The sequence below is a fragment of the Paramisgurnus dabryanus genome, chromosome 13 (genome assembly GCF_030506205.2).
Source record: "Paramisgurnus dabryanus chromosome 13, PD_genome_1.1, whole genome shotgun sequence".
Taxonomy (NCBI): domain Eukaryota; kingdom Metazoa; phylum Chordata; class Actinopteri; order Cypriniformes; family Cobitidae; genus Paramisgurnus; species Paramisgurnus dabryanus.
Window position 1 is genome coordinate 13623783 of NC_133349.1, and position 144179 is coordinate 13767961.

Sequence of the window (144179 nt, forward strand, 5' to 3'; positions counted from 1 at the left end):
TTGGATGACATGGTGGTGAGTAAATTATCTGTATTTTTTTTTTTTTTAGAAAATTGACTAATCCTTTAAGGGAACTCTTTAAAACAAGGCACCAAATTATCTGCCTGACCCCAAATAAACTTCTCAAAGCCTTTCAGTAATTACATTTGTAAAACTTCAAAACAGCAATAGCATTTCTGTAGTGGCTGGTTGAGATCTTTATAGTAGACCTTTTCCATGACCCTCATTTTCTCACTGTCACTTGTTTGTTATGTCCTGTCCCGGAGTTGAACCTTGTTGGGACAAACCAAGTCATATCATCCTGCGATCTAGAGGAGTAGAAAGACGAATATTCTCACATAAGGTCAAGTGCATATCACCACTACTTTAAAAACTATTCTACTGTGTGACCTTTTGTTCTGCTTGTGGCTTCCACCTCTTCTTTAGAAACCTCAAACAGTTTGGGAGCAATATATCAATTAAAAAGCTCCTCTTGTCCTTTCGGAGGGGGCAGGGGTGCGGGTCCAAATATTTACATTAGAGCATATCAGCTTCACGGCTGTGTGGCGGAGCGGAGAGAAGGGCAATTTGGTGCAGCAGAGAGGCCATTAACAGAGTTAAATGTCTAGAAAGAATCTGGACCAGACAGCTTTCTACACATGACCACTAGACCGCAACCACAGAGCTGGATAAATACCTTTGCTGTGCAGTAAATACAGTCACGGACAAAGACTTCCGATCAGGTTGCAAATTAGTTTGTTGATGAGGAAACCCCTTTTTTTCTGAGGATTTATAGGACATGAAGGAGGCGTGTGTGGGGGGTGGTGGAATGTTTTGTATACCTGTGGGGACTTCAACCCAAATACACACCAACTCATGGGGACTTGTGTCACCGTGGGGATGTAAATGGGGTCCTCACAGGTAAGCAATCTTAAAACATTGTAGAGAATGCACAGAAATCTTAAAATGCTGAAAGATTTCTGTGAGGTTTACAGTAGATTTAAAGGGTTGGGTTTGGGATGGGAGATACAATATACAGTTTGTACAGGAAAAAAATAACATTATGGAAACCATTATGGAAGTCCCCGTGTGGAAACATGTGTTAACCTAACAAAATATTGGCAACAAATGTGTACCTATAATAATGTAGTAAATAAAGTTTTATTAATTGTTAAAAATGCAGAAAGTTTCTGTCAGGTTAGGGTTAAACAATAGAAGTCTATAAAGTCTACAATATGTAAAGCCCTTACTTAGATAAATAAACGTGAGCGTGCGTGTGTGTGTGTAGTTTGGGCAGTACATGCAGTTTAAATGTGTAATAAATGTTTTTATATATAAATAAATAAATAAAGACTGCACTTGGGGTTTTTCTGTTTTAAATATTTGGTAAAATCTCAAAGACATGTTCTACAAAAAATAAGGACTGCATTGGTGTGCTCTGTACCATGCACAGCACTGTTATATACATTCATAAGCCTTTCTAGCTGACAAACCTCAATTTTCGTCCACATTGTAGTTGTGCTGTTGTGTTTGTCAGATCATTTGAGGCAAAAATATAAAAAAATTAAATAACATAAAAACTTTTTATTTAGGATTTATGTTAGAAACACACTTAAAACGGTTGTGTTCAAATAGCACATCAAACTAGCCCTGGAGAACCCAACAACCCTTGTCTTAGCATCAGTTAACATTGGCCAAATATGACCCATGTGTTCTCCAGGGCTTGACACATCTCTGTGTTGTTATTGGAACAACACATGTTGTGTTGTTTTAAAACATCTTGTGTTGTCCCTTTTATTTATTTGTACATAAAATCAACTCAAAATGACATATGTGTTAAATAGCATAGCACAAAACAATGTGTTAAAAATGAACACATCCTTTTTTAGAGTGTAGAATCTAAAATATTATCACTAATACATTTATGAATATGATGTAATAAAAGTTAGAAACCTTTCTTAATTTAATTTGCACAATGCAAGTCAGAAAATCAAACATGTTTCAGTTATCAAACAACAACACAACACACACAACAGTTATTGATCTGTTTGTTTACTGCAGGGCAATGCTGTTAGATGGCAAACATTGGGTTCATTGTTGATAAAATGACCCCAACTTGGTGTAACAAAAAATTACCACCAATGGGAAAGCTTGTAACTCATTGTATCACGCATTGATACTAAGGTCTGCTTTAGTCAATATTGAAATGACTGGCATTTGTAGTAAATAGAAATATATTTGTTGATATAGATCATCAGCAGTTTTCCTTATTTGAGATCAAACTCATATGTGAAGAAATGCTGCTGCCTCTGCGGTTGAATTCTTATGAATATTTTTTATATGTTCTTTAATACACTCTAAAAATGCTGACTTATTTTCAACTCAGCTTTGGGCCAAAAAGGGATGAACCCAACCTGTTGGGTTGTAATTTAACATGTGTGGGTTATTTCAACCCCAAATCCTGGGTTATTTTTAACCCATTGTTGGGTCAAATATAAATATTTTGCGGGTTAAATTAAGCCAACTGTTGCGTTTGTCCTCTTTTTTACCCAGTGGGTGGAAAATAAGTTATAACCCAGCATTTTTAGAGTGTATGTACAAGAACATTATTTCTTTTAAATTAGTGAAACAACAGTTACACTTTTGAGAAGCCTCATGAGGCGAAGTCTTTTTCCATAATAATCCTTCTCTGTTCACCATGAAGTGCTCTTTCTCTTCAGGACTTCTCTGTTTGTTGGCCTCCTCTTTGTATTTCTGGCTGCATTGGATGTTGTTAGCACTGCTACTGTATGTTGGCATTAGTTTGTTCTTTATTTGTAGCATTCTTTACCCAGCTTGTGAAAACTGCACGCAGGGCCAGAACTTTGGCCTGGAGTGACTCTTAGAAAAGTTAGTCCACAGTGGATGCTCCGCATTAGAGAGATTAATGTTTATTTCTCTCTCCTCCTTGTGACAACTGCACTCTTGGGAGATTATTAATGCATGTGCGTTTCCCCTCCAGGTTGGTTCTCTGGTCTGTGAGGTGTAAACGCAAGCGTATGTGGAGTATAAAATATGATTTTACTATCCTCATTAAATAAGTTGTGACCTGGGCAGGCTGATCTTGATGCATGAATAACAAAACCACAATGATATAGAAGTAGTTCATAAAGGAATTGAATAGAAATCCACGCTATATAAATCATTATAAAATTATTTTATTATAAATCTTAATTATTATATTTAACTTTTTATTTATATTTAAAATGCATTATTTAAAAAGTTTTATATGTGCCCATTTTGCTTGATTAAAAAAAATAAAATAAAAAAATATATATATAACATCCTCCTGAATTGCAGGACTGAATAAAAAATCCAGTCAAATCAACTCAAAAAGCCTATTATCTTGATGAGACACAGGTTGTAATGCTGGTTAAAGTTGGTTCAATTGCACACGGTGGCTCTTACTTCAAGAAGCACACTTGAGAAAGACATAATTGAATTTCCTATTATTGTAAAAAATATTCTTGTATGAAGTCATAGAGCAGCAGAGTATATTCATTTTTATTCTGCATGATTTGGTAACTTGAGGTCAAGACGTATATTTGCGTGGCCTTGAGCTATTGTACTTAGTCTGCAAGAAAGCATAAAGTGTATGAATGATTTTTCTTTTTGTTAATGCGCATGGGATACATGTGCTTTGGGTTGTCCAGATACACACGCTAATCTTTCTTCAGGTAACACAAGAACAATGCCTTTTTAAATACCCCTGGAAAGGCGAATTTATGTGGGACTATTATTAGTGCATTTGGTGCCAGAACAAATATGCTGTTTCAAAGACGTATACAAACAATATGTTGGGAGCCGTTTCAGTTAAATATAAGGAAATAAAAATTGTATTCAGAGCTGACATTGGCTGTCATGCAGCTGAATGCAAAGCATTGCAGACAATGCAGAGCATGAGACAAAGAAATTCAGACGTATTGAACTGTAACTTAATTCATTCATATCATTTTAATGTGTTTTAATTTGTTTTTATCAAAGCTGTATTCAAAGAAAGACAGATGTACAAGATGTAGTGTGCATATATAAGTGTCTGTAGGTTTGGCCTTAACCGTGATAATGTTGAGAGATACACCGAATGAAATTTACCTTGTTCAGATTGTTTTAAAGATACTTTTCCACAATTATTATATGTAGTGTATTGGAATGCTTATTATGAAGCAGTTCAGACTGTTTTAAAGATACTTTCCCACCCTTATTATATGCAGCGAGTGTTTTGAAATGCTTACAAGAGTTTTTTTTATCCGTCTGCACAAATGAATTACTCAGAGCCTGGACTTGGTAACCGTGATGCACACGATGTAAGAACTAGAAAGAACAAGCTACATTGCCTGCACCCTGTCTCCATAGATCCTGTCACTGTCAATAGATCCAATGCTCTTCGCCCTGAGAAACGGCCCAGCCATGCGGGCAAGAGTGTGCACAAATCCGCCCACCAAACCGCAGGCTTTTCTTTTGGATCCATCGCATCGCCCCGCCTTCTCACCTTAGGCCATGAATCCAGGCTGTGCATGACAGTTTTCAACATTCCCTGCCAAAAACGTTTCCTGAATGCATTGTGATCTTTGACGCTATCAGCTTTCTGACCTCTAAATTCTGCGTCTGGCACTTTTTTTTATTCCAGCCCGTCAACAGTTTTTTACCGTCTTGGAAGACGCTGAACTTTTGAGGTTTGTTTGTGTATCTGCATGTGTCTATTTGATTTTACTCTGTGAACATGTTTGCACTAAAGAAGAAAAAACTGAAGAACCGGGTCCTGTCATTCCTCCGTAGCTTAATCAGGAGCTACATAGGAAAGAGGAACACAGCAGCACGGACCTCCTGATCATTCTAATGAGGACCCCTGGCGATGCAGTCAGCGAAGTATAATTGACTTGTTCGTCTCTTATTTTCATAATAGACACTCCCTGACCCAGAGCACATTTATTTTGCTATAAGAGATGTCAGAAAGCATTGGAAGTTTCCTCCGCATGGCCATTAAATCGGAAGGCATGCCACCCTGTCTCCGGCCAGCCTTCCCCCGTCATTGGCTGCCCGGCTCATTATGCAGATGTAAAATGTAAATAAATGATTTCCAAGTCTCAATACCTCCCATGCTCATGCACACCCTCGGTTACCCTCCACCCTACGGGAAGGGTCCTGCATGCGTTCCAGCTCAAGACTGGAAAGCCAAACAATGACTAGTCTGCTGTGGTGAAAAAAAAATTATATATTAATAATTAAATCGTAGCAATGCCCTATGACGTGAAAGCCTGGTGAAGCGTGTGGATGCCGTTGCTGTTACAGCAAGGCCTGCCGTCTACCTTTCAGGACCAATTGAAATCAAATTACATTAGCCGTATGTTTTTGTGGAGGTAAGGGTTGGACGGTGAGGGTAAGTCCTGGATCTCTGTCCCTGCGAGCAGATATGAAACAGAACAGCTGTGGATATCAATGCCCCTGCACAATTCACCGCTCACCTCGTCTGCTGCGATTTTAGGAGCTGTCGCATTCATTGCTATGGAGGCCAGTAATAAGATGCATCCTCATACATCGGATATTGAGAACATTGAATAAGATCATTATGGCTTGGATAAACCTACTACTGGCACATTTTAAAATATCTCCAAGTAATTTACTGCTTTGCAAGTAGTCTACATCATCCACTGTCTCACGGCACACACAGTGTCCCAGATAATATTTCCCTTTAATGGGCTTATGCATCGTGTGTGAGAAACAGCCTTTTCCATGCTTTTCCTCCACTCTGGATCTTTTAATGAGATGATTGTGTCCTCCATGTGCCTTTTATTGAACTTTTATTTTGTGGTCAGCCTTCTTTTGCTCATGGCACGATGACTGAGCTGCAGGGATGTCATTAAAGTAATTACTACAAGCTCTAGTAGTTGCAGGCAAATAATATGGTGGGGGAGAGTAGTTTTTATTCAACAGAAAAAAAAACATTAAAAAAGAGTGTCTTTTCACCAAACGTTCGCACTGTCACGACTGTTAGAGAAGCCAGAACTTATTACATTACCTGGACAGTTTTTGTGTCTGCACTGTCAGAAAAAAATTGTCAAAATATGTAACCTATCTGTCACTGGGGTGGTACACTTTTTAAAGGGGACATTTCACTGGACTTTAAGATGTAAAATAAATCTTTGGTGTCCCCAAACGTTGTATGTGAAGTTCTAGCTCAAAATACCATATAGATAATTTATTATAGCATAAAAATTCCACTTTGTTGGTGTAAGCAAATGAGTTGATCTCTGCACTAAATGGCAGTGCTGTGGTTGGAGAGTGCAGGTTAAAGGAAAACACCACCATTTTTCAATATTTTACTATGTTTTTACCTCAACTTATATGAATAAATCTTTTTTTCAATGGATGCACTTTTAATCTTTGCAAAGCACCTTGTGAATGTGTTAGCATTTAGCCTAGCCCCATTCATTCCTATGGTTCCAAACAGGGATGAATTTAGAAGCCACCAAACACTTTCATGTTTTCCCTATTTAAAGATTGTTACATGAGTAGTTACACGAGTAAGTATGATGGCACAAAATAAAACTTTTGTTTGGAGCCATAGGAATGAATGGGGCTAGGCTACATGCTAACGCATTCATGAAGTGCTGTACAAAGATTAAAAGTGCACACATTGAAAAAACATAGGTATGTATTAATTAATCTAAGTTGAGGTAGGAACATAGTAAAATATTGATAAAAGGTGGTGTTTTCCTTTAAGGGGGGGGGGCAGTATTATCCCCTTCTGCCATCACAAGGGGAGCAAAATTTCAATTACCTATTTTTTCACATGCTTGCAGAGAATGGTTTACCAAAACTAAGTTACCGGTTTGTTCTTTTTCACATTTTGTAGGTTAATAGAAGCACTGACCCAATAATAGCACTTAAACATGGGAAAAGTCCGATTTTAATGTTTCCTTTAAAGTACAGCTTTACAACTAAAGAGTTCATATTAGTACCTCAGAGGTACATATTAGTTCCAAAGAGAGCTTATGATACCTAAATAATAAATACAGTATTATTATCTCAAAGTATCTCAAAATGTATATCGAAACCTAAAGGCACATATTAGGACCGTTTTACAGGATACTGCCCTAGTAAGCAGGTGGGGTACAACAGTATGTCCAGGGGTCGTCTACCTAAATTGAATAATTCTGTCATGATTTTTTCAGTCTTAATGTGCATTTACACCAGCCGCAGTAGAGGCGGCAAAAACGTGTTGTTCGCGCGTAGTTGGACGCTTGAACATTTGAGTTCACTCGCTTTATTCTCGCGTGAAATTCTTCTATTCATTCGAGAAATTCGCGTGGAAATTCACATCATGGGAGGGGCTTCTGCCACTCCGCTCGCTTCCTGTAATAACGTCACTACTACAGCAAGGTCCTGATTGGTTAACGTGGTGCGGAAATCCGCAGAAGTTCAGATTTTTTTCAATTCGCGTTGCAATTCGCGCTGCAGGATGCCTAATCGCACCTTTGCATTGACTTTACATAAATCATCTGCATTTGCCGCCTGTACCGCGGCTGGTGTAAACGCAGACTTTATCCAACTCGAACTGAAATTTTGAATAATGTTGATGCTGCTCTCATGCAGTGAAATAAATTGAGACTAGAGCTGTAACATTCTTTTTACTTTGGCTTTTTGTCTTCCATGGAGGACAGAAATCAATGTGGTTTTGTAACAGCATAGGGATAAGAAAAATTACTGAATTTTTTTGTTACTGTCCCTTTAAGAAAATGTTGAAAATAGACAAAGAGGATGTGCGGTTGGTGCGTTTGTCATAGTCAGCTAAATAAACTATCATCTTCCTAAATTTCATTAGCTGGTATGTCTACATTACCATTCCTCTTTCGATCAGGCCACATGATGATAAACATCCTGTTTTGCTGGTTTATGGCTAAGTGGAGGATCAGTTCACAGATAAGAGTGACCTACACTTTGACACAAGTTATCGATATACCCATTCATAATAATAGCTTATAGCTATTTAAAGATTTGTAGTTATTCCTATTTGTATAAAGAGAGTGAAAAGTCTTTGTTTTGTGTATGCATGTGTTTGTAGGAAAAATAGTCTGAAAGAATGTGTATGAGAGAGAGAGAAGCTATGAACAATATGAATGCACAGAGATTCTTTTCTTAATTCTCTTTTCTCAAGGTTTTGGCCTTGATATAGACTAGCAGTACAGGTCACTCCCTGCCTTGTTTCACCAGCACATTTCGGTGGCTCATTTATAATGTCCTTGAAACTGCGTAATATTCGGATAAGAGTTGGTAATTGTAACTGGAAATTTTAAAGCAGTCTGCTATTATGAATTAAGAATGCTTCTCTCATTTTAACCACATTTCCATGTGACAATTTGTCCTCGGGAAATATTTTACTTTTCAGCATGCTTAAAATTCGTAAAAGTATGAATTCAGGAACACGCACGCTTTGTTTTAATAAAAAAATGTAAGTAATTGTTTCCTCTTGTATTTCTATTAGTTAGGGGATTTTGTGTTACACTTGTCGTTGTGTTATAAATGTTTATATTATTATTTTCATGTCACTTACCATTGTGGTGTTTAGTGTTTGTGTGAATATGCACCAACCATCTCTACATGTATTGACAATAATCTATGAAAAGATCACTTAAGATAAACTATGACACACCACGTGTTATGGTGGTAAGCTGTATATTATTAAGTACAAAGCAGATTTATAACAGACAAATATATCAGGTAATTAAATTCACAGTTAAGAATTGTGGAGTGACCAAAAAATACAGTTAATAATTGTAAAGTGAAAAACTTTGCTGTAATGAAAAAGAAAAAGCAACCATATATTTTTTTTTACAGTTTTTACCAGCAATTGTTTACATTATTACTGTCAAAAATACTGCTTTTTAAAGTCAGTTTTTGGTGATTTACTGTTTTCTACATAATTTTGTTCTACTTAATGTAAAGAACATTCTGTGAAAATATAACCTTCATACCTTTAATATTTACCAAGGCCATGTCAAAAATTATAATTAAAGTGAAATCAATAATTGAAATTTGAAGTTAATGAAACTAAAATGCTACTGATCTCAAATTGAGGCTAGCCTGGATTTCACAGTCACATAATCCAAAAGGCAATTCAAATTAATTTAACAGTGAAATTTGAAATGTGACAGATTATTTTCCATAGATTATTTCTTTACAGATCATCTATACAAGTTATACGAGTCCGTCAATATATTGGTATACTGTACACAGTAACTTACTGAGGATAACATTAACAACAAATGTACTGTGTACTGAAAAGTTTCTGGTTGGTTCATAGACTTTAAATGCATTTATTCGAGAACATGAGGGTGAAGGAGGATGTGAGGGAAGACAGGAAGCCTTTTATTTACTTAAAAAAAATTATTCAATAAAAAAAATTAATTATTACATTTGCATATCTAATTTGCTAGTAGAACTACTGAGTGTATTTTCTGGTAACTTCATAAATGTAGTGTCTAAACTGGCTGGTCAATAGAAAAGTAAATTTTACACCCTGCCCACATACAAGTAGATGTATAACCAAGACTCAATTATTGAGAAAACAGACAAATGTATGAGAACCTTTGAAAGGGCTACACATGAAAGTGGGGAGGTGTCATTCTCAACGGTGTGAATCCCATTGCATGCTCGCAAGGGGCCCGATGCACAAAGGAGACGGTGGCTGACAAAGGCAGCTCCTTGCTATGTAAGGCTTACCAAAACCATCCAGCTAATAGGATAGTCATTCACATGCTGAGAATAAGAGGGATTTCTCTTCCCTGGCCAGGTTAAAACATAGGCTTCAGGCTCCTCTCATGCTCTAACAATCATTGTCTACTTGCAGGGGATTATAGAGGCCTGCCCACCTTTTATTAATGGGTGTGGTTCAGCTATAATAATCCCTAATTTTCCTCTTGTTCCATCGGTTTGTCCTCGCTCCTAATTTGTCATCTCTCTTGGCTGTGCTAACGCACTCTAAATGGGTGTCGCTAACATGTGCTGTCAATCATTGGTCCTTGAGGGTGAAGCGGTTTGAGTTGTTGAGGGCACTCAGTGGTTCACTTTTGTTCAGGCCTGCCAGTCAGTGCTCAGATCCAACTGCAGGTGGATGGTGAGACACAGCTCTGGGAAGCTAGCAGACGGCACGTGTTTATCATGCAGATTTTAACAGGTTGGTTTAGATGAGGTTTAAGGACTAGACCTCAGAGTGAATGGGTCCTTTTCTTTTTGACACTAGTGTGAGCACACCCAAGGTTGTGTTGAATGGTAATTGTTTTTTGTAATTTTCTGTGTTTGTGTGTGGAGGGGGGTTCCTCTGCTATTAACAACTCTCCAAAGTCTCCATCAATGCTGATGCTTTTCCAAAAATGTACAGAATTCGCTGCTTCGTCTGCTTTTGGTACGATACTGTAGCATGCCTGTGGACACTGCATATTAGCGAGTGTAATGCATTTAGATGAACAATGATGCAGAAATATATATAAATAAATAAAAAACTGCTGTGTTGCCTACGGTGTACAGGCTATGTCGTAGGTCCTATGCAAAAGTATAAATCGCACTTTAGCAACCACTCTTAGCAACGTAAACATGTGAAGCATTCTGTTGTTCTTGTTCGGTCAGGAACTATTTTTTCCAGCAGAATGAATACTTAATAGTAATTTAACAGATTTATTAAAGCAATAAGGTACTTGAAGCTAGTGCTGTATTCGGGAATAAGTCACGTCTGAATGGCTTTGTTAGCCACAGTGCAAAGAGGTTTATTCCATGATGTACACCCTCTCGTACCGTATTACTCACTTGTCTCCTATTATATTTTATCTTACCGCAATACACGGGTACGTTTCTAATAATGATCATTAAACTGTCTGGACAGATTTTGTGAAAAATTTCTCCAACATATCCTTCAACCCATACGATTGCTTTGGTCGTTTGTCCATTTCACCAAATACAACCAATAGATGCCTTTACTAAATTAGCGCCTCTACCGGCAACAGGTGAAACTTTATATATTAGGGTATAAAATGATATTTTGGGGTATAATTTTCTATAATGACATGTACAGGGATAACATTTTCAATTTAAACAGCCAGGATTGTATTTTATTACACATTACACTATTCAGGCATTTAGGGCGAATAACGTACCCATATATTTATTATATGATATAAACACAGCACACAAAACAGTAACAACTTTTTAAAAATGTACTTAAAATATTCCAAGTGTACCGAGGTCAACCGATCGATTTATTTGAAGAAAAGATTCAGAAGTGATGACAATCCACTGTAAATATATCAGATCCGGACGTACACTGATTCATAAACTGCCGCAATGCTACGTCATTTATGATTGTAAAAAAAGGCATTGGCTCTCGTGTGTCTCTTGACCGACTGCATCACGTCAGTTAAGAATGTGAAGCGCTATTGGCTCTTGTGACCGACTACGTCAAGCTGGTTTATGTTTGAATGAGATTTAATTGTGCGTTCTTCATATAAAGTATTTGTATGGCTTCAGTTCGCAAGGTTTGCAACGCGAATGGTTTGTAATACTTTTATACTGTTTTATGCAATAAATACCTGACTGTACTTTTACTTGCGTGTTGTATTTTATATGGTTGAGAAGTGATGCTCCAAAATATCTTTAAAACCATAAATGTTTATGAAACCGTTTCTACATTTACAAATTCATAAAATGAAATGTGTCTAATCTGAAAAACTTAAAACATAACAACAGGTTGTATTTTTAAAGCTGCTGCTAGAGGACACAATGCCTTAATACGTTAATACGATGTAATAATGTGCTGGCACAAATGACTTACTGTATGAGGTTGCTATTTTTTGGAGTACAGTCTCAAAATTTCTGTTGTTTCACGCAAATTATACGCAAATATAAGTATGTAAGGTAACCTGCAGTTTTGTGTTTCAAACCAAGATGGCAATAGAGAGGCAAAAGATGCGGATTGCAGCAGAAAATGTTTTTAAAATTGTTGTGAAACTGAAGTAGTTTTCCCCGTAGTGACGTATCCCAGTAAAATAAAGTGCTTCTGAAATGAAAAATGTAGGACTGGACTTGAAATCGTCCATCGAGAACTGATTAGATCGTTTGAAGTTGGGTCATGTTGCTATTTGCTAATCGCTGCATGCTAATCTTTTTTCCAGACCCCGCCCACCTGCCATACCATATGACAGGAAATAAAGAGAGGTCGTTTCAAGGAGAGGATGAGATTTACGTTTTTGATTAAAGATTATGAGGGCACATCATTTTTTTTTAAGTAATGAAACTCACAGACAAGTCATTAAGTAAAAAAAATACACAATTTACCAAAACAAATGGCCGCTTTCATTTCAATTTCATTGCGTTTTAAAAAAAATTGAAACGAAAGCAACAACTTGAGAACATTTAGGTGGTTCTCTCTGTGTTAAGAAGTTTATTAAATTAACTAAATATTTTTTCTATTTTTTTATGTCAACAAGTTTGTGTGAAGATGTGTATAAATTAAAATCTATGTGATAAAGTGAAACATACATCTGTGAAATATTGTATAGCTACAGTATATTGTGAAACAGGTGCAGCATTTTGCCGTTGGCTCTGATCTGCCTCCAGGAAGATGTCATGCCACTCAGCATATTCAATTAACACACATACATAATCTACAGATGTCTTTTTTATACCTCTTTTATAGGTTTCCTTCATCTCATTGCAGATTTTTTTTCTCTTTAAAAGCATGATTACGTACATAGTCATGCACATGGTTAATTTAACACAAGGCCACGATTTTGGTTCCTCCAGGTCTTTCAGAAAGATGTCTATGTGGAAGGTCACCAGTTTGATTCAAGAAAAGGGGGAAAATACATTGCCTTTTTACAAATTGGCCTGTTTCAACTATTGGGCTCGGCATTTTAGAAACTTCATGCCCTGTATTCACTTTAGATTCAGTAATATAAGACTTTCAATTCGTTGTAGGCACCACATTAACTCTTATCAATCTATTCATAAGACCAGTCTAAGCATGTGGTCTCACATGTGGCCCTGATTCCTCAGAGGTTTCCCAGAGTGAGCACAGGTCATATAAATTCGGCTTATTTTTCTAGCATTAACGTTTGAAATGTCTTCAAAAAGGCCGAGCGATAAAGAGATAAAGACGTGAATTGGAAGGATAAGCTGAAAGGGTCTGTATGGTGGTACCCCGAGCTGAAAATACATTTATCTCCTAATAATCTTGTTTGCATACCTCATGCAATCAAATTCACCATGCGTTTTCACCAGCTTTATCTTCTTTACAATTATTCACCAACAGCAATTACACCGATGGCCGTCTGTTGAATAGATCCATCTGCGGGGTTCTGAACCTGAGCCGCGGTGTGTAGACTTTCTCATGGTGTGTATTGGTTAGCGTGGAGCTCATGTGAGACATGATCACCTTGTGTTTATATGGAGATGTAGGCCTGCACAATAGAGCCTTTTCTGGTGGAGTGTGCGGGCCTGTGTGTGAACACGATTGAGCGCTTGGTGTGTGAAATTCTCTTTGGTTCGGTCGCTTGCGCCGGCGTGTGTGCCGATGAGAGCGGGCGCGTGTGGAACATGTGGTGGTGTTCTCATCCGAACAGCGGGGCTTTAATGAGGACTAGCCCTGGATGGCAGCTGGTAAAGTCCAGCCGCAGAATAGGTGGCTCTCCGTGGCCCTTTATGCACGCACAAAGGAATGCTAATGAACCGCCCTGCTGAGTGGGGAATGGGAACCGGCCCACATGGCGCACACACACGCATATACATACTCTTTCTTGAGGCCTTTTCACCGTAACTTTTCACCATCTACAATACACAAGGGAGACTAGTCTTACCAAATTGGAGATTGCCATTGAAGTGTGCATGTTTGTGTGTGTGTTTAGAGGCAGAACATTGCTACCTGCTTCTGGGATGGGTTGTGCTCTGTGTGGTCATACATTAACTCTCAGGTGTGGTCTGATCTCTTGAACGTTATAGTGCGGGAGAAGCGGCTTGAGTTTGAATACCCCTCTCCTGTAGAGACATAAAGCCCTCCTTTCACGAGCCCACCTGAGACCCCTGACCAAACAGACCCCACGCTCCCCGCGAAGGCAATCATGCTTCATTTACAAATTATTCATCTTTTCATTAACCACTGTAATGCCCTTCAAAACGCTGCATTTTTCAGAAAAATAGAGCAGCTTTTCATCCCTGCAGTTGTTCAAGTGTCCTTTAGAAGTGGGTTTCAGTCATCATCAGGCAATTGCGTTCTCTGTGTTTCTCATCTTCCTCTATCTTATAAGGTGTACACGTGATGTTTAGACTGCTTGTGTATCAGCAGAAAATAGCTGTGTGTCACTTTTTTACTTTACATTTGTATTATCTTATTTTAGCATCTGTTCTGTTTAAAATATTGAAGATAAAAATTTATATAGAATAAAATGAAAGATAACAATGTTTAGAATGCTTTACAATAACTTTTCAATTATTAACAATTTTTTTTAAGTGGTATTTATATGAATGATTCAGTATCACATAAAATGATTTATGTATTCTGTAAGTGAGCCCCATATATTGCAATTTAGAGCAGTGAATGGCAAATATCTGAAATGATTTAAAATATCAGAGTAAAAACCCACCCATTTAAAACATTTAAAAATGTGGTTTAAGTGATAAACAGACAATCTGGGGCACTGCCATGACAGCCAGCTGGAACATCACTCCAGGAAATCTGTTGAACAATATGGAATCTCTGAACCAGGAATAATGGAATTTTAGGGAATCACATTGTTGGAATCCAGGTAGTCGGATTAAACTGTTTGCAGCCAGTGTACCATAAAATGTCATTACAAGTCAGTAATCTTTTTATCTTATTGTGACTACAGTTAATTAAAAAAATACACAGTGGGCTCTAAAATGTTTGGATTGTTAGAGAAAATGTCTGTTTTCAATATTATAATTCCATGCAAATTTTTATAAATGATATTTTCAACAATTTTAGAATTAAAACATTTACATGAATTTTCAAAAATTTGCTTATTAGACCTTTTTGTTTTACATTTTAATTTATTACTCAAAACATTTAGCCAAATCCTTCTTTGATAATGTTTGAAAGAGCATCTTTTGTGGTTTAAGGGATGCATAAAAATCTGATCATTTGTACAAACATGTTGTGACACATTTGTTTACATTTTAATAGTGACCTTTAAATAATGCAGAACCCTAAATATTTTTTCCTTCATTTTATGTAAAAACATGTAGTACCAAACCAGTATCACGAAATTATGTACCTATAGTCATGTAAATTTTTGAGTCTTTTGCGTGACACTGACACGGTTTTCCGCCTTTTTGCGTGAACTTGTCATGCATTTCTGTTTATGTGTCACTGTCACGTATTTGTTACTCAACTGTTTAGTCCTATTGTTTTGTTGCTTCGGTTTAGGGTTAGATTTACATAAAATGACATCCTTACCCAAACCCAACTCTTAACCCTATGCCAGGCGACAATAGTTTAAAAACCATAAAATATAAAAAAAATATTATAAAAAAGGTATAAACCAATACTTAAAGTGACATCCTAATGCAAACACCAAATCTAACCCTAAACCGAAGCGTCAATGGTTTGAAAATAGGACAAAAAGGTTGAGTAAAAATACATGACAGTGACATGTAAACAGAAATGCGTGACATTTTCACTCATAAAGGCAGAAAACCATGTCAGCGTCATGCAAAAGACTCACAAATTTACATAACTATAGGTACATAATGTCGTGATACAGGGTTGCGTATATGTTTAAACTCTATCTATCTCCAGGTTTAAAAGGATAGTTTACCCAAAAATAAAAATTCTGTCATCATTTACTCACCCTCATGTTGTTACAAACCTATATAAATTTCGTTGTTTTGATGAACACAGAGGAAGATATTTTGAAAAAAGTTTGAAACCAAACGGTTGTGGAACCTATTTACTTCCATAGTATTCATTATTCCTTCCTACTATGGAAGTGAATGGGGTCCACAGTTGGGTTACAAACATTCTCAAAATATATTTCTTCATGTTCATTAGAATAAAGAAATTTATACAGGTTTGTAACAACATGAGAGTAAATTATGACAGAATTTTCATTTTTGGGTGAACTATCCCTTTAAATGTAAATGTGTTTTTCAACCTTTGACTTTTGGATCCCACTGTACCTCAAGAAGTTGCCAGTTAGAGAGAAGCTCAACTGGTTATGGCAAGTTCCTATAAAAGAAATCTCAAAGAGAAGATAGTCTGACTCTTATCTTTCACTCTTCTTAACCTCAGTTCAGGGCAGTTGTCAGGGTAACCCATTAAGTGAAATGATAGTTAAAAAATATCAAAGTGTTGCAGCTGTTTTCTTGAGCGTGAAGAGTTTCGCGGGCAGCTCAGGAGGAACACTTTGCGGAAAAAGCCAGAGTGGGTTACTGAGACTTCAAAAGTAATTACGCCAAGCGCAAATCATAATCGAAAAGGGTCCTAGGATTCTGTATGGTGCCACTTCTTCCAATCAGCCAGGGTGACTTCAAGAATATCTTCATAATACTTCAAAACAAAAGTCTCATTACAGGTAATTATGGTTTGCCTGTCTCCTATCAGAGCCTGTTGACCCCCTACCACTCGTACCTTACCACTTCCTACCTCCCTTAGCACTTTCATCCTCCCATTCTGTACAAGAGGCCAACAGGGTCTGGAAAAGAGAGGCTATTACCTGAGCGTGGTGCATCCAACATCACGGACACCGATGTTCCTTTTCCATTCATCTGGAGTGGCTCACTTTCCCGCAGCAATTACCGGCCGTGAGATCAAAACTGGACCATCAGGGGGAATTGCGAGCCCTCCGACAGACAGTTGCGTGTGTGTGAATGGACATGCCGGCGGTACTTGGCAGTTGAGTGCATCGCAGGAGTGACTCACTGAGGAAATTGGTAAACTGATGGGCTACACACGATGAAGCGCCTGCTGACCAACTGATCAAGCACTGACAGTATCTTTAGGCTGTAAGGGCACCGTAGAAATTCAGAGAACAAGTACATTTGCAGCTAACAGAGCATAATTATACATAATAGCAATATACTTATACACAGTAGGCTAGTATGCATGTTGTATTTGGTACGCTTAGTAGGCTAAGCCATGTTTGTGAAGCTGGTGCAACAGGCAGCCCTGTCATCTGCAGATGATCTCACAATGGATGCCAGCAGGGCACACTGTCATATCACTCCAGTGCATGTGTAATCATTAGCTTCTTGTCAAAATCAGCTGTGTCCTTCGCCACAGTTAACAAAAACAAATGGTAAAGGGGAAAGAAAAAGGAGCCTGTGTGCTTTGAGGACTTGGGACTGCTAGGAAAGGAGAGGTGGCCATTTTTGAACATTTTTGTAGATGCTGTTGAGCAGTTTTTGAACTGATCATCTCTTTGTATTGCAACTGAAAGTGAACCTATAAACTTCAAAAATCCCACAATTACATTTCTAATTGTAGACTGAGGCCTATTATTGTTATGTTCAACCATGCGTTGGGCCAAAAAAAGACAAACCTTATATTTGACCCCACCATGGTTTAAAACAACCCAGAATAGGTTAAATTACTACCCATCTGGTTAGGTTCATGAATTTTTGAGCCAACTCATTTTTTTAGTAGTGCATGTAATCAGATCATTAAATAACATCAGGGTTCCCTATGGGTCCTTGAAATCCTTAAAAGTTTGTGAATCTGGGGAAAATAAATTCAAGGCCCTGGGAAGTTTTTGAAAATATACCTACATAGATACAGGTCATTGAAAATTTTCTGGATTATTCCCTGTGTAGTGTAGGATAAAATCATAAAAACATCATAGACTTTTAAGCGCACGTGCTAAACTGTTCCCTTTAAATGCTTATATCTTCTGTATGCGAATGTTGATTCATACCAAAATGCTTTTTTGCATAGCTGTGTTTGACTAATGAAAACGTCTCGGGCTACGTATTTAACTGTTGTTCCCTGAGAAGGGAACGAGACGCTGCGTCTCCCATGGCATACTTGCTGTAATGTCATCCTTGGCAATATTTCAGATAGTGATATACTTCCTGGCTCCCGCGTCACCCTGTTTTTGTCATTAAGCCTCACCATTGGTTGAATTTGATATACACATAAAGACACACTTACCCCTGGACTGGATGCGTCCCCGTATTGTCACCGCAGTGACGCAGCGTGAGTTCCCTCGAAAGGGAACTGTAACAATTTATCTTAAAAGGTAACACAATGTAACCTTGCTCTCACTTGAAATGTGTCTCCACATTTAGTCCTTGAATTTGAGGGTATTGGACCTGGAAAGTCCTTGAAAGGTCCTTGAATTTGAAGTTAAAGGTGTGGGAACCCTGAAACATTACTGCCAAATACATTTCAACAAGAAGAGTTACTCGTTTCAATCCAAGCTATGCTAGTTAACTATCTTGGCTGGCTTTTTTGAACTATGAAACAAAAATGTAAATCTGAAACACTGAACGGTGTCACACTTAGCCTTGAACAAATTTGAAATCTGTTTTCCAGCGCAATCATCTTTGTAAGACATCTGATAAGCATTATCAAATAATGTCATAACTTCTACTCTCAAGTTTTTAAAGTTGTAAACTATGCAGAATTAGTCAAGCACTTTTATTTTAAGCTAATTTAGCATTTTTTACAATACAATGGCAGAAGCACAAATAATATCCCAATTTATGTCTGTTTGCTGTTGTTTATGATTGAAAAAGAATGTTTGGTCTCTACCTGGAACGATTGTAGTCTTTGGTAAGCAGATGACCTTGGAGCACAAAGACAGGTCTCCGGAAACAATCTGTGAAGGATTTGGCATTGTTTCTTCTGAAAGGTTGATTTTTGTGCTTTGCATAATTAGTTATTGCAGAGTATGAGAAGACCAGGTAGTTTTTGAAACAAGCACTAAAGTTAAATCAGAGTTGGATATTGGATATTGTAGATATTCCCATTGTGCAAAAGGATGCAGACATGCTTTTTGCATCTGCATTGTCAACCTGTACCGCAGTGCGGTAGCCATACATTTTGCACCCAGCTCGTCTCTCACACTGAAGTATATTTCCTGAAAATTATACGGATGCGCTTTCCTATTGATTGTATCGGTTTTATGCGGCATCCTGGTTATCCTATTATGATGGGTTTTTTTCCCGCTATTGTACAATAGGCGGGTGTATCATTCATAGAGCAGCTCTTTTCTTCTTTTGTGAAAGGAGAGCTGCCTTTAAATTACTTCCTCTGAAGTTAAAAGGCTTTGCGGCTAATCAGCCTATTATTCTCCACTAATAGATGACCAGTAATTGCAACTAATAAGTTATTACTCACCTATACACATATTCTAATAGCATGTATTTAGGGAACAATTTCTTCAATAGAGCGAAACAGAATAAAAAAGGAGAGGAAAGGAGTCTATTCACTGGTCAGAAAAGAGGTGTAAAAAAGGCCTCTTACAAAAGATGCTTAAAAGGCTACCTATAGCATGTTCTTTTTCCATTGGTAGGATTAATATGTAATCTCATTCAGACACACTGAAACCCAGACGTCATCTTAAGAACAGAGTCCGGGCCTTTGTTTGCTCCTCTCACTTGAGGAGTCTGAGCAATTAAATCAGTCTGTTTGTAATGATGGACATTGAGCTGTGGCAGTGAGATGTCCACTATCATTTGGGGGGGGGGGGGGTAGGTGAGCTTGGATGTATGGTAATATGTTCAGTCATGTCTCTTTATTCACACTTTCAAAAACTGACATTTAGATTAAACATCTTCTGGGGGCAGTTTCCCAGACCAGGTTTAGGCTAATCCAGGTCTAGGCCTTATTTATATTTGCTCATTTAAGAAGTTTTTACAAACATTCCTTACAAAAAACTCTACAGGTGTGCATCTTGAGACAAAACAATGTCTATATATGATAAAATTAGTCAGGACAAGGTTATTTTAAATTAAAGCAGCTCAAAATTGCATTTTAGTCTGGGACTAGGAAACCTAGCCTGGTCCAACCAGACTCTCGTACATTCATTTCATTTGTACAGAGAGTCTGGCCACGCTCCATTGTTGAAGTTTAAAGCTATTGGATCTGTCCAGAGTCACTCAGGATCTGCCATGGGCGATCGCTAACATGTGGTCGTGACGTATATCATGCTCCGAAACTGTCCGGAAACAAAAAGTCAGAATAATCAGACCAACAAAACTTAACAAACCTGGTTCTTGCTCCGCCTTTAACTTCTGTATATTCGGCAGTTTTGCAACAACGGACTGAAAAGCTTTTATCAAGTCTTTCTCCGCTGCCATTACTGAAAAACAACTCAAACTGACGCGCGACCTCAACGTCATCATTCTTAGTCCCCCCCCCTCTGTTCGCTGATTGGACCTGCAAATTTTTGCGGGAGAAAACGAAACTCTATACAGCAGTCCCAGACGTAGTACTGAAGCGAAATGAAAATTAAGCGGAAGCACGTAGGAGGGCGGAGCCAGGCTATAGGAAACCACCCCCTACTGTAAAGACCAGTGGTTCTCAAACTGGGGGGCGCGAGATAGTGCCAGGGGGGCCCCAGTTTTATGACATTTTATAAAATATATTCATTTATCATGAATTCTGTGTAATAAACCTTAAATAAATAAGCCAACTAACCAAAAGCACTACTAGGTATAATTTAATATGTTTTGTTTAATTAAAATGTTACATTTTAGAACTGTTTTTGTCCTAAATTTTCTTTCGAGGGGCCGCGAAGGAATGCACCGTACACAAGGGGGGCCACACGCTGAAAAAGTTTGAGAACCACTGGTATAGACGGTTTCATCGGACGCACCTGTGGTGACGCGATTACGTGCCTGGTCGGAACTTTACTTCCGGTTTCTGTTTGTTTAATGGTCTGACTAGTTGTTCTAAACTAAACTTTTGAACAAATACCTCGTCAAAAATAACAAATGTTTTGGTTTCCTAGGAAATCTGCGTGTTGTTTATTTAGCTTTTTATATAAATGAACTACTTTAAAAGTACTTCGTTGTTTTTTATTCTTACTGGAGTTTACCAGAAGTAGATGTTTTTCATGAAAGCCGCTTGTTTATGTTGTTACTGCTGAAACCGTCTATAGACAACCATGTGAACGGTACAAACGAGTGGAGATGTTGATGTATCTGCTTATTGGTCTTCTGAAGCAGTTACATTAAGTTTGATTTTATGTTGAGATTTTTCTTGTAATGTGATTAAAAAACACCCTGTTGTATCGATCAGGAGCATAACAGGGTTTTTTTTATATATCAAACAACCTTAAATTTAAATGGAATCCTGCTTTAGTTTTTTGTAAGCACAGTGATTCCATATTGAATTTTATTGAAGTTGTCTTTGGAAAAGTCTCAAAAAGTCAGGCCTGCAATTTAGCCTGCCGAACATAGTGAGAGCATTTCAAAGGCGGTTAGACCAAAGGATCGTTCGGCCTTTTCAACCAGCAATAACAAACCCAGCACCAGACATCCAATAAAAAGACTTCCACTTCATTTAAAGGTAATTAATATTCTCTGTCACCCTGCCTGGTTTCTTTGGAGTGGCAGGTTGGGGCACGCCCCCCTGCACTGTAATGGAGTTGACTGGTTAACTTTGTGTTTGTGGTGTATGAGCCGCTGCCCGGGTGAGTGCGCTGAAGCACAACCTGACACTCAGCTTAGATCTGTGTGAATAGACCTGTCTCATAGCCCACTGCACTCCAATAGATCTCTCTGTCTGTCACTCGCTTGCTTTTCTCACTCACTTTTTTAAATTCAGCCATTTTATGTTTTCTTGAGTCTACAAAACTTTTATTAAAATTAATAAAAAATAAAAAGTTTTAATCTAAACTTTGTGTCTCTAAAGTTTAAAGCAGAACATTTGGGTTGACAGATTTTGACAGTAAAATTAAAAACATGACAAAATGAAGACCTAGATCGAGGTTCACTCCTTCCAATGATAAAATATATACCTAAAATGCAGTCTTAAGCTTTCGATTAAAGCGCCTGCCCATTGTATAAATGTAGCACAAAGCTAAAGTAGTCTTCATTGAAAAGTGATTCATTTAAATGGGATTATAATTGCTGGTACATTAGCAGCCTGCCTGTTTATTAGACTGAATATAATGAGGAAATCAATGGAACGCATTTAGCCCAGCTTTAACAGTACTTTGACAGAGAGCATGGCCACAAGTAAATACATTTCCATTAAACAGTCTTGTGCTCGTGGGTAAGGTGAGGATTTGGTGCACATAATTGAAACTTAAAGCGTCTATTAGAAAAGTCAATATGGTGAAGAAAAACTGTAGAGTTGTGTTTACTGATAGCGTGTTCTTGTTGCTCAATTACTTTGCGTTAGTAGCGTCATGCACATACTAATAAACTACATACTTTTACATGTATTGAAAGTCGCTTTGGATAAAACCATCTGCCTTTCAATAAGAACTCAAAACGTATGACATTATTTGATGAGTTTGGTTCCAAAACGCAATAAATCCATTTTGAAAAATTTCGGTAAAACGTGTTTTCTATTCTAAGAAAGTGACAAGATGAAAATCACTATTTTCAAACTTTCACATAGCATCTTTAGGTTATAATAACATTAAAAATTTAAATCCATAATTTGATTTTCATAGATTTATTATAAAAACTGATAAGTTTTTTTTAAATGCTATAAATCTATGAATCAATATATAAATGTGCATTCATATTTGCCATGTTATATTCATTAAGTTGACTAGTGGTATACACTGATTAAAAAAAAATAAACATTAATGGCATGAATAAAAACACTTACTTTGTCATATTAAGAACACTTTCATTTGCAGTTGTCATCTTTGGGACGTCATCGCTGAACTTTTTTGACAGCGATCAGCTGTAAAATGTTTTGTTTCTGCTCGATTTTTGTTGACTTGGAGTTAAATAATGGAAGTTTTTCATAAGATCTCCTGGGGTCAATGTGTTAGCATGACAGAAGCTTGATGCTGTCGTGTCAGGACAAGCAACGGCCGGCTTTTTTCCATCTCCCGAGTGCCTCTAGAGTAAATTATTCAATTTTGATGGCTTACGTTTCTTCCCCGCCACAGAAAAACACCACAGGTTTATCAATGCCATCAAAAGTATAATTTTGTTTTTGTTTGTTTGTTGATCATGAAGTACAAAGTAGAAGAGGAAAACTAGGATTCTGTGTGTATTCAACGCGCCGCCATTGTTGTTTACAATGTGTTGAATGGTGCGCTGTGATTTGTTGAGAGGATTTATTGCGTTCTGCAGAGAAGGAGGACTGGCGTTTAATGCGTTTTGGGAAAAAAGGGAGAAAAGATGACAGGATAACATGGCGGATATTGGATTTTGCAAAATAAGAATTTACTTTTTAATACTGACCAGAAACAATACTGATTTTGGCGGTAACTTTTTATTTAAATGCCGTTTATTGTGTTTTGGGACCAAATTCTTCATTTGTAGCCTTACTGTAGTGAATCAGGATAAGGTAGTATGACACAGATTTTTTTTATGAACATAATAATTGCATTTATTGATTTTTAACTATTTTTTTTAGAAAGATGTGTAACATAACATGCAGCTTTAATCACTCTAATTTGTGTACTACAGACTACATTTACATATCCAAAGCGAATAACAGGATATTCATTCTGTATATTTTATTAGTATGTGTTCCTAGGATCGAACCCAAAACAGATGAGCTACAGGAACACTCTATATAAAGTATAATCACTAAGCACCTCACATAGCACCTTTTTTTCATCACAGTAATTATCTATATGCAGTATGCTTTGGCCACACAATACCTGCTAAGGTTTCATGATTGTGGCCCAGAAGACCCTCTCATTGTGGCCTACATCAAACAGGGGTATAGGGGAAAGGGCCAAAGCCTGACCTCATTTGCAGCTGAATGTGAGAGCTGGGTCTGTGAGACGGAGCTGTGATTAGCATGTTTTTATTTGTGCAGGCCAGAGAACGTAGAAGAGGATACCAACAGAACACAGCTGCAGGTACCGCGGTCTCATCATGATTACAGCAGATAAGGTCGTGATATCTGTGAATGGTGTGCTGCTGTATTTTAATCATTTCAGATTAGAGATGTATTTAAGGTAAAGTATCAGATTTTTTTTAGGTTATTGTTGAGATGGCAAGACTTGAGCTGTGCCGTTCTACGTGCGCGTTTGCTATCGTGATATATTTCAGTATTGTTCTCATAATGCACATAATAATCTGTATTGTAAGGTAAGGTATATTGTAAAGTGTTTCTTTTATTGGGCAAGCCATTTGCTTGTTTCTTGCTAGGACCACTATTGAAGGTCATCATCACAAAACTAGAATTCAAAATGGCATCGTCACAGTTATTACAGTGAGTTTAGGTGTACACTGTAAAAAGTAAAAAGCTGGATCACCTTTAAAAAAAATACTTACAATGGAAACCCCTAAAAAATGTTGTTTTCACAACTTAAATTGAAAACCTACATTTTTTTTAAAGGAAAACGCCAGAGTTTTTCAATATTTTACTATGTTCTTTGTGAACGTGTTAGCATTTAGCCTAGCCCCATTCATTCCAAACGGGGATGAATTTAGAAGCCACCAAACACTTCCATGTGTTTCCTATTTAAAGACCGTTACATGAGTAGTTACACGAGTAAGTATGGTGACACAAAATAGTCGCGGATAAAAAATGAGAACTATATTGTATAGCGGAAGAGCACTTAGTTTGCAGCACTTCGACCTTGGCGCGCAGTAACATAATCACTCTTGACAACTCCTCCTCTCGTTCAAACTTCTGTCAATATTTCTGCTCCCGAGGTCGAAGTGCTGCAAACTTAGTGCTCTTCCGCCATACAATATAGTTCTCATTTTTATCCGCTTGAAAAAATCTACCGTTTTATTTTGTGCCACCATACTTACTAGTGTACCTACTCATGTAACAGTCTTTAAATAGGGAAACCATGGAAATGTTTGGTGGCTTCTAAATTCATCCCTGTATGGATCCCAAGGAATGAATGGGGCTAGGCTAAATGCTAACACACTCACAACACGCTATACAAAGATTAACTGCACACATTGAAAAAAGATAAGTATGTATTAAAGTTGATTCAACTTTTCACATTTTACAGTGTACCACAATTTCAATGTGCATTGCTCCCTTCTCACGGCCCAGTACCATAACAGAGGAACTTAATGCGGTGCTGTGATGGAGACATCTCAAGCAGGACCTTGATAATTGACATTGTATTAGAGAAGAAGACTGGATCTGATAAATCTCTATTGGTGTGAATGGGTGGTAGAAGGTCAATGACCTTCAAGGACAAGAACTGTGGGTTACTGGCCACTACCACTGAAACACAATAAGCCGTGGTTAATGGAGTAGTACAAGACAACCAGAAGAGCAGATTCATATTGTGTGTGTGTGTGGGTGTGTGTGTGTGTGTGTGTGTGTGTGTATGTGTGTATGTGTGTGTGTTTCCAAATCCTTCATGTCCATGTCCTTCACTTGGATGTGGTGACCAGCTGTGTGTGTGTACTACCTGTGCTCCTCCTCTGGTTTACCTGCTCGAGGAATACAGACTATCAACTTCAAACCTTGAGAGCTGCCACATCCACTCTCATGTACACATAAACAATACCCTCAGATTAAGAGAGATGTCAGGAGAGAGAAAAAATGTGTTCTGCTGTTCTGACAGATGTATCTTCAGGTTGTTGCTGTACAGTATATGGTACTTTTTTATCTTTTTTTGTTCAGTGCACTTGTGGTCTTTATTGGCAAAGAACGTTGGAATGGTTTAGACATAAGCATAAGATCAAGAAAAATGAGTGGGAGAGAATTTCACTTTTATTCGTTTCATTGCCTTTTACAGGCATTATTGTGAAAGGGCACTACACTGGTAGTTCTAGCAAAAGTATGCGCTTACACCAGTTTAATTTTGAATAGGGCTGCACAATATATCACTTTAGCATCGACATCGCAATGTGCCCATCTACAATAGTCACATCGCAGAACATGTAGAGCATTTCTTTCAAAAGTATAACTATTTTGAATGCCTTTTCCAGTGTGTCACTGTATAAGAACGGTTTCAAACGTCTGAGAGAAATCACAGATGTACTGTATAAGGAAATGCAAGACATAAGTTGATTTTTCCTAGGAACAATATATGAGCTATTTAAATGAATGGTGCATTACTTTCTCCACACGTTATGCAATGATAAAGTACTTTATCCTCGAAAAATTACATTAACTTAAATCATTATGAACAAAGGCTTAAAGTTATAAAAGGGTCAAAGGGGTGAGATTGCATGAAATATTCATAATAGGATGTGGAAATGCTTTGCAGGAGACACTTGTCCTTGCAGGTGACAAGGCATCCGGGTGATGTTGTTGGTTTTATGCAGTACTGAGCTTGTATGTGTGTCTGATTGATGAATGTGGTGTCTGTATACAGTGATTTTAATAAGCTACAGAAGATCAACTCTGATGGCTACATTATAAGACAAGGGAACCTTGCAGTCAAGATTACAATTAATGCTGCCTTTTTAGCAAGAATACAAAGAACTCATGAGAATTTTTTACATATTTTACGAGTTGGCTGTTTTGTATAAAAATGTCTGATTATCATTAAAAATAAACAATAGCGAAACCCCACCCCTAACCCCAATGGCACAGGGGCAAAAGCAAATCTTACAAAAATTAACGAATGTAGTCGCATGAATATCCCACAATCCTTTGCTCATAGTTTGATGTTAATAGAAATGGCAATTTGATCTCATGGAAAGCCGTGTTATAGTCACAAAAAATTTGATTAATTTATTTGTGTCCATGGCACGAAATTCAGCTTTTTTCATGTCTCTTTCGTGTCACCCACACAAATTTTAATAAATAATTTTTCGTGTCCGTGGCACAAATTTCCTTTTTTTGTGTCATTTTATGTATTGTTTTCAATTTTTTTTCCTATTTTTAAATCATTGTCACTTGGGGTTGGGGTTAGATTTGGGGTTTGGGTTACTTTTATGTATTGGTTTCTTCTACATATTTTTCTTATGCTTTTAAAACTATTCTTGCCTGGAGTTGGGTTTAGAGTTGGGGTTTGGGTTAGGATGTCTAAAAATGTAACCGAAAGTGATTCTAACCCCAACCCGACAATGGTAAGAAAATAGGAAAAAAACTATGAGAATTTAAAAATTGTATGTTTGAGGTAAAGATTATCTGCTCTCGTTATTCGAGCATCGGTTTAGCCAGAAAAACAGCTCCACACCCAACGCTTCCCCCATTGGCATAGAATTGTTTTCCCATTATTTCCTTATGGGAGCATATTCTAATCCTGATAGGCACTGACATCCTGGTTGCCTTAGAAACGAGTGGATGTCTTACCCCAAACTAGATCTGTCTCCAGCATCCCTGCACATCACAAACAGAAAGCGTGGCATGTGCCTGGAACCCTATAGATGTTTCACCAGCAAAGACTCTTTTGCGGACAAAGCCGTGCGATCAAACAAAAGCTTTAGAAACATAACCAAGGCTCTGTGCTCTTAAGCTTCTAACCGTCTCCCACTGCGTTTTATCAATAGCTTTTAAACATTCAGTCAGGATAAGAAAAGGCAAACAGTTTTCTCTGTTTTTATCTAGACTCAAGGTTGTCTCTTGAGCGCAAGCTTTAGTTTTCAAATCAGGTCTGTTGGGTACTTCTGTTTTCTTAGTAGCAGTGAAATTCAATCAAAACTTATTACATCTTCTAGGCACAACATTGTAGGGTTCACACTTTAACTCTGAAAGCTCTTCTCACCCACGTTATGAGCATTAATTTAATAAAGTGGTCAATGACATGACATGCGTATTTTTGGGGGCTTTATGTACTGTAAAAATAAGATGATACATTTATGACGTGTCACTTTATTCTATAAAACCTACTTAAATAGCTTAGATACATTTTCAGTATTTTTGGTGGGCACTTTCCATAGACGGTGTGAAAAGTGTGACAACTTACCCCGTTCTCCCCTTCTTTAATGCAAGTAGACTTACCGTGTCAAGTGGTACAATCAATATTAAACTTTAAAAAAGCAATTTTAAGCACATTTTAAAAAACGTCTATTTATGAATTTAATATCACATGCAAAAGATTATACCAGCAAGTCGAAGTCTATGAAATTTAAATTTGTTGCAGAGGTCAGGTGGTGCAACCAGAAATTCTAAGGGTGCAACTGCTATGAATGCCACAAAGAAATAAAAAAGCATTAAGCTAAATAATTTTATTAAGCTAATCATTTAGATAATAATTTTAGTTTTAATAAATGTAAGCTAATCTGTATTTGTATTCTACTATATATATATATTGTTCTTAAATGTATAATTCTCAAATATTAGTTTTAAAGTAAAGTTGTTTTTCACTTTCAAACTATTTTCAGGATTATAATTTTAAGTGCCACTATCAAATAAACAAACAACCAGCATGACAAATGGAACGCATTAAAGCATATCTGGCAAATAGACAATGATTGGTTGTACCACCTGACATTTATTTAAATAGGAATATCAATAATATTGTAAAAATATCTTTAAATGTACTGAAATGTTCAATAAACAAACTTTTTAACATATTGTTCCTGACTCAAAAAGACAGTTACATGCATTTTTAAAAGATTATGTAAAAATATGTTTTAGGTGCTTGTTATGTCATTGACCCAAAGCTATTCATTCTGTGATGCCTGTAGAAACAAATGCACACATGCAAAATGCACTAAACCATTGAACCTGTTTTCATTTCTCCTCTGCCGCTTACTTGTCTTTAAGCACGCATGGCACATCACTGTTTCAAGGATATACTATAGCGTAAGTAACTCTTTTATAGCTGTCAAAAGTGTTTATTTGCTGCTCTCGATTTGCTCGAGAATTATTTCTTTTTTACACCGCACTTTGGTATTCTGATGAAGCAAGCATGTGGAATGAGAGCAAGTTGAATGGAAATTGAAGAATGTTTCAAAGATGAATCAGAAGTGGTTACAGATGAGATGTTGTTAACCAGAATCCCAGCTAATCGTCATGCTTTCAAACTAAAGTGCAGAACATTTTAAAGTGCTGGCACCTTTGATTGGAAACCAATTTTGTGTTCTCCACATAGGGGTAAAGTCAAGGGAATGCAGTGAATTTACATATGCAGTGATATAAATCACAGACATACAGCAAATCTTTAAATAATAAATCCCACTGACATAATTTGAAAGCCTCTATGGATTAAAGTGCACAGTGCACACAGTGAGTCAGTCTATATGTTTTTATTTAGATTTGATTATCATAGATATGAAGTTAAAAACATGTTAAATAAGTTATATGTGTATGGGGGGTAAGCCTCATTTTATGCTGTGTGGTGGATGGGTGTCAAGATGGAGTTTGAAGAAATATTACAATCCTGTAAGATAAGACTGTCAATGGCTACAATTTGTGTTTAAAACACAACCGTGGTTGAACACTTTGTGTAGAAGCCCTTCCTAAAAAATCTGGGTTATTTTCAACCCAGCATTGGGTCAAAAAGGGATGAACACAGCCCACTGGGGTTGTAATTTAACCTATGATGATGAAGCCTTTATGTTGGGTTGTTTCAACCAAAATTCCGGGGTTGTTTTAACCCAGCATTGGGTCAACCCAGCATTGGGTCAAAAAGGGACAAGCCCAGTCGTATTTGACCCAACGCTGGGTTGAAAATAACCCTGTATTTTTCAGAGTGTGTACTTTCAAAACTGGCATCAGATAGTAAGAAGTAACTGAAGGCAACTTGAGGCTTTTTTATGTTTTCAGCTTGGTAGAGTTGTTATAAATTTATGGTATCGTTTTAGATGATAATAAGAGCAGACATTTTCATTAGAGAGCCACATAACTCTGGCATTTTTGCGTAGCTAATTAATATAAAATTATTCTATTCTCACATACTTTGCATGCCATTTTATGTTGCTTTATGGTGCTAGTTACACACTTTGCTTAATGGAGTTTAAGTTTGTTGTTGATGTGTTAAAGGTTTGCCAAAGCTCTCCAGAATGTGTGAAAACTAAAAGCCAAGTCTCTTTTTCAATTCCTCTTTCTGTTGCTTATAAAAAACGGCACTAATTGATTTGAACACTGCACTGTAAAAAAAACTTTGCTGCCTTAAATTTTTTTGTTAAATTAACTGATTTACAAGTCATGTCAACAAAGATAAGTTGTCATAACTTATAAAATTAAGTTGACATTTCTCAACTGTATTTTATAAGTTATAACAACTCACCTGTAGTTATAACAACTCATCTCTAGCCAAGATAAATAATAGCAAGTTGAAATGACTTGTAAATCCGAGTTGATTCAACAAAAACTTTTAAGGCAGTATTTTTACAGTGTGGTGCGGGTGGGTGAGTTGGGGGTTAGTGGGGAGGAGTTGAGCAGGTCATCATCACTCAACCAGCTCCAAAATTTTTCCATTTTAACACTAAAATGAGCACGTGAACAAAGAAAACAAATGGTGAAAGTGAGACATGTTTGTATTGCAACCCACTCTCGAAATGTGACCTCTGCATAGCACATCCCAGTGCATGGTGCAGTGGGCAGGCATCCTTGCAGTGCCCAGGGAGCAGTTGGGGTTAAGGTGCCTTGCTCACAGTCGCAACCTACCAGCCGTGAGTCTTAATCTAGTGACTTTCGTGCCCGACTCTCTTAATCACTAGGCCACAACAATTCTTTCTTAGAATAATAAAAGTCTTCACAAAAGCCTTTATCCAATGTAACCCCGCACAAATGTATTTATTAACATAAATACTAATTACACAAAGGTGAATTATACCCTTTAATTTGATCCACAACACCCATAAAAGCATAAAGGACAAAAAAAATCATTGCTTATAGACTGCTGCCATAACATTCTGTTTAGTGTTGCCAGTACCTTTAAAACACAGAGGCAACGACTGGTAACAACCTAGAACTAAAAAAGAAAGTCACAATTGTTTGTCCACACTGTGAATAGAGCCAAGGCGTTTTCACAGAGAATATGAATGCACCATATCAAGGACAAACCAATGCAGAAACCCAGAGAATGGAATCATACAAAAATAATACTGTGTGGATAGAGGCGGGCGCTTTTTAAATCATCCCCCAAATCCTCATATCCTAACCATAAGAATTTCTGTAACTTCTGGATTGGTATATAAATATATATAATTTCTGGATTGGTAGCAGCATCAGAGTCCTGGGTTCGAATCCCATGCATTGCACAAACTGCATGTATTTACATTATATGTAAGTTGCATTGGCTAAAACGTGTCAGCCAAATGTGTAAATGTAAAAAATGTATTAACAGTAATAAATATTAACGGAATGCGTAGCCTGCGTGTGTCTGTTTTTTTCTTTGTCTCAGGTAGCTGTGGCAGGAGAAATGACACAGCAAACAAAAGCCGCTGTCAGTGAATTCAGTTTATTTCAGCGGGTTTAAAACGGATGTGTTAAAAACAACCAAATTAGCGTTTTGGGACATCACACTAAATGCGTTGTCCCAAAATAGACGCATTTCTGTGTTATTATTGGAACATTACATTTTTGTGTTACTTTTAACAACTTGTGCTGTCACTTTTATTTATTTAAACATAAAATATGCACAAAATGACACACAATGTGTTAAATAGCATAAACAAACTTGGTGTTATCATGCCGATTTGGATGTGTTCATTTAAGGGTAGATTTCTGTCGTTAAAATTAGTAAAAATGTTAGGAAACATTATCTATAAAAGTAAATTCATTGCAAATATTATAATGTTAATTTTTACGTTTTCAATTTTAATTTAATCTTAACATGATGAAATGTTCATCAGTTATTAATTCTGCGTATTTCTTACATTCTCTCTTATTATTTCGTAACCACCTTAAACGACATTCTAACTTTTTAAAGTATTTAATTCAAAATGTGTTGTTTGGCGTGTCTGTCACTTCCTCTCAGCACCACTGTCTTCGCGAGACGATTTACTACCGCGTGCACAGCTTCCTCCAAATGGAGAAAATAAAAATTTAATAATCTCAGTCGGATTAACACATCAATGATCAAACCCTGAATTCCTTTTGTTTACATTTTATTTCAAACGGACAATAAAGAAATTTGGGTTTGTTGAGGAATATAATCATAAACATTATTTATTCATTAATAAACAAAACAACCCACAGCGGTCACTTAACAGTTATTTTTGTGATAATTACATTTTTACAAAGTTTAACTAAATAAACACATTTTTGAAACACCATATTTATTGATGATAGGTGCCCGCTTTTTTTGCACATTTTTACAAAATGAGTTTAATGCTTTTGGCAATAAAAAGTGAGAATTTGTTTTATAGGAATAGTCAGACAACGTATAAATAAATGAAGCAGAGTTGTATATACCGTATTTAATGCCATTACCTGTCTTTATAAAGTGCAGCTTCACAATGGGGGTGCTGAAATCCAATAAACGATTACATTATGGAAATAAATGTATAAGTGTCTCCTTATCAGAATTCATATTTAATTTAATGGAATTTAATTTACCATTTGTTGCTTTTCTGCTTCTTTTCTTGCTTCTTCTTCTTTTAATAAAATTATAAATTAAACAATTTTAACTAATTTCACAATCATTATGTACATGCATAAATTATCTACGTATAAGAGCTAAATCTATTTAAATTTAATTAGTCCATTAATCGTTGTTTTTACTCGATTCCTGGTCGCTCTGATCATCTGTAAAACAAACGTCGACGTCGCTGTCATTGTCGCTTTTTTGTTCACCATCTTCAAAGACATCTTCCATCTTGTCATCGGATTTTTTTATAGATTGACCTGGATGCCTTGATTTGACGTGCCTCTCCAAATCGCGCCTGCGCACCAGCACCTTCCCGCAGAACTCGCACCTGTATGGAGTGTTTCCTTCCGCGTGCAGTCGGATGTGTTTGTTGAGATTGCTGGGATCACCAAAGGGCCTAAAACAGACTTTACATTTGAGAGGTTTGTAACCTGTATGAGTCCTCATGTGAATTTTCAGTCCGTATTTTCGAGAGTATAGTTTGCCACAGTAAAGACACAAATGTCCCTTTTTAGGTTTGCCTGAGCTTGGGTTAGATGCGGGAATGGACTCCAACCTTGAACGGTTTTTCTCTACGGAAATTTCTGACAACTGTTGCGTGTGCATTGCTATTTCTCTGTCGATGTTCGTTATTGAATTGAGATCTGGATTAAGAGCAGGTGCACCAAAATAGGAAACGGTCTCTGGATATTTAAGCAGGTTGCCAAAGTGAAATTTTAGAGGATAGTATGGCGAGCTATAAAGGAGCTCTCCATTGTAAACAGTGAATGGCATGAGGGGTATGTTGCAGTCACCATTGTATGATTTCCCCCCATCAAACTGTGGCAAAGGGAACCTCTCAAAATGAAACGAGCTCGGTAGTTGCGAGTATCTTGAAGGGGACAGCGCAGAGTGCATGCGACTGTCTACATGTTTGAAAGCAGAGGTCTCCTCATAATGTGGCAGCAAAGGAAACCCACGGATAGTGTTTGTGCAAGGAATCACAGGCGGTGTGGTCTCAATAGGATGCGCGCACTTTGAGGGATGCACATTGGGTAAAGGTTCATTTAGGGAACGCACTGACTTGATGCTTCCTAACAGTTTACTGAAACCGATGCTGTTTGATTTCCCATGAGGCTCATCTCTTGCCACTTCAGCCGAGGAGATCTTTGAAAGTCCCATTGGTTTAAAAGCAGAACGAACCCCGGGATGAAAGCCCATACTGTTAAGTACAGAGGATGTCCCACCGAGACCCACGATGTGTCCTGGGTTCCGGGCCGAGGTCACACTCATGTCAAGGGCTCTGTCCTGCTCCTCTGACCTTTTTTTCGGTAGTCCCGCTTTGTGAGCGAAGGGTGAGGTTGACACTGTCCGTTTTGCAGAATCTGACATCAAGGTGCTGTGGCCATTCCTTGGAGAAGACGAAGTATTAGGGATATCCCCAGATTTTGGAGACCTGTTGAAGTTGTCTGTGCCTCTCGCTTGCTCGTTGCTCATAAAGCTTTTGCCGTTGCTTAATGCACAGTGGAAATGCACGTGAGCTTTCAGGGTGTTAGGGTATTTAAATATTCTCCAGCAATACCAGCAAATGTAGCGCTCCTCACCTGAAAGATGCAAAAGAAAAAGCCATTAAATGTCGCTCATGCTTATAAATGTTACAAATGTCATCGTCACGTTGGCATGACACCAAAGGGGCAGTCTGGGGTCAATTATATAGATGTAATGATTTTGTAATCCGCACAACCCTGTTGTTTATTGTCACCATCAAAAGAGCAAGCGCCGGCCCAATCTGGCGTTTACAAACCAATACACTGAATAGACTTTCACTCTGTGCTTTCCCGTGGAATTGACGGCAGCTGTTGCTTGAAATCGCAAGTCGCGTAAAACAATGAGGCTGGCCCATCTGTTGACGCTGGAGAATAGGAAGCGTATGTCAAGGACCGCACCGTGCATTGGCCAGAGAGCAGCTCTCACAGATCAGCGTCGCAAATCAGGGCAATATACATCCCACATAAAAGTTTGTATTCAGTAGCCAACAATACCTTACGCAGCCAGCTAATTTACCGTAGAGCACCTTTTTTGAATTTATTTGCTTTTGAATACATGAATATTAATGACTAGATGACATTTGTTAACCTCTTCCCCTCACTGAGCTGTATCGGCCACAACGATTGTTTAGGAGAACAGTTTTATTTTATTAGTGAATAAACGAAATTGCCACAGGCCGGGAGTTTTGCTTCAATGATCAGCCATCAATGAATACATTAATAATGTGTGTATACTCTTAAACGCTGCTCAATAATCTGAACCAATCAATGTGTGTTATAAACTAGAGGACAGACTTTTCGATTTACTAACTAAAAACGGATAATCTGAATCATTCTCAGCTACTAAGCCTATTAAATTGGATTTTAATAGGATTAGCCTCGATTCTGCTGGTGGCAGTATTATAATTTCGCATTTAACATTTCCTGTGCTTGGACATTTCGTTTGACAAAAGTTATTTTGTTATTTTTCGTTTGAGAAAATATTTATTAAATTATCATTTAATAAAATAAATTAGCCTTAATTTTTTGGTTATAATTTTTACGTATTTTTATTAAATGTATATAATCAGTTTTATGAAAAATATTTGTAATTATTACACATTTCATACGTGAACGAAATTATGATTCATATCTCACCTTTTTCGTCATGCGTCGGAGTTGCGGTCGTAGGAATGTCAAACCATTGTGCCAGTGCGCTGGAGTACCAAACACACAATTCTTCCCCAGGCTGAATTTCTCTCGGCACTCGATAGAAAATCTAAAAAAAAAAAATTAGGAAAATTTAATAAGTTAATATATCGCAGTGGTTATCCCATATAAACAAGATTTAATTAATTAGATTTTGCTGTCCGTGCTCACCTGTCCTCCAGGTAAATCGGAGACTGCCTCGAGGTTTTGTTCTTGACTGTTTCTGGCTGCGCGTATTAACCCGATCCAATCAGGAACTGGACTGCCAGACTCGTCTACGAACTCCCCTCTTAACAGACGAATCTACAAATACACAGTTTCAAATTAACATCTAAACCTTATTTATCTTAAAGTGTAAAATAAATTGTCAAATCATTCAATAAAGTTAAGATTTTAAAATAATATCGAATGTGCTTTTTATACGTCTTATATTAAAGCTGTTAATAATATTTTATCTTATCAAAATGTTTAGTTAAAAAAATAATTACAATGCTAATCAGCGGACTGTGTTTGATATACAATTAATGAGTTAAAAGAAGGGAATGAATACAATATAAATATATTTGTATATATATTGTCGTCTTTTCATTCTTTTTGCTCATTAATTATTTCATCCCAAGATATTCCAAACAATAGCCCGTTAATGTGATTTTATTCGGTCTATTAGACAATAACGATATTTTTCAAGGAACAGGCGTTATAATTGAGTTGATATGAGAAACGAATTTGAAGAGTGTCAAAGCATTTCTATTCTGTTCAAACAAATTAAAGATTAAAGCGTGACATTTGACACAGAGATTGCACCTGATGATCGCCCATAGCCCGGGGCGTTGCATTTACGCGCATCAATCACAGAATCAGACAGCGTAAAGAGCTTCAGTCTATTTACAACTTATTTATCAAAGTAAATACCATTATATATGAATCCTATTAAATCCCCATGATTTACGGAGTTTTAAATTTAAAAACTAAAGCTATTTAAGAGTTAAGTACAGTCCCTATAGATATTTTTAAATATTTTTTACCTTAACTAATTTGACTATGAAACGAATTTAATGTAAAACAAAATGGGCACTTTTTATAGTAATGCCTTTTTATATAAACATTTTATTTTACATAATTAGTTTACCAACAATTTAATTTGATTAATAATTAGGTTATTGTGTAATAAACTGTCTTTCTATTTCATTTAAATAGTGCCTCTGAATAACCAGCACGTAAGCCTTTAAAATTTTAAGAGGAGAGAAATCTCGCCCAAAAACTTAGGTCACCCTATTAAGGCGCTTAAGTTAAGACACAGAATGACAAGTTGTCCTGCTAACATAACTCAATTGTTTCCAACCTGACAGATCAAACTAATTAATACGAGGATGCTTTATTAAGAGTGACAGGTCAACATCAAGGCTTAGATATCATTTTAACCAGTATACAAAGTAAACAATAAAAATACCTATAATAGCTAGCTATGCCTTTAAAAAGTTATTTAAAAAATATGTAGATGAAAATAGTTTTTTAACTTACAGTTGTGCATAGTTATTCGAACAATTTATAAAATAAAAAAGAAATGCACAGGGACATTTGCAGATATTAATGTAGCGTGTTACAGTTGTTGATATTTTAATAAAGGTATTAAAAATAACGAAATAAAAATGAAAACTTTTTTTTTTGCTGTCTGCAATATCTTTGTATATTATTACCTTATTGTTTAATATGTAAATTAAACATATTGCCTTTTCTAACTTGTTATATACATTTGTGAAATATTGTGTAATAATAGTTAATATCCTACTGTAAATCATAATCTACGGTTGTGCTCTATATATTTAGTTTGACTTGACTTAAGAACTCATAATTAAGCAACTTTTATACAGTAAACTTTCTTTATGGACAGTTCATAAATAAATCAAACTTGCCTTCTTTTTGACTCCAGCATCCTTGCGGTCCGAAACATACTTTCCCAGTTTGAAGATGCCCAGGACTGGTCCTATTCGCAGCCCTGCTGGGATGCTGCATTCGGTAAACACACTGATAGTGGGTGTCCGAGTCGCTTGCATGGCTGGCTCTGCGTGCGCGGCGCTATCAGAACCAGGAAGACCAAGCATGCACACTGATTGAGATGAGCAGAGAGTCTAAGATGAGGACAGACTAATATCCGCCCGCCAAGTGACGTCGTGGCGTGTGTGATACGGCTTTTCTTATGTTGCGGTAAGCTGCCCCTCAGCACATTAATGCGCAAGGGCGAGCAGCGCGCGATGAGAGAGTTGCGCTCTTTTAGCAGCTGTAGAACCCTCCGAAATGGTCACATGGAGACTTTCCCTCACACTCACACATAATGAACCGCTCCAAACGGTCAAAAGACAATAGGCCCTGCGACCTTCCCATCCCCAAAATCCAATTTGTCAAGGGCAGAGAAAAGAGAGTGCAGAATCAAAGGTCTGGCGCAACCATTAATCCTCAGCATGTGGCTTTGTCCGCCAGACAGTTCCGATATTTTAAGTGACAAATCCACTGTATAATTTCTCCATAAATTCTCTCCCCTTTTATTGTTCCTATACAAACCGGTTTTTGGAAATCAGTGACTACTTTAAATCTACTTGGCTGCATCCTTTTAGGTTTTATATACTTCAAAGCTCTTTATCCTCTCTCTGGCTGTATTGTCTGTTGCTGTTTTAACAAAAGGAGCAGGAATGTTTGGGAGACTTGTTAACTTCTATTGACTCCCGGCGTGTGCCGTGCTGGGACCGGGCAGGTACTCAACGGGAGAACCAGCAAAAAGTAACAGCTTTTAAAATAAGCACCACCTTATCATTTCACACTTTTTGACAACAGGTCATGAATCAGCAAGGCCATGGTTTTGATAAAGCACACTGCAATGATAATTGTTTTTTCTCTTCCTATATGTGAATTATTGTAAATGATTTTATCTATATTTTCTCACCCAAGTTTGCTCAGTCTACGCGTCATTGAGTTAAAACTTTAATAATATCATAACTTTATTATATTTTATCCCGCGCTACTTAAGTGGGTATTTGATGCAAAAACAATAACACGTTTCTCAGGGTATAGGCCTAAGCTACGATTTACTAATTTAAACAATATTATTATTATTTTTCTGTTCTGACATGCGACAGGTTAGAAAACCCATTGCTTTCACCTAGTCCTTCGGTATCATTTGAAGTAGCATTGTTTCCAGTGGTTCTAAAACTTCATTTGACCCCTTTGATCGTGGTCCTCAATGACTGAACAGAGGGCTAGGGATAGAAACAAGAATTTGTGGGCGATAAATTTAAGGCATGAACATGTCCTGCTAACCTCTGCCCTGGCTACTCCGCGATGACACTCCGCTGTAATTAGAGATGCAGAGGTGGGATTTCTTTCTTCAGGAAAAGGTACCCCACTGGTCCTTTCGGGAACCCTCTCTTTTGGCTGCTTAATGAGTCAAAGAGCGTGAACGACACGCGAACAATTTTTGAATAGGCGCATGGAAAGGCCGGCTGTGTGGTGGGTTATTTATTAATGTTGCCATTTGTGACTGGTTCCCATCCGCTTTGCAACAGCGGGTTCGGCCTCTACAGCGCTCACACCAGCCGGGCCGATTCTCATTCTTGTCTTGTGTCTTAAAGTCAAAGTTGTCCAGCTAATAAATTGTTCACCAAGGCGGAAACGGGGACGTTTCTATTCTGTTCTATTAACGGGGAAAAGCAGGGGTGAATCATAGTCATCCCAAAGCGCTCATTGGTGCACGGTGAGAGCGGTCAAAGCTCGATTTTGGGAGCAAAACCAGTGTTCTGAGCAAATGGGATGGAAAATTAAATGAAATCAAATAGCTTGAACGGTCGTATTGTTCGGTGCCTTTTAAATGGCACATTAATTACATGGTAGCGGCTTTATTTCTTAACAATATTGTGGACCCAAGCGGAGCGTTCCAGAAACTTTCTTGCGCTTCTCATCAAAGGAAAAGTGTTGGTCAGGTGGTGAAGACATTTTCTCATGGTTTCAGCGTTGCACTTCGAGCTAAATGTGGGATTTGATTTAACAGGTTGCCAAATACTGAAGCATGAATGTAAAGTAACACTAACTTTGTGGTTTAAAGGGATAGTGTCCCACCAGGGGATTCCATTCATGCGTCCAAACTGCGCTTGAATGCCAACGGTTCACCCCTCTATCTAAACAGTGCACAATGGCTAGGCTCCCTAAAACATTTTTTACGCCAACCATAAACGCTTCGCCATACAAAGTCCCTTAATAGACAAAACTTACTTTGTTGTTATTTTCACCCACATATATTACCGTGTCTGTGACAGTGAAACAAAAGAAAACAATATAGCCCATATACATGACTTTTGGACTAAAGTAGCCTATTAGGTTCAACAAGTTGCACGGTTTATAAACAAATTCTATAGGTCTAAAATGTATATTTTTTTATACATATTGGATATGTAAAACACAATGTTATTTATTTAAAGTTACAAAAAAAAATCTTACATGACTATTTTAATGCGCTTAACCTACTTGCTGTTGCTGCGGGAAAGTGCAAGGTTTACAATGGACGGACCAGCTGCGTCGCAGATAGGGGATGCGGGTGGGACATTAGTGATGCGATTGAATAGTAATTATGCTTGTATGGGAGTCCCACCAGATGACATGATTGGGATTTTAACCCAGGCTAATATTCAAAGTCGCATTAGAAAGTGGCGAGATAAGTGGCTACCGATTCGACTCTGTTCATGCGTGCTTACATTTCTAAATGCTTTCAAAAGGAAGGGGTTGCTTCGTTTCAGTATTCAAAGCCTGAACAAAGTTAGCTCTGCCTTTTGAACCGAATTTCCCCGATTTAAACTCTCTTGTTCGAGTTGAAAGGGCTCGCATAATGGGGTGTAAACTTGTCTGAATTGAAATGTTGCGGTGTACCTTATAAATTCATACCCTTTTTCACCCGAACGCGCAGGAATGAACATTCAGTCTATCCGATTCTCTCTGGTGTCGAATGCCTTTACCGCGAGCTCTATTTGCGAAGTTCATTTTTAGGCAAATGTATTCAGGGAAGGGTTGCAATGAATAGATCTGTGTGTCAGCCGGGCCTAATTGGGATTAAGGCACTAAAAACATATGCAGAAAGTGACAGAATTTCTCAGGTTTTAAAGAGCACCAAATGTTTGGCCCTTTTGATTCTTTAAGTCATTTGAGTAGACGCTGGGAAAAAAGTTTACTGCTTACAGACAGATCATTAGTTATTCCATTGATAAAAAGTCCATTCTTAATTCACTCTTTGAATAAACCTAGGGCCTGGAGTATTGAAGCCATGAAGATGGAAATCTATCATATAATGCTAAAACATATGTGACCCTGAGTGTGAAAACCCAGCTGAAGTCTTGTTTAAGTGATTTACTGTTTTCTACATAAAATTCTCTACATACATTTTAACCTTGCTATCTTTGATATTGACCATGCCAAAGATTAAAATTAAGATAAAATCATTAATTGAAATCAAACTTGCTACTCATTTCATAATTATAATAAAGCCTGGAATTAACCGACAGGGTGAATAGGTGAGGTCTGGATTTTTTGCTTAATGAGAGAAATTGACTTCAAACAAGGATTAAACAGCTTCTAAATTAAGTCCTGGTCAGACATTTCATTTTCTGTACGTTGTTTCAAGGCTATTTTTCAATTCAACCACACAGGAAACAAAATAAATAAATAAATTATTATAAAAAAGAAAATAGAATAAAAAAGGGAATGCATTGCATTTGCACGGTGATTTTATTCAAGTTTATTTCAATTTGGATTGTGAGCTAAGCACATTAATGGAAAACAAGATGTATAGCCAAGACCTGGCAGGACCCTGGATAGCTCCTGTCTTTGAAATGGTGAAGGTCAAATAGCCATTCAAGTAAATGTCAGCTAATTATATTAATAATTCACGCATGTAGCCTACCCTACTTATGAGGCAATTTATTTTATCCTCCTGTAATGCATATGAGATATACAAAGTATATAGCGTGAGATGCACATTACATGACTGGCCAAAGGCATGCTAATGATCACTAGAGACTGTCTGTACCCACCTCATTAATAGGCAGGATTGACATTTCTGGGTTTTCCATAATGTCCAGTGCATTTCTGTGAAAAAAAATAATCCAAGGCAAGTTATGGTCATTAATTGCGCCTTTGTTTCAGGTGGAATGAGCTTGTGGAAATGATGACCAACACTAAAGTAGTAATGAGAGATTGGTGGTTAACCTGATATGTTCAAAACACTGAATTGTCTTTGAGCTGTCAAATTCATTAAGGTCTAGCAAACTGGGATGAGATTGTATTATAATATTACTGATGTTGTTATAATAATAATAAAAAGAAATTGCTGCAATCCATACATTTTTTTTAATGTTGAAAATTAATGCTGCTACGTTACTATTAGTAAATTACTTGTTTTTTCCTTTTTTTTTTCAGCAAATTTTTTTTTATTCACAAGAAATTGTTCCAATCTGTGTATTAATTATAATCAAAAAAAGCCCAGGATTCTCCTAATTCTCACAAAGGAACCACATGGCTAAAAATAACCACTAAGTGTTAATCAAAAAATAACTTTGAGGTTAATATTAGTACACATATTTGTATAAATAGTGTAAATATAAATAGTGTATGTAATATTGAATTAATTAAATGAAAAATAGAAAGAATGCTAAATAAAACAAACATTTCTTATCCTGGTCATTCAGTCAGTCAGTCCACATGTGACCCTGCTGTGAAATCCAGGCTAACATCTCATAATCTAATTAGGAGATTAGAAGCATAAAAGTTTAATTATGTCATTGATTTCACACTGATTTCAATATTTGATAGTCATTTAATATTAAAGACATCAAGGCTATATTTTTAACAGAATGTTAAATTTTTGTATGATGGTTTTTATGTATAAAAATAGTAAGTCATTAAAAATAGCAGGGTTTTCACAGACAAGATCACACATATGCATCCTGCACACTGGGAAAAGCCTTTGAGCCATTCAGTGGCTTTCAAATACTGTATGTTTCCTATCAAATTTGAACTAGTTTGATTTGATTTGTTGTGTAAAAAGTTCAGAACATTTTTATTTGTCGTTTGCCGTAGACCATCTTCTGACATGTATGAAGAGCAGTTTAAAGCTGTCTTGTCAGTGCTTCGGGTCAGACCTGAAAGCTGTTTTGAGTTGAATTAACAGAGTTTTGTTTGTACTGTATACATGACAATAAGGTTTTAATATATTTAAATATCCATGGATACATGAACAGTATTTTCTGGACTATTTCTCTGCTATTATTAGTAGCAATGATGATTTGGAAATGTGTTAAAGATTTTTCACATTTGCAAGGGCTGTGTCGCATGCCATTCTTTGTAAATCTGTGATCATTTATGTCAGCCACATGCCCCTTTTACCCATAATGTACAGTTTCTATAGCTTTGATTTAAGGTTCTCAGTGCACATCTCACCTCATGGTTATGAGTGTTTGACATGTTCCTGTGGAAAACTATCAGGATAGATTAAATGCAGATAAACAGGGCAGATTTGGATAGAATGGGGCCATACAATAAATGTGACTTCATGTTGTGGCAGTACTGTGTGTGTGATGGCTTGGGGTTCCCTTTGGCAAAAGTATCAAGGTGATAGACTGAGCCTATAGTGACACACTTACGGTCCCTGTTTTTATCGTATGTTGTTATTTTGTCCTTTTCTTCATTATCATCTGCTGGAACCTTATGAATGTTACACCTGTTGCTTATTTATAAATCAAACCCACAAAAACACATGATGCTCAGAGCTTTATTTCCAGTTGTGGTCAAGCAACGCATAACACAAGGTTACATTTTTTGATTTGTAAGGCACATGCACATTTGGGCACACTTAAGATGCAAATAAAATGGTTGGGCAGGTAACAGCACTACTATTCGTCATCTGCTGCTCCAGAGATGGAATAAGTTTTCTCCTGTGTGTTGCTTTGCACTGTGTCATCCTCTGTTTTCACTGTTCTGAAGAAGAAAACAGTGTGAATTATTAGCAGTTTTGTCCACGGAAAGAAACTACTTTATTTTATCTAAATTCTCTTGGATGATAAACTTAATTTGATTGTTTTAAGTGAGCATGTTTCAGTGTATAAGAGCAAATTCACTAATCACTAGGTCATTGCAATGACAGAATGCCTAATTGAATGTTACCTGATGAGAACAGTCTTCCTCTCAGTCATCTCCACTGCTTGTTCTTGAGAGTAGTCAGAAGAGGTGCCCGGAACCCCAGTCCTATCAGTGATGCCGTCAACAAGACCTCCAGTGCCCACGGCTCCTGCAACGCCTGCAGCTCCAGCACTGTGGACACTCACACTGCCACTCATAATGGACATGGTCTGCATGCTGTGCACCGTGGCAGTCAGTCGAGAGTCCTCACCCTCAATAAGCTTCCTGTGTATATTCATTAAGGAGACAGGGTTGAAAAAACACTTGTAGTTCTTTAGTGTATTTTGAACGTGGATTTCTTTAACAAGCTTTAAGTTTTTTATTTTTAATAAATGGTTAAATGCACTGGGCTATGTAATTTTACCTATATGTGGTAATTTCAATCTCGAGGCCCATTTTAACATTGAGCAGCTCTTGGTATTCACGCAGAAGCAAAGCCATTTTTTCTTTGGTAGATTTCAGCTCCAGCTGCAGTCCTTCAATTCTTGCCTGATAAAAAATCATATTATTTTATTTAAGCGTCTTGAGATAGTTTTTTTTTTTTATTGATTTGGTGCCAAGTTTTGCATACAGGCTAAAAGCTTTTTTGTTTGACATTTCACCTGAAGCTCCTGTATTTCTTTTTTGTACTTCTCCTGAGTCTCCCGGATCTTTGCTTCCAAAGCCTCATTTTTGATTTTCAAAGACTCCAAGTCCTGCTCCTTATTTTGAATCTTAAAAGGTAGAAATTAAAAGTAAACAAATTTAGTATAATGTGATATAGTTTTGACATTACTCACGTAAAAAGCTTTTTTGAAAAGCTATGTTTAGTTGTAATATAAAAATAAATAAAATTAATACAATTTAATAGTATTTTCCCACCACATTTAATTTCATCACATTATACTAATTGTTGTTAAAGAAAGATTTTTAAAACGCACATCTTTCTTTGCAGTAACAATTTCCTCTCTCATGAGTCGAGTCATGTCCACATGTTTTGTCGATTTGTTGTTGAGGTCCTCGAATTTAGTTTTGTACCATGAATTCATTTCCTAGAGGAAAAAAACCGTTTTTGACAACTGTTAGCGTGAACTGAACCTATATAACACTGTTTTCCACTTCATTTTTATTAGCATAAAAATGTTTATTATATAATTAGTATTTAAAAAAATATGGTATATAAAAAATTGTTAATTTAATAATATCTCCCACCTGTAAATTCTTTGCCGCAATGTCATCATACTGATGTTGGATTTGCTTGAGAGCGGCTGACAGGTCGGGAAGGGAGTAAGCGTCTTGAGCTGTGGCATGGGCGGCGTATATCTGTTTCATAAGGTCATCGATTTCCTTTCAAAAACACAACAATTGAGATTCAAATATAAAACACGAATTTTTAAGCATTTAGATTTATTCAATAATTATCTAATTACCTCTCTGTATACTCTCTGGAGGAATTCTAGTTCCACCTCCAAGTTATCCAGCTGCTTTTCCAAAGCAATGCGCGTGGAGGTTGCGGCATCCACGTCCTATAGATGAGATAAAAACATTAGTGCTCTCACGCATCTTTATTGTGATACAAGAAAACCCGATAATAAGAACCAGACCGGACGGAAAGCCTCGATGTCGAGCTCGGCTTTCTTCCTCATCTCCACAGCCTCCTCATATTTAACCTTTATCATCTCCAGCTGACCCGCCATAGAATCCTTTGCAGCTACAGCATGGTCCTTAAAAATAGAGTTGATGTAAAAAAAAAACAGCACATGATCTGACTAATCTAAATATACAACGTTAATTTTTAGATACTTTTTAAACTTTTATGTAGTAGGCCTATTTGACAGACGCTTTTATCCAAAGCGATTATCTGTATACATTATCTGTATATTTATTTTATCAGTAGCCTATTGTGTAACAATTGAGCACGCATTGTAGTTTTTTTAACCATAGGTTTCGGATCTATTTTGAAATTGTCCAACAATAAAATATCTACCCGTTGCATTTTCATTTGGTCAGCCAGTCTCCTCAGTTCCTTCAGTTGCTCCTCGTACAACAGGCGGAGGCCGGTGGGCTTCAAATATCGATTCTGGAAGGCCTCGATTTCCGTCTCCAACAATTTATTTTGTTGCTCCAGCGATCTGACCTTTTTGACAGTGAATTTGAAAACACAATAAGTGATATGTGCCGTTTCTCCGTATGCTCTTGAATTGCTTCTGTTCATAGAGGTGCGAATAATGCGCTTTATATTCTGAGCCTGCAGTGGCATTTTTCCACACTGTCAGTCTGCACGACCCACGCGTGACCAAATCACAAAAAATCTGTCAAAACGAGAGCCACTTTCAAGAGCTTAAATATTAAACAATGTAAGATATATGCTTAATGTATATACAATGTAATACATATATATTTATATGTATTTAGGTAACATTTTATTGTTCATGATGCAAAAAGACAAAGATAATATGCAAGCTAAACTTGGTTGGATTTGTTATGGTAATTCATTTTTATTTATACATAAGACCTTGTTTTTATCCTTTTGCTTCATTTAGGTCTATCAACAAAAAAAAGGGTGTGCTGCTTGCCTTGTCAATGTAAGCTGCCAGTCGGTCGTTAAGCAAGACCATCTCTTTTTTCTCATTGGTTCTTGTACTGAGAAATTCACGGTTTTCTGCAGCAGCTTGGTCGAGATCGACGGCTGAACCTACACGAACACAGATGGCCCCCATTTCGACACTGTAATACAGATAAAAAAATGTTATTTCAAGACAAAACGGTTTTTTATATATAAAACCCCAAGTCTTGCTTGGAAAGTGAGCTTTGGGTTGTGTATGAATTATATGTCAAGTGATAAAGATTCATTACATTTTCATGTTGGGTTTTATTAGCTGACAATTATTGAAAGTACTCGCGTATTTTAGAGACTGTGTGTGATTTCTAACGCAGCAATAACTCAAAGCAAAATGTAAACACTAGGCTATGTTTGTACAACATATATTAGACTAAATAAATAATTGAATAATTAAAATTAGAAATAAAAAAATCTCAGAGGATATCAAAATCTAAACAAACTAGAACAAAATAATTTACGTAAAAATATGCTAATAATGTTTAAGTATTTCACATAGTTTTAAATATATTTTCAGATTTATTAAACGTTTAAAATATTTTTGTTTAATAGTACAATTAATTTAATTTATTGCTAGTATTTTTGGCTAGCAAATTATTTTTTATTTTTTAATGAATTTTATGGTTAAACAGGAGGGATTTCTCACTTCATATGTAATAACTTTCTGCAGGTAGAAAAATGAATTTTTATATATTACACTCTTTACAAAAGTTCCTAAAATGTTTATTATTAGAATGGTTCCATAAAGAGCTTTTAACATCCACAGAACCTTTTCTTGCACAAAAGATTTTTTGTAGTGGAAAAGGTTCAACAGATAAAGGGTAAAAAGGGTTCTTCGCAGCAATGCCATAAAAGAACCATTTAGTTGACATTTAGTTTCCAAAACCCTATAGTCAAAGGTTCTTAAAGGAGCACTTCTTTCTTACTTTTTATAGTCGGTTGAACCTTTCTCCACTATAAAGATCCTTTTGTGAAACGGAAAGGTTCTGTAGATGGTAAAGGTTCTTTATGGAGCCAGGCACTCTATTAAAGGTGCTAAATAAAAGTGGTTCACTGGCTTGTAATCATATATAGAGCACCTATGTAGAACCACTCACTCAAAGTGGTTCCCCTATGATTATGAGCCAGTGAATGTTTAGCATATATTTTTTTAAGAGAGTGTACAGTTCAACTAAGAACATTTCAGGAATGTTTATTTTTAGAAGTGTACAGTGTACTGCCTTCTCCCACTATCCCATGGACATACAGTGTCATTTCCCATGATTCTATCTAGACAAAATAGGCATTGCTTACCCGCTCATGAGGGGACGGCTGCGTGAGGATGAAATGGTCCTGCGGCCCACCACCTTGTTGCTGCTGACAGCTATGGCACTACGGGAGTAGCTGGCTGAACGGCACCTCCCAGCATCCCGTCTGACGGGAGAGGGGCTGCTTACCCTCACCTGGAAAGAAGAGGTGCTGGCATCCTCGAAGTGCCGGCGATAGGACGAGATCCTTTCAGAGCTGCGACTCATTTTAGAGTTTCTGGACTTCTAGGTCTTGCTGTGTTGATCTTCTGCAAAGCTCTGCTCACAAATGCACGCTCTTTGCCTAGTGGTCCATGCTTCTTATACATGGCCCCAAACATGAGCCAATGCTTGTGGAATTTTGAGCCTCTGCAGCATCGAGAAATGGGCCTGTCGCTCAAACATCTGTCAGGGTCTTGAGAGGTGTTGAATGGAGTGAAGTTATGAGGCAGCATGTGTCCATTAGTCTGTGATGTGATGTGGTTTGATTTGAAGGGATTTAATTACACATGCTTCTAGACGGGGCATGGAATGATGTCATGAGGTCAATCTGCAGAAAGATACTCTGTGAGAGATGTGATATTAATAGACATTAATTTAACCCTATTTACATGAATGTGGGTAAAAATGAGAAATATAAGTGGGATTAGCAACGTTTTTTTTCTGGCCTGTCTGAAACTCATGCTTGAGGTGACTAAAGGATGTAAGTGGGAATTACAGCAGTCTTGGATTTGGGCCCTTTAATCAGGGTCCTAAAGACATTTGTTTTCTTTAAATGGTTTGTATCCATCTTTTGCCATTACAGACTATGGCTGTTCAAAGTTGTTTTATTTTAAATGTTGACCAGATCCTGATTTATGAGATTTTTCCCAGCTGTCAAGCATGTGGGAGGAAGGCTGGGTCTGCATTTCTCTGTGATGTGAACAGTGCTAAATGAGCTTAAACACCGAGGCGTGATTTTACTTCTGCTATCTCCTTCATTTACAGTACATTAGTCATCTCAGTAGTAATGTGCGCAAATGGAAAAACAACAGCACTGGTAAAGTGTCTTTATCAGCAATAGTAAGACATGGTAACTTGTCCATTTTCATTTTGCTGTTGTGGTTATTGGAGTTATATTACTTAGATTTTATTACAATATTGAATTAAATACATTTAAAATACTTTTTAAAAGATTCTCTTTCAGTTGGACAACTTTATCACATCCAATAATGCTCACACTGCTCACATTTTTGTCACTGCAAAAGTATGTCTGTGCCTTAGATTTAACAAAAATAAATGAGTAAACTATTACATTTTTTTACAAGTTACAATAACATAAAAATGTAAATAATTTGAGTAATTTTAAATGAACACATTACTGAGTAAATTCATCTTCATTTTATCATGTATAATCCACTTAAATTTGTAAGATGGAAATTAACTTAATAATTTTGTGTTGAAACTACATGAATGATTTTAGTAAACATAAGTAGATTCGTAGTTCCCAGCATTCTTTGCATGCTACTGCATTTGGAGTGTAAAATGTGAATTTAAACTCTATTTTATGTGTTTTTAACTAAAAAAAGACTTGTTAGTGTTTAATGTTCATTTCTTTTCAACATTTAGAAGTGTTTCTTCTTTCAGTTTTCTAGTTACTGTTTGTTCAAAAGACTGGTGCTTGTGCATAGACTGCATACTAAAGTATATTGCACTTTATAGCTGCCCAAATGAAACTGGGTTATGTCAACTTAACACTGGTCAAACTTAAAATAGTGGGTTGAAATTACTTGCAAAACCAGTTGTTTTAACTTTTTTTTTTACAGTGCATGGTACAGATTCTCTTTGCTTAAAAAAATGAACCTGCTACACGATAAATTCTTCTATGATTAATGGTAGCACCATGTCACAAAGAAACAAGAAATGCCAGACAGATGATGTATGGCTAGAATAAGGTCTTGTTATGTATAGGCATTAAACTGTTAAGCATACTTTGTCTTCAGATATGCTACTAATTTATGTACCCTAGAACCATAAATGTAGAAATTTCCATTTTAAATCAGAGATGTCTCTGTTGTTTTATTAAACAACATTAGAAGCTGTGATTAGTGCTTGCCTCAGAAAGTCAAAGGAGACACCTTCATTATGTTATTTGAAATCTATTAATTCCTTTAATGTAAGTCTACTGTATTTTTGCACTACTAAAAGGCAGATATACAAATTTTGAAATAAGTACACACAATCCAGTGTCAAAGTTTTATTTTTAAGTATATAAAACTCAGTTTTCAAAAACTATTTGGATTTCCTTCCCAAAATATTTATTACAGTTACATTAGGCTACAGTACAAAAGCACTATGCATACTGTATTAGTCAGAAAGAATTGTGTACATTGTAAGCCTCTGTACTTTCTATTTCATTTGAATATATGTGAAATGAAATGTCGTTGTGGACTCCACACTGCTCACATCTCTTAGGCTTAAAATGGGCGAACCATTCTGTCTTAGTGGCACATTCATTAAACTCTGATTTAGCTTAAATCAGATTTTAATACAGGTCAATTAAATTCCTTTCACAGTGTTACCATGACAATATCGTGAGGATCACTCTTTGGTTTGTATTATTTCATGTTCTGCCCAGTCTTTCCACCCACCAGGATAATTGAGGACACTACGAGAGGGAAAAAAAGACAATTAGACAAAATGCCATACAATACAAAGAGAAAATTATGTGAGGATTAGTAACACATTTGTCAAAAATAAATAATTGACACCTTGTAAGTTATATGGTATAAAAATCTTCATAAAACAAGCTCAAGACAGGCCCTTGTAATATTGTCCATTATGGTATATCTAGGCTATACTATGAAGCTGATATGGCACATTTACGGCCAGGCAGCAGTTTCTGGGCTGTTGAGACATGACTGAATGAATGACTGACTGTCATATCTATTGTGGTCAAAAAAACAACAACAACATTTTAGAACTGAATTTCCCATTATTTAAAACTGTCACATTTTTTGTTCTGTAATGAATGCTCACTTGGTGTATCCTAAAGACACTGCTGTTTCCAATGCTGTTTTGCTTCTTATACCAGCTAGGCAGGAAAAAACAATACTTTGGGAAAGTAATGGCATGTTTCCACCATATTTCTCTTTGAACTCCTCAGGACTGAGCTGGAGAGCTCCATTTACTTGTGCCACTGCAGATGAAAGAAACCAGAGGGAAAGTCAGTGGTGTCTATTTAAAATGAAAGCGTCTTAAAAACTAAATGAAGGATTTGAAGTACAAGGATCTAAATACGAGGTCGTGCGAATAGGAAGCACATACAGGGTACGTTAATGGATCCCGGTATGTTCCCGTACTCCCGGAGTTCCCATGGTTCACGGACGTCTATAACCACACCGGACCGGGATACTAGCAGTTTCTTCAGCTGCTCATATGACACGTCTGTTGAAGGCTGGCTCGATGAGCTGAAGCGTCGCAATATCGCACGCTCGTAACGCATAACACGGGTATCTGAAAGATAACATCGTCACTTCCAGTCCAACAGTTGATTGATCTCTTCCGCTTGTTAGTTAACTTTACAGTAATACTGCTTACACACACCTCCCAAAGCTTTTGTGTAACTTACATGGGATAGGTGTCATAAATGCATATTTGGAGTGGTTCTTTATAATCTGTAAAAAATGTCAACAAAATCTACAACATTTAAATGCAGACTTCCACTTTGAAACACTCACGCTGTACGCATCGTAAATGTATCCAGCATGAAGCCAGCGGTCTTGTGACAGGAGTAACATTTCTGCTCGCTAAAACTCGGAGAACGCCCCTCGTGAGCCTAGCGCAGACATTTAATGCCATGCTTGGCTTGGCTATATGGTCGCGAAAGTTGCAAGGTGACGATGTTCCTTCTCTCTTGTTTGTATCTAAATATCAACACACGAGTTGACGTTACGTGACAGATTGCGCCGTCTCACTGCTGTACGCATGCGCATAACTACGGATCATGTTAAAGGACCCTCAGTGAGGTACGCTGTTATTCTTTTGAACGCCACAGCATGGTTAAATGGTTGTTTTTATGAAAATGATTTTAAATTACATATTTGAACTCAAGCCAGTGTTTATTTGAATGATTTTTAAATTTAGCTCTGACTGCTTGATATCTTGGCATGGGTCATCTGATAATGGCTTTGACCTTTAAGTGAATTTTATTATTAATATGAAAAATGTGCACCCAAAAACACAGTGAATGTAAAATATTTTACGTTTTCATGTCATTTAATAATTATACATAATATTTATTAATAATTTATCAAATATTTTTGTTTTTTCTTTACCATCATATTAGGGGATCTAAAAGTTCTCCTCATTAAAATAGCACCTAAATATATAAGTAAATATGCAAATGTGGCTAGTATGTTGTATAGAAAAATGACATTTATTTCTCTCACGTATTGTGGATATACAAACGGGTTTGGCCATACAAGCATCCGTAGTGCGTCGCTGAGGATGCGACCACGTGATCCATGTAATACTTGTGCTTTCTGTTCTTCAAATGCCACCAACTATGCTATCAAACTCCGTTAGGCAAAATAATACTTATGTTTCGGCATTTTTCAGTTACTAATTGTTTAAGTGCCTGCCTGAACACTTAAACCATCAAATTATCAACAGTATTTCCCCCGTTTTTAGAAACTTGGAAGGATTTACAAGTTACCAACCTCGCTTTTCACTTGTCATCTGACGTTCACTTGGTTGCGAGCCTGGAGAGGAGGGCAATATAAACGGGGTGAGATTCGCTAATGACTGTCAGTCAAAGACTTTTTGACATTTGTAGTAACTATGTTTTTAGATAACCATATGCTGTAAACAGATGTGACTTAATGCTGAATAAGGAAGGGCCTCCCAACCGGTACATGCTGTCAGTTAGCACATTCCGATGTGTTGGATTAGTTGCCTGGGCCAGTTGTTTGTTTAACTTAGCTGTGGTTGTGTTTTTATTCATTCTATCGTATTTCTCTGTTATCTTCGCATTTCTGAATGCTATGCTGTTGTTGTTGTTGTTGTTGTGAGTCTATACGGCTAATGTATGTGAAATTAAACAGAAATCTAGAGATTCATCATGGGCGATTTTCTGCATCTTTTAATATTGTAGCTGTTTACTTTCTGTTACGTACAGGTGTTGGAATACTCTGCTAGCAACACATTGTTGCCCTAGTGATGATTCATAATAGTTATAGTTATATTTACAGTTATTACATTCCTGCTTTGTTCTCATGTAGCAATACAATTATTTGTAAAAAAACAAAAAAAAGTGGAATTATTGTCAATCAATCAACTGTACTATAAGTTGCCATCTTAACCTTTCTTCTGTGAGAGTAATCAAGTCTTCAGTAACACAATTTGGGCTCTTATACTCAGAAAATGACTTTATTTCCCAGATACAAATGCGGCTGAAAGACCCCTTCTCTTTAAAAACCGCAGACATGACCAAGCGGTCCAACAAGCCAAAGAAGCCTCGTGATGAAGATTCGTCCGATGAGGTTGGCGGTAAGGAAATGTTTTTAAGTAATTTCTTACGTTAAGGGACATTTGATACTCAAAATCACAGACAAGCCTTCATCACAGGTTCTAACATGCATGCGGTTTTTCAGTTATAACATCAGGCATTCAGGTTATGTATGTAAAAATGCTCACATAGAGGTGTGAGATCAACAGTGAAGATTTATGTTCTTCTGGCTTTTAGGGCTGACGTGTCAACATGTGAGCAGGGCTGTGGATCTCAGTTCAGTGAAGAAAGCGGTGACAGGCAGCCTGTGGTCGGTTTGCACTGAATGCCTTAAAGAAAGAAAGATGTTTGAGGGGGAGTCTGCAGGAGCACATGACATCCTTGTGTGTCTCAAGTGTGGGTTCCAGGTAAAATTTTCATAGTAAATACAATAAATCATTTTATAATAGTATAGTATTTTCTGCTGTTAAAGGCATTGCTCACACTAGAAAAGCATCTACCCCAATGCACTTTAATTTTGAAATGTGATAATGTATGGCAAATCTATAGCTAAAATACATGCATGCTTTTTATTTTACCCAGTGACATTTTGATGTGACCGTATAATTACCTTTTTGCAATCGCCTGACACTGCATGCATACATGAGTAACTAAGTTGCCCTGATTAAAGGTTATAAGGTCCTCTTACTGTTTTAGGGATGTAACCATGCAGAAATTCAGCATTCCACAAAACACCAGCAAGCCCATCACTCTGATTCTCACTGTATCACCATCAGCCTCAGTACATGGAAGGCCTGGTAAGATAACACCCTTTATGATGCAGCATTTAATTATCATTTATTCTTATAAAGTGTTATAAATTACCATGTTTTTTTATTAATTTCCAAATGCTATCTATAACAGGTGTTTTGAATGTCAGGAAGAGCTGTCCACTCACTGCAATAGGAAGGCCCTCGCTCAGACCCTAGACTTCCTCCAGAAGCACTCAGTGAAGGCCACCTCAGGTACTGTAATTCCAGTTTAAAATGTGGCCTCATTCTTAACTAAAGGGAAACACCTCTGATTTTTATCTGATAGTATTAGTGACAGTCATTACACTGGTGCAGGGTCTAATTCATCTCTGGAAATTGAAACCTTTGGAAGTCCAGATAGGAGCTCCAAAATATTTGTATGCTTTCTGTGTACACGGCAATGCCATATGTGACTCTGTCTATGGAATCCGAATTAAAGTCTCATTATCTAATTATGAGATTAGAAGCATTTTTTTCAGTTTGATTTCTATATTTGACATGGCCTTACTCAGTTAATATAAAATATCAAGGTTATATTTTATATGTTCTTAACATTGTGTAGGATAAATATATGTAGAATACAGTAAATCACAAAAAAAAACTTAGCTGGGTTTTCACAAACAGGGTCACATATTGAGATACAGACAATAAACATTGTGCGACGGAACCATTGTTCACAAAAAAATGAAGAGACAAACATTTTATTGTACAAGTTTTATGCATATAAAACTACATATGAAAAACTGCTGTATTCTGTTTATATTAGTTCAGTACAGTTTATGTGTATGCCACCTTTCACAATACATATTGTTACAAAACATCTTTTCAAAGAATAGTGCCGTACAGCCTCCACTGAGCACGCAGGCCTAAACTGACAATGGCATCAAGAAAGGCACTAATGTGTAGAATGGATGAAAAATACATTGGGAGCCAGAAGGACTTAACAGTTTTTAAATGCCACCCTACAAACAAAAATATGGAATATTAATGAAAGTGTTGTTGTATAATTAATCTGTTATTCTATTAAAGGGGATATATCATGAAAATCTGACTTTTTCCATGTTTATGTGCTATAATTGGATCCATGGTGCTTTTATCAGCCTAGAAAATGTGAATAAGAACAAACCAATAACTTAGTTTTGGTAGACCATTCTTTGCAAGCATGTGAAAAAATAGGTTATTGAAATTTGGCTCTCTTTGTGATGTCAGAAGGGGATAATACGGCCCCTTAATCTGCACTATCCAAACATGGCATGGTCATTTAGTTCAGAGATCAGCTCATTTGCATTTAAAAGGACCTACAAAGTGGCAATTTTAACATGCTATAATAAATGATCTATATGGTATTTTGAGCTGGAACTTCACATACGTACTCTGTGGGGACCCCAAATATTTATTTGACATCTTAAAAAAGTCTTGTGAATGTCCCCTTTAAACATTTTCGAAAAGTTCTGCTCGGCAAAGACCCATTTCAGTCTTTCCCCCTAATTTAGCTCTAGGTTGTCTTGTATCAGGGTTCCCACGGGTCATTGAATTTCTGGAATATCATGGAGATTTAAAAAGTCTTTTCCAGACATTGAAAATCAGGTATTTTTATTTGTAAAAGTGGTGGAATATCAGGGAGTTTTGTTTGTTGCTTTAAATTTTAGTTTCCTTTTATTAAAATGTAATCTTAAACAAGCTTGTTAACTTTACCATTTCTGCGTCTAAGCCTCCGCTGAATAGAATATAAACCGCTATTTATTGGCACTGTTTATTCATTTCACACATTTAAGCTACATTTTTATAAACTCGCGGTCTACACTACATCCAGGCCCACGTCCTCCCAGACATAGGTCATGGAAATTCAGCTTTTTAGTCAGTGAAAATAAGGAGAAAATCAGGAAAAAGTCAGTGAATTTGACTTTGAGTGGGAACCCTGTTAGCATTAATCTCGGATATTACAAGACTGCTGTCAGTGTTCCTGTCACTAATTTGGAGCATGTGAATATATACCCTGGATCTGCCAAAAGCAAAAGTGTAAACATTTATTTGATTCCCTTTTGATATGTTATAGAAGTTATGCATTAATGGCAGGAATATATTAAAACTAGCAGAAACTGCCCAAGGTTTAAATCTTATTAGGGTTTTTTTTAATCAGTTAAAACTAAGAAATCTGTCAAAAAATTTATTAGTCAAATATTTTCACTGCAAAATTTAAAAACACATTGCACAATGCCATTTATAATTAGTGTTTCTTTTGTTTCCTGTTTGCTTTTTGTAATGAAATATGAAGAAGGCCTTGGTTCGAATCATAAGTATTATCAAGTGTACAGTATTAGAATGAGATATGAATTTGTTAATGTGGAAGGATTATTGTGAAGAAACCGCTTTATATTCAATAGTCGAACCACTCGCTCATGGTTTCTGTGGACAGGCTTGTCAGCTTCATTCTCTTCATTCAAGTGTTAGTTAAATACCATGAAAGACATCTGGTGTTTTCTGCTATGAACGATTCGAAATCTCATCCACAGAAATTTTATATAAGAGGCAGCTTTTGTATCGTAAGTTTTTTGTTAGCGCACCACTTATGAAATTCAATGACATGTTCTACCACATTGAGTTTGCCATGTTTAACAGTTGTTCAGCTTGTTTCTATGCCTGTCCATGCCCTTCTGCTCTGGTGCAGCAATGCTAAGCTCAGTGTGACTGGTCTCCCATTACTCTAGGGGCTGTGCAACGTTTCTACACAGCCAGGGTCTTGCTGCCGAAGCTGTGCTCCAGTTCCTTTAATGCCGCACGGCTGCGTTCATTAATGCCATTAGGCGCTTGAGTGCTGCTCCCGACCGGATTCCCTGAAGAACGGCTACAGCTGTGTAAAGACGGGATGCTGGATTTGCTCCTCCCCCTGCCCTGCCACATGTCCCCATGATTCCTTCTTCAGTCTTGGGATAGGGCAAATGTTGTGAGAGTGGACTTTAAACTTGTTGTGTGAAATGATCGTATTGGCGTTATTGCTCCAAATATTTTTATATGACTGTTCATTGAATCCAGACAGGTAGGCCTACCTACTCTGACCTTTAAGACCTTTAAGTTTCATAACAGGCCAACTTAGTGGTCGACTCATCATTTGATGTTTGTTAGGATTCCCTTTCTGTATTAACTTTGGTTAGCCTGATAAACTCTATCACTGAGAAAGCAGAAAACCAACAACCAGTCGCACTGGGTGATATTTTTCTGTCGAGGACCAGAAGTTAGCTGGTGGTGGTCTGTGGTACTGGGCCAGAGTTGTGCCACCTCCAGCCCACGTCCTTCTTACTCAGCTCTTTAAATTACCTGTTTCCATTCTTCCCTGTTCATTGTTCCCGGCAGGCTGGCTAAATGTGGGAGAAACGGGCAGCCATTGTGACTGCAAAATGGACTGGCGCTGGCATAGAGGAGCTGGTGAAATTGCATTTCTGCAATATTTGAAGGCCAGGTTTTTGAGACAGAGGCTATTGTCGCATTCGCTTTTTCTCGTAAACCCACGACACAAAAGAGCCCCAGCAAGAATTTTCCAGAATCCATAATAGTTTTCCACAACAACAGCAGGGAAAAGAAAGAAAATCTATTAACTGCGCTCTCTCACCAAAAAGGCCTTCAGCTCAAGTACCAGAGACTGGGTGGAAAGAGACTTGACCTCAGAGAGCCAGGCTTGTGCTTGAAACACAGCTGGGGTGGCTTTATTGGAGGAAATGAAAATGTTTTTTACTCAATAGGCTTCAGAGTCCGGCGCGTACTGCAGTTGATTCTTTATTTTCTGATATTGGTTTTTCGTCTGGGTTGATTTTATTTATTCCTATTTTACACTCATCACTTCATATTTCATAATGGTAGGGTATGTATGTTTTTTAAATATTTTTTAATATCTTACAATTTGTCCTTATTTTTATTGATTTGTGAATATGCAAAAAAGTGACCTTATGCAAAAATTGCACCTTGTGTTCAGTGGTTGGGATTTGCTCCCCATGTTTAAAGTGCTCCCGTGTTTATTTACTAGTAGGTAAATTCAGTCCTGAACACCTCACTAGTGTGGGAGTCAAATTTTCATGAGGCTCTTACAGGTGTTGGTGCTGCTATGGTGCTGTAATAGCTCAATGGTCGTGCATTGTGTTAGCAGTGCAAAAGGACAAGGGTTCGAACCCAGACAACACACATGTTGATAAAAAAGATATACCTTGTAATATACAGTACTGTGCAAAAAGTATTTTTGGGCATACACACCAAACACGAGTTCAACGATTTGCACGAGTAGGTTACATACAAAGTCAATGCAAAGACGCGATCAGACGTGTCCTCCCGTGGGGCAATGCGAATGACACGATATGGGCGGCGCATCACCAGCTTTGTTGTTTTAGCAAAGTTTTAGGGCCCTATTCTAAGCGCATGGTCTAAAGCGCACGGTGCACGGTCTAAATGGGTGTGTCCGAGTCCACTTTTGGCAATTTTACGATGAAAAAAATGGTTTGTGCGCCGAGTGCACGGTCAAAAAGCGTTGTTCCTATTCTTTTAATGAGTAATGGGTGTGTTTTGGGCATAACGTGCAATAAACCAATGAGAGTCTCGGCTCTCATCTCCTTTAAAAGCCAGTTGCGCTGGCGCTATGTCTAATCCCTGTTTAGATGACTGACTTTGTAAACTGAAAAACTAAGCGGATGAAGAAGACCCCCAGTTTTAGATTAATGTTAAATAATTGTGTTGTTCTTCACTTGTATTGAAATTGTTATTTTTTTTGTTTAAAACCTTTAAAACCTTAAAACCGTTTTCTTTTAGTCATGGAATTACAAATAGCAGGCTTTTAATTGCTGTAAATGTATGGCTATCCAATATCATCACAAAATAATTTACAAGTATGTAAGAAAAGTTTTGTAATCTAAAAATACTTAATTTGTAACAAACAGGAGATAAAGAATTTCAAACGTGCGGAGAGTCGTTACAGCACCCGGATAGCGCCATGAGTTTTTTTTTTTAAAGCATTACTTAAAAATGTTTCTCATCTCACCATATCCACAGGTACAGAGTCATCATATACAATAAATCAGTGGGGAAGCATTTAAAAAACATTTAAAAACAGATTAATTTGTTTAAAGCAAAGCATTTATTTACTTACAAGGCTGCAGGTGAAGCGGCTCTTTACACCTTCTAACGTCTCATAATCGGTCCTCATTTATGTCCAAGAGACTCAATAATAATCTTTTACATTTTAATGCTTTACTTTTTCATATTTAAAAGCACATATTTCTAACACGCTCATTAAATAACTAATACACTATTAATTTGCGCAATTGACTTTAGACCAGGTTTTTGTTGGTCAACGGCGTAGTCTATTTTATTTGCCTCAAAATAGCAACGCGCCAACAATGCACCTGAATACACCTCGTTTTCAAACCAGAACGCCCATAGGTGCAAAAATGTGCATGTCAATCAAGATACCTTTTATGTCTTTTCTCTAGTTACATGCTATACATATAAACCACCAGTCCAAAATTTTTTATACATAACATGAAATCAGCCATATTTTTTGAGGGTCTAACAGCTTGTTGATTAAAGAAGACAGTTTGTCTTGGGTACGTGAATGCTCTTATATTTAGGTCAGTCCAGTATGTGTGTTCACTGAAAATAACAAGACATTAGATAGCTTTGGCCTCAGATGGCGATGCAGTGCAGTTTTCATGCCCTGTGGTCACAACAAATTAGCAAATTAATAAGACATTTGGTGTTGCTTGGTCTTCCTCATGACTGCTTGTTATCTTCAGCCTGAGGAGAGTTGTCTTTTACTTTTTGACTAAAATAGCAAATTCATTACATTTAGTGCTGTTAATTTAAGCCTCACTCTTCTCCGAAAGCTTCTTTGAAACCAGTTTGCTGGGTAAACAGCCCTGCTTTTGCTGTTCAAATATACCCAAAAAGCTTGCTGTATATTGCATAATAATTTTAATACTGGCTCCCAGCATTGTTTATCAATTTTTAACTAATACACACTGTAACAAATTTCTGTAGTTTTCACAGCATTATTACTGTAAAATGAGCAAATGCTTACTGTAGAACTTGTATACAGCAAGTTGCTGTAGATCTGCAAAGCATTATGGTCTTTTTTCAACGGCGGGTAAATTCTACAGTAAAAATATTTTTTCTGTGAATCACAATACAGCAATTTCTAGAGGATTTTTTTCTTCAGCCAAGGAAAGCTACGAGATTCCACACTTTCATCTGAATTTTTACTTCAGAAAGGTAAATTTGCTAATTTAATTCCAAAGTTTACTCTTGTAAAGTCACCTGTTTGTTCAACTTTAAGAGTGCACGGAGAGAGAGGAGTAATGAGTGGCACTTCCTAGTAAACCCGTCTCGTGTGTGCATTTTGCAATTTTATTACCACAAATATATATTTCTGCATGATTTCGATATATTTTCTAGTCTGGCAACATTTTATAACGTCATAGTTAAGAGAAGGATAATAATTTAATAATAATAGTAATTGGCCGTGTCTCAATGCGAAGGCTGCAGCCTCCGGAGGTCGCATTTCTCGGCTGCATACGTCATCAAAACTGTCTTGTTTCAGAATATTAACAATTATAAAGTTGACTGTTATTCTAAGTTAATAGTAAATTGTTTAATATGCTTATGACTTGCGAATCTAATGGTCAGTTAACTTAAATAACCCAGGGTTGATGACGTATGGACCCTGCATTTGGGAGTGCGACGACATCAGCAGGCTGAAACCAGTCTCTCGAGCTGAAAGAAAACGCAGCTGAGGAGATATGAGGTAAGACTTATCCGGCAACATTACATTTATAATGTCTTTAATTTAATTATAGTGTTAGCATTGTGAACCAAAATTAATTTAAAAGTGTGTATTTTGTATTTATTGGCGCGATATTCGTTTAAATCTCTCGTTTTTTTCTCTTGCTCGCTTACGTTGCTGCCTGAGGAAACGGACATAAAGTTAAGCCAGCCGATTCGAAAGAAAACACAGTAACACACATTTTTCATAATTTCAAGATTTTTCTGAACTTCATTGGAGGTCAAACTGCAGAAACTATAACGTTAGATTGTTAATAGCCTAATTTGAAATGTTATACCCGACTTTTGGGAGCATATTGTATAAATATTTGTCTTATCTGGCGACATTACATTTATAACGTCTGTTATTTGATTAAAGAGTACCTAACGTTAGCATTGCTGAATTCAAAATAGTTTGAAATTGTGTATATATATATTAGTATTATAATATTCTCGCACTGTATTAAGATATTTCGAGATCTTACTCGTTCTTTTATTCACCTCTTTTTTTCCTTTCAGACTGCAGACAAGAGCCATCGACCATCGTTCCAGGTACATAAGTTACATGAACTGGCATGCATGATGATTTTCAAATGCAAGCAATGTTGTTTATTCTATGATTTATATATATATTAATATATCAAACATGTTAAAGTGCACAGAAACCATGCAACAGGAAGAAGCTGTTTTTCTCTTGGTTGATGCAAGTTATTTTTGTACAGTATTGACACACTTTTTCTCTTATGAATATTGTACTTGTGATTTCTAATAGTTTTTATTAGTTTGTTTATGTTGTGTTACAGGAAACTTCCACCTAAACAGATGCTGAGGCCCAGATTTCCCTGCCAAGCACTCCAAGGCTCATCATGCTCGGTAAGATCCCAGCACTCGACATAAACAATAGATGCCAGTTTTAAGGGTTACTTCATCTATAAAGCATATTTGTATCGAGTCACTGTGTGGTGTGAACAAAGTTTTATGTCATCTTGCACATACATTCCAAAAATCTCTAGTGGTTATTGATCTAATAGGAAAAAAAGAGGTAGTTATGTAGGGCTAGTGTTTTCAATAAATTTTGCGGTAACACTTTACAATAAGGTTCATTAGTTAACATTAGTTAACTACATCAATTAACATGAACTAATAATGAACTGCACTTATACAGCATTTATTAATCTTTGTTAATGTTAATTTCAACAATTACTAATACTTCATTAAAATCTGGTTAACGTTAGTTAATGCACTGTGAACTAACATGAACAAACAATTAAAAGCTTTATTTCTATTAACTAACATTAACAAAGATGAATAAATACTGTAACAAATGTATTGCTCTTGGTTTGTTCATGTTAGTTAATACATTAACTAATGTTAACTAATGAACCTTATTGTAAAGTGTTACCAATTTTGCTTATGTAAAATAGTAAACCATATCAGATTGAATACTGTGCAATGTCAACTTTTATTTAATATTTTTTAGGAGAGTCCATTCTGGGGGCAAAAAATGGATGCTTTCCATCGAGGGCAGAGTTCTCCTCCAATTGAGTGACCGTTGTGATTTCACTTCTGCTCTAGCCATGTATGATGCAGCCACTACATTGGAATTTATCCAGAGGTTGGCACTTATTTGTTTTTTATATAGTTTTGACTAGAAATGGGAACAAATATTTGAGTACTCATTCTTTAACCAACTACCCGATTAGTAAAATACTTCTTAAAGTGTTTATTTTTGTTTATATCAACTGTTGTGCTATTGTTAAACATCAAACGTTTAATTTAACTCACCATGCAAACGGTAGAAAAGCAGCACAGCTAGTCTAATGCAAGTGGCGGCCGGTGACTTCTTTTTTCGAGGGCGCACGATGCGAAGTTTGTCACAACATGTATGTAGCCCGTCATGTGTGTGGTTTGTCATTTCAAAATATGTGTTTGGCGCGTCGAGTGAAACAATACTTTTCCATTCACAAATCAACAAATATTTACCATAAATTTCACTGTTGTATCACTAACTGTAAACATGGTATTGTGGCAGAAATGTGGGATATTCATGTATAATTTTATAATAGTATTTAAGGCGGAGTGCACAATGTTTGAAAGCCAATGTTGATATTTGAAATCACCTAAACAAACACGCCCCTACCCCAATAGAATCTGGACCCTCTTTTAAAAGACCCGCCTCACACATACGCAACCCAGCAAGGATGTCGGTTAGTAGACACGCTCCTTACTGATGATTGGCTTTAAGTGTGTTTTAGTAGTCGGCCTGTCTCCTTTTCCAAAGCGTTTTTCAAACATTGGGCACTCCGCCTTTAATGTAGACAGTTATAAATAAAAAATATTAGATTTTACTCCACATACCACCAACAGAGCATATAAAAAAATAAAAATTGTTTATTTAAAGGTGCAGTGTGTAAATTTTAGCGGCATCTAGTGGTGAAGTTGTGAATTGCAACCAACTGCTCAGTCCACTGCTCACCTCTTGCTTTTGAAACACATAGAGAAGCTACGGTAGCTGCCACCTGACAAACATGTCATAGTTGGAGACAACTTAGTAAAAAAGTTTGTCCGTTAAGGGCTTCTGTAGAAACATGGCTGCACAAAATGGCGGCTTCCATGTAAGGGGACCCTCTGTGTATGTAGTTAAAACGTGTCATTCTAAGGCAATAAACACATAACGGTTCATTATGAAAGGTCTTTATACACCCCTGATAATTAAGTTTTGTATATTATTTTGCATTTCTGTCAAGAGATCCTTCTTGAAATTACACACCGCACCTTTAAAACACTGTGAAGTAAACTTTTATGTATATGTCATCAACCCATCTGTCTTGCTTATAAACTTTTACATTAATAGTCAATTTCTTTCACTACAGGGTAGAGTCCAGCCCAGGAAGTCAACTAGTTCAGGTCCAGTTTTAAAAGAATAATAGTTCTGAAAAAAAAAACGTCTTGGAGAAAACAATATTCAGGTTTGAAATCCTGCTGTAAATGTAAATCATTTAATTTTTATGCATTTGTAATTTAACAGAAACATTTTAATAAATATTGATTTTTTTGTGTGTTCAGAAAAGTGTTTTTGTATGAAGTGTTGAAATTAAATGAAATATTCACAGAAAAATGTTAACATATTAAAAAAAAAATGTATGTGTTCAGAAAAGTTTTGAGATGTTCACAGAAAAAATGTAACATGTTGAAAAAAATGTATGCTATGCTATTTTTAATTTATGAATTTTTGTAATTTAAAGTGAGAAAATAAATGGCATTTTTGTGACAAACAGAGTCTTCATTTTACAGTACACAAAATAAATGCAGTAATCCCTATTACAGTAGTAGTTATGAAATACAGTACTGTGATTATTACTGTAAAAGAGTTCACAGTAATTTTAATTTTACTGCAGTTACATTTACAGTAAGAATACTGTGAAATGAAATACAGCAACTTACTAGCTAATTGCTGCCAGCAAGTTACTGTATTTTTCACAGTATTCTTTTTACAGTGCATTTTATTTTTGCATTTTGGTTTGAATTTCAGTTTGTTGAGTTTTACTGCATTTTCTTGACTTTTACATTGTATTGTTTAATTTTGTGTTTGGTGGTTTCGGCAGTTCTTCTGGATAGTCAAAAGTCAGACTTGAGAGATAAATTAAAAAAGGCATTTGCATTTATCATTCATTAAAAACGCCAAATCTAAAATTATTTTCTCTGTAAAGTTTACTGTTTAAGTCTGGATTTGTTTTTGTCATAGTTGTATTTGCAACCCATTGTCTCTGGCACTTGTGTGTTTGGAGAGGTTTTGGGTGGGTTGGAGTACATCGTTTAGTCCGCCCCGGGGACATGATCCACAGTGTCACTCCTGCCCATATTCGGTGGCTGAGCAAGGAGAACCAGGTGGTGGTGCAGAGTGCGGGACAGTCAAGCGTGGCTGTGGTGCGTGCTGACATTTGCCTTCACTAACTGCTGCAGGGAGAGGAAAAGTCTGTTTTTCCATATGTTTGTTCAGGGCACTGTCCCCCCTCACCCATTTCCTCCTAACCTCCCTCAATCCCCACTATGCATCTCCTACCCTGGCTCACTGGCAGATGGCACTCTGAACATTGTTTACCTTGATCGACGGTCCCAGATGCGACGTCGCTCCATAGGCATTCCCACTTTGCATTTTATTCCTTAAAAATTAAAACACACATTTATTTTTCAAAAGATAAAATGTTTTTACTCTCCTTTGCTTGTTTTCCCATTTGCCCATTGTACAGTGCATCACTGTTGTCCACACTTGTTTGCGTTACTGTGTTTTTGGACATATGGGCCCCCTCCCAAATGGGAGAAATGGGCACAGACAACCTTCCAGATGTTTCTGTGTAGAGCTCCAGATGCTTTTGGGTCCACTTAGGAATAGCAGCGCTCCGATCTATTGTTTTGATGCCTGATTACCCTCTGTGAGAAAATCAGGGTTACAGAAGCAAGATACTTCAGAATTAATTAAATTATTTTTTCCAAATTAAGCCATTGTCATGCTATGTCTTAATACCGGCCAGTTTGTACAGCGGATGTCTTTGGATCTACATCCAACATTTGGTCTCTGGAGAGCATTGTTGCTCAAAGAAAAACCAATTTATTTCCTGAATTAGAGAACGTGGGTTGACCTTGAGCCATCCTTCAAATGTGGCAATGCAACAATATGGATTGGTGGTGGGAACAAACTGAAGCTGTGGACATAGGAATGTCAGTTTAGTCTGAAAGATATAGTAAGACGTTGTGTTGTGTTTTATTCACCCATTGCATTCTGGTTCTCAGAAATGACTTTTTCCACCATTCAATGGTGCTTGCTTGTGATTGGCTGAGAAGGTAACAAGTGTCTGAAGTGCTCATACTTTTGCAACCTTAGAGTTAGTAAACATCATCTATGTGTCAGCTTGCGTGCTTTCACTGTCCTCTTGGTGTATTGTCCTACAGAGATTCGCCTAAGGCAGGTCTTGAGTTGACCCTGATTGACGTCCAAACATCTCCATCTAGACAGGCATTCACAACCTAACAGTCTTAAGTTGTTAGTTAGCGTCCTTTTATTCTTATTGCGTTGAATATATTGGGCATAGGGGAAGTCAACGTATGGTTTATATATGTGCTATGGAATTGTGTAGCTTGTCCAAAGATGACCTTTAACCTTCCGTTTTCAATCATATTCAATATGACAATGTTCGTCTACTGTTTGCGGATCAATGCAGAAATCGATGTACACTAGGGCAAATAAACATCACACCTACATGAACCACGCTGCTTTCTCTACATTCTTCAAGAGAAATCATCCATGCACGAAAGAAGCAATTGGGGCATAAGAATAGCCATATTATTACACTTGACGGCAGAACTGACTGGAGAAATGTACAAAACCTGCAAACATCTGTATGATATGAGTTACTTCTGCTCTTTAAGAAGTTATTTGACTTAAATAGTAGCCTGTAGTTATATTTTAATCTGACAAAATAGTTATTGGTTAAAGCAGAGGACATTCAGCTGTGTATCAATTTAAAGGCAAAATGTAACCAAGTTTAGCTTTTAAATTAATTTTTTTGATGAATGCCTAAATGCAGTGCTCCTAGAAAAAATGGTTAATGGATTAATAGATTCCATTAGGAAAACCTCTCTGTGTGACCTGACTAAAAAATCCTTAATCATAACATTTAGGGCCTGTTTACACGAGAACGCTCGAGGGTAAAAACGTAAAAATATTTTATCGGATGTGCCTTTCGTTTACACGGCGACGGCGTTTTGGGGGCTTAAAAACGCAAAAAAGTGAAACCACCCTTCAGAGTGGAAATCTTAAAAACGATCTACCGTCGCGTTCTCGTCTAAAGAGTAAAAACGCAAAAGTCTGCTCACGGTGGCTCTCGTCGCGCACGCGTTTACGTCACAGGCATGCGCCAGTTCAGGAAAATAACAACAAACATGTCAGATTATTTCCACACGTCGGACCTTCAAGTTGCCATAGCAGCTCTGATAAATATACAAGTCTTTCCAGCAGTTGTACGAATTATTCACAGCAAGTATTACTGATCAGAGAAGGCACATTAATTACCTCAGTGAAACTGTTGATGCGCCAATTCGTCGGAGGCAAACCAGACGGCTTTGAATGAGACCTGGGAGAACCAGGAAGAAGGTTGTACACAGGCTCACGGACTTGGTGTTGTTGTGTGTCAGTGCTTCACATTGCCACCTAGCCGCCTGGAGTGCATACTACATCGAATATCACACACTTTTGCGTCACCATATGCACGCAGATTTCCCCCTCAAAATGCTCGTATAAACGCGGAATAAAAAGTGATAACGCAACACCACTTTTGCGGTTTCTTTTCAGATCGTTTCCATGTGAACTTAAAATAGTCACTATAGCCTTCAACCCAGACTGTTTAAACCATAGACTGTAAAAAAAGATGGACAACGCCACGTCGTTTCCTTACATTGAAATGAATTGACGCCACAAATGTTCGACCATGGGCACTCTCATGTTACATAAAAATGTCAGTTTGGAAGAATTGTCTGTGGAGCCACGTTATCAAACTTCCACCCAAACAATCACGTACCCAAATCAACCAAGCCAATCATAACGATATGCAACGTTTCAATAGCATCAAATGACTAGCTAAAATTAAACTTATTACAAAAATGAACAATTAAAAATATATCAACATTGGAAGTGTAAATATTTTTTTATTTAAAGCTGAGTTCCATTCGTTTGCATGGAGAGGCCATGATTTGTCACTTGTGCTGCCTGGCTGCGGGGATCAAAGAGCCAATTTTAGTCTGTTTTTTATTTAGATTAGATTTTTAAGCAATATAAAACCTTTTTTATTGAGACCGGTAAATATGTTAAAACACCTAAACCTATCAACTTAAGCAGTAGTTCCCAAATGATTTCATTCCACGACCCATAGGTATAATCCATCTCAGGACCCACCAAAATATTTTTATAGAAATACGCAGAAAAATGTATAAATGCAAAAATAAATTAAATGTAAGTTTAAGTTGTAAAACCAATGTCATTTTTTGTCATTAATAAGACAATGTTTTTGTGCCATTCGTTACAACAACCAAGTGACTTTGCGTGACCCAGCTAGTCCCACTGTGTGACCCATTTTAAAAAACCCTGAACTAAACGATTGTGCTGGTTAAGGAGTGCATTTACCTTTTTTTGTACTTTTATTTTCCTAAAATTATTTTATTTATTATTACATTTTAAATACTGTATCGCCACATGCATATCCACGACTAGTAAAAATTATTATAGGTGCAGATATAATATTCAGCTTTTATTGATCTTCTGTATTATGCAAGTTGATGTAAAAATTCTGTTGATGGTCTGTGATGCAAACAGTTAAAATAACATGTGTATAATAATCACTAAATATTCTGAAGAAATCTTTCATAGCTATTACATTATGGGGCGGTTTCCCGGACAGGGTTTAGTTTAATAAATGACTAGATCTTATTTATATTAGGTCATTTAAGAAGTTTTTAAAAACATACCTAAGAAAAAAACCTACAGGTGTACATCTTGAGACAAAACAATGTCACCAATATATGTTAAAACTAGTTATATTAATGCAGCTCAAACATGCAATTTAGTCAGGGACTAGGATAAGCCCTGTCTGGGAAACCGCCCCTATAGGTTTTGTACTAGCCATAAATTGTTCTGTATAAAAGTTATAATTTTTGACATAATCTGAATTGAATTATAAGATAAGATGCGCTATTGTACCTATGTTGTTGTTATTCATGTTTTTTGTTGTGGGATTCTGAGAGCAATATAAGAGATCGACTACTCGCTCAAAACTATCACGCAGGTTGCTTTCATGTCTCCTAAGTGTTTAAAGCAATGCACCCGTCATTTCTCCTGAGTTTTACTTTGTTTGTGTTGATATTTCCCCCTTTTCTCTCTGCGGGCCTTGTGTTTGGCCGTCTGGGCCGAGAAGCTCCTGCAGAGAGTCCTGGCTGTAGCGGGGAGCAGCTGGGTTTGCTCCACGCTCCCTAACCAGCGTATTTTAATCCAGCTGTCATCTGCAGCCTCTCCCAGCTGCTACCCAGCATGTTAACCCATTTCTACTGCAAAAAATCAGACAGGAGACACTGGGCCAGGACCTGTCCAGAACAGATCCTCATGTAGCAGATTTAGTTTTTACTCAACTTTCCATTTGACATCAGTAAAAAAATTTAATGTTGTTCCATCCTCACTGTACTTGTTTAGCCTTTAGTAATTCCCTGAATTTGATTCTGTCTTTAGGAGCAACTTCCAAAATCATCAAGCTCAGAGAGGAAGCCACAGAGTATGTTGATCAGAGAGGGAAGAGTCCAGCGAACAGCACACTTATACCTGTCAAGGGCATCAGCAACCTGGGCAACACTTGCTTCTTTAATGCTGTGATGCAGGTAGCTCATACTGAACTTCTGTGTATTACTTTATAAACTTTACAGTAAAAATTGAGGGCAACATCTAAATAAAACTGGATTTAAATGTAAGGAAGTAAATGAGACGTGAGAAGAATGTCCTAAGAACCAATTTTTTATCAAAAAACTCACATTACAGCTTAGTTTGGTATTTGCTATGAACATTTGCTAAAATACAAAGATTATTCCTGAATGTTTCCTTATCTTTATTTATTTACATGTATACATTATTTTGGTATAGAATCTCTCTCAGACTCACATGCTGAATGACCTGATTCAAGATGTCAAGGAGAAAGGACATAAAATAAAGATCTGCCCCTCTGCTGAAAATAACTTGGTATGTTTTACATCCCCACCACTCATGGACTAAATTAGTCTCTCCTCATGTTTATAGACATGCAGCCAAACATCGTATGTGTTCTGCTTTCTTCTAGGGCCCACTAACTGTGACATTGCCCAGTCCTGAGCCCCTCACCTCAGCCATGTTCCTATTCCTTCAAAGCATTAAGGATCCTGGCAAAGGACCCATCTCCCCCAAGATCCTTTTCAACCAACTCTGTCAGAAGTATGACTACACTCACACCTTTAAAAAAGACATACTGCAAAGCCTTAAAGGGGTCGCGCCGCGCCGTGCAGTGCCGTTCTGTTCTTAAAAATTCGTACACATTGCTTTCTATGAGTATACGCACACTGGCGTCAACAGTTGGCGCCTGTCCGTGCAGCCCAGCTACGACTCTGGAAGTTGCTCAAATCCCTGTCACGCCACAGAGTGCCACTCTCATAGTTTAACATTAAATAACATCATATTCATCCCAAATCATTAACAATTAACATTGGCTGCTAACATATATTTTGCATTTTGAAGTATACACTATCTGACAAAGCTTGCGCTATTTAATGTGCACATCCGGTTTAAGATACCTCCAAGTTGTCCTAGACGCGACTCGGCGCGACGCTGAGCTGCGCAACCGGTATGCGACCCGCTTAAGGGGCGGTTCATATTTCCCATCTAAAACCGCATTGAAAACGCAACCGTTGGTTGGTTCTTGTCACATGACCCGCGGTGTGCTTGCTGCATTCTGAAAAGTTGAAATGTTTTCAACTCGATGCGGTGCGGACGTGCTTGGAAAAAACTAGCGTGTCGCACCGCGTGCACGTTGCGACCGCATCGCTTCCATTATGAGCGCGCCTACATTTGAAATAACTAATTTGAGCGCGCAAAAGACGCGAAATGTGAACCGTCCTTTAAAATTACACCATGACCACCCCCAATTTTCTATTATATTTCTTTGACTTGGCACCGATAATAACTTGTTTGATTTTTGTGCTTTGGTGTTATTGCTCTTTTACCATGGTAAAAAATAAATTTTTAATACCATAGTATATTTATTGGAAAGTTCTCTGCACTTGTTAAGTACGTTACATCAAGACGATTGAATCTAAACACTGCTAGTTAAAAGGCACTGTACTGTATGCATTTTCCAGGTTATGCTTTAAATTTAGTGAATGGCTGATTGGTCTGCTTTTGTGATTTGGTTTTACAACAAGTGCACGCTGAACGGTTCACCGGCTATTGTGTGAACATGTTGAATGGTTGGGTGGCTCAGACTGGAGCCTGCCAGGCAGTTGGGTGTCTCTCTGGTGCTGTTGTGATATGAACTCAGGTACTATGCCTTTATCAGACCTCTGGGTTTGCATATTTGCATCCAGCTCACCTGGCACCATCTCAGCCTTTGGCACAGGGATTCATTTGAGTATATGTATGAAGTGTAGTAGTGTGTATAAATTTGTTCTGGGGTAAATGCACACAAAACATGACACAAGTTATTATGTGTTGGTTGTTGGTGTGATGTCATGGTTTCACAAAGGTTTAGCCACTTAAATCTGATTCAAGGCTGATCATTGTAGGTTTGCTCTTGTACACAATCTTCTTGTGTTTCTGTGACGCAACTCTGGTGTTAAACATGTGAATGCATTGGCACAAACCAAACTAGTCAAACCTCGTGCATACCTCTCATCTGCACCGCATACGTACACTCACCGGTATTCACATGATAACTGCATTTGAGAGGGGTAGTAGTGGTTTATACAGTGTGCCGGGGTCAAGTGAGGGCCTTGCATAGCATGGCATATCTGTGTGTGTGTGATTCAGTATGTCCTTGACAGGACAGATCCTGTTTGTTAATTCATTTGTTGACTGGGGTGGGTCACATCTGCTGGTCCGCTCTTAAACATCATTTTGTACGTTTGCTATTTCGGGCAAAGTGACAGAAGGGCTTTTGAGAGATTGCGGTTTGGGGGACACTGTTTTTGAAGGTGGGACCAGCACCACAACCATAAAATGGGTGAAGAGCTAGTTGTGTGTGTGTGTGTTACACAGCTGAGTGCTGTTGGCACGGTTTATTGAGGACCAGGTTACTCTGCCAGCTGGACAGATCTGAGCGGTACCAGCGCCAGCAGTGATCCAAAGAGAAGTCAACTGCACTGCCTGCTCGACCAACACTGTTTCTGGTGCCAGTGAAGGTCCCAGCCTGTAAACACACATGTAGACATAGTTATCCTGACATCTGATTTGTACCGTGTAACTAAATTTTGAGTAATAAAGTACTACTGAAAATCATTTAGATTTCTCATGTAGATCAGTTTTTAAAAGGTTTACGCTACTTATTGGTGGTGGTTGAGGAGATTCCCCCATTCATATGTAAAGCGCTTTGAGTACTGAGAAAAGCGCTATATAAATGTAAGTAATTATTATTATTATTATTATTATTACTTTAAGAACACACAAACAGGTTCTTCTTACTTTGCTTTTACCATCTGCGTTTCCATTGCAGATTTACGCAAAACTTTAGCGTTGTTTTCTAAATGTCGACAAAAGACTCTTGCAAAATGACGCCGTTTCCACTAATTGATGATATCGCGATAAGTCATTCCAAAAATCATGCCGACTGATGTAGGTAGGTTAACTCATATCACATTCACCTCACAAGGAAACAGGAGGAGACGTAAGAGTATTATCCAAACATTAAATAGCACCTATTTCATTGCTAAAAAAATTACGTTATTTTGTGTATTTGGTATAATAAAATATGTTTGTGTGGTTTATGGTTAAAAACACATTATTTTTCACATTTTTGTGGATCATTTTTGGAGTTGACTCATCGATTTGAAAAGCGCTTTGTCCCTGATTGGCCAGCTAATCTGTACGTTGTGATTTGCCGGAATACCTCTGACGTCAGCTGGAAATGTGATGCTCTTTACCATGTTTGAAATATTTGCTTGCAATGCTAACAGGATTTAACTTACTGGCTGTGAGTCCAAGTGGGAGGAATTATGATAATGTCGGTCTTGTCTACATCACCAATCCCAGGAAGTAAACTGTTGCATGCAATCCGTATGTTTGTTGTAATCCAAGAAAAGAGATTTATGTTGGAGATGATAACTTCGTCATTGTTTACTTTACGGCATGTACCTTTTGCATATTGTTAACATGTACTAACACACACTTGTAAATGTAAAAACGTGAATCAGACTATAGTTGCCCTTTAATTCCAAGGAAAGCCCTTTATACTTAGTAGCAGCAATGTTTTTGTGATATATGGAAGTTTTTGGTAAATTAACATGTTTCCATTGACCGTATTTTTAATTCGGAATGTCAATTTGAGCAATTTAAAGGATAATGGCAGCTACTGTTGTATAGATGCTTTCTCAGAGGGTTAAACCTGTGCTGATTTAAAAAAAATATTTGCCAAAGGCAGGGTGAGAGGAGCAGCGGCCTCAAGAGCCGTATTCTACAGCCTTCATAGCTTTCATATTATTATTTTTTTATTTGTACATTTAATTAAAGTCAAGGTTTCTTTAGCCAATGATAATTTACAGGCAGCTTTTCATTGTAGCTTTAAAACTTGCATTGGTAAATAACCTCTCTTATGGTTGGCTAACCTTCACGAATCGGCATACTTCAAACTGTCGCTCTTCAGTTGATTACTGCAGAATAGCGGTTGAATGTTCATATGTTAATATATTCATGGTTGTTACATTACTGTCATAATTTCTGACCGACTCATTTTTGCAGCATGGTTTTCATAAATAGTCTCGTAAAGACTTTTCTGAGTTATGAGGAGTTCAGGGAAAATTTCTTTTAAATTGTTTGGCCCTCATCTTTTGAGACATCCTTTTCATTTTGTGTGTGTTGTGTTTGAACATACTGTATATTTTATTAATTATAATTTTGTATTAAGCATTTGTACATTATACTTTTATTTAAATAATATAATTTATAAAAATTCAATTTTAATTATCAGATTGTTATGATTGTAATATTTTAAAGGAACAGTATGTAGGATTGTGGCCAAAACTGGTATTGCAATCACAAAACTTGTGGCTAAAACTGGTACTGCAATCACACAACTGGTGGCCAATACACAAAATGACAACATAAACATCAGTTGAGGGCTGCAACTCCACTGTTTAAATGACAATATCTCGGCCAGACCACTGTTGTCAGTGATATAAGTATTTGAAATGAAAATGATTTCTTGATGTCTAGTGACATATCAGGGCCATTTTATGATTAATTGATATAAATTTCTTACATACTGTTCCTTTAACTATTTAAATTATATTAAATAAATAAATGCAGGCTTAAATATTATACTTTTAATGATCTTTGATCAATTATCTGTTTGCTAGAATTATGCATTTAAGATGCTTTTCACCAAAGTGATCTTTAGTAGGATCAAACCCATGACCTTTGCACTGTGAATGAAGGGCTCTACAGGAACAGATAGATGCATTGTGGGGCAGTGAAGCTAATAAATCAGTGTATGCCTGATCAAGCCAGTATGTTTCATAAAACCGTGTGTATTTTGTGCTCAGTGTAAGATGCACATATTGGATTGATGTTGTTACGCTTGCGATTGAGCTGCTTGCGTCTGGTACTAACTCATCCGCTTTTAATTGTGTTAGTGGTTGCAGCTGTCCGTCTGTGGCAGGGCCATATTGGGTCCACCGCTACAGGCTCCTTCAGCCGTCACTTCCACTGGAATGAGCTTCCAGAACATTCCCTATCTCTCGTATACCTCTATCGCACCAGAGCTCCTCTCTCCCATTAGCTCTCCTTCACTCGCTTCTTGTCTTTCTACAGCCTGATCCAAACACCATTTAAACCCTCAACCTGACAGTAGTGAGAAGAACACCATAAAATTAATGGTTGAATGGCAATTGATACAATTTAATGATGGCAATTTAAACTATAAATGTTGCCGTAATAAATTGCTTTGTAGCTCAGTTGGTACAGCATTGTTTAAGAAATGCTTTGAATAAACTTAAAATAGCTTGGCATGGTTCTTCATGCATGGTTATCAGAATGAAGCAAGTTATATACTGTATACATTTAATAGCTGTATTAATATCTATAGCCATGTGCATTCACAAGATTGCACAGCAGCAGCACTTGCTCAATGCTGTAGGTTGTAAAAGCTAGTTGGAATTTTAGCATTTTTTTGTCGTGTGACTTAACAAGCTCTCTAGACCCTCTGTTCATAACATGTGCCTGGAGCAGGGGCCTGCTTAGGTCAAAGAAAGCCAGGCAAAGAATCAGACATCATCAATCCATGGGACAGATGTCCCTACCATCCGCCACTGCTTTACCCAACCTGCCCACGCACAACTACCTTACTTTGCAGGTAATACGCAGCTGGACAGACAACTGCCCTGAGCCAACCCAGCACCTTGACCTGCGCTTTTACTCTTGGGTTAATCACTAGGTCAAATGCCCTTCGCAGCACCCTGACCAGCTATCCAACCTTAATGCCAATCCTGCACAACAGGTTGGTACAGGGTCTCCTCCAGATGCCCATATGGCCCCTCACAGCTGGCCAACATCTGGCCTGGGTTTGCCTAGAAGAGAAGTAGATGACTCCTAAATGCCCAACACATTTTTCTGCTAGATTTACCACAGAATTTAGTTGGAGGAAGGACAAATGGATTTATGTTCAGCAGTCTGGAATTTTTGGGATGGCCTTGTCTGGTTCTGTTGTATGTCTGCAATTTCAGTAAATTTGGGCCTGATGAATTCGCTTGAAGGACAAGTGCATTATGCAATTTAAGCATTATGATTATTAAGATTTTTCACTTGGACTGCAAGAGATTGAAAACATTCAACTGTTCAAAATTTAATATTAGTGTGAAGTTTTACACAAGTAAACTTTTATCAACAAAACGACATACATCTGTCATTACTTTGCAAGGCGCTTTATCAAATATTAAAGTATGGAAATTAAATATCAATACAGGCTGTCCATTTACAGTAAGACTGAACTTTTAATGCCTTGAAATGCAGAAAATGTTATAAATTTTTTCAGTTACAGCTGAATTACAGTCGAGGGTGTGTAATTCGTTAAATGAGAGCTTTAAATACTTGTATGTGTTGTTTGTTTTCATATGAACGTGTATGCGTGACTCCGTCTGACTGACCTCACAGCTGGTTGAATGAAAGTTGTGATTGGGAAACCGCTGCCTCTTGGTACCTGAAACCAGTCTGAGAGACGGCAAGAGTCATCAAAGAAAGGCCTTGAGAGAAGATTTTCTTCATTCTTCTCCGGTCTTTAGACGTCTATAAGCTGCAGATTGCTTTTTGTGTGTGGTTAATTGGTGTTTGCGTGGCTTCGGCTCCTTTTGTCCCTGTGGTTGTATTTACACTGGTATCAATGTGTTTGTGTGACATACATTCTGACTCTATGCCTGTGTGTGTGTGTGTGTGTCGACAGGGCTCCTCGATTTAAAGGTTACCAGCAACAGGACAGTCAAGAGTTATTGCACTACCTTTTGGACTCGGTGAGAGTCGAGGAGACCAAGGTGAGTGTGTGTTTTGAGAACCTTTGCTTTAAAATGCAGTCGCACAGAATGAAAGAATAAGACATTTTCTGGGTGGCTGACCCCTGTCGTGTAGTAAGCGAGTTGTGCGGTCCTTCTAGTATTCTGTGGTTTCTCGGTTTGGCTTGTGGGTCTCTTATTCTGGACGTCCGAAGCGCCAGGGGCCAAGACCCACGCAGCCCCACCAGTGGACCTTACTGCCCTAAGAAAACGGGTGCAGAATAGGGTGACGAGCCCCGGGGCCAGTCAGGCCCATTCAGATCCGTGAATGTGGACAGTTGTGCCACTTAGAAACCTTGCAAGTGGCGCGACTGGCCTCATTGTGCACCCTGGGAAACAAGTCAGCTGCTTGCTGAGGCTTTGTGATGGCGCTTCAACCCCACCCGCCTCCCTCCTTCCCTCCCTCCACACTTGGAAAGGAAGAACATAGGAAATCTGGCTTAAAGGATTAGTCCATTTTCTTTAAAAAAATCCAGATAATTTACTCATCACCACCATGTCATGCAAAATGTTGATGTCTTTCTTTGTTCAGTCGAGAAGAAACGACTTTGTTTTTTGAGGAAAACATTCCAGGATTTTTCTCATTTTAATGGACTTTAATGGACCCCAACACTTAACAGTTTTAATGCAGTTTAAAATTGCAGTTTCAAAGGACTCTAAACGATCTCAAAGTGGCATAATGTTCTTATCTAGCGAAACGATCATTTTTGGCAAGAAAAAGAAAAAATATGCAAAAAATACTACGCTGGTGCGTAGTTTTGCATATGTCATACGTGATGACGTATTACGTGAGGTCGCGCTGGCTCGTCACACAGCCGGAGGAAGACGAGAAGTTGTAGGTTTTTTTTTTCGTCGTTTCGGTAGATAAGACCTATATGCCTTGTTTGGGATCGTTTAGAGTCCCTTGAAACTGCAATTTTAAACTGCATTAAAACTGTTAAGTGTTGGGGTCCATTAAAGTCCCTTAAAATGAGAAAAATCCTGGAATGTTTCTCTCAAAAAACATTATTTCTTCTCGACTGAACAAAGAAAGACATCAACATTTTGGATGACATGGTGGTGAGTAAATTATCTGGATTTTTTTAAGAAAATTGACTAATCCTTTAACTGCTTCATGTTATCCCAGCATGTGTGTTTAGCAGTATTTCTGTTAGTGTGCAGGGGTGTAAAAACGATAAATTCAAGTAAGATTTTAAAAGATCTAAATATGCAAAAGCGACAAAGAAATACACAGCTGGGTCCTTGAGTCTCAAACTACTAGTAAAAAAGTTATTGGATTTCTTCAATGAAATAAATGCATTACATTTGTTATTATATATATTATCAACATAACAGTTTGAATGCAAAGTTGAATAGATTAATTTACAGTAGTTTCTTTGTGTTTGCTATGAGCTGATGCATTTGAACTGGTGTGGCATTTGCAAGTTTGAACAAAACCTGATGAGCCATGTAATCCCTAAAGATCATTTTTGGTGCATTTCTATGTATGCAAGGAAATCTGAGCTTTTTATACAAATATTAGAGTTAATGTAATCAATGCCACAAATTAGTTTATGCTGATTAGTATCCTAGAAATTTGGTTACATTGGATTAGTGGCCTTAAAAAGTTATTCATTTTATGTCATACTGTTTATTTGATTTACTTATACTCTATACTAAAATGTAATTTTTCTCTGTGATCACACTCCTCTGTGTCCCACTGTATGTGAAAAGTGTTTTTCAATTTTTTAACTACTAACTACTTTGAAATCAAGATCACTGCGATTATAATCAATCACTGAACAAAAACATAGCTGAGAGCTCTTAAACCAGTCACCAAACATGGACACCACAATATTTACGTTGGTCAGCCAATAGGATTACTGCCCACAATATGCTAATTAACCTCAATGAATTATCACCAATTAGCTGTTAAATGAAAATGCTAAGAATGAGCTTCTTAAATGAGCTCAACTTCTTAAGAGTGTGGGGTGGCCTAGTTATTTTAGGGTGTGTGTGTGTGTGTGTGTTTGTATTTAATTAGTTTGTGTTGCAGTGGTCTGACACAGCCCCCCAAAACCCCCTGTCTGAGTAACTGAAAGAGAGGGATTAGCCATACTTTTGACCTAAATAGCTCATCGTGAGCGTGGGGACGGGACAATGCAGGAAACCGGCCGAGGCCTATAGTCAACACCACCACGGCCAATTATGTATTGATTGGTGCTTTACTGTGACAGTGTCGAGCGACAGCTCTCTCACCAACAGAGTCACTGACCATGTCACCTCTCATTAAAAACATAGTAGCGCTCGCCTTTGAAAGTCTTAATATGTATAGTACATGTGCTTTTATAAAATACTCACAGTACAGCTCAAACCTTGGCCTTTACCATGTGCACACGGCCTTGTGCTATAATGTTGTTTATTTACACATAAAACAAAGGGTTGTGGCATTTGTGCATTGAGTTTCATTAGAATTAACATACACAATTTTCATTATTATAGGATGTGATTCTATCGCCTATGTTTTGAACATGACAAAATGGCATCACTTTGTGTTTACATTGACAGCGGATTAAAGCAGGCATCCTCAAAGCCTTTAACAACCCCACTGAGAAGACGGCTGATGAGGAGACAAAACGACAAGTGAAGGGTGCTTCACCTGCATTCACATCACTCAGAGCAATATTGCCATCTAGTGACAGCTTTTGATCACTTCACAAGAAATACTTAAAGGGAAAGTTCACCCAAAAATGCAAATTCTGTTATTATTTACTCACTCTCATGTTGTTACAAACCCACAGAAATGTCCTTTTTCTGATAAACACAAAGTAAGATATTTTGAGGAATGTTTGTAACCAAACCGTTCGTGGACCCCATTCACTTCCAGACAGTGATCACAGAATTTTCATTTTTGGATGAACTATCCAAAACTATAAAATTATTGTATTACTTTAATTTCTGCTATGTAAATTTGAGATTATATGTAAATATTGCAATTTTGCATGTCTTTGATCTACAGCGTATGGGAAGGAAGGAGTAAAAATGAATTTTGTGGATCGCATTTTCGTTGGAGAGCTAACCAGCACCATAATGTGTGAAGAGTGTGAACACGTAAGCATTTCTGCTTTCGGATGTGCAATGTTTAGATAAAAATCCAGCTGAACCATAAAAACTTCATCTGCATTCTTTTTTTTTTTTTTACCAATACTGTAATACAGTGTGTGACCCAGTCTATAAGTTATGTTAGTTTTATATAATAACTGAGTAAGGTCATGTTAAAGCAACACTATGTAGTTTCCATGTAAAAATGACTTACAGCTCCCCCATGTGGTTGAAAAGCGCAACAGTTCCTGGTATCAGACACTCTTCTGCAGGCAGGGGGAGTGGCGGGGCTGTGTGCTCTACCCTCCACCGCCACTTTCAGAGTGTGCTTGTAGCAGCTAGGAGGCTGCTCAGGTTGCAGCAACGGTACAATTTGTCCAGTTAAAAGTTGTTCTATCACTGAAATAATTTTAGAGACATTATTTAAAGGTAAAAAACTTCATAGTGTTGCTTTTAATATTGAAATCAGTGAGTGAAATTAAACTACAATGCTCCTAATCGAGACTTTAGTTTGGATTTCACAGATAGGCTCACACATTCATTTCTGCCTGTTTTTATTTATTATTTAATGTGTTATGGATACTTGGATTTACACTATTTAACATGTCGTCACTGTTTCCTTTAAGATTTCTACTGTGAAGGAAGCCTTTATTGACATCTCACTTCCCATTATAGAGGAAAGGGTAAGACCAGTCATAGTGTTGTGTCCACACTTCTGTATTTCCTATCACATTTCATTAATAATCAGACCCTGTGGATGCTTTAGAATCTCTTGACGTTTGTCTAAAAAAGAAAAGTTTATGCTTTTTCAGATGTCCAAGCCCACAAACCCAGGCAGATTGGGGAAGAGTGGACGAGAACAAGATGCTCTGGTCAACCAGGGTGATGACACTTCTCATTCACAGACCAACAGAAACAATAGGAGGATGAGTGGACAGGTAGGCAAAGCTATTAGAATGAAATTACGAAGTTATATGAAGAATTTATTTAAAATAAAAATTCTGGGGCAGTTTCCTGAACAGGGCTTATCCTAGCCCCAGACGAAAATACATGTTTGAGCTGGCTTAATTTAAAAATGCACTGACATATCTTAACATATATTAGTGCCATTGTTTTGTCCCAAGATGCACACCAGTATTGTATTTGTGAGGTATGATTGTAAAAACTACTTAAAGGGACATTCCACTTTTTATGATAAAATGCTCATTTTCCAGCTCCACTAGAGTTAAACATTTGATTTTTACAGTTTTGGAATCCATTCAGCCGATCTCTGGGTCTGGTACCACTTTTAGCATAGCTTAGCACAATCCATTGAATCTGATTAGACCATTAGCATCGCGCTCAAAAATGACCAAAGAGTTTGGATATTTTTCCTATTTAAAACTTGACTCTTCTGTAGTTACATCGTGTACTAAGACCGACAGAAATTAAAAGTTGTGATTTTCTAGGCAGATATGGCTATGAACTATACTCTCAGTCTGGCGTAATAATCAAGGACTTTGCTGATGTAACATGGCTGCAGCAGGTGTAGTGATATTACGCAGCACCTGAAAGTAGCCCCCTTGGTAACTTTCAATAGCAGGGGACTATTTTCGGGGCACTGCGTGATATCATTGCCCAGAGATCGGCCAAATAGATTTCAAAACTGTAAAAATCAAATGTTTAACTCTAGGGGAGCTGGAAAATGAGGATTTGTTTTTTTTTAAAGTTGAGTGTCCCTTTAAATGTCATAATATACAGTACCTAAGGCCAAGTCTTGGATTCATCTAAACCCTGTCTGGGAAACAGCCCCTCTATATATCTACTAGTCAACTAAAACATTGTAAAATAGGCGATGACTATGTTTTTTGTGTGTAATCTAAATTTGGTGAAGGTTTAAGACATAAGAGTTAATAGCTGAAGCAAGACAAAGATTTTTGCATTAAACAGGAGCATGCTTGTGTCTGTGTGTGCAATCAGAAACCACAGAGTCGACATTCGTCCACGTCTCACGATGACAGGGGAGCAGACTCTCTATCTAGCCGACAAGAGGAAGAGCTCTGTGTGGCTGGACGTGGCCTAGCCGGTTTCCCGTCTGACACAATGGGCAGCCTATCAGACTGCAGCGAGAAGGATTCAAACTTACAGGACAGCAGTAATGATGCAGACAGCGAGGCCTCTGAAAGTGAATGGTCCCCTCGAATCCCATCCACACCTGGTCACAGTAGCACCTCTGATAAAGTCCTCACCTCTGCGACTACACCCACAGCAACGCACAATCCAAAACCCAACCTGAGCCCGGGCTCGACTCCCTTACCCTCACTTAGACCTCAACAGGGCGGTGCCGTAGAGCAGCTTGTCAGCGCCGTGTCCAAGCTGGGCTTGGTGCACACTTCCACCGACACTTTACCGGTCACTCACAGCCCTGATGAGCAAGCCGAGAACCGGGATAAGGAGAGGGATCGGCAACTACATCAAGGGGCCTTTCAAGCCCTTTGTCACAGCTACACACCCAGTTCAAAAGAATGCTCTGTACAATCGTGTCTACATCAGTTTACTTCTGTTGAGCTGCTTATGGGCAACAACAAACTGCTTTGTGAAAACTGCACAGAGAGGAGGCAGAGACAGATGAAGAGAGGTACTGCTGCAGGTTAGAATACCGTCTGTAACATACACATACCGTTGGGTCCTGATGTCTTAAAGTTAATGCATGGGCAGGTTTATTAGTATTTTGAGCAATTTGGCAGAACGTTATGAATCTAATGTAACGAATATGAATAAAATATTATTTTAGGAATTTCTTTATTTCATGATACACTATAAAAAACTTTCTTTAAGATTCTTCACAGACTTCAGAAAGAATATAATAAATACTTGTTAACCCTTGTGCATTGTACAAATTCACTACCCTTTGTGTTGTTCGGGATTAAAACATTCACTAAATTAAACTGCTGTAAAATATATATTGTATATGCAAATATTTTGCATTAATCTTTTAATCAATCTCAGTCCTGCTCAAAACTACTAAATGTTTAAAAAAATTCCAGCATTTTAACTCTTTAATTGCCAATAGGGATGCTAAACAATTAATCGCGATTAATCGTTAGCAGAATAAAAGTTTTTGTTTACATCACATATGTGTGTAAACTGTGTATAATAAATATGTATATATATAAATATGAACACATTCATGTATAATTTTAAGAAAAAAAATGTATATTTTAAGTATTTATATTTTATATAATATAAATTATACATAAATATACAAATGTATATAACTTTTATTCTGCTAACGATTAATCGCGATTAATTGTTTAGCATCCCTAATTGCCAAGTTTATAAATGATAAAAAATTATTTTTTTGAAAAATGACTGATTTTCAATATAAAAAAGTGAATGTGGACTTTTTTTTTTTACCTTTTATCACAGTTTTGGTCAAGATTAGTAAAAACATTGGCTTTGATGCATTATTAGTTTTTTTGCAGCAGCAGATTTTATTTTTTTCACCTTCATTTACTGTTCATGGCTGTTTTTGCCCCATTGACTTCCATTACAACTACATTTTTTGATTGGAAAGCCATGACAACATATAATCATGCATCCTTGATTGTTGGTGGTTTTTCTTGTTGGGAAGAGGTAAAATTTGTCATTTCTACTGTTGATCACCACGTGCCACCATTAACCCTTTAAATAGGCCTGTGCAAAAACCAAGCTTAGTTTCTGGCTCGTACATGGAGTTATATGGAGTATAAGAGCATATTATTGTGTGTGTGTTAGTGGATGTTTTCATGCTGAACAACACGAAAGGGTAGTGAATTTGCCCAATGTCTATTGTTGAGTTTTTGAAAAATTTTCCAAGCATTTTTCCAAAATATGTGTCAATATAAGATTTGTCACCAAAAACCATTTGCTGAAACACAGAGAAAGTTGTGGCCAAATAAAATAAAAGTGGATGAAAACATCCCCAACAATACATAAGTGTTAAAGGGACACTCCACTTTTTTTGAAAAAATTAAAATTTTCCAGCTCCCCTAGAGTTAAACATTTGATTTTTACAGTTTTGGAATCCATTCAGCCGATCGCTCAAAAATGACCAAAGAGCTTTGATACTTTTCCTATTTAAAACTTGACTCTTCTGTAGAAAATAGTCCGCTTGGTAACTTTCAATAGCTGTTTTCGGGCACTGCGTAATATCATTGCGCCTGCGGCAGCCATGGTACGGCAGCAAAGTCCTTGATTATTACACCAGAATGAGAGTATAGTTCATAGCCATGTCTGCCTAGAAAATCAAAACTTTAAATTTTCTGTCGGTCGATGTAACTACAGAAGAGACGAGTTTTAAATAGGAAAAAATGTTATGCGCGATGCTAATGGTCTAATCAGATTCAATGGATAATGCTAAGCTATGCTAAAAGTGCTAGCACCAGACCCGGAGATCAGCTGAATGGATTCCAAAACGGCAAAAATCAATTGTTTAATTCTAGGGGAGCTGGAAAATGAGCATATTTTCATAAAAAGTGGAGTGTCCCTTTTAAACAACCAAACCTTTTTAGAGTGTACCAAAGCGTACCAAATATCAACAGTTCACATAGGGGCGGTTTCCCGGACAGGGCTTATCCTAGTCCTAGACTAAATGCATGTTTGAGCTGCCTTGTGCTGACATTGTTAACATGTATCAGTGCCATTGTTTTGTCTCAAAATGCACACCAGTATATTGTTTGTAAGGTATTTTTCTAAAATGACCTAATATAAGTAAGTCATAGTCATGGATAAATCTATACCCTGTCCGGGAAACCACACCATAATGTTTCTAAAAAACCTTTTCTTAAAATTGTAATCTGGCTCTATCATAGACCCTCTTATACCCAGTGTTTTATGTTTCATGTGTTTCAGATAAAAGGTCTGAGAAGGTCTACACCAGTGCCCGTAAACAGATGCTCATCTCCGCTCTTCCTCCAGTGGTCACGCTCCACCTGAAACGCTTTCACCAGGTGTGTGTCAGTGTCAGGGACTGTATCTTCGTTTGGACCACTAAATCAAAACTCATTGAACACAAAGAATAGTTTTATTCTATTGAATGGTCATTGTTGTCTTCCAAATTAACTTCTGGTAACTTGGCACGCAATACAATACTTGTTAAGACTGAGAAAATCTATAACTGTGATCAGCAAGGTCCCATGTTTTGTCCTCCATTGTTTATCTGCCCGTGCACTGATCGATCAGTCTGTGTTTTTCAGGCTGGGATGAATCTGAGGAAAGTTAATAGACATGTGGATTTTCCGCTTATTTTGGACCTGGCACCTTTTTGTTCTGCCACTTGCAAGGTACTGATCATAGTTGTAAATATCAGTCAATACCTGCAAATTGAAAATCTCCAATGTATCACTGTGTATTGATTTTGTATTCATGTGGCAGAACCTTGGGTCGGGGGAGCGTGTGCTGTACAGCTTGTATGGCATTGTGGAACACAGCGGATCGATGCGAGGGGGGCACTACGCCGCCTACGTAAGGGTCCGCACCCCTCAACGCAGAACTGAGCAGCGAAGAAACCAGTCAGGTACAAAACCACCCAGGCATCGACATCTACCTACCCGAGTTTTCATTAAATGTTCTTTCAACATGTAGGTAAACAAAGTGTTCGCTACAGCCTTGAAGATCGTTGCTTGTTCGGTAAAGGCCACGCAGGATTTGTTTGGTGTTGATGTACAGTATAGATCTGTTCATCTCCGCTCTCTGCTCAAGGAGAAACCTATCATTCAGCACAAGATGACCGAGTTGAGGAAAACCATTGTACTCACTGGTAGTTAATCGCAATAGCGTATAACTCGAGGCTGTATTGTTGTCCATACATACTGTGAAAGGCTTCCTGAACATTTATTTTGTTTCTCTTCTTGTGTCCTAGAAGGTTGTAGGATTTTGTGGCCCCTTTTTGTTACTTAAATACCAATGTGTGTGTTTGTGTGTTTTCTTTTAGGTCCCAGAGAGGCAGGTTCAGCTCCGCAGGGTCAGTGGGTTTACGTTAGCGACACCAATGTACAGACTGTACCGGAATCCAGAGTGCTTAACTCTCAAGCTTATTTACTCTTCTATGAAGAACTGCTGTAGAGCCGGATTGTGTTTATATGTTCTGGATGAATGCTGGGAATATCAGCCTGGACAACACCTGGGACTTACTGCATGCCCTGTACACCTGGATTTTAATATAAGAAGGATTCTATATACTGTACTGAATGCAGGCTTGGACATTAAGCCCAAGGTCTTATTCATTGCTCAAAGATGTTCTGAATTGGGATTGGACAATGGTTAGGAGGGGTATTATTACTTGATATAAAATAATATTCTGAATTTAAGTTATTTATGACACATTTTTTTGATTGTCAAAAGTTTATTTTGCCACAGGGTCCGTGTAATATAAGAGGGAAATAGGACGAATGTATACCATATGATGTGTGCCATAATAATATGGAAAAAAGGAAACCTTCGCACTGAATGCTCGGAGCTGTTTAGATCTATTAAAGTTTTGCACTGGATTAAACACCATTACAAACATAAATGCGTTCAGACACAACATGCAATTGTATGCTTAGAGACAATACTACGTTTACGAAGTAGTTTGGTTACCCTGTAATAAATTGTAATTTAATATTTTGATATTTTTTTGGTTTACAAGACATCATCAGCTGTAGTGTTCAGGTATTGATTTGAATACCTCCAGTAGACTACGGTTTTATGAATTTATTTCTGATTGTGATGTTTATCATATTTCTGATGGTTATGGAGTTGGTACAGTATTCTTGGACTTTAAAAACAATCTTTAATTTTTCTGTTACATAATTTAAATATTTGTTTTATCCCCCATGACTTGTGAAACTAAAGTACATCACTGCCTGCGGTTTGAGGGCTGAGATTGTATTTGCATGTCTTCAGCAAAGTATTAAAATGACATTATACAGCAGCACAAATTATATTTAAACTTCTTAAGTAGCAATATACAAATGTATACATTTCTGTATATACTGTACTATTTTCTTTACTATTCATTCGGCTTACTGGCCTGATATTGTAACACCATGTATTTGTGGTGTGTTTGACTGCAGGGGTCTTTAAGCTTCTCTTTTGCTTGAATTTTGCCAACATAATGAAATACTATTTTATTTGAATGATTTAGGATTATAATTTTATTTAAATACATTTAATTGGAGAAACCTTTATATGCTGTCTTTGAGTGAGTTTAAAATTCTCCTTGTTGGTCTTTCTGGAGACATTGTTGGCCATTAGCCTCTGCTGTCACTAGAAATCCCAGAATGCCATTTTCTCTCTTTTCACAATGGCGATTCTGTGTGACGGGTGCAAAGGCATGCTGTTTTAGAACATGTCCCTGACTGGTGAAGAAGAGGTGGGTGTGGAATCAAGAAAAGGGCGACGTCTGAATCCATCTTGTCCTGCTTTTCTTATTTCATGACATTTGAGTCAAGCTTTTAGGCCATTATCAATTACAACCATGTGTGAAGACACCAACATGAATGTGAAGTGTGTGTGTGTATCTATTTTTAAAACACTCAGGGACATTGTTTTTTTTTTAGATGTGATTTTATTCGAGTTAATGATAGTATGTGTCCTCTCAGTCTGAACTGATAAAAAATCTGATATGAGGGACGGGTGGAGCGGCTTTGTTTTTCAAAAGGACCCGCAGAATTGCTAGAAAGATCACTCACCTGCCAGTAAGAGATACATGTCTGCTTCAAAATGAATATCAAGACATGTTGTTGGGAGAGCATATCATACCTCCAGGGCAGACATAGCAAGTGTTTACAAAAGATGATGCTTGTTATCTTTTTGACCTAGCTGTGCTATCCAATTCTGTCACAATTTTGAATGTGATTCTGTCTGTATGGGGTGGCAATGTCTGCAGAGGGGTATTTTTTCCCCAGACACCAGAAACTAAAAGAGTTTATTATCAGAGTTAAATATGTCAGAGAGAGGTTTGGTGTATTCGCCATTTTGGTGTATGTTGAAAGTTTGACTTAATTCTACAAAAGTTTCAGTAGCACTATATTGAATGGAGACAACTCAATGCATGTTGTGTCAATACAAATCCTTTGAGATTAAACGTACTGCAATGACCATTTTATCGTTCTTATAATAATATCTACAAAGTATGACATATCAAATTTAAGTATATAGCCTATAGACAGTTGAGAGATAAAGGACAGTGCATTTAAGATACTGTGACTGATCAAAATTTATTTTAAGTTTATCAACATTTTTAACCCTTTTGTCTTCACTAGGTAATTTTAATGGTTCTTTGATGAGACAGCTAAGTATTTCACAGTTGTTCAATTACCATGAGATCATAAAACCGTTCGCTTAATTATAACAAATGTGAAATTCTATTTATATATTTTATATAGCTATTTATATTATTTATTATATTTTTTAATTAATATCCTATTATAATCTACAAAAATGAGAAAATATATCATTGGAAAGCTCTAAGAATGTTGTTTTCATAATTTTAAAACCTTTTAGCAATAGTAATAATGCAGACAGTGATAGTAATTTAGTAATTTAAAGAGCGTGCAGCATACCAATGACACCTAGTGGTCTTTGTTGGTAAAACCACCAAAAGTGTGACAAACCTATTTTTTTGTCATTTTAACTTAAAATTTTGATCAAAACTAGTTTAGACTTATGCTGGCTTTAATATTTTAACATTTCTGGCATGAAACATTTTAATTTCTATAATTGTTAAATACATGATTGCATTAGCCTAATTTTATTTATTAAAATAAATTTAAACCGCTTTAACATTTTATTATTATTATTATTATTGTTTAATATTCAATGAAAGTTAAAGATTATGCTTCTAGACCAAATGCCAGAGCTATATATATGTGAAGGTGCACATCACAAACACTCCTAGGGCTGCGCCAGTTAAGGCGTTAAAGGGATAGTTTACCCAAAAATGAAAATTCTGTCTTAATTTACTCTGCATAAATTTCTTCGTTCTGATGAAAGGAAGATATTTTGAGAAATGTTTGTAACCAAACCGTTCGTGGACCCCATTCACTTTCATAGTAGGAATAAAGAATACTATGGAAGTAAATGGGGTCCACGAACGGTTTGGTTACAAACATTTTTTTAAATATCTTCCTTTGTGTTCATCAGAAAAAATTAATTTTTGCGGGTTTAACATAATGAGAGTGAGTAAATGATGACAGAATTTTCTATTTTTGGGTGAACTATCCCTTTAAAAAGATTTGATGAATCACTTATAGGCACAGGTTGACAAACTTTTCAAGGTAATATTTAGAGTCCTGCTAGCTATATGTGACTCCAAATTACTTAGATAATGTCAATATGTTATATTTAGCAACATATAGTAAAAAAAGAAAAGTCTATTGCATTTACAGTTTATTAATTCACTCTAGTTAAAATACAGAATATTGTATACATTAAAAGTATATTAATTATTGTAATACACTCCAATTCAAGATATATTACTGTGGGTTTGTTTACCACGCTCGTCGTGTAAGAATAATGTAACCGCTAGAGGGCGTTTAGTATGAGGTCACACTGGTCGGTATTGTTTCCGGGTCTTCATTTCATCGCCATTTTACTGATGAGAATCAGAAACCGATAAGGTAGGAGATCGAAACGTGCATGTAAATCTTAAACTTTTCTAGGAGTCTTGTGCTTTTATCGACATTAGACGCAACGATCAGTGAACTTAAAGATTTTATGCATTTGAGCTGCGCATAAATAAAGTTGCTTATAATCGTCGCCGTAAGAGCAGATGTGGAGACGTTAGGCCGCACCTCTGCAACATCAACAGTTATAAAATCTATTTACATTTATTCGTGACCTACCTCAGTCAAAGGACAGAAAACATTTACATAGAAGGGCGCTATAAATAAATGGCAATGCATTTTAAGAAATAAAGGCGCATTTCTTGACGGAGTTTGCATTCGTCAGAATATCAGTGTTTTAGCTTCAGCCTCTCTCTCTCTGTGTGTTTGTGTTGTGCAGTCTCATATATCATTCTCAGTATAAAGTAAGATCATGTTAATGTTTATGTCCATTTAAGGTAGTAGAGTTATGAAATGTCCACACCACAACTATTACACAAGGGAACGATGTCATAGTGATCACGTTTAAAACATTTTTCAGCTAATAAACAATGTAACATTGGCAGCCAATCAGAATCCATTTGAACCTAAAGGGCTCGCGCATTATAGGAATCTGCAACGCGCGAGCTTTAAATAAACATAACGCTTGGTAGCGGCACAGTTATTGTTTTTGGTGTGGACGGGCCTTGCCTTATTTGTTTTGTGTGTGCTTGTAACATGTACATTTTAGCACTTTTTTCTTGTGTGTTTTATTTTGTGATTTCGGTGTTGTATAATTTTTAATCTTGTCTATTATGTAAAAGCTCTAGGCATAATAAAGGGAGTGATGTGGGACCAGGGAGGACAGCCCTGGCCTCAGTGGCCGCTGGGATCACAACAACAATGGATGCAGTCTTTTCAACATAACCAAGATCCAGGTGAGAGCTTTGATATTGTGTAACGTTGCGTTACGCTCACCAAATAGTTTCAGTTGGTTATCTCTGGATGGTGTTATTATTAAGTTGAGTTTTCATTCAGTGCAACTTGCATGCATTACTTGTGTACAGGTCAAGTGGATTGGGCTGCTTTAGCACAAGCATGGATTGCACAGAAAGAATCCAGCGGTGGGGTTCCAGATCTGCCGAATATGCAGCCCAACGGCCAGGAAATGCCGAACATGGAACCGCCTGGCCATAATAACCATGGAAACTTTCCTGGCGATTCAAATTTTGGCCGAGGATGGCAGCCAGGTGAGTGTTTTAGTGAAGTAGTACATTGTGGCTTTTTTGCTCCTTGTTTTTTAAAAACCCATTAAACCAAAGTAGTCTCATTAGACATGCTGTTTTGATTCTCTTATCAATGTGAGGTCACATTGATAAAGCCCCACCCACTACCAGTCCTGCATTACCATAGTTTTCCAACGAGTTGTAGTCTGTCCACTAAATTTATTTTCTAATAAATAAAAGATGCTTAAACATCCTGTTCCTGGCTTTAGCTAAGCCTTGTCTGTGAAACCACCTTGTCCTAACCTTTTAAATTAGCAGGTTATCATAGCATACAGTTCTTTTAAAATTGTTTAATTTTTATCATAATTGCTTATCGTCTATAGAGTGGGGAATGCATGGCCAGCCTCCACCACCACCTCCTCCTCCAGAACCAGCATGGATTCCTCCTGGGCAGGGACCGATGGATGTTGTAATCCCATCGGAGGACAGTAACAGTCAGGACAGTTTAGAATTTCCTGGGGACCCCCACCATAGAGGCTTTCCTCAGAACAATCATGGCTTTGGGGGTCAGCCTGAACCTTTCCCTATGGGGGTCAATCAGTTTGATTATCAGGTATGGTTTAAATCTTAACAGATGAGTGATCCAGTCTCTGAAAATCCAGCTTAAGTAATTCTGTGAAAATGTAACTTTGATATTTTTAATATTGACTGAGTAAGGCCATGTCAGACATTGAAATCAATGCTCATAAATGGATTTAAAGATTTTACATCCACAGAGTCACATCCACATTAAAAAAAAATCTCCCTTGTAATGTTAATAACGTCTCTGTTTAAAACACTAATGTTTATCTATTTCATTTATTTTTATTACCGTTTCTTCTTAGCATGGAGCAGCACCAACTGGGACAGCATATGTACCGCCCTCTGCCGGTTTTCACGCACCATTCTGGCCCGATGGGCCTCAGAACAGAAGAGATCGCCTTCCTACCTTCAGACCAGAACGCCCCAGATCCCCCAACCAGCTGGGAATAAAACCAGAGGTGGCACCTACACTAGGTTAGTTAAAAAATTAATCTGTTGCCATTTATTACAAGCCGCTGGTGTTAAAGGATATTATAGAAATTAACGTCTTGGTTCATGATCTAGATGCTGTTAAAAGAAGAACCTTGCCTGCGTGGATTCGAGAAGGCCTTGAAAAGATGGACCGTGAGAAGCAAAAGAAGATTGAGAAGGAGAGGATGGAGAAAGAGCGCGCTGAAATGGCAAATAATGAAAGGGATAACGATACGGTAGAGGAGGAAGGTGATGGGCCTCGGGTGCCACGCAAAAGCAAATTTGTAAGCATCTTTTCAGTACCTGTTTACAGGGAAGGAACCTGCTGAGGTTACTTTGGCAACTTTTGTCTCAGGGTTCACTGACACACGCAAACGTTCAGTAATTTAAATTTAGTCGGCTTGTTTGCTTGGTCACATGATCTAAAAATTCCTGTCGGCGCTTAAGTCATCCACAAGCGTGCGGTCTATGGTCCAACCATTTCCTCCTTATTAATTTAGGACAGTGACGATGAGGATGGTGAAGATGATGATGGTGCCGTTGAGGATGGAGTATTAGGAAGGAAATATGAGTTTGGTGGTAGATCTTCTCCCCTCGTTCAAGAGGATCCGAATGAACCAGAGATGACCGAAGAGGAGAAAGAGTTTCAGCTGGTCTGTAATGTTTCTTCTGCGTGACCAATGCTTAACATTCACACTTGACGCGATTCTCACCATGATTTCCTTTATCGCAGATGGTGATGACTAAAACGCTCCTCACTGAAGTTCTCCTAGAAGTCACAAATGAGGAAATCCTGCAGCTGGCCAAAGAGACGCATCGCAAAGCCACTAAAGGTCTGCTGCTGTTCACTTCTGTCTATGCAACTGTGTCTTCAAGTTTAATTCTGGGGAAGGGCCACTATTCCACAGATATTACACTTGCTTATATTTTGAGTGATATATGAAGCCTATTTTTTCTGACTGATGCACTATGGTAATACTGCATTGCAAGCAAAAATGAAATTCATCATCAGCCATTCTCTGCTAATGCAACCGAAGATGAAAACAAAGAACGGAGGGTGGGTGTAAATGGTCATATAGATGCATAAATGCAAACTTCTCCTGTATGTCAAGAGAACTTTCCAGGGGTCCTTCCTGAATTTCTTCCCACATTAACTTTTTGTTAAACGAACAGGACAGCTTCTCATTTTGAACGTGATTCTGCATTAGTACAGACTGGTTCCTCCTCCACTGTTTGCCTTCTTTGTGTGATAACCTTCTTCTTCTCTCCATCTTTTATTTTATTTTGATTTTTTTTGCCAAAGGCAGCTCTTGTGAATAGTGCATATGTGTACCCTCATCTCTAGAGACTCTTGCCTATGAGAAAGTCGTGGATGTATGTGTTTTAACATGTTGTTCCTGTTGTTGATGTGAATCAAAGCTCCTGCAAAACAGCTGGCACAGTCAAGTGCACTGGCTTCTCTCACCGGCCTCGGTAAGTGTCTATTCGTTTTTGATCGTCGGGGGGGTTGGGGTGGGGTAATTCGGGGAGAGTGCAATTTCAGAGCTTAGCTCTTTATTTATCTCCTTTCTCGACTCGCTAATGAACTTTGTTACAAGCCCAAGAGTTCAAGCAGCAGATTTTCTCAATGGTTAGCTTTCAACAGCAGTGTCATGGAGTTAACACCAGTGTTTTGATGAGGTTATTTAAAGCATGCTTCATTACGCAAGGTGGGCTACTGTAGGTTAATATGGTCGAGTGGATGAAGAAGCAAAAACGACTGTAAATGTACTGCTGTGAGTGATGTCCGCTATAAGAAGGGGGCTTTGTTGCCGCAGGCGGGCTGGGTGATTACGGAACGGACGAGAGCGAGGATGATGAGCCGAGCGCCAAGGGTTCAGACTCCTCGGACACTGATGATGAGGAGCTGATGCACCGGATTCGCCAGAAACAGGACGCCTTTCGTCGCAAAGAAAGGGAGCAACAGGAGAGGCTGGCACTGGAGGCACAGATTATTAAAGGTACGTACATGTTTTTTTTTTTTGCTCTTGCTTTTGAGCTGAAACTTCACAGAGACATATTGGGCACACCTGAGACTTGTATTAAATATTGGGGATAATAGGTGTCTGTTATTGTAACTTGTGCTTTTCTAAATGAGCATCACCTCCCTATCCGAGTTTGGTTCCTATTCCTGAAAAGTTTTTTTAGGTTAAAGAATACATTTTCCGGACTGTAAGTCGCTCCGGAGTATAAGTCGCATCAGTCAAAAAAGCGTTTTAAAATGCATATATAAGTCGCACTGGACGGTAAGTTGCATTTATTTAGAAAATTATTTCACAAAATCCGAGCCTAAGAACAGACATTTAATCTGGAAAGGCAAGAAATTCAACTAAACAATAGCACAGAACAGCAGGCTGAATAGGTGTCCGTACATATTAATGTAATATTACCATTTATTCACCGAACACAATAGCATATCGAACATACCTGAGAGGCTGAATAGGCTAAATTATAACGACAAGTCAAATTAAGTTCAAAAAGGTCCCGAAGTCATTCCACATCACTGAATCCATTGAATTACATCAATACAGGAGCAGCATATAGCGGACTCTCGTGGCTGTAGACAGTAATGGTTTCTCTTGGTTCATATTAAATAATTTTGACACAAGTCGCACCTGACTATAAGGACCTGGCAAACTACAGGGTTCCCACGGGTCCTTGAAATCATTGAAAGTTTGTGAATCTGGGGGGGGGAATTCAATAGCCTGGTAGAACCATCCTCTGCTATTTTGCTTCGCTTCATAGACAGAGTCTGGCTGGGCATAATTGACAATCGTTTTCCTTCTCATGGGAGGGGCTTGTCTGAAGTTTAAAATCATTGGTCTAAACGTAAGCCAATCACATAACGTTTGGATATGATGTGCGTTATGCGCCAGCTCAGCCGCATCAAATTTCTGCTGTAAAACACACGCATGATGTGAAAACAAACCCATCGAGCGAAATACCGAAGTTAACATGGCTATGAACGACTTCTGCAGATTATGTAAAGTAAATCGGGCCAGAGCTAGTTGAACACTATCCTTACGGTGTCTTTCCACTCACGTCTAAGTGGAGGAACGCCCCTCTCTCCTCTCAAACTCTTCCACCAGACGGCCATAACCATATGTAAATTAAATCTTCTAGAGCTGCAACTATCGACTATTTTTTCAACCGATTAATCTATCGATTATTTTTTCGATTAATCGAATAGTCTAATGATTTTTTTATACATATAATTCCCCAACAAATAATAAATGTAACATCTGCCATTAACGCCAACATTTTATTTAAGCATTTTCTTAATTAAACAAACACACAAACCAAAATTTTCAACATGAAAAATAAAGTGGCAGTGCCACTTTAAAAGAGGCATTATTCACCTTAAACAATAAAATAGGCATATATTCATATTTTAAACATTAGTTTATGATTAGTACATGCATTAACTCAGCATTAGTTCAGACTGAAGTAAAAATAAGTTCATTGTGATTCATGAACCCTTATATAAAATGTAATGGTTATATTATTACTGTTAATATTATTACTATTAGTAGTACTGCATTCTCATTTAACTTTAACTTTTCTTAAGTTCCGGGTAAAAAACAAGTTCAGTTAGTATGATCTTCTAATATTTTATAAACAGCGTTTACGCCGCTGTTACTTTAAATAAACGCATGTCAGGAATACCTTACAAGACGAGCTTCTGTAATATCTGCGCACATATTCGCAAAAAAGACGTTCATTGGGAACTCCGCACTGCCAGCTGGCTTTCAGTGCACGCGGGCACATGCCTATCAGTTCTCAATGTGACATTAACTTATTATTTCATAACTTCTTAATATAAAAACATGTCCTGCTCTTTATTTACTGTTTCAACATACTGCCCAGAAAGCGATGCAATGTCGCGTCTGTCAGGCGTCTCGCAGCTCGTATTAAACGAAGATGTAAACGCAGCTGTATTAAGCACAATATGCATTGATTCTATTGTTGTATAAAAACTTACTGTAATAGTTCAAATTCTTACGCTGACGTCTCGTCATTTTGAGGTCGGAGAGCCCCAGGTTGTTTTCTTTTAAGATGATCATACACAGGTGTTGCGCTGCTGTGGTATGCAGTATGTGTTTTATTTGGTCTCTGCTTAAAGTATTCCCACACTTTTGATCGCGTTCTGTCTGTTTGGTATAACACTTGTATCACCTGGTCGGAGCTGAAGCCGCCTTCATTTCAAAATGTAAACAGTGCGACGCATCGACGCATTTCCGGCAAATCGACGTAATTACGTAATCGACTACGTCGACGCGTCGTTCCAGCCCTAAAATCTTCCTACCTTTTTTTCTGGTTAATCAGGAACGTCACCAAAGAATGTTTGCCCACGCGTCCTCCACCATTAACTGTGAACAATGAAATTTCCTTCCATGATATCTCGATTGTTGTGCACGTCAAGCTGTGCTGCACACAGTTTCTCGCTGACGATCAATAATCGTTGATAAATTAAACTTTTCCCAAAACCTGTCGGGAGTAGGGCAACAACATAATCTCCATTCAAAATGTTTAACAAACACTTTTCTTGTTCGGGATTAAGTTGGCAAGTGCCGGTTCTCCACAACAGAGCAAATAGCTTTCTGTGCCTCCATGTCCACTACAAACTACAACCGTACATTCGGCGCTTAGCGTCTACGTCACGGCTCTCAGCCCGCCCTCTGTTCATTGATTCGCCGGTTGTTTTGAGACCTGAGGAAAACGGTTTGAATGGGAGGTATCTCAGACTGAGTACAGAAGCGTAATGAAATTTAGCGGAAGTACAAAGTCTGACGTAGTCAGGCTAGGAATTCAAGGCCCTGGGAAGTTTTTTGAAAAGATACATACATAGACACAGGTCATTGAAAGTGCTTGAATCTATTTTATGCAAGAAGCATATTATTCCCTGTGTATTGTAGGATAATATCATAAAAAATCTAGACTTTTTAAGCACACATGCTAAACTGTTAGCCTTAAATGCTTATATCTTCTGTATGCGAATGTTGATTCATACCAAAATGCTTTTTTGCATAGTTGTGTTTGACACATGAAAATGTCTTGGGTTACGTATGTAACTGTTGTTCCCTGAGATGGGAACGAGGCGCTGTGTCTCTATTGCCATACTTCCTTTGTCCCTGTAACGCTGTCTTTGGCAATATTTCAGATAGCAATAAACTTCCTGGCACCCGTGTCACCCTGTTTTTGTCATTAAGCCTTACCATTGGTTGAATTTGATAAACACATTCAGACGCACTTAACCCTGGAGGCGTCCCCAAAGTGTCACTGCAGTGACGCAGCATGAGTTCCCTCAAAAGGGAACTGTAACAATGTATCTTTAAAGGTAACATAATGTGACTTTGCTCTCACTTGAAATGTGTCCCCACATTAGTCCTTGAATTTAAGGGCATTGGACCTGGAAAGTCCAGGTTGAATTTGAAGTTAACTAAGGTGTGGGAACCCTGAAACTATGAAAAAAGTGTGACTTATAGTCCGGAAAATACGTTACTGTGGTGGGATAGATCAAAATGTTCTGTAATACCAAAACGTATACCTTGAATGGTACACAAGCTTGGTGTATATTATGGTGTTCTGTTGTATGACAGGATTAAAAAGTTTTTTCTATGTCTTTGTTTTTCAGAAGAGTTGGCATCAAACAGAGAGAGGGCAAGTTATGAGGATGACCATTTAGAAGTTAGGGAAAAAGAGGCGGAGCCTACAGTAGAGCGACGCAGGTCACGTAGTGAGCCAGAGGTTAGTGAGGTCAAATGGGCGGCTCCAAGCAAAGAGCGTAATGGAGGAAGTGCCAGCCCCTCGCCAAACAAAAGACGCAGCCGAAGCTCAAGTTCCAGCTCTTCCAGCAGCCGATCCTCTTCATCTTCCTCATCTTCTCGCAGCTCCTCGCGTTCCTCCTCTCCGCGAAGGAAGAGGCGACGCAGTCGGTCTTCCTCCCGCGGTAATCGTAGGCGCAGCCGAAGTCGCAGTTCTCACAGACATCGGTCGCGTGACAAGGGTAGAGACAAGAGGCGGAGCAGCCGCACCCGCAGCACAGAGCGTTCCTCTCATCACAGTTCGCGACAGCGCAGATCCAGCAGGGGTCGCAGGAGCAGGTCCAAAGCCAGTCGCAGCCGCAGCAGAGAGAGGCGGCGCAGCAGGGAACGCAAGCGCAGCCGAAGTCGAAGTACGAGCCGCAGCAGGCGGAAACAAAAAGCTTCCAGCAGGGACAGAGAGAAGAGGAAAGAGAGAAGCCGGAGTCACGAGAAGGATAAGAGGAGGAAAGACAAAGATTTTGATAAAAAGAAAGACAAACAAAAGGGAAAGGATAAAGGGGGGGATAGCAGCTCAGTAAGGGAGGAAGACGACAACAGCGGTAAATCGAAAAGAAGAAGGGAAAGCGACAACACAGACTCCCACAGTGAGCGGTTCTCTCGGCAAGACAGCAAAAGTAGCAAGAAAGGCTCCGCCAAATCTAGCAGAAAGTACTCAGATTCAGAGTCCAGTAGGAGCAGGTCCCCTTCCCCTGAGGTTAGCAAAGAAAAAAAGTCTAAAAAATCTAAACGTAGTCGATCAAGGTCAACGGAAAGATCTCACAAGTCTGGTAAGAAGGCAAGCCGCAAACACAAGTCTAAGTCACGATCAAGGTAGTATCCATTTTACTTTCTTTTCCTTTATTGTTGAACTGTTTTATCTGTCTGTGTGTGTGAATGATCCGTTTTATGTAGCTTGTTTGTTATCATTATTGTGTGCTGCAATTCAAATCAGAGTAAAAATGGTACATTTAAATATTCACTCCTATGGTATAATGCCCATGTTGTATGTGTAATTAATTGAATTGTCCACAAAAGGTGGGTTTTGCCTCCTAGGTCCTGTTTTGAGATGATTGATTTTTTTGGGTTGTGATATGTGCTAGTGATTACACTAATGGCCTGTCCCATGTTTCTCTTCCAGGTCCACATCTCCCAGCCGGCGCAAGCGCTGAGGTGCACTGTCTACCTCTGATCTGTGTACTTCTTTTAAAATTCCATGAGTTAACAGGCTTGTCTCATTATCGAGGCAACGTTGTAGGTGAACTCTCCACTCCAAATCCCCTCACTCTCCCTATTTTGTAAATACATGGTATTTTTAAGTGTTGTCTTCAAAACAGAAGATTTTGAATGATTGATTTTTGCCTTGTATTATGCAAGACTTAACATTAAAGTAGTCAATAGAATCTTGAAACTGTACCATTTTAAAACACAAAGGAAACACAGGAGGAAATACATTCTCGTTTAATGTAAATTGTCAAATAAAACTATGATTCTTTCTGTTTGATATGGTCTGTTTTTTTTCAAGTCTTGTCATATGTGATCCTGTCTGTAAAATCCTAATTATGAGATTAAGAGTTTCAAAGTTTGATTTCAGTCATTAAAAGGGACATGTCACAAGACTTTGAAGATGTAAAATCAATCTTTGGTGTCCCCAGAGCACGCATGTGAAGTTTTAGCTCAAAATACTATCTAGATTATTTATTATAGCATGTTAAAATTGTCACTTTGTAGGAGTTTGCAAAAATGTGCAGTTTTTTGTGTGTCCTTTAAAATGCAAATAAGCGAGATGGTCCTCACTGGGGAACACAACATCCAGGGGGTGGGGTTGGATATAGATCCAACTCCTCCCACTTTATATACTTTGTTCTGCCAAATGAACCAGTATATTTGCGTTGTTGCAGCCCGCAATTAGTTACAACCTTTGGTCGCCAACCCCGCCCCCTGGATGTCGCGTTCTGCAGTGAGGCGCTACTGAAATAAGCGGATGAAATGCAAACGCTGATCACAATGATGGGGGTTTGTTGTAATTGAAACTCAATTGTGCTGTGAATTATTTTCTTTCTGCACTAAATGGGAGTGCTGTGGTTGGATAGTGCAGATTAAAGGGTGGTATTATAATAAGAGCTCCTTATGACATCATAAGGAGCGCCAAATTTCAATGACCTATTTTTTCACGTGCTTGTAGAGAATTGTTGATCTTTTTCACATTTTCTATGTTGATAGAAGCACCGGAAACCCAATTATAGCACTTTAACATGGAAAAGTCATATTTTCATGATATGGCCCCTTTAATTTCAGTTCAGTCTTTCTTAGTCAATAATGAAGATATCAAGGTTATATTTTCACAGAATGTTCTTTACATTGTGGTTGATTTTAGAGTGATTTATGTAGAAAACTTGCTGGGTTTTCACAGGCAGGGATATTGCCAAATGATAATTGCTGATTTAATGCTGTGATCTTAAAGTTGTTTTGAGTCTCAGTGAAGACGAACAATTTGTACTATATAACATTGAAGTATTCAGTAAAATCTTTTTTGAGCTCATCTTGACCCCACTTTAAATATTTATCTTTACATTGCTTATGCATTTGGCAAATGCTTTTATCTGAAACAACAATGATGATTTATACAGTCTATATTTTTTTGTATCAGTATGTGTTGTTCCGGTGAATCGAACCTGTAACTTTTACCATATACCATAGTACCAAATAGTATTAACTAAAACCAATGTGCATGAGATCGAGGTCATTTGAGGTGTTTATTAACCAAACACTATATTAATTTTATATTATGGTGCTTACGTGGTTGTAAGTTTCCACAAAATTTATAATTCATATTATGTTTTTTTATATAGATAAGGGGTGGGGAATCCTGGTTCTTTAGTTCCAACCTCGATCAAACAAAGCTGTTTTTAATTTCCAAGTAATAATGAAGACTTTGATTAGGTTTTTCAGGTGGCCTTCCAGGACCATGATTCATAGATGATACCTGTTGTAAGTTTGCTTATAGGCTTGTAGAAGAAAACTATGCTGTCTACATAGAAACCTGTCTAAAAAGTTGAACTAAAGAACTTACTTTTGATACAATTAAACTTGCATCACTTTTGATAGTTGTATAAACATTTTAATGTTTCGTTTGTAACTAAAGAAATCTTGAAATCAGTTATTCGTATGGACTAGGAACGTTTAGTTCCGTTTAAAGTTTCTGCTCGGCCAATATTTATGAGAACACGCTGCGGTCACATTGGATTTAACGACTGAAGTCAGTGAGAATTTTAAACTAAACGTGACTCAAAAGCTTGCAGTTATGTTACGACTTGCTTTTGGGCTGTTAGCAGAATCATCGTTTAGATGCAAGTTAATCCAGGTGGTGTCATCGGATGTAAAACCAGTACGATCTATGTGCAGCTGGACGGTGTGCGCGCATCACCGTCAGAGAAATCAGCTGTCAAACGGGTGAGAGTCATTTAATCGATTATCGAGAATTCATGCAATTCATCGTATGGCGTTTTGCTTAAAAGTCCAGTTACCTTACACTTGTTAACCGACGAATCAAAGATCTAACTAAACGAAAACAGTTTCCCCTGCAGATTGCACCATGTCCGTAAAGCGTCTCATTCAACACTGGACCCCGCCGAGGTGCGCAAGTTTCAGGCTATGGCGAGCAAGTGGTGGGATTTGCAGGGCGAGTTTGCTGCTCTGCACTCAATGAATGACCTCAGAGTGCCTTTCGTACGGTAAACATTACAGTACTACCATTATATTATTTTACGTTATTCTTTTAACAGTTGTACTTTTTATAAGAGTACTTGCAGTGGGTACTTGTCAGCCCCATGGTTGATACAAATCACTATGCAGCCTCAGTTAAACGTCTTGTAATAAATGTGCATTTGATCATTGCATGCTTTAAATTGCATGTATTTTTTGTGGTGTGTTTACTTTTCAATGCCAGATCGTGAGAGAAACTAGCCATTAATGTCAGTTAGAGGAAAACAGTAATGACAGCAAGCTGGAGACGAAATGTTAGCATCATGCATACATCTGTGATTCTTCTCATGGCAGCTGTTTCTGTTATAGACATGATTATCGTTGGATATTGTGAGCATTGCCTCTTTCCACCTTGAAGCATCCAGACCATAATTTCTTCCCCTTCCTTGAACTCGAGATGAGATGCCCTCACTCTAGTGTGTGGCAGTGTTTATGCATGACTGTAGCGTTGCCCCAGGGTCGTGTTTAATGAGGAACTTTGCTGCTGTTGCAGGCCATTATATTTTACTTGAGGACTGTGTGTTTTCTAGAGATCAGGATAAGGAGGTAGGAAATTCGGTCACAGACAGTGGGGTTTGTTGGTGGAGATGAACTGAGTTAATAGGATTGGCAGTGAGCACCTCAGGGCCTGTCTTGGTCTGCAAGAACAGAGAGCCTGTCCAAGCATTTGGGAAGAAATGTGAAAATGTTCCCTTTGGGTCCAGCAAGACAAACTATGAATCTGTTATTGCTTTAGGATGTCAAAAGCATTTGTCTGGCCAAAGGGACTTACAGTAAGACATTATAAGTGACTCGGAAAGCGCATGATGTGATTAGCTTGACATTTTCTGTTTCTTGCCAGTCATTCAGTTTCATTTTCACCATGAAGTTGAAGTGTCTGGTATTCTAATACCCTCTTACCCTCATTTTGTGACCTTTGACCCTGTTTACAGGGATAATTTATTGAGTATCCATGGCATGCAGCAGGAGGGCAAACCACTGACTGGTCTCAGAATACTTGATGTTGGTTGCGGTGGAGGATTGCTGAGCGAGGTAATTATGGTATTATGCTATGTAAAGTTTAACAACAATGACTGTTAGATTTATTGGTGGTAATTTTGAGAAGCTTCCAGCAAAACTATACATTAAAACTAACAGCTTCAGGGCAAATGGTTGATATAACATGCTCTCACCCTGTCTATTACTGTTGTATTATATGACCAGCAGAGGGCAATCAAAAATTGTTTTGTGATTCTACAATGTTGGTTGCCTTAAAAGGGACTCACCAAAGTGTAATTTATAGTTGTGCAATGCGTAACGCACACCTCGCCAAAAATGTAACAACGTGTCCGTTTTAAGCTGACTGCAAGCGTTGTGATTGGTCGACTAGAACCCCTCCCGTTAGGCAAACCACGCCCCTGGGATGTCGTCAGACTCGAAACTTAATGCTAAAGGTGCATCAAATAATAGTTTACCCAAATATGAAAATTTACAAGAAGAATCGTCTCACTTCAGAGGACATATTAAAGGGAAAGTTCAGCCAAAAATGATATTAAACCCATGATTTACTCACCCCCAAGCTGTCCGAGTTGCATATGTCCATCGTTTTTCAGACAAACACATTTTCAGATATTTTATAAAATGTTTTAGATCTTTCAGTTGATTAAATGTAATGTTACGGGGTCCACTCATAGTCCACGACCTTCAAGTCCAAAAAAAGTGCGTCCATCCTTCACAAATTAAATCCAAACGGCTCCAGGATGATAAACAAAGGTCTTCTGAGGGTAATCCGCGCGGTGTTGTTGTAGAAATATCCATATTTAAAACTTTATTAACGAAAATAAATACCTTCCGGTAGCGCCGCCATCTTAGACTCCTCTGTATTCATGAGAGAGTATTAGCGTAGTGTACGCACTTTTCTTAGTGACGTATGACAAATTCGGAGGGCGGGGGCACAGAGCAGTAGCAGAGTAGCCTCCGTAGGCTGCGTAAGCTCTCATCCTGAATGCGGACGCGACTAAGATGGCGGCGCTACCGGAAGGTATTTATTTTTGTTAATAAAGTTTTAAATATGGATATTCTACAACAACACCGTGCGGATTACCCTCAGAAGACCTTTGTTTATCATCCTGGAGCCGTTTGGATTTAATTTGTGAAGGATGGACGCACTTTTTTTGGACTTGAAGGTCGTGGACTATGGGTGGACCCAGTAACATTACATTTAATCAACTGAAAGATCTAAAACATTTTATAAAATATCCGAAAATGTGTTTGTCTGAAAAACGATGGACATATGCAACTCGGACAGCTTGGGGGTGAGTAAATCATGGGTTTAATATCATTTTTGGCCGAACTATCCCTTGGAGTCATGTCTTTTTGAGCCTTGTATAAGATAACATGATGGCATTTCAGTAATATTTGTTTGTGTGGAACTAAAGAAGATTAGTCATATACATTTAGGATAGCTCGAGGATGAGTAAATTTCCATATTTAACAGATTTAGCTACATAAGACTAAAGGATGTTTAAACTGTGATTAGCACTAACCCCCCTTTTTAGCCACTAGGTAGGCTCGGGGCAGATGTGGTGGGGATTGATCCTGTAGAGGACAGCGTTCGGATCGCTGAGCTGCACTTTTCCTATGATCCTGAACTGGGCAAGAAGGTTCGCTATCAGGCCTGTACCCTGGAAGAGCTGGCTGAAGAGGAAGCAGAGGGATTTCATGCTGTTGTTGCGTCTGAGGTGGTGGAACATCTGGCTGACCTGGATGTGTTTGCCAGCTGTTGCCAGCAAGTGCTGAAGGTGTGTCACAAGCTAACTCTTAGATGAAGCAATTACAATAGGAGAAGTGGGACTATGTATGCTGGCTCTGTTCCAATCAAATAGTCAGTATTGTCTTTCATCTATAACAGTGTAGCTGTTCACAGGACTTGATTACTTAAAAAAAGCTGTATTGTATGTAAAAGCTGGAGTTCTCCTGTGTTTCCAGCCTGGTGGGTCTCTGTTCATTACCACTTTAAACAAAACCAGATTGTCCTACGTTTTTGGGATTGTGGTAGCTGAGCAGCTGTTAAAGATTGTACCGAGTGGAACTCATGACTGGGAGAAGTTCATCAGCCCAGAAGACCTGGAACGACTGCTGGAGTCTGGTGTGTCTCCATTTTTGTCTTCAACTTTTAAATCTGTCGGTCTCTTCTTTTCATTAATCCATCTTTGGCATTTGCCTTCCACCCTTTTTTTCTTACAGGAATAGACTTATGTTCAACTACTTCAGTGTTTACATCAGCAGTTTGAGTTACTTGCATTTACCAAGTTTCTGTTCCTCTTTATCCTAGTTGGTTTCTGTGTAGAGGCTGTCAAGGGCATGATGTACAATCCTCTCACAGGAGCATGGAGCTGGCAGCAGAGCACGCCCATCAATTACGCATTGCACGCCATCAAACGTAAAGAGGAGCCTCAGCCTGACCGGGTCTGGCCTGAGAATGAGAACTTGGAGGAGCCGAGTAGAGCCACAAGTTACAGCTGAGCTCACTTGAATGTGAGATTTGCAAACAGATTTCAAGGAACGTCAGAACAGGAAGTAAATTCTTGCAAAGACTGACTCATGATTTGATGAACAAGTAATGTAATTCTATGCATTGCATTGTTTTATGCAAAAAACAATGTTTATGAAGCTTCGTAGCTCTAAGTTGAGTCTTGGTTGATGCACTTTTGATCCCCACCACAAGTCTATGAGTGTTTGATGAACACAAATTTGTAAAAAAAAAAGATAATTACCGAATTATTTGATCACACTTAGTGATCCATTATTGATGCTTAATAAAATGGAAGCTACAAATGAATATTTTTTTAATAAGCTTAAACTTTTCTGTAGTTTGAGTAGTACATTCAATTCAACAGTAAGCTTTTAGGTAATATATTTTCCAAAAAGCCCTTTCCAAAAAATGCACTTTTATAGTAATTAGTAATGTTATAGGGCTGCATAACGACTAATTACAACTAATCATAAAAACTAATCTAGTTTTTGTTTACATCAAGTGTGTGTGTTGTGTATAATAAGTGTGTATATAAATGCACACATGCATGTATATATTTAAGAAGTATTTACATGTGTATATACACATTTTTATATATAATTTATAAAAATAATATACACACATTTTTTTATTTAAATTATATGTGTGTGTGTGTATGTGTATGTGTGTGTGTGTGTGTGTGTGTGTGTATGTGTGTGTGTGTGTATTTATATATACATAATTATTATACAGAATACACACAAAATGTAAACAAAAACTTTTATTTTGCAAACGATTCAAATAAAAGATTCAAATTAATGTTAGATACACTTGTATTGTGAAATTGTGTTTTAAGTTTACCTAATAATCGCTCTAGTATTTCTTTTAATTAACTTGTTTTTAAAAGAAGACATAATCTTATCTAGTCAATTAAGTAGTGGTCACACTACATGGCTTTCTTTCCTGATAAACACCATAAGTGGGTTTAAAAAAGTTACCTCTTGAGTATTTTACAATATAATAATGTAGGGAAATGTATTTTATTATGTTTAAAAGAATGCCAATGTATAAATATAATGTTTATTTTATGGCACATTATAATCTGTAATTGTAATACATCTGAATATGCATTATGTATACCTACATTGTGTATAATTAATTTTGTAAGCAAGAAAATAAGTTCCAATTTAACTTTTTACCAAACTAGAATGCCCTAAATATGTTTCGTGTGGTATCATTTGGTACATTAGTTTAGAAAAGCTGTACGTGTTTTATTTGCTGTGTCCATACCATACAGTCTATGGTCCTTACAGTCTGTGGTCCATACACCAAGTACACAGCCGTAGGTGTGTTTGACTTCATGCAGATCTGCGCAGACCGCACAACATGACGTATCATATAACCGCGAGAGTGATTCCAAAGCTACTGTTTAGGTGCTGTGATATCATATCCCGATCGGTCTGCGCAGCGTTGCATGATGTCGAACACACCTTGTGTTTGACGCGCTGTGACGTTCAGCAGCTCCACCGAAGCAAACAAAGGAGGATGCCGATCTGCATGCGGCAGCCAAATCCCGTTAAAATGATGTTATTGTGTTCCATAGCGTCGAAATAGCACGCAACCATGTAATAACTGTGCATTATCATATGGATAAATGAAGTGGCGCAGGATCTGCTGGAGGACGCGGGGGGAGAGAAAGAATGTACTGGGTTGCTGGTTTCGCCTCCTCCCGGTCGCTCGTGATTGATCTCGGCCGAAATCAGAGCCCGTCCTTCGGCTTATGTGGCTCTGATGAACAGCACTTATTTTATGGGTATGTAGTAGCCGTTCCGCTGCAGGATTTCGGTGGGATCATGTCGGGATTGGTGTCGGATTCCTGGTGGAAGAAGACCCTGTATATCACCGGCGGAGCGCTGCTGGCTGCCGCGGCATATCTGCTACACGAGCTCCTTTCCATCAGGTCAGTGTTTGGGGCCTCGTGTGATGTAGTAATATATGAATGTCGTCTTATCGTTTATAATAGATGGAGACGTTGGTTTGAACAAACGAAATGTGCACACTGTGTTAAAATAACAACAGGAACCATCACATAAATTCTCATACATAAAATATTTTAATGGTAAACATGTGATTCATACTGGCGTTTGTTAGGGCATCCATTAGAATTGCATTATTTATTCAGCCGGGTTTTGAATGGTGTCTAAGGGAAGATGCACCTCTGTCTTTCTCTGTTTTGCTTTGGATTGGACCGAGTCACGTTTTGTAAATCAAATGCACATGCAGTGTTTGTCCACACGTCAGCTTATGAAAACGCCCAGTCATCAGTACAGAAGGGAATTGCACTTGTTTACATTTTTCTGCACTAAAGTCAGGAAGTCATCCAGTTGGGATCTAAGCATCACGGTCTTGTAATGCACGCAGCTACATGAAGCGTCTATTACAGTAAATGGCACTGTAAAGATCGTGACTTGTTTGTTTGACGCTGGAACGTGATGTCCTTGAGTTTTATTGTACGAACGACCTTTCCTTGGTTTTTCTGTAAAGATCTGCAGACATTTGTTAATAATAGCGACAGCTTTTGAAATGGGCTACTTGGATTTTTCTGCTTATATGGTGTTTTTGTGTCAACAAACCTTTACCTGCTCATAAAAACTCTTTAGGAATTTTCAGCACCACGAAGCAGTGGACAGCACCATGACGGCTGCGGGGCTCTGCTGCATTAAACTGACACTGATGCTTTTAGCAAAAGCAAATGATGATAAAAAATATTAGCACAGAAAATTATCTTTAATCTTTTACATTTTTATGTATATCCAAGTAAAAATTATCTCTCAAGGCACCATTTGGGATTCCTTAAATGTCACACTAATCTTCTGGAGAACTGTTGCCAACCATTTAAAGTTCCTAACTCCTCATACAATCAAAATGTATCTATTTTTTATGTTTTCTTTTAGTGGGAATATGTTATCCTTAAGGATGTTTATAAACGCGTGTGCTCCAAAACACAGAAAATATTCACTATTCTAAGAAATTAGCATTCAAAATGTTCAACTCTTCAGATCAACAATTTGTATGATGTCATTCGGTACTTCAGCTTCACTGAAAAAAAATGATTCATTCAATTTACTCAATTTTTTTTAAGGTAAGTGGCTGGAATCAATTTATTTAAGCTACATTTAAACAAATGTTTTTTATTTCCATTTAATTTACTATTTTTTTTGTTTAAATGTAGCTTAAATAAATTGATTGCAACCACTTACCTTAAAAAAATTGAGTAAATTGAAGAATAATTTGTTTTTAGGGTTCTTCTTACTCCAATTCCTGTTTTAATGGAAATTACGTCAATGCATAAAACAAGCACATTTCAAGCCACTTTTAAGCTATCCAAACAACTAGTTCTTGTTGACAGCTCCCCAGGAATCTTATCATAGACATACGGTTTTAGTGTACTTGTTATTTAAACACAACAAAGCCGTGGGCAGCATCATTAATATCAGTAGTTAGTTCATTAATGATACTGAATGATGCTTCTGTTATTCTAATTTTATGATAATTGATATCTTGTGGTTTTGTAATTGTAACAAGTCAACTCTGATACTATACCATTATCATAAAAATGAACAAATCGCTTTTAAGTTTTTTTAAAGCTTTCTAAATTTGTCATGGATTCATTACCATAATTGCTGCTTTTTATATTTGAATTGAGCCGATTCTTTTAAATGGCTAACTGTGGATGAATTTGTCATACTGCATTTTAGAATTTGTGTTTATGATCCAAAATGATATTTTCCTCCCCAATAAAACAACTTGATTTAGAGACACAAAATTAAAAATTTTTGGTATGTTGTGACAGGTTTTGGAGTTGTATGTGAGCATGACAACTCAGCCTTAATAATACTTGGCTGTGTTGTTTTGTGAGAGGTCTTAAGCTATTTTTAATTCTAGTTGTTTCTTAGCATCAAGCTGTTTTAAAGATCCCCTACTTGCCTGTTTCCTCACTCCCACACATCCTGCCTTTTCATCATAATTACAGTATAAGGTCTTTTCCACTGCGCTCTCAAGAAAAGTAATCCCATAGCACCAAATTACGGTTCTTTGGCTTAATAGCAGATCTTGTTGTGGTGCTAAATAGCATTTTTTAGGTTTAACTGTGTTCCTGTCGCTTGAAAGTGAACTATTGTACAATTGTTAAGGATAGTGCTCACAGTGCTTATGTGTGCATATCTTAAATGTACTGTAATTATTTATTGATAAAAGCATCTACTAGATAATAAATGTAAATGTTTGTTTCTTAAAAAAGCACTGTTTTTACTTGGATATGCATATAGTGTAAAAAGTGTCACCATTTAATATTTCTTGAATGCCACACTGGTAAAACCCTCTGGTAGATCCATTAGGAGTACTTAGTTTTTTTACTAGCTAGTTCTTGTAAGAACTTTTAACAGTTCCTCTAGGAGCCCATTTATCAAGCGAGGTTGTAGCACACTGAAATGGAAAAGTGCCTAGAGGTTTTTTCAGAGGGCACTTCAGAGGGCTCCACCTGTCTGGCTTCCGGGAAAAACCCCCACATGATTCTTCAGAACAACACTGTGAAAATTAAAGATACTTAAGTTAAGTCTAGTTAAAAAAAAACACCTGTAATGGCTCATAATTTATGTTAGTATTTTATAATGTTTGTTAGGAAAGAGGAACAGCTGGATTCTAAAGATGCCATCATCCTCCACCAGTTCTCCAGGCCAAAGAACGGAGTGCCAAGCCTGTCACCTTTTTGCCTGAAAATGGAAACCTATTTGCGCATGGTTGATCTGCCCTATCAGGTATGCATATGTTTGAAAGGAGCAGTTTAGATAATGAGTCAAATTCCTTTCATCAGAGGTGCCGGTATTAACAGCAATGCCATCTGCGGTTCAAATGTCAATAAAGTTCATTAATATCTAGTATGTGTTTGCATATTGAAATACAACCAGAGTTAGGAGTAGGCCTACATATTTCTCCATATTTAAGAGTATTCATTTTGTAACTAAATAGTTTGATTTTATAGATTATATAAAATTTAAATCAAACATTATTTACTTCTTTTCACCTTCTCTTCTATATTTTGCATTTATTTCCTTCATTACAGAACTACTTTGATGGAAGTCTGTCTGCTCAGGGCAAGATGCCGTGGATTGAGTATAACTATGAGCAGGTGTGTGGAACTGAATTTATTATTGATTTCCTCGAGGATAAACTCGGTATGAGTTTAAACAAGAGTCTGAGCCCTCAGGAACAGGCAGTAGCGCGGGCCATCACCACAATGGTGGAGGAACATTTGTACTGGTGAGTCATGCATTCGCTTTCAAAGTCAGATTTCTGCTTCTTGGCAAACAATCAAATCTTATGGTCAAATATGCCCCTACTGATTATTGACTATGAAGAATAAAGTTTTTTTATGCCGTTTAATACAAGCAAGGGCTTATATGCATAAAACATATTACCTAAGAAAATGAATTAAGAGTCTTTCATCTTGGCTTTATTTGCCCTCCAAAATTACCCAGACTATTGCATTAATAAAATTATAAATATATTATAAGCAGTTTTGGGGAAAGTTGCTTTGAAATGTTATGCATTACAATATTAAGTTGCTCCCCAAAAAAGTAACTAATTGCGTTACTTTTAAGTTACTTACTTGGCTGAGGCTTGATCTCTTTCAGGCTTTGCAGGTGTTTCAGAAATTGCATATTTTCCACTCAGGTGCGCACACAGAGTGCATAATTCTACGTGACTACGTTCAGTTTAATTCAGTACATAATTTTTTTTAATTCAAATTAATTCAACTGAAAAGTAACTTGCATTTACTTAAAAAAAAAAAAAAACTCAAATTAATGTGTATATAAAGTAATGTTTTAGTTTACTCGTTACTTCAGAAAAGTATTAATATTATGTAATGTACGTTGCTTGTAATGTGTTACCCCAACACTGATGAAAAGTAAGGAATAATTGATGACGGGCCATTGAATTATTTGAAAATAATGCAGACACAAGGTGGTAATGCAGCCACGACGCCAAGCTGTCCTAACTTTGTCTCTTTTGCTTTGCACATTGCGTCTTTAAAGCACTTTGTACATACTCTCATATATAGTTATTGATTTAGTAATTGATGGGTTTAGAAAACTGCCAACTGAGGCTCCAGTTCTGTATCTGTGCTGGAGTACTGCTGTGAATGTCAGCTATAAAGCTTGCTGAGCAGGTCCATTTATTGACCTACAAATGAAACTGATGGGTGTTATTTTGGAAATGTGGCTTATAGTACTGAAGTGCTTTCATAAGGAAATTGATCTTATAATATACTAAACCCATTTTAACAAAAATATTGGATAATAATAGGTTCAGTGCTCAAAACACTTGTGGATATGAAAAACGGTACATAGTGTACAGTACTAGTTCGTGAAGATAATGTATTTTGTCATTGATGAAATAAAAAGGGTAAATGTTGCTGAGTCATATTCAACATTCAACATTTTCATAACACAGTTATTTCAACCAGTGGTGTGAGGTTGGAATGCGACAACACCTTTGTCCAATTAATAATGATGTCACAAAAGCCACAAAATTGAAACTGTAGAGTTTAAACTTTTCAAGGTAAACCTGAATTCTGTAAGTTCACACCCGTGGATTGTTGAATTGGAGTGAACCCAGAGATCAGACCTTGAAGCCTTTTTTTGGATGAATGATTTTTATTAATGCTTTGCCTAGCGAGCAAAGAAGTTAATTAGAAGACGGTTTTAATTAATTTGATTCAGATAATCACAGAGCAGAGAATTAATTTGAAGTTTAATCTCAAAGGGCAAACTGAGTTTGTTTTCAGTTAACTGCAACACCTAACAGTTTTTAAAGAGTATGAATTATACATAAGCGCATATTATGATGAGTCACTTGTGTACATTATACATTTTATTTGGATATTTGGATATTATTTGCCATATAAATGCAACATCTATTAAAATACATGGAAAATTAAAAATGCCTTTCTGTGCTTTATTTTTATTGTTGTTTTATATTTTATTACCTTTTTATTACTTGCACAGTCTACGAAAGCAGACCTACATTTTACTTCAAGTTGTATTCCGTGTGTAACTGTGTATGTGACCAATAAACAAATTGAATAATACATAAAGTAATAAGTCAAATCTTGTCTTTCCCTAATTCTTTTATCTCTTCTCATCGTGTATTGCAGGACCATGGCATATTGTCAATGGGTGGATAATGTTCATGAAACTCAGGAGATGCTGGACTTTCCTGGACCCCTCAGTGATCTGCTCAAATGGATTATGTGCCACCTGACAGGTGGAATAGTGAAGAGGGAGATGTATTGTCACGGTATTGGCTGCTTTACTAAAGAGGAGGTTTACACCCTCATGGAGAAAGACATGCGCACACTGGCCACGCTGTTAGGTGAGGAATAGCAATGCATAGTCTTGCTTTGACATTACAATGTATGATGGTAATGATGGGATTGTTTCTTTTATTTAAAAAAAGGAAAATATGGTAGCTTAAGTCAGCTATACTTCAATGGTTCAGCATTATTTCTGTCACACCTGCATTGAGAAAGTCTCAAATTTTTTACATTTATTACAAGAACCAGAAAATTGCTTATTGTGCTGGAAAATGCTGTTATGGTCTAATGGTGGTTTTCTGCGTTACTTTATTACTTTTAACACAAGGTTGTTGTCAGAATCTAAACAATGTAGCTTAGTGTTTCAAGATCTGGGGTAGTAAACTGATGGATGCAAGTTTAATAATCCTCATTGAAGGCAACTTATGAGCTATGAATGGTGAACTCTTTAGCAGCACATTAAACCTTATGTGGCGCAAAGCTAACAGGGCTCAGTTATAGATTTTTTTTATATTAAACATATTTATTTCCTTATTTAAAGTGTATTTTTCTGTACTTTTTAATGGCTATTTGATGGATTATCAGGCGATAAGAAGTACATCATGGGTCCCAAGCTGTCCAGTGTGGATGCTACAGTGTTTGGTCACCTTGCACAAGCCATGTGGACGCTGCCTGGCACACGGCCTGAACAGCTTATTAAAGGTAAGCGGGAACTGATAACTGCAATTAAGCGGTCCGGTCGTAATAGAAGCATAACACTACTAATACTTGTATATAGTGTTCCTGGAGATCATTGGTAGTGTGTTGCATTAGTTGTGCAAAAGGTTCTGGGTTCGATACCAAGAAAACACATTCTGATCAAATGTAATGCACTTGTAAAGTTGCTTTAGAGAAAGCGTCTGCCAAATGCATAATTGTTAATTTAAATGATTGATCCAAATAAATCACACCCAAAAATATTTGCACTATTTTACTTAATTACAAAGTGGGAACAGGACTGTTAAACTTTAAAATGTGTTTCAGGAAAAAAATAGTTTCTTGGGTTAGAAACGGCATGAAGTAAACAAAGTCAAAATTTTCTTTTTTGAGCAAACTGCTCTTTCTATGCAAAGCAATTTGTTGAATGTTATTCAGTTCATCCACTAGATGGCATTCATGTATGCTTTTGTAAATAATTTCGATTTAGTCATTCATCAATATAAAACATGTTGTTATTCTGGGATGAAAAGAGGTAAAGTAGGACATTTTTGCTTAATCTTCTGTCATTATGTGTACATGTCTCTATTTCTAAATTCATCAAGTTCATGCTAAACCAGTGTTTCTCAAACTTTTTCAGCCCAAGGACCACTTTATCTTCCAAATTTTTTCTGAGGACCACCTAACAGAATCCCACTCTAACACGCCCCCAAAAAACAACAAAATAAGAAGGATAAGCTAAATTTAAGTTTAATATGCAGCTGTTTTAAGTCAAAACTAATTTTTTTAAACACAAATGCAATGCTTTGTTCAGAAATTATTATATTAATTTTTTTTCATTTGAAAAAGTAAATGTGAAATGAGTTACAGCTTAATGTGAACAACAAACTGCACATATGAAAAAAACTGCAATTAAACATACTGTAACAGCCTAGGTCCCACTTAATGTCATTCCAAAGAGCCATTAGTTTAAAACTGAGATGGTGGGTATATGAAGTCTATGGTTGTAACTATGGTAACAATAAAATGCTGAAAAAAATGTTCCCCTTAATGTCCAAAATCACTGAAATTACAGGGATTTTACACATGATCAAAAACTAGTACATTACAAAACTAATAGATCTGTGGATTTTAGCTGCTTTCAGTTGATGCTTGGTCTTTTCTTTTGACTCATTTTTGGTTTAGCCACCGATCCAGTTTTGCGTTATTAAAACAGAATGGCAAGAACTGATATCACAGTTTCACAAGTGCATTAAAAATCTACTTAAAAAAGTGACGATTGTATAAACACTTGCCTAGTTTAGGTCATCTTTTGGCGGAGTGGTCCGCGGACCACACTTTGAGAATTACTGTGCTAAACTATAGGATGTAATGACATTGATTTAATTTAAATTCGGCAAATAACATGGAGCAATTTGGATTATATTTTATTAATATAACAGACTTGCTGTGAAATCCAGGCTAAAATCTTATAATCTAAACTAATGAAATTTGGAAAATGAAGTTTGATTTCACATCGATTTCAAGATTTGACATGACCTTACTCAGTCAATATTGAAGATATCAAGGTTATATTTTCATTGAATGTTCTTTACATTACATATAGATGATGGTTTCAGCAGTAACAACATAAACAAGCGGCTTTGTGGTCATCACGTAACTTCCGGTAAACTCCATGAAGAATAAATAACAACAAAGTCCTTTTAAAGTAATTTATTTATATAACAAGCAAAATAAACAATACAGATTGCATAGGAACCCAAAACATTTGTTATTTTCAACGTGGTATTTGTTTAGGAGTTCAGTTTCAGCAACTAGTCAGACCATTAAACAAACAGATACCGGAAGTAAAGTTCGGACCAGAAGCTTAGCGCATCACCGCACGTGCGCCCGATGAAACGTGCTAAAGGATGATTTTATGAAACAAGTAAATCACAAAAAAGTGACTTTAGCTGGATTTTCACAGACTGGGTCACTAAAAAAAGTAACACACTATCTTTATTTGTAGGGGGAAAAAATCAATCCGTTGGCCCAATGGCAGAAGCCAAACAACATAGTGATGGGTCCTTGCACGTTCTGTATTTTCTGCCCTTCTAATGACATTTTAACGTTACGTAATTGAGGTAGTAATCATACAAAAGCATTACCTGGCAAAAGGAGAATACACTGTAACAGTGTGGGTTCATCTGGCTACAGAATTCCCAAGTAAAGTAAAAATGCATGAGACGCAACATCATGGGGTTCCTTTCTACATATAGTAAATCCCAACAACTGTCCCTTTAAGTAAGCTACAGAATGAATGACCTCCTCACCCGTGTCTGACATTTGTTCACAGGAGAACTGATCAACTTGGCCATGTACTGTGAGCGCATACGAAGAAAGTTCTGGCCTGAATGGTTTGTGGACTTAGAAGACTTCTGTTATGACAGCGATAGTGACACCACCAGCGGGACGCCCAGCTGCCAGCTAGACCTTGGCCTCTTTTCTAGGACAGACACTTTTGAAGAAAGTGAACTAAGCGCTCTGTCACATGCTGACACACACTCGCAAGCCTCGGAGCACTCCGGACGCTCCCTCTCTGACTCTGATATTGAAGTAGATGGTTCAGATGTTGAGCAGCAGGTCAAGGGTTAAATCATATGACATCTGGCCTTTCTCAGACACCACTGGCTATATTTAAGGGATGAACATTTGTTATAATGGGTCACATTTTGGTCCACAATTTCCAGTCTTTGATGGAGTACAGAGCGTATGTGTATGTGTGAGATAATAGGAGCTTCAACATGATGTCAGCCATGGATGTTTATGAGATTTACATCACAGAAGTTGGACGCTCAGTTGAGCTCCCTTGGTGAAACATCTTGGAATGGTCGCAATATGTGAGTCACAGAAAAAAACCTCTCAGTTCCACTCAGAAATCTTGGCTGTTTCAATCTGGCTTCAGTTTTTTAAGAAAACCAACTTCTCTGTTGTTTGCCAGTTAAGTTTGGTGCAGTTCAGGTAGAGCCAGGAGAGGTGTACATTGATGTAACCCAGTGTTTTACTGCTATAATGCTGTATAGCCTGAAGTGCAGCAACGCCATTGTTACAAAGAGCATCCCTAACTTTAAATACTGTCAAAAAAGATTTATTGCTTATTTGTTTGCTTAGCTCTTTAAAATAATATTTTTTATTGACATTTAGAACAGAATTATGGCCGAAACATATTAGCTTGCTTGATCCGGGACGTTTGTGTAAAGTTGACAATTAGAATTTGATTTGATTTGTGCCAACGGAAACTAAAGTTGTGCCCTCGCTTTTTTAACCCTGATCATTCCCGCTTCCAGATCAGTCGAAAAATATATGATGGGATTCATAAGAAATGACAAAATGAATTTATTAAACAATTACACTGCAAATATGAATTTCTTAATTGGGTCATTTTGCTCAAGAAAATGCATTTTAAATGTAAGAATTTTTCGGTTATTTGTACTGAAAACAAGACAAAAATACTAAGAAAATAAGTCTAAATTTTAGACAAAATAAATACAATTTAAGTGAATTTTTGCTTAAAAAAATTTAAGAAAAAAGCTAACTTATTTCAATTTTTTTTTACCCCATTGGCAGATTTTTTTGCTTGTTTTAGGCACAAATTCACTTAAATTGTATATGTTTTTGTGAGCAAAATCACCTAAGAAAATAAGTCTAGTTTTTAGACAAAAAAAGCATCTTGATTAAAGGATTTTTTTGTTATTTGTACTGAAAACAGGTAAAAATACTAAGAAAGAAAGTAACTTTTGCTGTTTAAAGGGATAGTTCATCCAAAAAGAAAAATTCTCATGTTGTTACAAACCTGTGTAATTTTTTTGTCTGATAAACGATATTTTGAGAAACCAATCAGAAGGCTCATTGACTTCCATAGTTTTTTTCCTACTATGGATGTCAGTGGGGCTTCTGATTGGTTTTGTTACAAACATACCTCAAAATATATATTTTTGTGTTCATCAGAACAAAACATTTTTATACAGGTTTGTAACAACATGAGGGAGAGTAAATGATGACAGAATTTTCATTTTTGGGTGAACTATCCCTTTAATGTTGCTTTTTCAAGCTTTAAATCGCTTAAGAAAAGGTCAACTTAATAAAACATGTCATCAGTCACAAACACAACAGAAGAACTTTAAATGATGTCCTGTTTTTTTTCTTTTCAATTTTTTTATGATGAAACTTAAATATGTTCCACTAATTGCACAGACAACCGCAATGAGTACATTATTTAAAATTCTCCTTTTGTGTTCCACCAAAGAAAGTAAGTCAAGTATAGTTTTGAAATGACATAAGGGTGAATAAACAATGACACGTTAATTAATTCAAATGCAGAAATTACAAAGTGATCCCAATTTTTATACATATTTAGGCTGAGTAATGCAATAAAATCCAATTCCTTTACATTATTTTTATTTATTATGGCTGTAGTGTATCATCAGTTTCAGCTGACTCTTGATCAGACTGAATGGTGCTTGATGCCCATGTGCCTGACTGCAGCCAAACCTTCCCCTTCACCCCCCTGTGCCATTCCTGATAGTGATGCTGGATCTCTAATTAATGCCTGTGTTCTTACATGCTACCACTAGAGGGCACTGTGACCATTTACACGGTGGTCCTATGCAGACCCTTGTGTTGCCCTTACAGCCACCCCGCTAGCTTTTGCCTTAAAAGAACATTTTAAAATATCAATAATACCCAAGGTGTATGAACAATAGCAAACACTAAACAGTCATCAACTTTGTTGGTGTAGGAGTTAGTCTGATTATGCATAAGAGGTGTAAAAATGTCTTCTTTCAAATGTGTGATTTGTGTACCAAAGTGTAGCGTGCGTAATCTTATGCAGATTTGCCTTAGTTGAGGGAAATGGTAATGTGATAGACAGTCGCATGAAGATTTCCTCTTTCTTTTGAATTTACTTGAAACCCGAGCCAATATAATCAATTTATTTAAACATTTCTAGCTTTTATGCAGAGTTATGTTGTTTATTTTCATTGTTGTTTTGCACACTTTAAATTATTGAAAAATTTTGGACAATGTAAAGCTATAGATGGGAAACTTAGGGGAAACAAATAGCACTGTAACAGGGTCCATACAATCTGTGTGTGTGAGATATGGATACCTGCAATACATCATTTACCTGCATGCGTGTGAATCTACATGTTAAAATCCTCTATCAAGTGTTTATTGTCTATATAGAATTCCTCTATATATCTTTATCCCTTGAGTCTGGTTGAACATGGGGATGAACAAACCCAGTCCCCCATGGATCTTGTGTGTGTAAATATTACATAACTTGCAACTTGGATACGAAGTATCACAGTATGAAAGATATCTTGAAAAAACACTCACCTAAATATTGCCTTTTGACCCCTGATAAGTTACGAAAAAGTTCAATTTTTAAACCATGCATGAATAGATCCTCTCCACTATTTTTTAATGTACCCTGTGATTTATGTTTATTTGCAGAATATGCATTGTAGATGTTACTTTGTGTTAAGAACATAGCTGGATTATGTTCTTATTTGAAAAGAAGAAGAGATCTGTCAAAGTCTGTTTTGCTATAAATTTGTTTTTTAGCTTTTTAAAGTTAATTTCCTGTCTGAAAGTAAAATGATGGTTGTAAACACATACAATAATCTACCTAATCTGAATCATCTACAAAATATAACAGATCTTCCCATGGGTGTTTTATAGATAGCTGGAACTGAGTGGTTGGTTACCAATGATTTCTCCAAAACATCAATTAAATAGCTGTGACAATTTTAAAGTATGTGTGTATGAGTTTATTATTTTCAATGAATAACACAGCTCACAGTTTTGTATTCCTGCCTTTTTTGTTGTTTAATGGCATGTTATTTATTTATTCAGCATGTCTGTCCTCTGATAATGCACATTAATGCTAAACACATTCATAATTTTTTATACACTTTCAGGAAAAAGGTACAAAAGCTGTAATTGGGACGGTACTACTGTAGGGGTGGACCAATAAATTCCGATATACATTAATAATACGGCACGTGGCCGATTCTTAATCGCACAGCCGATAATGATCAGTAAGTCCTTATCGATCTTATAACATGCATTTGAAAAAGCAAAACTCGTAACCATTATACATATTCTTTATTATCATGAAAATACCTGAAGAACAGAAATATAAATATATTTCCTGGAGCTGCGTGGTCTATAGTTCCTCGTCTGCAGCGCACATTGAGTTTCTGCACAAGAGCGCCCCCTGGCTTTTGGATGTAGCGGCATTTCACCTAATACATTGAGAAGCTTAGTAAGCATCATCGGACGATATATCGGTGCACCCCTAGACGGTACCATTTAAAAAACGTCTTTAATTGTACCATTTAGTTACCAATATGCACTCTTTCGTTACAAATGTGTACTTTTTGAAAAGTTACCACCTCCGTGACAGCTTGTGTTCCCCTTTTTTACTGGAGAGTTAGAATAACCAATTATTATTTGTACCTATTCTTTATGTTGTCATTTTTTAAACATTTTATGTACAAATTTTAAATGTCTAAAAAGTACTTGCGACTGTTAATGTTTAACAACCTGTGTATGCATATGTGTATGCAGTGTTTGTGTGTGTTTACCATGAACCACCATCTTTCCAATCAGGCTAATGAGTGGTAGCTATCCATGCGCAGAGGAGGGCTGATTAAGGCGTTTCCAGGCACTGGAGGTGTACACAGGAAACAGCAGGGGAGAGAGAAAAAGAGAGAGAGAGCCACGGATCAGGAACCACGGTTCCCGCGGGATGGAGCAGGTGCAGCCTGCGAGCGAGGCCTTGGGCCTGACGGAGCAGCCAGAGCTTAAAACAATCTGCATAGTACCTTCTTTTAATTTAGCATCTTCAACGCCCCATCTCTTTCTCGCTCTCTCTTTCCTGTTCTTACTGCTGCTTAACAGATCAGTGCTTCACAAAGAGGGGTAAACAGAGAAAGGCAAATTAAAAAGGGAACTCCCCTGATACCCTAAAACAAATTAGTGCAAACAAATTACACGGAGTCAAGACACAAACACTGCAGCATCTGTGGCTTTGGACCGAGGATGGCAGAGGAGCAGCCAGCGCACACCAAGACAAACATCCAGCGAAAGTAAGACTTGAGGTCATTTCACTGTTAGACCCTGGAGTGGATTTTCTTTTCATGTTAACAGTGCATCTAAAATGAAAATGTCAATCAAAAATGAAGATTTTGTCATTATTTTAATCACCAGCATTTCAGTAAAACCCAATGTGTTTCATTACTTTTGGTGGAACACAAAAAGTTGTTTTATTGTTGCTGCTCTTGGCATTTAATATTTAAAAAAACAACAACATAAATGCAGCATAAATTCCAACGGCTGTGTATAAAAACAAGGTTTATATAAATTAAGAAACAACCTGAGGATGAGTAAAGAATAATAAGGGGTGGGTTTGACCTTGTGGGGACATTTTGAGGTTTCCTTAAAATGTGACGTATAAGAAAGTTTTTTTGTGATGGTTGGTGTTAGGATTTGGGAAAGGTAATAGAATAGAATATACAGTTTGTACATATAAAAACCATTATGTCTATGGAATTTCCCCACAAAACATGGCAACGTGCGTGTGTGCGTGTGTGTTGGAAATGGCAATACATTTCAAAGATTAATTTAGGTTGCATATCTGCCAAGCATGTTATTTATTTAGTATTCAGCTCACTTGTTTGCACACTGGGTCTAAGAAAAGTCACAAACACAACTAAAAACTCAACACATTATACGTCCCACATCCCATATGGAGTAAACATGATTTGTAAAGCTGTTTACGGCAAGGCTATAAATCACCCTACATGCCTAAAAATGAAAATAAAGGGTCTAATAATGTTCTTCACAGCAATGTCATAAAAGTGAACCATTTTTATTATATTTTTTTTTAAACAGATAACAGCAGCAAATGTTAAAAAATTAACCAATTCTTTATACATGTTTAGCCTCTGTTGCAAGACAAAGATTTTAAAGACTATAAAAACAAAATAGTTTGACATTACAATAATGAAAATTAAATTTTATGTGCATTAGTAATGAGAATTGGGAAGACCCTGCCTGTGTCATTATTTTGTATTTTGCTGTTTCGTAAAATCAACATATAAAGAACATTCTGTAAAAACATAACCTTGACATCTTTAATATTGACTTTAAGTAAGGCCATCTCAATGTGGAATCAAAAAGTGATATCAAACTTTCATGCTCCCAATCTCATAATTAGTTCACAAGACTTTAGTCTGGCATGTTCTTGTCAAGTTTGTGAGAATCACCCCTGGCTGAATTTAAAATTGAAGGCAATGTATTCATTTGATTTTAAAGGCAATTTAATTTATGATCTTTTTATGTCCCTCTGTGTGTGTGCATTTAAGAGAGATGGAGAGATTTCACCCTCTTGCTTGCCCCTTGGACACCTGGCATAGACCGATTCTCATCAATTGCGTATAAAGAGCAAGCCTTTTGAAAAGTTGTGCAATGCATATGCCAATTTTGCATGCATAAAATATACAGTCCTTCCCATTCACTTAATACTACGCATCTTTTTGTGTCATTTTTTCTATTTTTTACCATTGTTGCTTGGGGCTGGGCTTAAAGGGATAGTTCACCCAAAAATAAAAATTCTGTCATCATTTACTCACTCTCATGTTGTTACAAACCTGCATACATTTCTTTGTTCTGATAAACAAAAAGAAAGATATTTTGAGAAATGTTTGCAATGGGGTCCACGAACGGTTTGGTTACAAACATTTCTTAAAATATTTTCCTTTGTGTTCATCAAAACAAAAAAATGTATGCCGGTTTGTAACAACATGAGAGGGATTAAATGATGACAGAATTTTCATTTTTGGGTGAACTATCCCTTTAAAACAACTGTTACATTTCAGGCACCCTAACCCAAACGCCAACTCATATGACAATGGTTAAAAAATAGAAAAACGTACAGAAACCAATACATAAAATGACACAGATAAGTGGACGGGCGTATGCTCGCAGAATTGGACATATGCATGTCACGACGTTTCAAAAGGCGTGCTATTTATACGCAGTTGATGAGAACGGGTAGCATAGTCAGTGACCCTTCCATCTGCACCCCACTGTCTTCCTGTTTGTGTGTTTTAGTGGACCCATAGAGATGGGAATAAAAGGGGACACACAGGCCTGGAGTGCAGCACTGCTTGTGCCAGGTCACTCCCCAGGCCCTCTAGTCTGTAAGACCTCACTCACTTCAGCCTTGGCAACCAGGCTCAGGTGCACCTTATAAAGACCGGGCTATGACACCAACAGGTGGCGCTATTTTCTTCACCAATTACGCTTTTGTTTGTTCATTGGCATGTGCCACCATCCAGATTGTTTTGGACGAGTCTCTCGCCCGCTGGACAAGAGCCAGGAGGAGTTTGTATGCGTGTGGGCCTTTGAAAGCGCCAGCAATGATATGCGGTGAGCTCATGTTTTTGAATGCGAGTCTATGCGTGCCATGTTCTTCTACATATTCTTTGTAAAGACTAACATATGTCTGTAGGCTCACAAATAGATTACGATAGATTAATGAGAAGCTAATGGTTTCCTGTGACTTACTACCGAAGTTTTGACCCTTTTCAAGGTCTAAGGATGCTTTTAACCCATGGTTTCGGTGTTGATTTTCACCGCTTTATGGATTAGAGCAGGTAGTTTTTCAAAAGGAGGAAAGAGAGAGTGAGTAACTGTGATACCCCCTGCCTGAAAGGGGCATGGGTGCAACGGAGCGGCCCCTATCCCAGAATCCCCTACTTTTCCCTCATTATCTTCTTCCCCAAGCTGCTGTTCCTCTTCCCCTGGATGTTATCTTCAGCTGCTTATGCCCTAATACCACAATTGTTGTTCTCTAAAAACAATCATTAGCAATCCCATCGAGGCTAAGGGTTTTTAGCGGCTTTCTCTCTCTCTTTCTCCTGATGGTTTTTCGAAGCCCTTTATCTCTCGCTCCTCTTTTTTCCCTTCTGAAAACAGAAGGATATTGGCAAAGCCTCTTTAAACTCTCTAGCATTACGGTGGATTATTTTGCGCTCAGACCCTTGGACATATTTCCTCTCTTCTCTGTCTTTTATTATTTTCCTCACTTCACGGCTGAGGCAGACACGCTAGGTAAACATTTTGGCGTCACACTCGATTGCGTTCCAGAAATTAAAAAACGCAGAGACAATGGGCTCGGGACACTGACACGCTAAGACCTTGGCTCTAGGGGGAAGGCCTGCACGCCGCATGACAGCGCGGCCCCGGCGGGCGGAACAATGGCGACCCGCGTCCTTTGGTGTGTGCGCTCCGAGCGCGGTGCTTAGTCTAATCTGCTCGAGGCCATCTGTCTATCCTCCTCCTCCTCTCTCACCCCACTGCCATGGCGGATTTGAACTTGGCTCAATTATTCATCTGTTTACAAACACAAGCTCAAACAGAACAGTTGGATTGTGTTGGGCGTGGGCCTTTTTTGGGAGCTCTGATACTAAAAGTTTTCCCCAAAGACAACGGCGTGTTAGAGATTTATTTCAGAGTTGCAGGTACTTAAGCGCCGACCTCCTGAAACGATGGCAGACGTGCCACAATATGTGTTGTGCTTAAGTGAACAGCTGTTTATTGGTTCATGTCAATAGCCTCGGTTAAGCAGAGATAAAACTGCTCAGCCCTTGGTTTATTTTCTGAGCAGCTATAAGATTGTGTTGCTTAACTACTTATTTGTTGTTCACATAGAGAAAATACCCACAATAATAGTACACTTATGTATGGTTCCATAAAGAACCTTTAAATACCCTTAAAGTCCTTGCAGTAAAGAAGATTCTGCTTTATGGCACTGCTGCAAATAACCATTTCTAGCCCCTTCATTTTGTTATAGTATTGCACAGCACAGTATGTAGTGTAGTGTAGTGTAGTGTACTATACTGTAGTTTAGTGTGCCCTATGCAGGCCCGGGGGCCTTCACTCAGCTGAAAGGATCTCAGAACACTTTTCCCTGGAGACTGTAGAGGGCAGTACAACAGCATACGAGCTTTGTTATTTTAGTTTTAAAAAAATAAAAAATAAACGTTATTTTTCTTTGTTGAAAAAGTTACAGTTGGCTATTGTTATGTTGACCATTATTATGTATGACTAATATCTAAATGGTCAACATACTGGGGTGGTTGTGGCTTAGTGGTTAGAGAGTTCTAACCCCTTAACAAGGCATATTTCCCCCAATTGCTCTCCGAGGTCAGGTCTGTGTATGTGTTCTCACTGGGTTGGGTTAAATGTAAAAGTCACTTCCAAGTATGTACACTATGTCAATTTCATGAAATAGCAAACATTGAAATTTGGACTTTAAGAGGTCTAAAGCCAGGGATACGACAAGACCTTGTTCACACTATCGGTCCAAATCCGATTTTGATGCATATCTGATTGAAATCCAATCACGTTTAGAACGTGTGAACAGACCAAGCACATGAAATCCCTTTTTTTTTCTAATCCGTTTAAGGCTACATCCAGAGGTGCTTTGAAATCCTTTTCAAATCGCATTTCCGGAAATCTATTTCAGTCTGACCGCTCTAATTGCATTTGTGTAGTCTTGCAGTTACGTCATGCGTAAACGCAAACACGTCAGACGTTGATGCAGATTGTTGTGCCAGCGCAACGTCATTGCCATAGAAACAGTGCAGATAATCCGGAAACAGGGCAGAATGCTACAAGACGCATAGATCGGATCAGATTGTGATACACAATGTGGACAGTGAGTCTGTCAAATCGGATATGCACCAAAATCGGATTTGAACTGACAGTGTGAACAAGGTCATAGACTGTACAATGATGACACCTATTGAATCGAAGGCTATGACGGCTGCGGCACACATTAGCGCAACGCAATTGCCCTACTGGTAAACAAATACTGGTATGCAGGTAGTAGAAGCAAACACACAATGTGTTGATTATGCTGAATTTTTGACACAGGGCTGTCAGAAAACTATCGTAGGCTATCTTTGGTCACAAGACAAGAAAAATAGGCATCATTGAACTTCTCTCACTATACAACATAGATCAACCGATTAAAAGCTACGATTAGGCTACAGAAATTGCGACGATTGTTTCACAATGGCAATCTTTCATCTGGGGACAGCCAAAAATCGTGCAGTGTATCCCGGCCTTTACACTCTTAAACATAAAGATGCTAAATGGTGCCACAGAAGAACCATTTTTGACTGTATGGTTACATGAAGAAGCTTTAGCATCCAAAGAAACTTTCTGTGGGAGAAAATATTAATTGTATTAATAAAAAGTTCTTTAATCTTTATGAATGTTGTATGGGGAACCAAAATGGTTCTTTTATAGCACTGTTGTTAAGAAGCTTTCGTAGCACCTTTATTTATAAGAAGGTATAGGCTTACACCCTTTCATGCTTAGCATTTTCATACCACTGCAGTGGTTTGTTGTTTGGCCTACAGACCACAACCTCTTCTCTCATTTCACATGAAATATTTGTCATAAAGTTCATAATCCAATTTCTCATTTCTCCTAGAGCATTCATAACGAACAATAAGCTCTTTGACAAACTTGATAAACACCAAAGTTATTTTATGAACTCTCAAGAAAAACTAAGTTTTAATCAACCTCCATAACCCTCACAGCTCTCCAAATCCACCGAAATCAATCCTGTTTTGCTTTTCTCTAATTCCCAAACACAAACTTGAAATAAACGATTGGTACATCTCCCTTTATTCTCGGCCTAACGCAGAAACAGATTGCATGGTAGCTGTCAGTTTTCTCACTTCCGTCCTGCGAGACCGAGAAGGTCTGCCCTGAAGCTCCAAGTGTTCCTCCCTGCATATAAGCTGCCGCATTGTCACTGTGTACTAAGCCATTCCTCAGAGAGCTTATAACGTTCATTAATCTAATTAAATATGTCTTATTGCCCAAATGAAAGGCTTGAAGCTTTGCTGTAGGATAAGTGTAGAGTAAAACTGGGTCCCAGCAGAGAGGCACACAGTCAAGTCGCGCTAACAGTGCTGTGCTTCATTAGGCTCCTAATTACCTATTGTTTCTCAGTAGTTTGTGCCGTTTTAATGAGAATCTACAGGCACTTAGATCTAATCTGAATTTTCTAATCTACTGGTCCATTCCCGAAGAGTCAAAATGTTATTGGTTTATTTGTAATCATACTTTTAAATGGTGGAGATATGACTCCCCCTGAGGCAATTGCGGGGTTTTAAGTGACTAATTGAATTCTTGGCTCACAGACCCTACTTGGGTGAGAGTCAAAGATGAGCGCTCGGTGAGCTTAAGCAGGGAAAAGTGTACGCGGCTTCGGTTCCGCTCTTTCACCCTAAATGAAAACCCTCAAAACTCACCTTTAGGGTCTCCATGGCAACAGTTATCATGAAGAGTAAAGGTCTGGTGCTTTTAGAATACCTAAACTGAAGATGATGTGATGATGCATGCCAAAACGTGACACGAGTGGTCAGTAATACGCTATTCTGATCTGTATTCTGTTTGCCCAAACTGGTGCTTTACTGGTTTAGGTACTGGTTTATATTATACAAATATACACTGTTTATTTATTTGCAGGGGTTTAAATTACTTGAGAAATTTTACTTGATTACTATACTTAAGTATTATTTTTGGGGATCTGTACTTGAGTACAATTTTAACTACTTGCTTGTACTTTTACTTAAGCCATTTCACCCCAGCGTTTTTTTAAAAGTTGTCTGCCAGCATTTTTTGTGATTTTCCCAAAAATTTCACAAAATGCCTTCCAGAAAGTTATCTTCTATAAATATATAAACATACAATATATCAAATGAAAGAACAGACCCTCTGCTTTCAAATAAATAATCAAAAATAATGGGACATTTTTTCTTCAAAAATACTAAATTTTGAGCAAAAAGCTGAAATAATAGCATTTTTGTAAATAACTTTTTTTTAGAAATCAGATTCAGAACAATGATCAAAACATACACAGATTTTTAACTGTTTTTGAATTAGTTGAATTAGTTGATGCATCAACTTTTTATAAGAGTGCCACCTAGTGGATATTAGCGGAATTATAGATTACCATAAAAACTCACCAGGGAAGTGTGATTGGCAGTGAAACGTTTCTCTTAATTGACGAGATATTTATAACTCGGCAATGGCGGGGAAAGAGTTAACAACATTTTTCAAGATTTGTTTAAACATTCAATGTAATGATGTTCAATACTTTCATGAATGAATGTTAGTTGTGATTGGGATTGTTTAGAGCCCTTTGAAGCTGCATTGAAACTGCAATTTTAAACTGCATTAAAACTGTAAAGTGTTGAGGTCCAACAAAGTCCTGAAAAAAAACTTCTCGACTAAACATGGAAAGACATAAACATCTTAGATGGCATGGGAGTGAGCAAATTATCAGAATCCTTTTTTATGAAAGTGGAATATTCCTTTAAAGGAGCACACCCACATTTTGGGAATTTAGCTTATTTACAGTATCCCCTAGAGTTAGATAAGTCCATACATACCTTTCTTATCTCCGTGCATGCTGGAACTCTGTCTGACGCAGGCCCCGCTAGCTTAGCTTAGCACAAAGACTGAAAGTGAATGGCTCCAGCTAGCAAACTGCTCCCAATAAGTGACAAAGAAGAGAATATAGTTCCCAGTATATTTACTGTTAAAAGATGGCTTTGTCTCAAATGACCTTGTTTTTTGTACACGCTGTGACTAAACAAATCACAACACATAAATAGGAAAATGTTCGCGTTATTTTGTCACTTATTGGGAGCAGTATGCTAGCTGGAGCCATTCACTTCCAGTCTTTGTGCTAAGTTAGTGGGGGCTGCGTCAGACAGAGTTACAGCACGCACAGAGATGAAAAGGTATGGACTTATCTAACTCTGGAAGATACGGTGAATAAGCTAAATTCTCAAAATGTGGGCATGTTCCTTTAAGTATAATTAATTTTTTACACCCCTGTTTATTTGCTCATGGTGGGGCGTGAATGTGTTTCTCTATTAGCCAGCGTTTGCAGTGCCAAAGTACTCATTTGATATGTGACCTGCCGCTAAAGAGTTGGGATATTTATCATCCACTGAATTGCCTTTGTGTAGTGCCGCAAAATGGCAGCAATACATTCTCAAATAGAAGTGCTTGAAGGTTAATGAGTGGCAATTGCCCAGTGAGGACTAAATCTATTAACGTTTCATAGAGGAAATCAATCAGAATGACCAACTCTCACCGATTTGTCATTTTGAAACATTGCCCATTTGAATTAAACGGCACATTCTGTTACATGGGATCATCCGCGATGGTTTGATCTGCTCTTCATTAGGGTGATTAATGCTCTTTATTCTGATTCTGGATCAGTAAACAAGCTCTCTTAATCCTGAGATGTCATGCCGTATTATGTCACCCCAGAAAGTGATAATGACAACATATGATTACTGGCCAGAAAAATCTCAACACCTCACTTCATGCCTGCCAAACAAATCTCTCAGTAGCTAATCGTCTTTAATAGTCTTTATTTAGTTCTTAACTAAACTAATCTCAGGCATACAATTGGCTTATTTTACAGAATATCAAAATGATGTGAATTTTTATTTTTGTAATATTATGATAATTGTTATTATTTTAAGTGGTTTTGGTTGTCTTACACTCCAAAAATTCTAGGTTTTAACCCAGCATTAAGCTTTATCCAAATTTGACCCAACCTTGAGTTAAACAACCTAGCATTTGTAGGATTTTTCATTGCTTTGCATGGGTTCTACTTGTTGGGTACTAAATGATGTGATTTGAGTATTAACTTTTGTAATGTTTGTACATGACATTCTGCACATGATCAGATGGTCTCACTGTCCCCCTCTCATTTGTTACATGTGTGCTGCCTAAAAGATAAACTTTTAAATGATATAGTTTGTTGACACATCATACATGTCTTTGTTTAACACTGCTGTATTACATGTTTGCGGTCTTGTTTGATGCTATCTATCTCCTTTTAAAGGTGGCATAGTATAAAAAACTGTATTTACCTAGGCATAGATGAATAATAAGAGCTTTGTACATGATAACGGCATATTGTGAGCCTCAAACGCGTTTGTTTCCTAATTTTTATGTAAACCTCGTGCACACAAAACCTTCTGGAAAACAGGCTAATCTCAACATAACACCAACTAACCCCAACATTAAATGACACACTCAATTAATTACAAAGTTTTTAAAATGCTAAACACAAAGTTGTGACTGCTGAGTTAACGCTACATGCTAATTAATGCTATATGCTAACGTTTAGGCTAAAGTTCTACTATCGATTTTATAGTTACGTTTTGCAGGTCCATCTGAAAAAACAGACAAACTTACAACTCAGAAGCATCCATTAATAATCTTAAAACAAATAGTTGTTCCTCAAAATATGTTTTTTTTTTGTTCTGACACAGGCTCAAACATATAGCCTACGGTCTGTTTACTAATGTGAGGGCTTACTGGTATGAGCCGCAGAGCAATCAGAGCAGAGCTCAATATTATTATTCATGACCCTTCCATATAGGGCAAAAATAGACCATTTCATTCCAAGGACAAATTCTAGGGTTGTAAATAGACATGTAAAATGTTTCTGGATAATTTTTGCACTTTATAAAGTTTCATACCGTCTATGTAAATATCAAAGAACAATTTAACATATTATTTTAATGCATTCTTTGACACAACCTAGGTAACAGATCCCAGCCCAAATTAGCACAAGATGTGCCATATGAACTCTGCAAACACATTTAGTCTCTGCTTCAGTCTCGTCCGTTAAGCCCTCAAACGCAAACACGTAAACATGCAGTAGGAGAGTTGAGGGATGGCAGGGCAGAAAGGGAGGAGGGAGATGTTGCAGATTGTGTGATGATGAAAAGCTCTGTGCCGAATTCTCATTTGCTGGAAATCTCCCGTTATCATATGTGCTCAGGCTGCACCTCCCTCTCCGTCTTAGACGCCGTGTGTATTATTGATTGATGCGGTGTGTAGCAGGGCTTTGCTTGCTCCTTGGGCTCTTGAGAGTGTATGTACATCCAGACGAACACTCAATCAACAGCTCAAAGCACAGATGGATGCTGTGTTACACGATTCCCTCTCCCTCTCTCTGCTTTATCTTTTCTTTTTGGGAAGGAAATTGCTTCATAAATTATATATGCAATTCTTGTTTTCCAACTTTGACTGATTGTTTTTTACAGTAGGACAGTTTAAAAAAAATCTAAACATGGTGAGCTGCATTCTACATATTGTATGCAGCATTACACCCGTCATAACGCCTTTTTAGCGACTGATTTGGAACGCTGGGCATTGGCGGCAACTTGAAGAGGACACAAACATGTATTCGATTTGGGAGCCTGTGTTCGGTCCCGGACCTCCTATTAGCATTGAGGGACCCTCAATGAATATTAAAGGGATAGTTCAGCCAAAAATGATATTAAACTCATGATTTACTCACCCCCAAGCCATACGAGATGCATATGTCCATCACTTTTCAGACGAACACATTTTCAGTTATTTTAGAAAATGTTTAGATGTTTCAGTGAATCAAATGTAAAGTTACAGGGTCCACTCCTTCAAGTCCAAAAAAATGTGCATCCATCCTTCACAAAATAAATCCAAACTGCTCCACGATGCTGCTCTGTGCCCCGCCCTCCGAATTTGTGATACGTCGCTAAGAAAAATGCGTACACAACGCTGATACTCTCTCCTGAATACGAAAGAGTCTAAGATGGCAGTGTTACCGGAAGCTAGTTATTTTTCGTTTATAAAGTTTTAAATAGGGATATTTTTACAACAGAACGACGCAGATTACCCTGAGAAGGCCTTTGTTTATCATCGTGGAGCCATTTGGATTTTTTTTTTAATTTTTCATCATAGTTTGCAAGAGACATTTAATAAATAAGCGTATTTATTAAACTAAGACGTAGGCTATTTAATAAACTGAGCATATTCATCTGTCAATATGAAACGCGACTTGGCCATTCTAATTACTGAGCGGAAGAACGCGTATCGACCACCGTTACTGTAAAATATGCACGTATGTCCATTTAAACTAAATTTTGGTCAAATGTGGATTATATCATAACACTGGCAAGAACATGGTTACATGTAAAGATGGCGTACCAAGTATGACAACGCTACATTCAACTGCTTTTGAAATACAGTGTTTTTTCACTTCCTGAAAAGTAACCGTTTTGGACATACGCGAGTTTCATCGGGCATCCCGGACGGCTTGGGGGTGAGTAAATCATGAGTTTAATATCATTTTTGGCAGAACTATCATTTTAAATATAAATTAGGGGGTCCCCTGTTTTTTATTAAAATTAAAATACTACATGAATTAAAAATTATTGTGCTGTGCTGCCACAAAGTGATACTGTCCATTATTTTTCCCAATCCTAAAACAAATAAAAAAATTTTTTTTAAACTTTTATTTCACACTAATTTGAGGGGTAAAAAATTGGTTAGGGTTGAGTTTCTTTGATTTAAACGTTGATCCAGGACCAACAAAAAATGTTGATCTAGGATCACATCTTACTTTGTGAAATCATGGCGACCCTAATGGGGGGCTTAGCTAGAGGACCCCCATAATCTTTGACATAATTCGAACACTGCAGGCAAGGTTGCGTTTAATAAATAATAATTTAAAAAATCAACTTTTCCCTATCCTTTCCATCATGTTGAATTAGTTTTTACTTTTACAGGTGTTTCACGTTGCATTCTGGGATGCATTTTTTGTACCACAATTACGTTACCTCCTTTTAAAAACAGACTTTTCACAAGTGCATCCATGTTGCTTTAAAATGCTGTACTGTTGGCAGTTCAAGAGGTTTTGGAACAGATAAGCTGTGATGTTTGCACATAACAAAATAATGCAGCGATTCGTGCCATTTCATACAGCAGCAGTAAACCGCATACTCCCGTGATTGATGACAACCATCAATTGCGATGGGCTTGTTTTTTTATCACGCTGGCGCAAAATGACCAGGGACAGACAGAGGCAGAAGAACCGCTTCAGTGGCTAATGAGAGGCATTATTCAAACTCCTGCTCTGGTGTCAACATTGCATGTCCTGCGTTTCGCTGCCTCTGCTCAAGTACCCAGCGACTGTGACAATATAAGTTATTCCTTGGTTAATTTTTACCCTTGAAGTAAAACTAAATGCCTGTTGAAATGTAGAGATGCACCTACAAGTATAAGTCTTGTGTGAAAATGATATCAATTGCATCAGTACTGTATCAGTTTGTCTGTTTTTTTTAAATTGATAGTAATGGGACTTTTGCTAACACAGGTAAGTCTGTTGTGGAAACCACTGTCAATCTTGACATATTTGGGCTTTGCATTCAGACGGCCTCAGTCAAAAGGCATTGGCGCAGGGTATGTATGTGTTTCTGGACCATCAGACCAGAACAGCTTGAGGTAATAGCAACATGTTTTTGTTTCAACTTTTTGACGGAGTCTCCCGTCTGTATGTTTATCACTGAGGGATTATGAACCTGGGGCAGCTCTGGAAAGAGACCACCAGACATGACAGGAGAGGAAGGGGGAGAGATTCGAGGAGATCAGACTGAAGCAGTGAGAGGTGCCTGTGGTGTTGGAGGGAGCTCATCAGACAAGCCCTTCTCCATCTGTCACAAATCATTTCTGCTCTGAAAGTAAGGAAAGGCAAAATGTCAAAATATTTGAATACATTCAACAGAAGCGTGTCACGCTCGTAGAGGGAGAGACTTGGCGGCAGTGAGGTGGAAAGGGAGACACTTGTGCTTCCCATTTGGCATTTATAGCAATGAAGGAACCAGATAATGAAAAGCAAGAATCCAAGTATCATTACTGCTGGTGGTTTACATGATAGATAGCAGAGTCTTTCATTCTTTCAGTATTGCATGACAAGTAAAATTAAACTATATATTCTTCTATTTCTTTTTAATATTTAATGTTTGGTAAACAAAAAAAAACAAAATTTTGTTTGAGGCTTTTGTCATAAATTGAGGTGTGAGAGAACCCAAGTGCAAGCCAAAACAAATGTGCAAAACATACATAAACAACTAACAAACATGGCATAACTAGAAAACTACAGCAAATAAAAGATCTTCAACAAAGCTTGTCAAAAGGAAACACTGGGGTAGGCTTTAGGTCAAAGGTTCTCAACTCGAGATTCACTTTCCTACAGAGTTTAGCTCCAACCCTGATCAAACTCACTTGCCTGCAATTTTCTGGTATTCCTAAAGACCTTGATTAGCTTGCTTAGGTGTGTTTGATTAGGGTTGGAGCTAAACTCTGCAGGAAAGTGGATTTCGAGGGCCAGATTTGAGACCTTCTGCTATAGGTGTTGTCTTGTTACCTTGATTATTCAGTGTATATAATAGGCATGTTCAACTTCATGCAGCACTGTAAGAACCAACAGGTGAATGACATCAAAGTACCACAAGAGCTAGTCGAAATTAAACTGTGGTGGAGAAAATAACTCAATCATTTCATAACTAAATGCATTACTTAGTTACTTTTCATGGAAAGTAATACATGCGTTACTTTGCGTTACCCCCAACACTGAAATTAAACTTTTCCGGATGGTTTCTTGAATCACTCTTGCCGTACTTTGACATCACCTATGTCGGTTCTTTGGTTGCCCTGTGAAGTCAAATATGCCTTTTTATATACACTGACTAATCAAGGGTAACACAACTCACCTGGAGACAGTTAGGGCGAGGTAACAAAGGCCCTGTTTCAAATGGCACACTCTGGACTTTAATGACATCATGTAGTGCAGACCTTAGGGACCCTTGAGTCCAAGAAGGCGCACCGAAGTTGTATTTTGGGACAGACTCGAGCGTCATGCCAGAAATAGGAAGAGAAGTTGCCCATCATTGTGAACTCCTCCCTTCCGTCGTCTGATTTCTCTTTCGCAAGGACTTCTGGGTTGGTAAAGTGCGTGAAGCCTGCTGTAGTGCGAGCTTCGCCGAAGACCACATCAAGGGTTCAAGGGGGTGCTGATGAGCACACTTCGGAACGTAAAAATGACAGATGGGACACCCTACGGACTCGTGGACTAAGCGAGCGCGTGCAATTTAAGGCCACAAGACTGAAAGTCCACATGAAGTTTGCCATTTGGGACACGGCCAAAGACTACAAAATCCATGGACATGAACTACAAAATGACAAAACAATTTCAAAATAAAAGACATGAATATAAAAAGACACAAACACACAGATTAATTGCTAATACTGTTACCATTGTTATTTGTTTGCCTAGTTTCATTGTTTCACAGATTTGTTTGCAATTGTTGCTCTCTGACAGAGTTGAATTTGTATTTTTAAAAGGGTTATTATTATTATTATTATTTTAAGTTTTAACTTTACTCAAGAGTGAATTCTAACTATGCCAGAATTGCTATAGAAAGAGGAAGACAGAGACAGTGTGAGGTGTTAAGGACACAAGGATGAGATCTCTATACCTTTGAGGAATGGTGAGATAAGGGCTCTCAGAAAAAGCAATGCGTGCTGAGACTTCACAGTCAAACAGGTATTCAGAATAGAAAACCTATTTATTGTCCTGTCTAGTGTTTATCCACTTTTTTGCATTGTATTTTATAGTCAGCATGTTTAATATATGGTTTGTGGTTGTAACCTATTAGTTATGTCCAAACTACAAAGTTATATGTTAAAGTAAATGGACTGCATTTATATAGCGCTTTCATGGAGCCATGGCCATCCAAAGCACTTTACAATTTTGCCTCACATTCACTCACTCATTCATACACGGACAGCGGTGTCAGCCATGGCAGCCATGAGAGGCGCCATCCAGCTCGTCTGGAGCAGCTTGGGTTAGGTGTCTGGCTCAAGGACACCTCAACACTTGGTCAGGTGGAGTCGGGATTGAACCACAACCTTCCAGTTTGTAGACAACCTACATGAACCACTAATCCACTCCTGCTCAGTTATGAAAATTATGAAATTCAAAGCGGTTATTATGAAAATAAAGCAGTGAATGACTGACGGAAATACCATGTTAAAACACACTTTTAACACACAATCTCTTTATTGTTCTACAAGCAACAGTAACGGGGAGAAATTGTTCCTGAACTCAGCTGGTAAAGTATTGTGTTAGCAAAACAATTGCGGGTTTAATCCACAGGGAATACATATTGATAAAAAGTATACATTTTTTAAACACCGTAAGTTGCTTTGGATAAAAGCATCTGCTGAATGCACAAATATAAACGTTTAATCGGTGGCCATTTCCACATGTAGGTGAAATTAAATATTAGATCAGCTTCTGCAAGTTTATGCCACTGAAAGATCATTTTTCTTGTCTTTGGGCCACTAAACACTGTGTGATTATTATTTTTCACTAATCAGAATCACAGAGAAATAAAACAATGTTTGTCTGTTTATAATTCTCCTAGGCAGAGTCTGAAATTTGCATGCATTTGATGGGGAAAAAAATCTCTTATCCAGGGGAAAGATCAAGGTTATGACTTCCTCAAAGCAGAGTTCCTGAATCCAATTAAGCTCTGCGCAGTGAAGTTCAGCTGGAGGACACAAGACTGCAACAATAGGAGAATGTGATGGCAGTCATCGCCTCTATCTCCCTGCATTTCCACCCATGCTAATTATATTTGCAGATTCTGTCATTTGGACAAAAGGTGAATAACTTTGGTAATCATCGCGAAACATTTAAATCACTTCCTGGCCGGTGCACACAATTGACCTTTCTAAATGAAATCGATTGAAAGACGTGGCGTAATCAAATATCATTTCTATAAACGGGATAAACATGTATGTTTACATGTACATTTAAAGCAGGTATGATCTTTATAAAAAAATGTAAAAATGTATTTAACACATTTGTATATGAACTATAAGCACAAAACACAATCATTGATCCTTTTTTTTAAAAAAAGTATGCTTTTTATGCATTTAGATATGTTTTGGCAGCCACTGAAAAACAAACTGTGCTAAATAAAAGTGGTTCACTGGCTAGTAATCATAGGGGAACCATTTTAAGTGGAACCATTAACCATACAGCATCTGTGTAGTACCTGTAGAACATTGTGCTATATAAAACCATATCTGGTGCTATAGTGGTGCTATATCACCCCGGATGGTTCTTCATAGGTGCTTTAGGTGCTATATAGCACTAAAAATGGTTCCCATATGATTACGAGCTTTTAGTGCTATTTAGCACTAATTTTTTAAAGTGTGTGTCATTTAATAAGCTGTTTAAAATTGCCTCCACTTGTTACGTAGGTAGCTTGAATAAAATCACCACAATGGCCATGAAAAAAATATATATAAATATTTAACAATTTGTAGTATTTCTAGGTCACTGGATAAAAGCTCATTTGTGAATGACCATATTAACTCTTTGGTTGAGATGGTCAGATTACTTGCTTCCATTCAAGCATGCACAAAGCTCTGGAACATTCTCAAATCATGCTGGGATAACATGGATCATCAGGTTTGGAACAAACTTGCAGAGTCCATGCCAGCTTAGCCATGCTGACATGCAAGCAAGGGGGGCATCAAAACAAGAATCTGAATTCAGAATCAGAAACTTTTATTTGAAATTGTCATGTTGATAAATTATTGTGTTACGAAAAACGTAACGCAAGTAGCCTCAGACTTTTGAATTATGCTGTATGTCCTTGAATGCAATGTTATCTTTGCCACAAAAACAAAACAGGTGTGTGTCACTTCAGAGGAGAGGGGATCAAAAACAGAAAGTGTTTAAAATGAATAATTTATATTTGCTCTTGTGTTCTGAGGTTAAAATGTTCGTATTCGTATACATGCGATGGGAAGCCTTTGACGGTCTTTTCGCTACGTTGAGTCATACCCAGTTTTAAGGCACTGGATTTACAAAAGCTCTTTATTTCAAGTGCCTTGCTGTCCATTGTTAGCGATCAAAGCCATTCTAATTCACATAATGTTGTTATAGCCACAGGTTCCTCCCACTGCGTTGGCTCCTGTTCAAAAGACTATCATGGCACCGAGAGAGGGAGTAACTGCTTTAGATTTGTATGTGAAGTGTCATTCACTTGCGCTGCTGCCGAACGATTTGCCATGGTGATAGGACTGCATTTGAGAACACCTGGCAAGGTGGCAAATGTATTCTAATCTATGTGAATTGAAATGCTCTCACCTGGGGCCACTGAACTGTAGTGTGTGTCTGCGTATCTGTGTGTGTGCAAACACAAAATGTGTATAGAAAATCATCAGACTTCATTACACAAACCTGAGGGGGTGAATTGTAGTGGAGAAGGTGTAAAAGCATAGGGAATGGTCATTAAACATATTAAACCAATTTTGCTTTTTGTAAGTAATATAAACCATTATAATAGTAAAGGTAGGATGCTAATGGATTGACTTCCTGACTAAAATTTTTTGTGAACCCAAAGTTCTTTAAATGTTTGAATGTTGCCAGAATTTGGAAGGGGGCTTGAGTCCTCATGTGAATATTATTAGCATTTATTCGTTTTGATGGCTTTATATTTTAAAAGTAAAAGCATTTTTACAGTTAATGAGATGATCAGAAGACAAATAGTTTACACAAAGTTATTAAAGGTTTGTTTTCATAAACTCAATTGCTAAGAGCAAATAATGTTGCTCCCATATTTAAAGTGCTGGGCAAAGATTAATCGTGATTAATCCCATACAAAATAAAAGTTAATTTTTGCATAATATATGTGTGTGTGCTGTGTGTAATTATTATGTATTTAAATGCACACACATACATTTCAGAATTTTAACTATGTTTTTTAACTATAAATCACGCGATCACATTGTATTACACCAAATAATGTTTTCTGAGTAATGCAATAGGTGGTCTTTAAATAAAAAATAAGATTTTAAATAACTATTTCCTTTTGGTAAATGTTATTGCAGGAAAAGTGTAGCCTTAAAATTCTTGCTTGTTGAATCAAAATAAACGATTAAATTAACATGGTGCTAGATCAGAAGTTTAACTCTGTATGTGAGAGCTGAGTTTGCTTTCTTTGGTTTTTGTCTAAGCATGGGCCAAGTGGCTCGACATCCAGGAGATAACGTCAAAGCAAGTTTTATTTATGACATCTGATGGAAGGATAGCAGTATTTTTGTTGATGCTGTTGTCTTGTTCTACTGTGGCTGTAAAGAGAGGGATTAAATGGACTGAGGTTTGTTTCTGGTTTTCCCTCGAGTATCCTCAAACTCCCCATCTTCCCCCTCCCTGTCGCCTTTTCTTCAAGGAATATGGCCAGATTCATTATTTAGCTGTGCTCTTTTGACAGCTGGGTCGGAGGGAGAATAGGACTCGGTGTGTGTGTATGTGTGTGTATGTGTGTGTGTGTGTGTGTGTGTGTGTGTGTGTGTGTGTGTGTGTGTGCGCACACGTGTGCGTGGAACAGCAGGCTGGAACTGAGTCCTGACAGAAGACAGGATGCCTGTCTGTGATGCCTGCAGGAGCTGACAGCTGATCACACTGTCAGTCAAGGGAGCTGTCCATGCTGGAGGCCAACAGACTCAACACCATCAACCTTCTCTTTGTCGTTGAGGCTGTTCCTTTTGTCAGTCTTTCTATAACCCTCTCTTTATGTTTTTTTCCTATCTAAATGATCCACTGCTCTTCACGCACCTTTATCCCCATCAAATGCATTCACCTTTTTCTCCCTTCAGACTAACATCTCCCTTAATTGGGATCTGCTCAATTAATTAATTACTGTTGAGCTTAGGTTTTAACATTTGTTTTTATGACTGATGTTTTTTTATGTAAAGCATTATAAAATGGACACACTGAAAATGTAAAGCTTTTTAAACACATGGTGGTTAAAACATGGACAAACCCAACCACTGGAATAAATGTACTTAGATAATTTGACTCAACCACAGTGGCGGCTCGTGACTGCTCATCCGAGCGATGCAAATTCAAAATATGTATTCGGAGTATCATGTGTGTTGCTTGTGTTTTCAAAATATGTATTTATTGCGTCATGTGAACCATGTGCATCAAGTGTTTTGTCAAAATAAGTGCCTGCTGTACACGCGTCAAAACCATTTATGATAAAAACATTCACAAAATACACGCAAGACACTCCCTTAACAGTAAACTCTGATTACGCATGAGATAATGCGAGTATCTGGCAAAAGCGAGCATCTCTTTTATCATAAACCCTTTAGATGACACTTATTTTGACAAGACACATGATGCACATAGGATCCCTTGAGGCACAGAACACATATTTTGAAATTACGAACCACACATGACGGGCTACATACATGTTGCGACAAACTTCGCATCGTGCACCCTTGTAAAAAGAAATCACCGGCCGCCACTGCTCAACCATGGGTTTGTCCATATTATACCCAAGTATGGGTTGAAACAACCCAACATAGGTTCATGTAAACCAACTGATTGGGTTTGGCCATATTTTATTCAACCATGAGTTGAAATAACCCAGCTTTTTTAAATATAGTTATTCTATAATGAAATTGATTTTAAAGTGTTACCATTAAAATGTAGACCTGAAGAGGGGAGTCCTTGGGTCTGTAAACATTAAAAATCTCATATTTTAATATTTTTGTATTTGACTACTCCCTATAGAAGCAGATTACTTTTTTGTAAGATATAGACATTCCAACATTTTAGGCAAACCTTAAAAATGAATATGGCAGCTAAAACATTTACCATAGTTTAAGACCAGCATTTAGAGAGAAACCTGTATTCAAATTCACTTGTCTTCTTTATCCTCCATACAGCTTCTCTCCTAATGAGAATTTGGGTCTTGATCGCTCAGTGAAGCCCCCATAGAGATCCAGTGCTCTTTGTGGTGACAATGGGGCTTCAATTCACCCATGAGACAAACTGACTGGACAAGTCATTCATCGATGCAAATGCCAGCCAAGATGTGGTCATATGCATCTGTTTCCCTTTGCGAGCCCATGGGCTGCTCATGATGGACAGCCAGCGGCTCGTATTCTTTGGAGCCGAGCCTGTACCGTGCCTTCTATTCACTAGAGAGGCCAGCAGGACAGACCATGAGGGAACACGGCCATTTACGATGAAATAAATGTCACAATCGCCACATTCTCAGTCAATTCTAATAGACAAATGTGTTATTCAGAACATCAAAACAACGTCTTTCTTCCAGACAACAAAGGGTTCGTGCTTTTCAGTTAGTTTTTACATGATTGAAAGGGTGAGCTTCAGCGTCAGAGAGAAAGTGGAAAAACTGATTGCTGTTAAAACAACAGATAGCATATTTAGTCTTTACAGACATGCTGGCACAACTCTTAAAATGCACATTAATAAACTTTTAAGTGTCAACATTTTGTAATGTCTCAACATTAACCATGTTTAAATGATGTACTGTTTATTACACCATTTCCACAATTATGAATTAAGAAAGTTGTGCTACTGAACAAGTTGGACTTAAGAAGCTAATATGTCTACTTTAAGGTGCGGTTACCCAGACAGGGATTATCCTAGTCCCAGACATAAATGTTTGAGCTTCCTTAATTTAAAAACATCTTGTACTGACATATCTTAACATACATCAGTGCCATTTTTTTGTCTTAAGATGCACACCAGAATTGTTATTTGTAAGATTTGTTTGTAAAAACTACTTAAATGTCTTAATATAACTGAGGTCTAGTCTTAGATTAATTTAATTTAACAACTTTGATGTCATCCGCCTGCAATTCTTGCGGCGCCATATAAAGTAGAACTCACCTTATAACAATGTCTATTGCTGTCAGCACTCAGTAGTGATTTGTGGACTATAGCGCACATGGATTTAGCGTGTATGGCGGCCGCCCTCCAACCCTGAGGCCCTATAGGCATTTGCCTACTGTGCCTATAGGTAGTGCCGGCCCTATTCCCATGTTTGAAAGATTCGGTCAAAATGCAATGCTGACAGGAGTTAACTTACAGGCTGAGTACGAAGCGGGAGGAATTATTATAATGTCGGTCTTGTCTACGTCAACAGGCCCAGGAAATAAACTGTTGCCTACAATCCGTGTGTTTGTTGTAGTCCAAGAAAAAAGATTTACTTTGGAATCGATAACTTGCGTCACGTTTACTTTGGGGTTTGTACCTTTTGTATATCGTTAACATGTACTTATACACACTTACACACCAAAGAAAATGTAAAAACGTGAATCGGACAATAGGTGCTCTTTAAACAAACAAACCGCACTGGCATATTTTAAGATTTTAATTTATTTTCAGTTGAAACAGCTTAAACATATGTCTTAGTATTAGCCTTACGTCTTGTCTGTGAAACCGGATTTATTTATTGTATTTAACTTTATTATTGTAGTATTTAATTGTATTCTACTGTAGGCCTATACACTATAAAATACAGAAGAGTAACATTTAGGAAGGAAATTAAAAATTACTAGACCTCTTTTTATATATATAATTTTTGTTGGAAAGTTTTTTTTCAGTTTCTGAAGTTTTTGAAATTTGTAAAAATAGCCTATTTTTTATTCCAGTCATTTTAAACTTATTAGCTTGTCTTTTATTAGGCATGTTCATTAGCTTGCTTTTATGGATAGCAATACAGACCATCAACATCATCCCTATTTTGCTATAGTTTAATAAGTTCACAATATATGTTGCATTTCAATGGGACCTTCCTGATTAAATTAAATATAAATTAAATAAAGAATATAATAAAACAAGTAAAAATATAATTACATTTTTTTTTTTTTTTGATTCATTTAGGATTTCCAAGTCGTCATTATTTTGAATGTCACAAAAAATGATCATGTAGCACACCACTGTATAATAATGACAGAATAAAAAATATATTAAAAATGAAATCCAAACAAATAACTGTGAAAGTTTTAAAAATTAACAAATATGTAAAAATGTATGCATTTTATTAAGATTTCCTAAAACAGAATACATTATCCAAACTTACTGGATTTATAAAATCAGTTCAAACACATTTTTGATTTAATGTTGTTATGTCTTATTATTATTATTGGCCTTGATTTTGTTTTTGTAATTCCTGACTTTTCCTGCTCTAGATAAGTTTATAATATCTTTATACTGAATGGGCAATAATAACTATTAAAAAAATAGTTCACCCAAAAATGAAAATTGTATCATCATTTACTCACTCTCACGTTGTTACAAACCTGTAGAAATGTCTTTGTTGTGATAAACACAAAAAATTATATTTTTAGGAATGTTTGTAACCAAACCGTTAGTGGACCCCATTTACTTCCATTGTATTATTTTTCCTACTATGGAAGTGAATGGTGTCCACAAATTGTTTAGTTACAAACATTCCTTAAAATATTTTCCTTTGCTTTGCTCAGAACAAAGAAATGTATGCGGGTTTGTAACAACATGCAAGTGAGTAAATGATAACACAATTATCTTTTTTGGGTGAACTATCCCTTTAACAGGAAAATGTCACACAATGTAACTCTATGCAACCTAACTAATGTATTATTCTGAGAATGTGTATTATATATTTATTTTTAGTTTATTTTAAATTAATCAAACCAAAAATTATTTAGGTAAACAAATGTAAAAAAACTATTAACTTCCGAAAACGACCTCGGAAAAAATATAGCAAGCTTGTTGGCATTTAAACTTCACTTCCCACAATGCATTGCGCCGCCGCCGAGGTGAAGCGGATGTTTATGCTGCGTTCCAGGCAACCTGTAACCCGTAACTCACGACTTCAAAACCACGACTCACGACTTTGAACTGGGAGTACATCGATCTAGTACGAGTTCACGGGTGGGAAGTCACGGGTTTGACTGCCGTTCCAGAGCACTTTCACCGGTAGAAGGTTGTAAAAACACGAGTTACAGGCTGCCTGGAACGCATAGGGTCGTGAGTCGTGGTTTTGAAGTCGTAACTCACGGGTTTAAAAACCTGCCTGGAACGCACCATTATATTCCGCGTGAGTTGTGAAGAATGTACCAGCAAATACAGCAGAAGTAAGATATGGACCGACAGCAGCAACATTCAGATCAACGATCATATCACTTGTAAGTTGTCTTTGTTTTTAAGGAAGTCAGTCTTTGTGCTGTGGCATGCCAGCCTGTGTTTTTATGTAGCCGATTCACAAACTCTCCAGCTCAGTTTGCTAACCGTTTGACATTTCTGTTGAGAAATATTTAAACATATTCACTGGTCACACATGAACAAAATTAAGCGACAGCTTTTGTATTTTTGCTATGTTCGACTGAATCAGCTGGTTACGCGCTTTTAACATATTTGCTGTGATGTTGAATGGTTCTGTAAAATATATGCGGTAATTGTATTATCGCAAATTATCTTCCTTAAAACTGCTTCCACTTTTCTGGCAGTAAACTGCATTAAGAAAGGCTGGTATTTGGCATTATATACATTGTTAGGCCTTTACTGAAGAAATAACGTACAGATAGATTTACTTGAAACTCTAGATATAGTTTGTTTCTGTTTTATGAGCAATTTAGTGTAGCTAGGTCATGCATAGTTCATGGAGGCGGAGTTATTCCTGTTGACTTATGTTTTATTTGTGTGTGTGTGTGTGTGTGTGTGTGTGTGTGTGTGTGGGTGTGGGTGTGGGTGTGGGTGTGGGTGTGGGTGTGGGTGGGTGTGGGTGTGGGTGTGGGTGTGGGTGTGGGTGTGGGTGTGTGTGTGTGTGTGTGTGTGTGTGTGTGTGTGTGTGTGTTTTAAGTAGAACTCTTAAATACTGTGGTTAAATACACACTTTTTAGACATCACCCGCAGAATGCTGTTAAGGTTACACTGAAACAGAGGAAGGCAAGTGTATGAAGGTAAACCAACACTTGTTCCATTAAATATAGAATATTGGACAATTAAAATCGTCAGCCCATTATTTTGTTTTCCTTTGCAATAGTATAAGTCTAAATAATGTTCAGAGAATCTGCCTTTGACCAAAATTTATGTACAAACTAGGGTTAGTTTTGCTTCAGTCATTACAACTCTCGGGATCAATTTTACATTAATGGTTATGACATGTCAATCTACTTTGTCTTTGGCTAGATCTGCATTATATCTTATAATCAGATCTAGACAGGTGGAGCTAGGGGTGGAGGTGGGTGCTCTGATAGTGTGCTGCACCATACTGCTTAAGCATGCAAACCATACTGTTTAAATATAGAGGTAGAAGCTTGCATGGTCTTTGGCTACAAATAACCTGAAAAGCCAGTCGGTTTTAGTCATGCTGTTGTGCAAGCCGATTGGCTGGTAGATATTTAGACTAAAGGCTAAAAGTTCATATGGTCATTTTTAATTTTACTGACTGACTTGACTTGCTAAACAACTTTCAGGTTTCTCACAATCTTGTGTGTATTTGTTTGTGTGTGTGTGTCTCCTATAACCCACAGGTCATGCATGTCGCTTGGCCTATAGCCTGTGCTGAGTAAATCCTGAACCCAGTTGCGCTACAGCACAGGGAAGGGAAAGTGAGCGTGCTTTCTGACTCGAACCCAGCCCTGCTGCTCCATGTTTCCTATGCTAACCCTTCTGAGCATGTTTTACTATATCTGTCTGCGGCGGCGCTCCAGGAGCGGGACGCGGAGTGAGGCATTGGGCAGTCGGCGGGCCGTGGAGCTGGGCCAGCGTTCGGCACTGCCCGTCACAGTGGAGGTGGAGCAGTATGGCAAGGAGGTCCTGGACTTCAGCTCTCACTACGGCAGTGAAAACAGCATGTCTTACACCATGTGGAACCTAGCGGGTGTGCCTAACGTCTACCCTAGCTCAGGAGACTTTACTCAGACGGCCGTGTTCCGGACTTATGGAGGTTGGTGGGGGCAGTGTACGAGCGCCTCACCTCCTTTCTGCCGTACACCATCCAATTTCCACAGCCAGGATTTCCTGGAGCTGGCCTTCGAGGAGCCTGTCTATCCCACGGCTGTGGAGGTGCTGGAGACTTACCACCCTGGGGCAGTTGTCAAGATCTTGGCATGCTCACTCAACCCATTCTCCCAAAACCCACCAGCTGATGTTAGGTAATGAGGGGTGCGATGTGGAGTTAAAAGTTGCGCATGGTCCAATCACAAGAGTTGTGATCTATGAACTATTATCGTTGTGTCATTGAACTACAAGGTAAAAGTCTTAGGACTCTGCATGCTATTCTGAGTCCCACATTTACACTGCATTTGACGGACATTTTTCTCCAGAGCGACTTTGAATCCATTACAAAGTTATATTTTATCTGTGTCTATTTTCCTTAGCGATCAAACCCATTGTGTTGCTAGCGCAATGCTGTACCAGTTGAGCTACAGAAACACCGTCTGCATTCATTTTTAGCATATTTTTAATT

General features: G+C 37.6%; 8 protein-coding genes across 19 annotated transcripts in view; 5 read left to right on the forward strand and 3 right to left on the reverse strand.

Annotated features, from left to right (window-relative positions):
- Nucleotides 1–32119: 32119 nt before the first annotated feature.
- prdm13 (PR domain containing 13) lies at nt 32120–37527 on the reverse strand. The gene is made up of 4 exons (XM_065239861.2): nt 37204–37527; nt 35462–35593; nt 35240–35360; nt 32120–34159 (listed from the first exon to the last, which is right to left on the reverse strand). Exons 1-4 carry the CDS (start codon nt 37390–37392, stop codon nt 32694–32696), a joined length of 1908 nt encoding a protein of 635 aa, XP_065095933.1. The 5' UTR covers nt 37393–37527; the 3' UTR covers nt 32120–32693.
- A 5587-nt stretch (nt 37528–43114) lies between these two features.
- On the reverse strand, nt 43115–47927 carry LOC135789289 (desmin). Of its 2 annotated transcripts, none has more exons than XM_065299066.2 (11): nt 47394–47927; nt 46057–46207; nt 45468–45617; nt 45085–45204; nt 44911–45006; nt 44693–44827; nt 44422–44532; nt 44104–44214; nt 43866–43990; nt 43487–43726; nt 43115–43300 (listed from the first exon to the last, which is right to left on the reverse strand). In XM_065299066.2, exons 1-11 carry the CDS (start codon nt 47612–47614, stop codon nt 43216–43218), a joined length of 1545 nt encoding a protein of 514 aa, XP_065155138.1. In that variant the 5' UTR covers nt 47615–47927; the 3' UTR covers nt 43115–43215. The 2 variants fall into 2 exon arrangements, with proteins under 2 accessions (XP_065155138.1, XP_065155139.1); XM_065299067.2 differs by having other exon boundaries at nt 43168–43295.
- Nucleotides 47928–49607: 1680 nt separating this feature from the next.
- Nucleotides 49608–51240, reverse strand: tstd3 (thiosulfate sulfurtransferase like domain containing 3). Its single transcript, XM_065298358.2, has 4 exons — nt 51106–51240; nt 50693–50881; nt 50405–50564; nt 49608–50033 (listed from the first exon to the last, which is right to left on the reverse strand). The coding sequence occupies exons 1-4, from the start codon at nt 51224–51226 to the stop codon at nt 49967–49969; spliced, it is 537 nt and encodes a 178-aa protein (XP_065154430.1). The 5' UTR covers nt 51227–51240; the 3' UTR covers nt 49608–49966.
- Nucleotides 51241–51255: 15 nt separating this feature from the next.
- Nucleotides 51256–86046, forward strand: usp45 (ubiquitin specific peptidase 45). Of its 5 annotated transcripts, none has more exons than XM_065298354.2 (18): nt 51256–51393; nt 52807–52915; nt 53112–53281; nt 53571–53671; nt 53778–53878; nt 68736–68881; nt 69141–69236; nt 69334–69464; nt 75670–75757; nt 78323–78449; nt 78774–78865; nt 79483–79539; nt 79669–79794; nt 80816–81485; nt 83729–83826; nt 84073–84159; nt 84251–84392; nt 84810–86046. In XM_065298354.2, exons 2-18 carry the CDS (start codon nt 52813–52815, stop codon nt 84938–84940), a joined length of 2466 nt encoding a protein of 821 aa, XP_065154426.1. In that variant the 5' UTR covers nt 51256–51393; nt 52807–52812; the 3' UTR covers nt 84941–86046. The 5 variants fall into 5 exon arrangements, with proteins under 5 accessions (XP_065154426.1, XP_073667661.1, XP_065154427.1 ...); XM_073811560.1 differs by lacking the exon at nt 51256–51393 and adding an exon at nt 51869–52154; XM_065298355.2 differs by lacking the exon at nt 51256–51393 and adding an exon at nt 51869–52154 and having other exon boundaries at nt 80816–81473.
- Nucleotides 86047–88357: 2311 nt separating this feature from the next.
- On the forward strand, nt 88358–98066 carry pnisr (PNN-interacting serine/arginine-rich protein). Of its 2 annotated transcripts, none has more exons than XM_065298348.2 (12): nt 88358–88479; nt 89268–89381; nt 89511–89693; nt 90053–90282; nt 90554–90725; nt 90816–91006; nt 91223–91375; nt 91456–91555; nt 92142–92195; nt 92540–92722; nt 96397–97396; nt 97704–98066. In XM_065298348.2, exons 2-12 carry the CDS (start codon nt 89291–89293, stop codon nt 97732–97734), a joined length of 2388 nt encoding a protein of 795 aa, XP_065154420.1. In that variant the 5' UTR covers nt 88358–88479; nt 89268–89290; the 3' UTR covers nt 97735–98066. The 2 variants fall into 2 exon arrangements, with proteins under 2 accessions (XP_065154420.1, XP_065154421.1); XM_065298349.2 differs by having other exon boundaries at nt 96400–97396.
- Nucleotides 98067–98949: 883 nt separating this feature from the next.
- Nucleotides 98950–105008, forward strand: coq3 (coenzyme Q3 methyltransferase). Of its 2 annotated transcripts, none has more exons than XM_065298352.2 (6): nt 98950–100015; nt 100150–100296; nt 101260–101359; nt 102865–103107; nt 103295–103454; nt 103641–105008. In XM_065298352.2, exons 1-6 carry the CDS (start codon nt 99867–99869, stop codon nt 103829–103831), a joined length of 990 nt encoding a protein of 329 aa, XP_065154424.1. In that variant the 5' UTR covers nt 98950–99866; the 3' UTR covers nt 103832–105008. The 2 variants fall into 2 exon arrangements, with proteins under 2 accessions (XP_065154424.1, XP_065154422.1); XM_065298350.2 differs by having other exon boundaries at nt 98951–100015; nt 100138–100296; nt 103641–105007.
- Nucleotides 105009–105302: 294 nt separating this feature from the next.
- faxcb (failed axon connections homolog, metaxin like GST domain containing b) lies at nt 105303–115749 on the forward strand. The gene is made up of 6 exons (XM_065245299.2): nt 105303–105780; nt 108502–108637; nt 108943–109139; nt 111037–111254; nt 111781–111897; nt 114227–115749. The coding sequence occupies exons 1-6, from the start codon at nt 105521–105523 to the stop codon at nt 114523–114525; spliced, it is 1227 nt and encodes a 408-aa protein (XP_065101371.1). The 5' UTR covers nt 105303–105520; the 3' UTR covers nt 114526–115749.
- Nucleotides 115750–141544: 25795 nt separating this feature from the next.
- fbxl4 (F-box and leucine-rich repeat protein 4) overlaps nt 141545–144179 on the forward strand; it is an 11380-nt gene continuing 8745 nt past the window's right edge. The window contains exons 1-3 of one of the 5 annotated variants that reach the window (XM_065298346.2): nt 141546–141894; nt 142569–142668; nt 143242–143865. In XM_065298346.2, coding sequence (XP_065154418.1) covers nt 143360–143865 — 506 coding nt within the window. In that variant the 5' untranslated portion in view covers nt 141546–141894; nt 142569–142668; nt 143242–143359. Of the gene's footprint in view, nt 141895–142568; nt 142669–143241; nt 143866–144179 lie in introns of all 5 variants that reach the window. The other 4 variants (XM_065298344.2, XM_065298345.2, XM_073811561.1 and 1 more) reach the window with 4 other exon arrangements.

Bases quoted from the DNA above. Each gene is read 5' to 3' on its own strand.
- prdm13 (XM_065239861.2), bottom strand. From the start codon at position 37,392: ATGCTTGGTCTTCCTGGTTCTGATAGCGCCGCGCACGCAGAGCCAGCC. The intron at 35,594-37,203 runs GCAAGTTTGATT...GTGTATTTGTAG, and splicing joins ATGCTGGAGTCAAAAAGAAG to ATTCGTCTGTTAAGAGGGGA. The intron at 34,160-35,239 runs GTGAGATATGAA...TGCATCTTTCAG, and splicing joins TCCGACGCATGACGAAAAAG to GTGAGGAGCGCTACATTTGC.
- LOC135789289 (XM_065299066.2), bottom strand. From the start codon at position 47,614: ATGAGTCGCAGCTCTGAAAGGATCTCGTCCTATCGCCGGCACTTCGAG. The intron at 44,828-44,910 runs GTAATTAGATAA...TGTTTTTGAAAG, and splicing joins TCCAGAGAGTATACAGAGAG to GAAATCGATGACCTTATGAA. The intron at 43,301-43,486 runs GTAACATTCAAT...TTTCTTCTTCAG, and splicing joins AGGAAGACTGTTCTCATCAG to AACAGTGAAAACAGAGGATG.
- tstd3 (XM_065298358.2), bottom strand. From the start codon at position 51,226: ATGGCATTAAATGTCTGCGCTAGGCTCACGAGGGGCGTTCTCCGAGTT. The intron at 50,882-51,105 runs GTGAGTGTTTCA...GTTATCTTTCAG, and splicing joins ACATTTACGATGCGTACAGC to ATACCCGTGTTATGCGTTAC. The intron at 50,034-50,404 runs GTGAGCATTCAT...TCCCTCTCGTAG, and splicing joins GTGTCTTTAGGATACACCAA to TGTCCTCAATTATCCTGGTG.
- usp45 (XM_065298354.2), top strand. From the start codon at position 52,813: ATGCGGCTGAAAGACCCCTTCTCTTTAAAAACCGCAGACATGACCAAG. The intron at 69,237-69,333 runs GTATGTTTTACA...GCTTTCTTCTAG, and splicing joins CCTCTGCTGAAAATAACTTG to GGCCCACTAACTGTGACATT. The intron at 79,540-79,668 runs GTAAGACCAGTC...ATGCTTTTTCAG, and splicing joins TTCCCATTATAGAGGAAAGG to ATGTCCAAGCCCACAAACCC.
- pnisr (XM_065298348.2), top strand. From the start codon at position 89,291: ATGTGGGACCAGGGAGGACAGCCCTGGCCTCAGTGGCCGCTGGGATCA. The intron at 89,382-89,510 runs GTGAGAGCTTTG...ACTTGTGTACAG, and splicing joins TCAACATAACCAAGATCCAG to GTCAAGTGGATTGGGCTGCT. The intron at 92,723-96,396 runs GTACGTACATGT...TTTGTTTTTCAG, and splicing joins GGAGGCACAGATTATTAAAG to AAGAGTTGGCATCAAACAGA.
- coq3 (XM_065298350.2), top strand. From the start codon at position 99,867: ATGTTACGACTTGCTTTTGGGCTGTTAGCAGAATCATCGTTTAGATGC. The intron at 101,360-102,864 runs GTAATTATGGTA...CCCCCTTTTTAG, and splicing joins GTGGAGGATTGCTGAGCGAG to CCACTAGGTAGGCTCGGGGC. The intron at 103,108-103,294 runs GTGTGTCACAAG...CTGTGTTTCCAG, and splicing joins GTTGCCAGCAAGTGCTGAAG to CCTGGTGGGTCTCTGTTCAT.
- faxcb (XM_065245299.2), top strand. From the start codon at position 105,521: ATGTACTGGGTTGCTGGTTTCGCCTCCTCCCGGTCGCTCGTGATTGAT. The intron at 109,140-111,036 runs GTGAGTCATGCA...CGTGTATTGCAG, and splicing joins GTGGAGGAACATTTGTACTG to GACCATGGCATATTGTCAAT. The intron at 111,255-111,780 runs GTGAGGAATAGC...ATGGATTATCAG, and splicing joins CACACTGGCCACGCTGTTAG to GCGATAAGAAGTACATCATG.